Source organism: Lagopus muta, chromosome 4 (assembly GCF_023343835.1).
Source record: "Lagopus muta isolate bLagMut1 chromosome 4, bLagMut1 primary, whole genome shotgun sequence".
Classification (NCBI taxonomy): Eukaryota; Metazoa; Chordata; class Aves; order Galliformes; family Phasianidae; genus Lagopus; species Lagopus muta.
This window is the reverse complement of record NC_064436.1, coordinates 50,519,794-50,663,972: the sequence shown is the minus strand read 5'-3', so window position 1 is coordinate 50,663,972 and position 144,179 is coordinate 50,519,794. Positions and strand designations below refer to the sequence as shown.

Here is a 144,179-nt window from a genome sequence, read left to right as displayed (position 1 = left end):
TTTATAGATAAATGAACATGCTTTGCATGAAATCTGAATAGCAACTCGGAGAAAAGCTGCTTTTAAAGAGTCTGAAAATGATTTCACTGACAATGCAATGCAGCACACTCCAAATAATTTATTTAAATCTTTTATCGTACTTCACCTTCTTTTCTAATTATGAATTGGAAACGCTAATTTTGACTGAGTCCTGTGCTGAACCTGTAAGCTATTCAGTATAAAATATCATAAAACAATAGAATGCCAAGTATAGCCCTGGTCCAATGAGAACAGGATGACCTTAGGTTTTGCTAAAGGACATCTCAGCATTTCATTTCTCAAAAACCAGCTGAGACTCAGGCAGGCTGGTAGCAAGAATTTTTAGCATTCAGCTAAGTTCGATCAGGAAAAAAAATAAGTCTTCAAATAGAGAAGAAAACATTGGTGAGGAAGCACAGCAGTCCTGTCAGCTTCCTCTGAGATTCTATCCAACAAGTAAAGAAAAATAAAAAAGATGGGAAATAATAAAAACATTTCTAAATCAAGCCTTTAAGATACCCAATATAAAGATAACTTATGATTTTTCATTTCAGAACTTAGCATTAGTCAAAAATACACACAATCCATCCCAGAAAGGATATTCTCACCAGTGGTAGCAATTCAGTCTAAATTGGAGAAGTCAGCCTGCCAAAGGTCTTGAGTGTCAGTGCAAAGATGTTGGCAATGGGAGGGGAGCTGCAAGAGGCTGGGGCTGTCCAGTGCTGGACACAGCCAGCTCACAAGTGGGCTGGGTGAAGCCTTGGAGCCAAAATGGTGATGCCTTGGGCAAATGTATGAGGGATGCTCCAAAAGTAATGCTTCCTACTTTATTACTTTGGCCTACAAGGTCAGAGGTGGATATTGGTGTCATGACAGTAGTGATTGAGCCCTCCCACCAATATTCCAATAAATTTTATTGCCATGTGACAGCACATAGAAGAGGGGCACTCTGACAAAATGGCGTCTGATATGGAAACGTGTATGAGGCAAACATATGGAACTGGATTCCCTTATGAAGAAAAAATTGTACCCAGTGACATTCATGGTTGCTTGCTGAAGGTCTATGGAGACCAACCAGTGGATGTGAGCATACTGAGTAGTATGTTTCAGCAGTGGTAAGAGCAACAGTGGGTTACCTCCACAGGTGCCAATTTGTGTGAGTGTGGCATGCGAGTTCTTGTTCACTGCTGGCAAAAATAAATAGCTAATGGTAGTGAATCTGTTGAAAAAGTGTTTTGTAGCTGAGAATTTGAACTATCAAATAATGTTATGGTGTTTTTTGTACCTGTTGTAGTTTCAATGGAAATAGGAGGCATTGCTTTTGGAGCAAACTAGAAAGAGCAAAAAAGAAGCAAAGCATAAAGGTAGAGAATATGGACAATTGGAAAAAACCCTCTCTCTGTCTACAGCAAGGTCACTGCAGGAGGTGCTCCAGGTCCACAGAAAAAGATCTCTGCTGCCTAGGAAAGCCTCATGTTGGAGCAGACATAGAGATCCTCCTAGGAGCAGCCCAGGGCTGGATCTGTTCTCATTTCATACAATGCTACTTAAAATGTACGTGTCCTCTACTGAAAGTTGTTAGACTTTCTCATTATAAAGCTAAGCTTAGCTTGCCTTTTTCTCCTCTCTTTTTGTCATTTTTCTGGACAACATGACAAATGAAAATATCTCTTTCCTTGCATATTTTTCCTTCTAAAAATAGGTTACCACATTTTGAAATGCTGAATTAATCGCATTTAAATTCATTATAGTTTCTAGCAGTTTCGAAATAAAACATGAAAAAAATCATGGCAAAAATAATAATTTGCTCAAGAGGATCATCTGTGTAAATGAGCTAATGTTTTTGTGCCTCTGATGGGTGAAAAAGAAATAACTTATATTCTATTACTTCCTCTAACGTTATATGGTCCTTACTACCACCTTACCTTGCTACTGTTGTTTTTTCTTTTTGATTTAATCATTACTATCACTGAACTCACATTTATTGGCAGCATCTTAAGAAGCATCTCATTTATCATTTCTGATGTTTGGAGCTTGGCAGATATATTTACAATGCCCTCAGTGAAAAGGAAGATAAATCTGATACATAAATTTAGAAAAACAGACGTAAATATATCTCTGTTTAAATTATTGTATTTCATGGGAGTACTAATCCTTACAAATCATGCGGATGGTGTTTTTTGAAAGCTGTGCGCACTTTTTTTATTGTGCAACCCAAAAATCCAAATTAAAATAAGAACTATCTCAAAGAGATAAAGTTAGGTTCTGCTAGCTTAAAGCCAAGTTCATTCGTTTCTTGTACAGGAAAATTTAGCTCAGAATATTCAGATGGGCTTTGTTAAGCAACTAAAGAGAGTTTAGAAATTTAGAGTAAAGAAATTTTCCTAAGAATTTATACTGAAATAAATTGTCCTTTATTGGTAGACTTGTTCCATGGACTCACAGCAGGTAGATTTATGAAGGACATTTATTTATTATTAAGGACAGATAATTTTACACACACTAAAAAATCATTTTTAATGACAAATCTTGGCTTTGGCATAAGTATTATGCAGAAAATATGACTCTTAAGGTAAAGATCTCTAAATCAGAAGAAAATACATGACCTTTGTACCCCACCAAAGCAAGTCAGCAGCTCTGGAGTTTTAAATATTTTAAAATGCTCAAGAGAAATTGTACCTCATGAATTATTTGCAAAATTAATTCAAAGATATTTTTAAACATAAGAGAGAATTATATGCTAGTTATTCTCAAGTTACTAATATAATCAATATATTTTATTTTGTATTTATTTTTTTCTGGTACTCTTCACCTAAACAGATCTTTTTGTAATTCTCTTTTATTTTTCCTCATTCTTTCCAGTATTAAAAATAATATGGAAATGAGCACAAAGGACAAGTAAATAGGCATTTTTGCTTTTGCTGTGTGCTATAGGTATGCTTCCGTTTGGTTCTGAGTGCCTCTGATGCCATCTGTTCAGTTTTAAACCATAGCATATTATCCCAGCACCACGTTATTTACAGCAACATCACCAAATTAGACCTGGAAAGTTAGTGGAGCTCCTCTCCAAGGAAGGACACCCTCACCCTTATGACAGACCATGTTTTCACAGATCCCACAAATCCCTCAGCCAACATGTTGCAGTTTCTCATATATCTCAGTATTACATTTACTGACCTCTAACATGAAACACAGGTTCTTCAATTTAAGCCCAATTATTTTTGTTCCATCATAAACAGAATAGTATTTTTTTTTCCTTATTTACCATTTTGCAGTAGCTACTTTGGTATTTTGAGATAGTACCCCTCAGTCCTCTCTTAAAGCTAAGCAATACTTCTGTTTTTAAATCATTCACATTGAGATGGGGAGAGACAAGCTGAGGAAACATCCTATAGAAAATGATGGGGCACCAGATCATAGGCTCAATAAGAGCCAGTGCCACTGACAATGCAGTGGTCCATAAAAGGGGGAAACTGTGCTGAAATGTTTAGTCTCTATACTATCCACATCACTCATTGAATCATAGATTGGCTTGGAAAGGCCTCAAGGATCATCAAGCTCCAACAGTGAAGCATTCAGGGCCATCAACCTCCATATCTAGTACTAGATCAGGATGCCCAGGGTCCCATCCAACCTGGCCTTGAACACATTCAGGGATGGGGCATTTCTTTCCCTTAGCCTTCTTTGTTGACTAATCACCATACTCATCTGTTAAAGCTAGTACCTGTACTCCAAACAATTGTCCTGTTTTTCAAAAATCTGCTTTAATAAAAACAAAAATATTAATACATGGTCTTATTTGGTTCAGATTACCAACCTTCTTAAACAAACCTGATGTTATAAATGACCAAATAAACAATTTAACTTTCAGTTCTTTCATGAACGTTTTTATCATGCCAACAGAACTTTCAGCTTTGCTGGGCAGATACGGTTCTGACATCTTATTTTGGCACCAGTGTATTCTTTTTTTTTTTTTCTTTTTTGAAAAGTATATATATATATATGTATATATATATATATATATATGGATATGTACATGTATATGTAATACCTATATGAATTGTAGATGCACAATTCTCTTTAATGAACTTTGGCTCAAATTTCTAGTTATCACTATTCAGTAAAGCTGGGATACATTTTGCCATTCAGTTCATCTGGATACAAAAACACTTCCGCTGCTGGTTGCTGTCAGGTTATTCCCTGACACACATACATACAATATATATTCATAGCTGTGAAAGCACCTGAAAAACATCTGTCTTTGGGCTTTTTTCATGCCATACGTTGATGTAAATTATAGCATCCATATCATGATGCTACACATGCCATATTCATTAACTAATCCTGAAGATTAATCCCTTCACACACATTCTGTTTGCTGCTTATTCCAGCTGCAGAGAACACTATACACTCACTGATGGAATAGGTTAGACTGAGACTACCTTTTAACTCTTCACCTTATTCTTCTGAAAACACATAAGTACAAGTGTCCAGTTAGGTCAATGCACAAACTTCAACCAGCCTGGAGGGATCAAGGTTTCATCCCAGAGGACCACATTCAGACTTCAGTTGCCTTTCACCTCTGAAAATTGGCAGATTTGGTTACATGCACTAAACTGTAATTTATCTGTCTCTTTAGAAGAACCCAGACAACATCCACATTGGTTTTCTCAGGATGATGTTATGACTGTAGTTGCTGCAGTGCTAGTTATGCCATGCAAAGTGACACAGTGTTACACTCCACGGGAAAACAAACAAACAAACAAACAAATCAGCTGTTAACCTTACCTCCTTCCCACAAACAACAGAACAGGTACACAGGATAGGTATGAACTCTGCAAAGTTCAAACTTAAAGTACAGATTGCCACTACACACTGACATGAGGAGGACTCCATACTGGGAAAGAGCAAGGCAAGACAGGGAGCTCAAACGCTATGATTTTGGAAAGAAATCCAATGAGGTTTACATTTTAACTGTCTGTATATATAAGGAAACTAAAACAGCAAGCAACAAGGCATACATAACATTTCAAACATGCTCCCCTCATTTCTTGATGCTGATGACTTAGGGCTCTGAAAAGACCTTGAATGTCTTGACAGTCTGGAATTCTGTCCTGGATCAGCAGACCCCTAACAATCTTTGCACAGGAGCAAGCATATCTCAGGTTTTGCTTTTAGGACAATGACAGTAGACACTGAAGACTTTAGAGCCAGAAAGGGAGAGAACAAGGGAAGAGAGAAGGAGATTTTGATGAGAAGCATAAAAATATTTAATGATAAAAATGGGGCAGCCAAGAAAAAAAAGGAGAAAGAAGAACAAGCAACTCAGAAGAAAAAAGAATCTGTAAGAAAAAAAAAAAAAAACTTTCAGTGAAAAGTAATAGGGTTATGACTATTTAAATAAATTTTAACCGCCCTAGAGGTACTTACTACAATTCTGTGCTACTAAAGGTAAGCGTGCAAGCATGTCAGGGAAGTTGGAACAGGAATCAGTCATTTTTACGTAGGTTAACTGTGAAAGTAATGCCTCCTGTTTATTTCCCTGGGAACTAAAAAATGTACAAAGAACACAATAGCACTGTTTGATGGAGCAGTTTCTAAGCTACAATTTTTTTCAACAGATTCACAACCATTAGCTGTGCATTTTCACCAGCAATGAACAAGAGCCATACTTTTGTTTGTCATGCTCACACAAACCTGTACTAGTGGAGGTGAGCAACTGTCACTGTCACCACTGCTGAAAACATACCACCCACCACCTCATTGCACTCACGTTCATGGTTTAGTCTACATAAACGCTCAACAAGCATCCATGAACATCAACGGGTGCCATTTTCTCCACATGGAGGAACTCAGTAACCAACCTTTGCTCCATACGCACTTCCATCCTCACTTTGGGCACTGTTTTGTTGGACTGCCCCTCTGCTGCCATCTGATGCATGACAACAACTAATGTCATGGAATACTGGTGGAAAGGTTCAACCTCTACTGCAATACTACCACCATCCAAAACCGATGGGGTCAACATATAAATTAGAAGGCATTACGAAGCAGCCCTTATATGTTGACGATGCTAACTGGCCTTTTATAATAAGTAAATAAACACAAATAAAACAATATCTAATTCTTTTAGTTGTTACTACACCATGCTATTTTTAGACTTGCGTTCTTAAGGACTAATAAATATGTAGCTTTCTGCAGATCTAATTTAATCCAGAGAATAACGTTAACAGATGAAAATTTCTGCCATACTTAATTGCTCTGTCACATCCGACCAGGTTTGCAAAGCACAAGAGTATATTGTCAATTATCAAATGTATTAATAGCCATAAAATAATTTTGTTTTCAGAGGATTCTTTTGACATTTTCTTTCAGTGAAGATTTTGTTTCAGAAATCCTTGCTTTCTTCTTTCTGATCATATTCTGTATTCTATAATGCACTTTTTCACTGTTAAGATGATTTTCTAGTGTTACCTGAAATGACCCATCAGACACTCAGCCTACCACTAAATTGGAGAAGGAGTAAAGTAGGATGCTGTATAAAACCCAGACTTTAAACTGGTCAGTGCATATTACATAAATAGCAATAGTTAAGAAGTGTAGCACCTTGTATCTATTTTTGAGAAAAGCTCAAAAGCTCAAATTTCTTCTTTTATCATTACAAGCATGAAACCTTTAGGAATCTTACACTGATCACAACATCAACCTCTCTACAATTAAACGTGCCAAGACATAAGAAAGCATAAAATAAAAAAGGTGAATGTGTTGTATTTAACAGCATAGTAAGTATTCCTGCACTCCTGCAAAGTACTAATCCCCATATATTTTGCAAACTCCATTTCCTCCTGTGAGTTAAATTAATAACAGAAGAAACTTTCTTTGGGTTTACCTGTCAGACACTTGATACATATTTCAGTGAGTGGAATTTTTTAACCTCATTCCACAGCAGTGACTTCAGAACGCATTACTACTTCTAATTCATCAGCCTTGTGGAGACAAGGTAGAAGAAGTAAAATGTAAATCTCTTTATAACGAAATCAATCCGGTCCTTTTTCATTTGTCATCATACTGACAAAGCCCCATTGTCAGCTGAACAGATGTACTAAACGCTTGTCACTTGTGTGTTAAAAGAGCAACCACTAAAAAGAGATAATTTCTTCTGACTAATTCACATCAAAGCAGAAGAGTTGTTCTTCTCTTTAGTAATTTCCTTGGGTGTTTTGTTTGCTTTATACCAGATATGAACTTTTAGTACCTCTGATAGACGGAGGAAGAATTAGGAATGCATTACACCTTTTCAAATTCAACAAACCCATAGCTCCCTTTTATGCCCTCATTCTATCTTTATATCAAAATGCAATCAGTTTATGGTCTAATAATGGCAGAATACTTGCTAAAATATTCCCATTAAAATGCAAATGTTGACCTTCTGCTAAGTTTTAAGTTAGAAATTCTTACTTTTTTTTTTTTTTTAAATAGACATGCTTTGCAACATAAGAGTAATTTTCTTGGTAGACCGTGCTCCTTTTATTTTATTTTTCTAATGATTCTACATTCTTCAACAGCTTCTTTGTGCTATTGCTACTCCCAGTTTTTCTTTTTTGAAAAGTGAAACAAAATTTTCTTTGAAACGGAAAAGTATTACTTATTAGAAAATCAAAGATGAATTGACTGTGTAACAGTTATCACGAAAAAAAAAAAAAAAAAGCTTTTCTTCTGTGGAAAAGTAATTTGAATGACAAAAATAATGTGCCAGTATACTGATAGGAAAGATCATCAAAGACCATCCTATAGAGTTACTGACGTTTTCTACAAATTTTGCATTTACAGCTATAAATTAAGTTTTAATCCACTCCACTTTAATTCATTTACCATCAATTCTGGTTGCAGGCATGAGAAAGTACTATCTTAGCTTTGTTCCCATCTAAACACAGTAGGAACGATAATTACATCATGCAAAGAAAGATGCATAAAAATATCATAGTCCTGGAAATAATACTTGCACTTGAGCAAAGGAAGAATTTTGTACATTTTGCATTTCAGCCTCACCTGCCCAGTTGTTACATCTAAACTGCAGCAGAAGGGTTTATAAGAAGGCCTTTCCTAGTAAAGTGTTCATTCAGTCAAGAAACGAGTATAGTAGGAATAGATAACTGGTAGTTGCAAACATCCTCTCTGAGTGTCTAAAGCCAATCTCAGATTCTGTTCTATCCAAGAAAAAATTAAGCACTAATAACACATTTTCAGAGTCTTACACAGCTTGCCCTCCTTAGCTCTTGTATGCTAGCAATCCCTGTTCTCTTCCGGAACAACAAATAAAGGTACTTATGTATTCATCTGGATCTGTTTGCAACAGCAAAGCAAATACTAGTAATATTGAAAACAATTAATGCTTGAGGCTGGTAATGAAACCATAGCCTTTTCATTCCCAGCCTGTGCAACTAGGGCCCCTATGTGCTTGTAGCCAGAGGAAAATTAAATTAAATTTATGATGACAATCCTATTTGCTACCTACATAGATGAAAAAGATTTTGAGCAAGAAGTTAAAGCAAATCTCTTGATAAATATTGATTTGTTTTTTTAAATTTGTTTGTTATAGTACTCTAAAAACCTGGAGTACTGCATCCAGGGCTGCAGCCTCCAGGAGAAGACACGGAGTTGTTGGAGCTGGTCCAGAGGAGGGCCATGAAGATGATCAGAGGCCTGGTCCTGTAAAGAAAAGCTGAGGGAGATGAGCTTGTTCAGTTTGGAAATGAGAAAGGAGACCTCACTGCAGTCTTCCAGTACTTGAGAGAAGCTTATAAACAGGAAGGAGACCAACTTTTTAAATGGTGCGTTAATGATAGGACAAAGGTGAATGGCTTTAAACTAAAAGAGAGGAGATTTAGGTTACATGTTAAGGGAAATTATTTACTCAGAGAGTAGTGAGGCATTGGCACAGGCTACCCAGAGAAGCTGTGGGTGCCCTATCTCTGGGAACATCCAAGGCCAGGTTGAATGAGGCCCTGTACATCCATATATATTGGATGGCACCCTGCCCAGGGCTGGGGGATTGAAACTGGGTGGTCTATAAGATCACTTCTAACCTCAGCAATTCTATGATATGTAATACAGTTTCTATAATTTTCTATAAAGATTTTTATCAGGACCAGGAAAGCAAATCAGAAGCTATGAAAGCTGTACATGCAGTTTGGACACAAACTTGTTCCTCCACTAATCTGCACAAAGCAGTAAACTCCTGTACATGAGTATTTAAAAAGGTGGGGGAAGGCTGAAACCCACTTTGTGTTTGCAGCTTGAGGATGAACCTCATGCCAGAAGATAAAATCACAGACTCCAGGATTCCCCTCCTCTTGCTCTCCTGCAGCAGGAGGCGCTGGAGATTACCTACAACAGAAGTCACATCCACTGTGTTCCTGGTGGTTTTTAAGATCTTTAAGTCATTACTTATATTTCTTGCTCATTTAAAATTTGATTCTGGAAGAAGTTCTGTCTCAGAAAAAGGCAGAGAGGCTGGACTTGATAAAACAGGAAGCTCTTTTCAATTCTACAGTCTCATGTCAGACATACTTAAAAATTGATAGGAGTTAACCATCTCACTGCCAGTAAACTGACTGCATTTGACTCTACTAGAGAGCAACGTTAGCATCTCTATAACGCTGAATTCTACTGTCAATAAAGATTACGACTGATTTCCTCCCATTCTTCTGCTTATTTGCACATTTTAAACGTAATGCCGCAATATAAATGATAATAAAATTTCACTCCTAAATAGAAGGATTTCCCACAGATAAAATAAAAAACATTAAGAGCCAAACAAACGCATATTTTCAATCTTATGTGGTCACTTTACATAGAAAAAAAAAAAAAAAAAGATATCACATTTTTACTTTTAATCAGATAGCAAAACACTGAAATATTTAACGCTTCTATGTTCTTTTAAGTAGGTATTTATAGTGAAAGCACTGGACACAGTTTCAAACATTTTTATTGGGCTTAATTTACAGAAGAAAAAGAATCAAAACAATGTTGCTGGAAGTCCATCCATAAGGTATGCTAAGCTCATCAACTCTTTGAAAAAAGTATTGAGAAACGGCCAAGTTATTTAACTTCACAAAACAGCTGCTTAAATTCACAATACTCTGTACCACTAATGCTATGAATGTCTCACATAAGCTCAAAATACTTTCATTTGGGTTAAAACGATGTCATTCACAGAAACAGCTCTGAAAAGAATGCTGTCAAAAAGCTTTTGAGACGCCTCAAACTCAGCTCTGAAGAATACACCTTGATTTCAGTTTTAATCTAATCCAAACCACCAGAAATGTTTCATTAACTACCAATTCATTTTCAGTGTTGTTTCATGAATTCAGCATAATGCTTGTGGTATATTCTGTCGTTAATATCACTCTCTCTCTTCACTATCCCAGATTCATGGAAATAACTTAAAGGAAAAACTCTTTCCAATAACAGTTTTCTACACAGGTATTTCTTCAATACACTTTGTTTTTCTTTTCCTATGCTGTTATTATTGAACAAGGTTCCAAGAAAACTCAGCAAGACAGTAACAGCTAAGGCTTTTGGCAAAGAGGCTACAGCTACAGTACCTCCCTGCACAGGCAGTGCAAGGAACTGGGAGATCATTGTTGCAGGGTGTTGATAACCCGGGTACACAGCAGAATAGGCTGCTTGGTTCCAGGTGATTTCTGATAAACACAACTGGAGTTTGCTTGCAACGCTGTCGCTTTGATCAAGACTAGCAGAAGAGGAAAGCAAGGCAGGGTAACGCAAAATCAAATGTGCAGTAGCAAGCAAGGAGGTAAAATTACAGCAGATCTTGAATTTCCTTCAGCAATGAGATTCCTTAGGAGGAAGGAGTGAATGCAGGTAAGACAGGCTTTTAGCTGAAATTTGGAGTCTGGGAAACTTCCTAATCTTACACTTTTGGCCGTGATTTCCATCATTATTCCTTCTGACATCTCCTAATCCTACCGCTAAAATCTACAATTCCCTGTAAAAACACACAGAAGTACCTCCACCACTCTCCAAAGTAACTAAATACTCTCAATTTTGAAAACAAATCAAAGAATCATAGAATGGATATTTTCACAGTAGCATCTGATCCTCCTAAACTTTTAGACTGAGCTAATAATACTTTCGGCATAGAGCTCTCCTGTCATCAAGAACTAGATACAGATTTATTTTTTAAAATCACTTAAAAACTTCTTATGCATCTACACTGACAGAAATACTTTTCACCCACAGCACTGAAGTTTACCTTTCCTTCCCATATGCTGACAGAGTACAAAGCAAGAACAAAGGCAAAGAGCAAAGGCTGCCACAACAATCAGCTATCAATTCAGTAGGAAACCTTAACATCTGGAGCTGTCAGCCTGCTGTGAACACATGACTAATTTCTTATCACTAAAACTATGAAATATAAATCCTCATGTATCATGTCTATAGAAATTCTCATGTTGTTCCTTTACAAATGCCTTTCTTCCCCTCCTCCTTAACCAAGATATCCCACAGCTTCTGCTTCTTCCTTGTAAAATGTCTGTGCTCTTCCCTTAGATCTGCTAGCAGTGCTTTCTTTTATCAATATTAGTTAAGCAGGCATTTGGTCTGTGAAAAAGCTGTCAATTTCATTTTGTAGCTACACTTTTATTATTATTTTGATAGATACTAATATTTTCAGAATGGTTTACATTAAACGGAAGCTCATAATGCTTATTATGAGCATTACCTGTGTGGCCTAGAAGGGGACTTCATGGAACAGCAACCATTCAGACATTCAGCATGAATCACCTTGCATTTACCAAAACCTATGACTTGCACCTTAGCATTCACTAGTCAATTCTAATGGCTATCCTACCTGAAATCAGCACATTTCCTTCCCTCTCACCGTTTTCTGTCAGTAAATTCATAACTAAGCATAATTATTTTTGAGTAATCAGTGAACAAAAACATTAAGGACAAGTTACAGAGGTTTCTTTTTTCATAGCATTTGGTCCTAAAGAGTTCTGTAGCAATTACTTTTTATAAACAAAATCAAGATAATGCATACATGGATTATTTACTCACTCTGTGACCCCAGGCAGAATAAACACGCTCTGAATTTATATGGTCTGTACAGTTAAGATAGCATAGAAAAATGAGACTTCAATCTGAAATAATGATATTTAGAGAAGTGATGCTATTAAGAACATTAAGAAGTCATTGTAGGCAAACTGCTTTCTGCATTCTGGAAATACCTGTTTTACCATTTTTTCTGAAGAAGTTTATTTTAACTGTTATTAAACTAAAAAAAAAAAACAAAAAAAAAAGACACAAGTTATTGCAGACTGCTCCAAAAAAACTAAGAAGTGAACATGACATCAAGTTCTTGTGCTGGTCTCAAAGAACAACATTCAGCAGAGCTAGTCAACATGACTGAAACATGCATTTATAAAACAACTACAAAAAGACTTCCTGCCAGTGACAGGAGGTGATTCAACTAGCTGGCTGGCAGTAAAGGTTGTTTACCAGGTTCTGGATTCCTAATTGGATGCCTAGCTTGTTAAGTACCAGCTGGTCTTTAATTAGTTGAAAAATTATCATCACTAAAAGTTGCCATAAAAAGAAAGAGAACAATATAATTAAAGCATTAAAATCCATATGGTGGAATGCATACCTTCTCTTCTAATAGCTGTTTCTCCTCTCTTTCCTATACAGCATTAATAAGGCAATGCTTGTCCACTTGCCAAGAATACTCTCCTTTTTAAGTTCATATTGAAAGGAATAAAACGGAGGTGTGCTAGGAGAATGTATAGTGCAATGTTTCTCTTTGACTTTGAAATTATCCAGGATACTATTTGCTACAGGAATGAGTTGAGGATTGATGACTCACCCTTATCTGTACATCTAATCATAGTGGGACATCATTATCACACCTTCATTAAATACAAAGCAATTAAAGTAAATTTAAATGAAAAACTCCTCACATATGACTTAGTGAAATACAATTTTTTTTGCCTGTGATTTATTAAATATGAACACAGCCTGAATGCACATTCCAATACTTGTATAACTGGAAATCTGCAAGCAGTTGCTCTATAATTATCTGCCACAATATCTTCCTCCATTCCTGGAGGCTTACAGACTTCTTCTGCCCTAAGGAATATCTTCTAACATATGTGAAATGTTGAGACTACATGTGAAATAATTTGGCCTTAACGTGAAAAAATAAGTCTAAGCATATTTCTAAAAAGTTTTAAACACCTGTGCTATCAAATTTAATATTTTAGAGATTTTTTGTTTCTCTGTTTTTCACTTACACAGGTGGCTCCAAAAGTAATACCTCCTATTTCTATGGAATCTGTAATAGATAAAAAAGACCACAACAACACTGTTTGTTAGAGAAATTTCTCAGGTACAAAACACTGTTTTTCAACATAAGGAGTCGTTATACTGGCATTTCTGTACCTGAAGAGGTCTTATAGGAAAGCAGGGAAGGGACTTTTTATAGGGGCAAGTCGTGACAGGACAAGGGAAAATGGTTTTAAACTGGAAGAGTAGATTTAGAGTAGATCTCAGGAAGAAATTTTTTACTGGGAAGGTGATGAGACAGTGGAGCAGGTTGCCCAGAAAGGTTGTGAATGCCCCCTCCCTGAAAGTATTCAAAGCCATACTGGATGGGACTTTGAGCAACCCGGTCTAAAGGGAGGCGTCCCTCCCTCTAGAGGGAACATAGGGGTTGGAATTAGGAGATCTTAAAGGTCCCTTCCAACCATAACCATTCTATGATTCTATGAACGTAATAATCAGCATTACTATGCCTTTTCACCTGCAATCAACAAGAGCCTGCATGCTGCACTCATACATGTTTTCATGGCTGTCTGAAACATAGCTTGTCTTTCACACCACCACTGCCACTGCTGGAACACACCACCCCTTACCTCACTGTGATCTTATCCACTGGTTAGTCTCCATAAATGTTCAGTAAGCATTAGTGAATGTCAGTGGGTGCAATTTTTTCCTGCATGAAGAAATTCAATGACACATCTTTACTCCATATGCACTTCCATGTCAGATGCCATTTTGTCAGAGTGCCCCTCCACAGCTGTCTGTCACACAGCAACAAAATGTAATGGAATATTGGCAGGATGGTTCTACTTCAACTGGAACATCTATCTCTGATGTAGTGGGCCAACATAATACAAAAGGAGGTATTACTTTCAGAGCAGCTCCCATGGCTTATTAGTTCGATCAAGAGGAAAGGAAGAAGATATTAGCTGAATCCCCTGACAGAATTTCACATTCATTAACCCTTTGTATGGTCAAGAAACTCAGTAGATGGGAAATATATTTACTAATAACAGTGATGTATTATTAAGTAAAAGCTAAAAAAGAAAACATTAGTTCTGTCTAGCACCCAAATTAGCCATGGGAAATGGATAAAGTCTGCATTGTTTGTATTAGCAGTAAATGACCTTCTTTACTCTGCAGTTGCTTTTGTTTCTATACAGCAGATAAATTTTAGTAACAATTCTCTTCCACTCTACATGAGTTGGTTGCCTCTGTTGAGCTTAAAAAAATCTTTGTTAGAGTTAAAAGAAAAGGCAACGAGCTGTTTGAAAGACTGAATTTCCAAGTGTCTCAATTATCTTCAATTCTTCAGCATAAGGTTGAAAATATTAATTTTAAAATAACCCTTCAAAATAAAATCAATTGAATCTTGACAGCAACCATATTCAGAGGAAACAATCTTTCATAATTTTATACAGCTCTTCCTGTAAGGTTTGAAAGGTGCACACAAAGAAAGCACTCATCAGATAAGCAAAATACAGCAATATATATCAGCTTCAATTCTTCACTAAAATGCCTTCCAAAGGCTAAAGCATTATTTTTTCCCTGCTGAAGTGTCATTTCCTATCAAGACTGCTCCTTGTTCAGGTCTCATTCACATTAGACCAGCTATTTCAAGGCACCAGAAGAGAAAAATGTTCCCTAGTGCAACTACTATAGAGAATCAAACCAACACAACTAAATTATCAGTAGATCTTCAAGTTGTTAGGATGAATTTTATTAGGTTGAATTAATAGAATTCCTAGATAAGCCTATTTCATTTTTCTCTTGAACTAATTTTAATAGGATGCTAATGAAATTCTTTGTAGTTTACGGTGAATAGCAAGTTATTTAGCACTTCCATGTCAATAATGAAGATGATTTCATTTTGGTAAACAGGATCAATATTTGACTTAGATTCAGATTCAATGTCTGATTTGTATTGATTTGCCTGGTTAAAGAAAAGACCTTGGAAATCCTTTTTATTTATTTATTTTTTTCCAAATTAAGTACGTACTTAACTGAAGCTTAAATATGAAATTATAATTCAGAAAATGTTGAAATAGTTTTGTGTTCAACTACTGATTAATTAACTGTTCTTTTCTAAGGCTTCAGGACAATATAACATTTATATAGAGAATTGAAGCCAAATTTCCACAACAAAATTTCATTTCCACTGTTTCACAAACAGCTTCTGCTTTCAGAAGGCAGGGAAATTCAAGAGGAAGGGAGGGATTTAGTGTAGTGTATTTAACTCTTCTCCTTTGCTTAATAACAAAATAACCCACTAGTGATTGTTAACAACTTTTCTATCTTACAGACTCACATAGGTCAACAGAAAATTATGTTCTGACACTCTAAAAACAGGAGTTCACAGTATAAAAGAGATGACATGCTGAGAAGAGTCTAATGTAGGATAATTAAGGAACTGTAGCATCTGTTGGATGAGCATGGGCAGTTCAGCTTGAGAAAAGGAGGCTCAGACTGATCTTATCAGTGCAGATAAATACCTGAAAGGAGGATGAAAAGAACACAAGGTCATGCTATTTCCAGTGATGTCCAGTGCCAGGACCAGAGGCAATGGGCACAAGCCAGAACACAGAAGGTTCCCTCTGAACTTCAGGATGCACTTCTGTGTTGTACAGGTGATGAAGCACTGGCACTGGTTACACAGAGAAGCTGAGCAGTCTCCTCTTTGGAGAGAGGGAAACAAAGAACAGAAATGAAGACAGAAACACATTGATGGTACCCGTAATCCACCCCTGTACCTCTGTTTAAAGCAAATATATTTAAAAAATTTTTTTTACTAATGTTTGTCCCATCAGTGTTTTAGTAACTCTGTTCTGAGGCCCTTTCAAATAGAACAGACAGGTCCTAAGTATAGTACTCTGCCTAAAGAAATAATGAGTGGAGGAATCTCCACTTTCTGTACATCCTACAGCGTGTGGAGAGGTGGGAAGAAGTGGAACTAGTACTAGAGACCAGGCTGATATTCCTCAGGAACACCATCCATGTGGTTTAGACAGCAAACCTGTCATCACGCTAAACACAAGGTCACAACAGCAGTTTTGAAAACCATCAACAACAGCAGAAAAGGCACTGCACCTTGGAGGGGTACATGAAAGGCTGAGACATAAAATATAATTACTTAGTACTTCTATTAACAAATGTGCACATACAAGCACACAAAAGTCTGGTTGGCATCTCTTTTGCTCATTTTTTATATTACCTGTAACAGCAGACCATCATTTAACTTAGTTTTGTCATAGCCAGGACTCCCCAAGTTTTGCTAGAATTAATTTGAATCCATATTTACTTGACTTCTTCCTCTATTTTAGAAATCCTTTTTATTTGAATTGGTGCAGAAAAATGTATCAAAATAAGGCATCCTAGCTGCCAGATTGCTGCGTGAACCTAGATTCAACCTTTATGTAATTTCCCGTGGCAGGTGATAAATGAAGAGATTGAAAAAGCGAACTGCTACAGAATTCTGATGAGCAAGCTCTTTCTTGCTTCAGCAAGAAAAAAAGAAAGACTGTCACTGATTTCCATGAAACACACTGCAGCTGGAAACCAGCTTATTAAAAATGAACTGTTAAACAAAAGAAACTCTCACAGTACCTATTTTCTGAGAGTGAGGGCTGAGTCACCCTGACCTGCCTCACTGGAAGTCCTTTAAACACACTAAGGCTTACAAGGGGAGCAGAAATAAACACAAAGAAATAGCAACAGAATGAGGTAAGGAAATATTTTTCTTTAATCACAGTCCTCAGATATGACAGTTTTAAGCCAGCAACCTGCATGTCAGAGTAAAGATGGCTAGATGAAAAGAAGAAATGTTCTATTCACTAACACAAACAATATCTGGCTAGTGACCTGGTATTTCTTTTTTATTTTTTTTTTTTCCTGGGAGTTCTGCCCACATTTAAAGCCGAAAGGAGAGCTTGCTCTTTCAAGAGTTGCTCAGCAGAATTTCAACGAGATAGAAATTTTATCTTTAATCTTAAAATCTCTACTTTGTAACTTCACTAGACATGATAAGCATGGGCAAGTTCTGCCTTGGTAAGTAGCCATAAATGCAACCTGGAACACATTTGGATGTTAAAAATGTAAGTAGCATTGAAAGATATTTCTGTTTAGCAGCCAGATTTGGCAGTTGAAAATTCTGCAATTTCTTATTTACCAAACTGCTTTGATATGGGGAAATCAACCAAACAAAACCTGTAGTTCATCTTTTTGCCCTTCAGAATTTTCCCATTGTTTCTGGGTTACATGCCTCAAAGTGAGTTGGCCAGCACCTTTGTCACTCACATCTCCATTTTAGCACCATGTTCTGAGATCAGGAAACTACAAGGAGTAAACTTCAGCAACTATAATAGCTTGCCTGCATTATTCAGCATGTGGCATATAAGCACAAAATATTTACAAGGGTCATTTTACGTGCACATTAATTATGTAAAATTAGATACACCAAGAGAGAGCCATTAAGCATAGATTAGAAAATAAGACCAAGAATGCTAGCAGTGCTGATAATAAGAAACCCAGAGTTTACTTCCAAAGGGAAGATAGTTCATTAACATTTTAATTTGTTTCTCAACAGTTCAATTATAACACGTCTAATGTACCGGACATTAACCTTTGGGGGCCTGAACTAAACTGTAGATCAGAGTAAAATGACCCTGCTCTTTTCCATGCAGATGCAACTTTTCTGGGAACCTTTATTGCTGTCAAACCAGTTGCTCTTACCCTGAAAAGACTTTTAAGAGGCACACCTTTAAACATCTAGGGAAGTATCCAATAAATTAGAGAAGTTTCTCCTTTCCCCTGAAGCCTGGAGTACCACAACTGAAAATCAAGAGTATACAAGTGTCAAGGAACAAAAGAGGAAACATTTGGCATAAAAAAAAATAACATAAACAGATTTTTCCCTACAATGAAATATACCAAATGCTAATTGTGTTAGGTACATTACAGAGTAAAGCTTTATCACAGTTCATTCAGTTGTCAGTTATCTTGAATCAACTGATTGTAAAAGAAATTGAATTATAGATTAATTTTTATGAATAAAACTATATATCAGTTATTTCAAGAAACACATGGCAAAGTTCTGTTTCTGGAAAAGAGAACAGTTTCTGGTGTACACTTGTTATTAAATCAGAAAGGTACTTCAGCCTCCAAATAAAGCTAAAACTATTGTCTGAAAATTGAAGATATAAATATAAATGTTAATAAGATTTTTTCCCCCTCAGAGTAAAGCCTACATAATTTTGCTTGCAGTCAGAGCTTTTCCTCCCATTGGCATAGCAGACATTTTATCTTTATAGATTGAAAAAAAAAAAAAAAACAAACATTAGGAGGAATTGATTTCTGCAATCCAGGTGGCACGTAAACTGGTCCTTCAGTAAAGATCTAATCATAAACGCTGCTGCATAGGTTGTGTCTGTTTACTGAGCAATTTTTTTTCACAGTTCATTAATTGTGAAAAGATGACTCAAAAGAAAACAAAAAGGAATTTGCCATTTTATGATAGTGTCTTGCATGGCCACAAGGCTGGGATACACTTTTTAGTGTTCTCCTCACTAATGATACATTAGGAAATAGAAAGTTGGGCAGAAACATCCAAGAAGCTGACAAGATTTATAAGAATGGGCAACACAGTGTACTTCTGTAGGTGATAAGGTGTCTGCCTTGCATTTAATTTTTACTGTGCATTTTTCAGTTCTAAACAGTTGATAACAGGCAGAGCTAAAGAAGGTCCTCATCATTGGTGGTAAGAAAATGGGACCATGAGTGCAAGAGAACACAGTTTGACCAGAAACTTTATCTGATAAATAATTAAAAATATACCTTCAAAGGTAGTGAGGAAGCAAGCAATAGAAAGAGTCAATTAAGTTATCTACAGCAACATTTCATTTCTACTCATGGTTTTTACTTAAAGGGCAATCAGGAAAAGATTGAATGCTGCAGTTGTCTATTAAAATGTTTACTTAAAAAGAAAAAAAAAAAACAAAAAACAAACAAACAAAAAAAAACCACCAAAAATTTGAGAAGGAACACCAAATGAAATAATTACTTCATTTATTTGTAAAACATCTCAATTTATTTTCAGATGAAAACCAAAGTAACAAAGTGCATTAGCAATCAAGGTTAGTGATTGGTGACAAATACGGGATACTACAGACTACATACTTTATCTATTTCCTTTTTTTACTTGTTTTGTTTTGGTTACATACCATGCTAGATTCTAACACAGATCCAATATCTGGCTGCATGAATTTCAAGGTTTGAAAAGTCAAGAAAGCCAAACTACATGGAATCTCCAATCCACCTGAAGAGGAATATTCTGCTTAAAGTAAATATCCAAAAAAAGGCAATCACCCCAATACCCTCGTACAGTTGACTAGAGGTTGGCTATAAGTGCTTTCCATTTAAAGTGTCACTCCGAAAAGAAACAGGAAAGTGAGCTCCAACTCAGAGTTAGTTAACTTTAGTTAATTTAACTTTAGTTGCAAGACCTAAGTTTGGATAATAATGCCCAGTATGCATTAGGAAATTTAAACAACAACAATAATTATTTTTTGAACCGAAGGAGTTACGAGAAAGAGGAGATAGCCACAGAAGATTCAACAAGAGATAAACTGGCAGAGAATTGCAGTAATGTAAGATCCACTGTGATATCTTCTTCATTATTGGCCATAACAAATTAAGGTTTTGTTTTGCAAGTGAATGAGAGATTCATAGCTGTTGACTTTCAATAGAAATACATTGCTGAATTCTGCCAGGTTGTTTTGACAAATTCTGATAGCAAAAGGTGGTATCCTAAATACGTATTTTTAATGAATTCAGTCATATGTGGGAAATTTTTTTTTCCAATTGATATTTTAAAAATGCACAATCATCTTGCATTGAGAACTTAACACTGCAATGATGTACATAATTTGTAGGAAAGCAAGCCTTTAGCAAAAGGTCTTTAAAAATATGTCACAGTTTGTAACTTCTCTCCACTGAGATTTAAACTGTAGAACATAAACTTTCTAAATGAAACTCAGTTGCTAATATCTAAAATTCATAGAAAACTGAAGCTACTAAGATTTCTTTAAAAGCTCAGAGGAAAAAAAAACAATGAATTGGAATTCACTTCTATTTTGTTGTTAAGAGTTAAAAATGCTTTCAAAGAAAATGGTGCGTGTTTTTTTTTTATTATTTTACAGATTTCATTTTTCTGTACAGTAGTGTTAAAGATCTTAGAACAGAACTCATACCAGCACTTTCAAAAACGATTCACCCACACAAGCTGTTCTATATTGGATTAAAAAGTGACAAAAAAGGAACAAATCGTGAAGGCTGTTGACTGGATAAAGCATACTGTTGTTTCAATCAACAAGCTAGCCAAGACTGGTAGTCACCTACATGAGAGTTGTGTAATAACCCATGAAACCTGGCTTTGCCTGGAAGAAAATCCTGTGAGGAATCTCATCTGAAAGCATGTTTTACCTAGGAAGAACTTAGGTCTACTATATGCAATCTGTGGTATTTATCATCTAATGAGCTTGAACAGTTCCTGTGCAGCTGAACAAATAAACAGTTATCAAATAAATAAATGCACCCAAAAGCAAATTTAAGTGCAGGACACCAATCACAGATGTAAACAGCTAAGGCACAGTAAAGCTAAATGCTAATGGCTAATGCCTGTCTGAAGAAATTATATTTCAATCATGCTGTAATTTGAATAAACATATAAAACAAAACTAGTGAAATACAAACACATTAACTTTTAAATGGAACATATTGGAAATGTAGATAGCAGAGAAAATGACAAGTTATAAAACTCATACATACAGCAAACCTCAATTTATCCTGAGCTATTAGTTCTTAAATATTCTGCCGTACTGGACAAGCCAATGCTAATTAAGTTCTGAAAGAAAAAGCTTTCCTGTTTATGTAACCAAAGGTATAATTTGCAAGAAATTGCATTTTCTTATTACAAGGCACAATACATATTATAGAATCATTAAGTCACTGAAGTAAAATAACTTTAAAAGGCAAATATTAGTGCATTTACTTTAGATTGTTTTCTGATTTGCTGTGGACTATAAATGTAAATATGCAAAATTTCAGGGGCCTTCACAGAAATGGGTTACAGAACCATATGCCTATATGTAACACTTATACGTGCAAATTTAACCTGTTCCTTTCTTGCTCAGTTCAGTGAAATCCCTGTCTCCATAAGAAAAATCTGAGAAGATCTCTACCAGGACATACAACGAATGTTAAAACAAGCTTAATCAAGTGAGTTTGACTGTAACAGACATCTGCAAATCAAGTCAGAAACAACAGCCAAAGACACTACGAGATCTAAAAGAAAACATGGCTAAAGTTTGAGTTATAAATTAAAACAGCAAATCAAGAATACATCATGTAAAGAAGCAGAATGGGAGCCTATGCTGACGCCAACCTAAAGATCAGGATGCCTCATAGTCTACAATACAAAACAGGATCAAAAACATGAAGCACACAAAATCAGATGGGCTAAGCAAGTACTAAAGCTCCCTAAGACATCAGAACTCAAGTGAAATAAAATAAATGGACGTTTGCCTCCTAAAAATGACATGCATATCTGCAGTCTACATCCCTATTCCTCTTCAGTGTCAGAAATTGCAATGATTTTCTAGTATAAACAAGTAGCAAACTTAACATAAATGTTATCAAAGAAGTAATCATATATTTAACCGTATGTAATGATATAATGTGATGGAAAGTACAGCAATAATAGCAGGGTGGCGAAGTCTGTGGCTTCAGCAAATGAAGGCAAGCCCAAATACAGTAGCTGTAGATGCAAAAGCAAAGGTAGAAAATTCGCTTACCTTTGGAACGCTGCAGGTAGGCAGGGATTTCCATAGAGATACCCTAGTCTCCACTGTCAACCCTTAAATGAGGTCTGGGAAGGGGTGGCTCCTGGCTTCATTGTTAAAATGCTCCACAGGTGCATTGCATGCACCTGAGCTCCCTTGAGTTGGCCCTGCCTTCCCACCAGCTGATCAATCACTGCTTCAAGCCCATTTCTGCTACACCATGCAATTGTAAGGACTAAAATAGCAGGACTGTTTTTATTAAATAAGCTGTAGATTAAATCCATGTGCAGTGGAATTGCAAGGAAAGAAGGACATGCGAAAATCATGTGAACCATGAAGAAAACTTTGCAAAGCTTCCATTCTACACTCCCTCTACTCCCCTCCCTCCCCCCCCACCCCAGTTCAGTTCTCCCCATTCAGTTCTTAGAGAACAATCTAGATTCAAGAAACACTGAATATGGCAAAGATTTGGGGTTTTTTTTTTGACATACAAAAGTACAGAGAATATTTATTTCTAATGATTCAGAACAAGGAATACTGACCAAATCATATTTAAGCATTCTGATTCTCCTTATTTCATCTTTCTGCAGTAGACTTCATTTTATAAATAGGTATATATTTTTTTCTAAGCAATTCAACTTGGAATACATTTCATCCACCCCTCTACCAAAGTAATCTGCTTCTCCCTCAGATACACACACTGTTCAGGTTTTTCAATGCAATTTACTGAAATCACAGTTTTGCCATAATTTGCCTAAATTCAATGTAATTTTTAGAGCACGCTGTGATCACAGTCAGTACTTGAGTTTTTTTTTTAATTCAGTTTCCATTGGGACTCAAGCACAACCAATGTTCTTCTAATTCAGCTGTCAGCAACAGTTAAACTGATTCTTACACTAAAACAGCTTGCATAGGAAAACAGGATATAAAAATCAGAAAGGTGACATGATGTCTCGCTCCAATTTATAGGAGGGAGAGGAGGTTCTTTTATTATCTATATACCCGGCGTGAGATTAAGAAGCAACGGTTCAAATGTTGGTCCGACCAGTTTATTACAAATCTTAATCAGGGAAATGGGGAAGGGGAGGACGGACACTATTATGAATTAGGGTAATGGGGGAAGGGAAGGAGGGCGATAGAAAAGATAGGAAAGAAGAAGCAAGGAGTCTTTATAGGCAGCAAGAGGGACATAGTCACCACCATGGATCCAGCGAGGTTCGTAGTTCAGTCTTTGATCTTCAGTAGCGGTGGGTCGTCAGGCAGAGTTGTCCTGTTGCCAATGACGACGACGACCATGGTGATGATGGCCCTTTTTCAATGCTTCAAAGTGGTTGAGTCAGCTCTTTTTGGAGTGACAGCTCAAATCCAAAGTGGTTGAGTCAGCTTTCCTTTGAGTGGCAGCTTCTGGCTCTGGGATCTCAGCAGAAACTCCTTTGTTCCCATCTTCCGGGCCTTGCCAGCAGATAAGAGGGAGCAGGGGTACCCATCTGCATCCTGTTTCTCACAGGATACGATGGTATCGTTCCCCAATTTTCCCACACCTAGCTGGAGTTGTTTTGTAACAGGCTAGATCTTCTGCCAGTAAACACTCCTGAGCACTATCTTCCGAAGGCAAACAGTTCCAAAGATGTAAAATTGTCCACACAGCGATGTTGATTGCCACACAACATCCATCACTTGCCTCCTCAACAAAATACCTAAGGAAGCAAACTTTGAGCCAAAAAAAACAAAGAAGGATTCTCACACATGACAACGCAGGCTCACAAGGCAGCACCTCAGCCAGTGATGTACATAATCCTTACCTCCAGACTCCAGTTGACACCACCACCATCCACAACAGAACAGTGAAGTTTTTTTCCTCCCAATTCCTTAATCTGGAACTTGATATGTGGGACTGGTGGTAACTTGGCAGCACTGAGGAACATGAATTGTGCCAACCACTGTATCAGGGGAAAGAAGAGTGCCAGAAGTGAGGTAAAACACTGGCAACTTCTATTCTCTGAAGAACCTATATCTGTGGGGTAGCCAAAACAATACATGCACTAGTGGAAGAGATGCCAGGGGTGTTGTTGCATGGAAGACAGAAGTCAATGGAATCCCTGCAACACACTTCAGTCACAGCAGCCCAGAGCTCTTAATAAAGAAATAAAACGAAGACAAGAAACAAACAATATGGTCAAACCCTCCCTTTAACTAAAGAAGGGGGATGTACACAAATTTATGTTTAAGTTTCAGCTAGTCAATTTGACCCCACACTAAAGGGATCTCTGCTGATGAACAAAACTAACTAACTGAAAATTCTCTTTTGAACTGTAAACCCAAAATAATACCTGGAAAAACTTCTGTTTAAAAAAAAAAAAATAAAAAAATCCAAAATAGTGATTTTCAAACTAAATACACATCTTTCTTACCTATCAGCTTTTCACTTAAAATGCCAAAGTAATGATGAACCTGAGAGTTACTGAGACTTCAATTCTAGCCTTCCTACTGTCACAGAATGAACAATGTCAGTGCCTCATTTAACCTCATTTTGCAGATCAGACAATAAATACTCACTAGGCTATGCAGTGGGTACAGAAATTTTTTTTTTTTTTAAATAAATCCATCATTTATTTTAAAGAAACAGTATTTATTCAAATAATTAACATTTATTCCCTGAAAATTACACTATCATTCCACAAGTCAGAAGAACAATAAAGCATCAGTAGCTATCAAGGTATTGCAAGAAAACATTTATTCTTGCAGGTCTTAAAGCACTCTGAAACGCATAGTGCAAGAATTATATGTCAGGAAATTGGTGCAAAACTTTTTTTTGCATTTGAAATAACCCAACTGAAAATTTAATATCTACTTTCCCAAAAGAACTTTCCTCAGGTTAGCACTGTCAACATTCAGCATGCCTCTGCAGATATGCACCTAACTCTATGCAAAAATATACATATATAGTGAGAATGCATGTACATATACATATACAAAACAAAATATTTATAGTAGCTACTGAAACAACGTTTCCACTGAGGATTCAACAGCTTTAAAGATAGTATAGCTGTAACTGAAAAGTAAACACTTAAATATATTTTAGTAAACATATTTTCTTCTTGATTTTTAGGTCCCTTTAATAGTAGCCCTACAGATACTTTATTTGAGGTCTGCTTTTGAAGTAGAACAAATGTTTCTGTAGTCCTCAGATCCAATAAAAATAAACAAAACATTCTCTTCACAGACTTCTTCACTCCAGTGCACAAAATCCTTCTATTGCTCCATTTATTCCATTAGTGTAGGGCTTAAATGATGCATGAGGCTTTCAGCAGTGAGGTGAATGTCATTTTTAAGAACCCAGTAGAAAGATAAACAATACAGAAACCATAACTCAATACTGAAAAATATTTGCAAGTAAAAATACAACTGTAAACAGTACATTCAGGTCCAGCCTCAGACAGAAAGCAAAGTAACTCTCCCCCAACAGCAGCAGGCCCTGATTCAGTTTGGCATTTAGGAATGTGCTTATTAACATTAAGCACAGGCTTTAGTCAATACAATTTAAGTTCTGGCTTATATGTTTTCTTAAGCCAGAGCTTCAATGACTAGAAGAGGCTCAACTACGAATTAAAAGTAGCAAAACAGTCAATAGTGCACTGGGAAAATTAAAATGTACAATCTCGTTTCAGATTTAACAACTGGTTAAATGTGATAAGTGCAAAGTCTGAAAGACAAAACTTGCTTTCTCAGTGCTATGTGCCAGAAGAATAAATAAAAAAACACTATATAACATTTGATTTTAATCTCACTTCTGCTCTACTTACTAACAGATTTACCAGATACATTGAATAATTTGTCTAATTTCTTCAAACAAATTATTTTTTCAATTAAGTTCCTCAATGCAATCAAGAATAGAAGTAACTGATGTGAGAAATGTTATGGCACCTGTAATTACCAGAAAGAGGAGAGAGGATAAATTGATCCTATATGGGATGAAATGCAGTAACAACATAAGTAATTCTAAAAAATATCATAGTCAGATGTACACAATATAGACACAGTTTAGAGATGCAAATTCATTGAACTAACGCATTGCCTTATCTATTGTACACCTCTCCATTTTAATTCATTTCATGTTGCTCTGAGGACAAATTTATGGAATAAGACTCATGACATTCTTAAATAAAAAAAATTTATATGCAAAAAAAAAATCACACTTAAGCAGATGTTACTCATTTTTATAGTGTTAAATAAAATATTGTAGGTTAACAGCATGAATTTCAGTGTACATCTTGTCTTCATTCTAAAATCTCCCACCACTACTTACAGGATGGTACAGAATATAAACAGAGCAAGAGCTTTTGATAGTGCTTACAATTCTTCCATCTAACAAAATATGCAATAACAACAAAAAAAATGGCAGAGAAAACCCAGGTACCAATGTATCACACAGCAAAACAAATTTCAGAACTTTAGCAAAATCAGCTCAGTTCAATCTTAAATTGTACCATGGCTTACTCACAAAATCAACAGTAGTATATAAACAAGTTTTCTCTGCGCTGTACAAACTATACACGCTAAAAAAGCCACATAATTTTGTCCAGAAAATATATATTCTAAACTTCAGACTCAGGACATCAGCTGGATGTATCATCATGAAGTGTTCTGTTTTTCTGCAGCACTGTATTTAATTCCTGAATCACATTTGATGGCAGTTTGTTATCTAATTCCATTGTATTTTTGTTTGTTTTGTTCTTGTTTTTTTTTGGTGGTTTCTGCGATCTATGGCACAGGTCAGCCATTCCCACACCCATCTCCTCAGCAGAGATAAAACTCTGACGTGTTTTGGCATGATTTCGCACTCTCTCCTCCTTGCGTTCTAAACACTGTGCCACAATAGATGCTTTTTCTTTCAAGTTTTTTCTTTCTTCCACTGGGTCAATTTCATTATGTTCATCAAGTTTTGGTTTCCTCAGTTTCAACTGTATATCCTGAGTGAACAAATAAAGATAAATAAGATCATTACATTAACACTATAATCAATAATGTTTATATTACAATTTCTGCTCTGTGATTTCACATAACATTTTAAAGAAGAATCAATTTTACTAAAGAGCTGAGATAGCATACTTAATAATTCTAAATTTCCATAATTTCTGTTATCATTCATAAGCATTTTTTGGTGAGCATATTTCCTCAACTAGTGATACTTCTAAAAATTACATTAATCTTCCAGCAAAATGCCCATGACAATGAATTGAAGACATTCATTTTCATGTATTTTCATGTATTTACAATTCGATTTTACGCTCTACCACAGCAAATCAATTTTTTTCAGCAGATCCATATACTCTTAATTTCTCAGAACTCTTATTGAAAATGTTGCAATTTTAATAATGCCTACAGTAAGTGAATGCACAAAATATAGTTTTGCATAAACATTTACATTACATAAACATACAAATGCACAAACATTTTCAGTAACTGTTCAGTAGTACTTGGGAAATTACTAAGGCTGCTTTTTTTTATTTTTATTTTGACTAGCAATTTTAAGTAACATACTGGTAACTCAAACTGATGGCAATATGGCTGTTTTATACTGGTGGGTTGCATTCAGTTCTTAAGTTGCAAGAAATGAGAGGGAAATTACATGCCATGGCTAAATCTGCAAACATTGTGGGCATTTAGGAGCACATCTGTACAGTAAGAGAGCTCTGAACGTGATATCTACACTTCAAAGCTTCATATGAACTTCAGTTTTCTTGTTCTGTCAGAGGGTCAACTTTGTGCACTAAATATGCTCTTGCAGAATGCCTGCTCTAATTTTGCTTGAAAGCAGTCCAATTTCACAGGCTCCAGAATCACTCTACTATTCATTGAATTGTAGACTAACAGAATCATAGAATGGCTTGTGTTGTAAAGGACCTTAAAGATGACCCAGTTTCAACCCCCCACATGACTAGGGTTGCCACCCACTGTCAGGCTGCCAAAGCCCCATCTAATTTGGCCTTGAATGTCCCCAGGCATGGGGCATCCAAAACTTCTCTGGACAAACCATTGCAGCACCTCACTGCTCTCTGAGTGAGAATTTCTTCCTAACATCTAACCTACATTTATCCACTTTCAGTTTCATAATCAAAGACATGTTTGAAGCAACTCAAAGCAAAATACAGTAAATGGGAACAACAACACAGCAGGATTTGCTCCTAAAGTGCACTCCTGATCCTAACTCGGATACTCATGTAGATGTATCTAAACTATCTTCCTTCTAGAACTGAATATTTTTTTCATGGCTGCTTTAACAGATAAGGTACCAAGATTCCATAAGACAGTTTGCTTACGCACGAAATGTGAACAACTCCAAAAAGATCCAGCTATACAGAATGACTGCTATACAACAAATACAAAGAAAGTCCCTCTCAGCCTTGAGTGTCTTTTAGTAGTCAAAGATGTCATACATGAATGAAAATGAATTCCAAAACCTCATTTTCCTGTACAGCTGTAAGGCTTTTCCACAAATGGAACAATCTGCCTACAGTACATTCCTCTATCATTTACTTTTGTTTTAAAGTCATGTTTATTTCTTCCTGATAACAGAGTATGAGTCTTGATACAGAAAATTAGGAGAAGTGTAAGAAGGAAAATAATAAATATTAAATGCTTAGGTTATAGAGATGTAAGATATACAGTGAAGTCTACATCTGTGCGTCGGAACTAGCATCTATTCAGTAATAAATAAAACAAATACTTTGATGATATAAAACAGTTTCTAAAAAGCAGATAAAAATGTAGGTTGGTTTTTTTCACATCATTTTTACAGTTATGGAGGATAGTATTTTTTAATTGCATTCCCAAAGAATGAAAATTACCCACTAATAACAAGACATTGGTGACCTAGCCGTGCAAAAAATAAATATGCATATGTATCCCAGAACAATGATGCATGTGAGTTCACAGTGCTACAAGTTACCATAAGTGCATGCTATCAGGCACATCTTTAGTGACTGAAAATTTTAATAACATAAGTAACAACCTTTATCAATTACAGATCACCTGCTACCATCTAGGCCTGCAAGGAATAAGTTTAATATATTCATCAATTTTCAGTGAAAAAAATTCCAGGCACCTGAGAAACTATCCCAGTGACTCACATATGTAGGGAGTTCTGTCCTGGGAAATATCTGAAAAAGTTATAATTTTCTACTTAAAATATTTTTTTAAAGATTAAAATCAGTCAGTCATTCAATTTCAATTAATAAATCAATAACAGAATTAATATCTGATTGTATATATATTTGAAATGTAGAACATGTGAAATACCAGTTATGCACCACCTTTCAGAAAACAGTAACAAATCCAAGCCACCTATTGTTATTCAATAAACTAAGATATGAAGTATAAATCAGGATCAATAATCTTCTGCTTAAAGATTTTTTACGTCATATTATAATTTTGCTTCTTCTGAGAAGAATACTGACTATACTTCTGAAAGTATAACAAATTGCCACAGGTATAGCAGAAACTGCTCCCCTCCCGCCCCCCCCAATAAGAAAACAACACAAAAAATAAACAAACAAAATAAACTTGTTTACCAAAATAGCTTTGTATAATGTAATTATGAACAGATCAAATACAGCTCAAAAATAACAGATGCCTACTTTTCTGAAATAGTCATGTATGTTGGCAGGTTTTATTATTAATGCAGACTCGGTACTTGGCTCTTTTAAAGTACCATATATGCACTATATACAAGAACCTTAATTCCCAAATATTAGTGCTGTAGAATTATTAGTAGAATTTTTCTGATTCTAATTGTCCTTAGGAGAATTTTTAGCTATAAAAGTGTTTTCAGATGTTTTGAAATATATTTTTAGCAAACAGGAAAATTGTTGCTAGCAAACAGGAAAATTACTTTCAATAAATATCAATTTATTGATATTTGATAAATATATTTTAAAAAATACATTTATACAGCATTTTTAGCACCAGAATGTACATTTTAATCTTCTTGGTTTTGGATAATTCATTTTTTCTTCCCCATCCATTTTTAGAGTGCAAAATGATGACTCTTTTTTAACCATCTGGAGAACTTCCAGTCTCTTCTCCTGCCTATAAGACAAATTAGATCACATTTCTACTGTAAGTTTTCACACTGTTCTGTAAAGCACACCTCCATTTGTCATAAACCAGTGCCTTTCAGAAAATGCTTTATTCTGTCATAAGTCCCTAACATTTTAAAATAAGGCATTTTTGTTTATTGGAGAAGAACAACAAATCTGGGGGAATAATAAAGTTGTGGTCTACAAATAGATATGTATCAGCTCACAAACTACACTGCTGTGCTGTATTACCCTATAATCACTCATATGAAATACTCATTTTCTACCAGTCAGCCATATCATTTCATTCTGATTTTGACATTCATGTAAAAAAAAAAAAAAAAAAAAAAGTGTTATATTTTTATTTTCCATTGTCTAACTTGGTGTTACTCTTCTTCAAATATACAAATAATGCCTGTATAAAATGTATCAATATATAGTCATAGATAGAGACTGAGATCTTTACTTTCAAGATCAAACAGAAATGTTTTCTGAGTTGCAGTGTACAAAATATGGCAGTTCTTGTTAACAAAGCACACCAACAATCAAAAAAAAAGTCTTTCTGTTACTGTAAGATATTGAGGATTTAAAACATTGAAGCTCAAAATCCAAGAAAACTACAGATTCCAGCCTTCTAGGGTGGAAGTTGTCTCAAAGAACAGATCAAAAATCTGTAACATACATAGGTTGCTCTGAAAGTAATGCCTCCTGTTTATTTCTGTATAAACTATAACAGATATTAAGAGCACAATAATACTATTTGATAGATAAAATTCTCAGCTACAAAGTACCATTTTAACCTAGTAACCATCATTAGCTTTTTCACCAACAATGAACAAGAGCCTGCATGCTGCATTCCGACAAATCTGCACCAGTGGAGGTGACCCACTGTCACTATCTCCACTGCTGAAATGCACCACCCACCACCTCACAGCTTTCACGTCCTTTGTTCGCTTCCGTTTAGCAAGCATTGATGAATGTCAGTGGGTGCAATTTTTTTCCAACTCAATGACACACCTTTGCTTCATAAGCACTTCCATGTCAGACGTCATTCTGTCACACTGCCTCTCTGCCTCCATCTGTCCCATGGCAGCAAAATTTAACAGAATATTGGTGGGAAGGTTCAGTCTTTACTGTCATACCACAAACATCTGCTTCTGACATCGGGGGCCAACATAATAAATAGAAAGCATTACTTTTAGAGCAGCCATCATACATCCAGAATCAAAAATGCAAGAATTAAAAATATACCTAAGGGTTACAGAGCTTTCTGAATGACAAGACTTGTATTTTCCTTTCATTTACAAATTTTTAAAAATACTTAAAAATGCAAATATTAAAAGGAGTTTCAAAACGTATTTTCCTGAGAAAAGCTAAAATGAAAGAACTACTTAAGCAAGAGAGAAAAACAGTAACTGCATTCACACTGTATTATAATCCTTGTTAAGAAAGAACAGAAATGCATTTTAAAAATGTGTAACAAAAGGAGACAGAAAAAAAGAAAAAGAAGGTGCTTGTTAGTAAAGCACCACTTTTATCTTTTCTTTTGGTTTGTTATGGAACTGAGTCAACTCCAATGATTTCTGCCTGAAACGCTGTCTCTAAAGGACAATAACATATTCCATATTTTCTTCTTTCAAAATCTTAGACATGCAAGAAATTATACTGCATACAGTCTAAGGTCCAAACTGTTTTCCTGCATGTCTTCTCTTCAGCTTTCCGGTTATTTACCACTATTTTCCCCAAGCAAATCAGTGACTCCACAACCAGTGCATCTTTCCAGCCGAAAATAAGGCACAAAAGTATTCCCAGAAGCACCAGTATCTCTACGTGGATGCCAGAAATTCATCTTAAGCTTGTATGATAATGTTGAAACATACCATTAGTGCATATATTGTAGAGACACTGAAGTCAGTCTCCATAAACAGCTGTAATTAAACTCTGGCCCTGTTCTTTGAGACCAAAAATATTACAACTTAAAAAAGTCTTATAGTTAGTTCCAGTTGAGATTTCCCATTACATTCACTGAGCATATAACTAATCCCTAACAGATACTGTGGAGAGCAGAAAAAGTATGACAAAATACGTATGCTCAAAAGCTTTCAAGGACATCATTGAAATAAAACTGTAATGTACAGTAGTCCTGTTTATTTCCAGTGAGCAAACCTTGCCCAACAAATAAACAAATAAAATCCATTATTGATTTATTGAACAGCCAAATTGCTGACACAAGATTAGGTCAAAATAGGATGGTTTTGTTTTTACATTAAATTGTCTTAAGTAATCTTTTAATGGTTATACAATGAATGAAAAGGATTTTGACAGTAAGAGCACCTACATTTTGCATTTATTCAGTTCTAAAGAGGTCATTATTACTAGACTATTTAGATGTACAGCATTGTCATTAGAACTTCCACACCAAGATTAAACCCTACTTACTTCTGTACTCCCTCTGATTTTACAAGTGTTCTTCTCCTGTTGAATGGGAATTAGTTGTAAACCTCCAATCTTTGGACTTTTAGTTATAGACTGTTTTCTTGCTTTTCCAGCAGGCGGCCATATACTGGCATGCTGAAGAACAAAAAAAATTCCTTATTTTTGGAGTGCAATTTCATAAAGATACATCATTCTTTTGTATGTAAAATTGTCTTGGAAAAAGCTATCAACTATACGACACCACATTTTTTTCCCGGGAGAGGGGAAACGCAGTATGGTGCTTAAAATTACATTAATAGTTCATAAATGCTGCACAATACTGGGTGAACAGAATCAAAATGTCTCTATGCAATTTTCATGCATTTTGATCTTCTGTCCACACTGCATATCAATACAATTATCTACTAGTAATAGAAAACATCCTCATGCAAGACAAACCCATATATTTGCTCAAAAACTTTCAAACTCCACAAAAGCATGCTTTCAGAAGAGCTAATACAAGTTTCTGAAATAATACTATCCCAATTTGCAAACGTTTAAAAATTTATATTAATAGCTCAGGAGAAAAATATTGCTTGTTCTACAATAACGGCATGTGTTTATCCAGAAAGAAATGGTCTGACAGTCTGAATGTCCCAAAAAAACATAACCTACACTTAAATAAATTTGGCTTTTGGTCTTTTCTTGTTCTATTGAAATAGGTCAGTTCTGGGGAGAATCCCAAAGTATGCAAAGTATTCAGTGAAAAACATAACTGGGAAAAGAAAAAAAAAATAATTACCTGAATATTCCAAATTAAATTCAAAAAAAGACAAGCAATATAGCAGGCAACCCTAACCCACTGCCCACCTGTGGCCCAGCACAGCTTGCAATGCAACCCACCCATCATGGCAGCAGCTCTGCCCTGTCAAGCAAGCTGGCCAGGCTCAAGGTGTGCAACTGTCACTTAGAATGAAGCAAACTTCAGTGTACTATGAAACCTATCTGGGCTGAAAAAAAGACATGGGGCACAGAGCAATGTCAGCTGAAGTTATGGCAATTAAATGTATGTGTTTTGATTCACTGGCTAAACACTGTCCTGTGAGAAGTAAAAAAAATATGTAGCTATACTTTCTATTGTGATGAAGGAATTTGAGAACAAGTTTCAATATTGCCTAAAATATTGTCACTTTTTTTTTTGTATATTTGCAACTCTATTTTCAGTCAACACACATTACCTGCAAATTTTCAAATGGAATGTAGAGCTGCAATCAGACATTCAACTAAAAAAAAAAGTGATCACATCTCTTTATTGGTTTTTATAAGCCCAGTGATAGCAGAGAGGAATATCCCTTGCTTTACAATCACATCTTATTCATGTCATCCCTCTTTGGTATTACGTACATAACTGTTTTCAAGGATGAAGCACAGAAAAAATAAAATTTCAACAAAAATCTCCAACTATTACCTTAAGAACTCACTAAGAATTGAAACCACTGAAATCAAACCAGCCTGATGCATTAGTTTCACGAAAATAAGGTCAAATATCCCACTTTGTTGCTTTCCTTTTTTATGTTTTAATAAGAAATACTAAAAATTAAAATGTTTTGTTACTTCTATAAATTAGTTGTATTACATATTTCATAAGGGTAGCTCCAAAAGTAATGCCTCCCATTTTATTTGGCCACAGCAATGGTGGATGTTGGTGGTATGGCAGTAGAGGTTGAACCTTCACACCAGTATTCCACTACATTTTGTTGCCGTGCAACAGACAGCAATGGAGGGACAGTCTAACAGAATGATGTCTGACATAGAAGTGCTTATGAAGTAAAAGTGTGTAACTGAATTTTTCCATAAGGAAAACATTTCACTCATTGACTTTCATTGACCTTTGCTGAAACTTTATGGAGACCAAACAGTGGATGTGAGTACAGTGATGCGGGAGGTGGCGTGCTTTTAGAGCGACAACAGCAAGAGCGAGTTTCCTCCGCTGATGCAGATTTGTATGAGTGCAGCATGCAGGCTCCTGTCCATAGCAGACAAAAATGCATAGCTAACGGTGGTTAGCTAGCATCTTGTAACTGAGAGTTTCCTCTATCAAACAGTGCTATTGTACTATTGTTGTAGCTTCCACGGAAATAAATAGGAGGCATTACATTCAGAGCAATCTAACATATGCAACACAAAACCATTTATCTTCACTGCAGCCCAGGCAAGCCAAAAGGTTGGACACCCATGTGATACAGTAACCAGAACTCAATATAAAGAAATATTTGCATATTGGAGTGCAAGGGTACACATGGTATTGGCCTGGGTGATACAAAAGACTGTTCTGTTGTAAAAGCTCTCCCTTCTGAACACTAAGAACATTCATTTTTCTTCCAATAAAACAACAGTAATGTTTTATTTGAAAGAAAAGATCAAAAACAATTTATTGTAGACCATAATAAGGGTAGTGAAGCACTAAAACCAGTTGCCCAGAGAAGTGGTGGATGCCCCCATCTTTGGAGACAGTTGTGCTCAGGCTGGACAGGGCTCTGAGCAACCTGGTCTAGCTGCAGGTGTGCTTGTTCATTTCAGCGGAGTTGGAACATATTATTGTTAGAGGTCCCTTCCAACTTAAATGATTCTATATTTCTAAGACATAAAAAACAGAAGTGATTCCAAAAGTGGATAAGAGGCTTTAAGTGAGCATCTGAAGGAAACCACCTCCATTAATTTTCAGCTGAAGGAATGTAAGGCGTTAAGGATGTAGTTCCATTTTTTGTGCCTGTAACATTTCTTAAAGTAGAACTCTGGGAAAATGTAACAGAAATACTAGCAATGGATTATAATAAATAAATTTATTATATAGCCTAATTTCTACCTATCCTCCCAACTGTACATTACAGTAACACAGTATGCCACTCTCCAGTCAAACAGAAGCAACAGAATTGGAAGTAAACAATTGCATCAATTTTCATATAAATTAATTCTTTCCAATTGTCTCTTATATATGTTAGTAGCCTTGTACAAAACTACTGTAGAATTAAAGAATGAAGTTTTAGGCCATACTTTTCAGACTGACTTTGCATAGCACTGCAAGCAACAACTGATCTCCTCTAAACTCTTTCAGTATTTAACTATTTGAGTACAAATTGAATAAACTGTGGAATAAATTGACTTTCTGTAGTAAAAGTACTCTTGTACTTATAGTGGTATCTACAACTTCCTTATCTAAACAAAGGCAGTGAAGCAGGGGAAGGATATGGAACACAAGTCTCACGAGGAGTGGCTGAGGGAACTGGGATTGTTTAGTCTGGAGAAGAGGAGGCTTGTGGGAAGACCTTATTGCTCTCTACTATTACTTGAAAGGAGGTTGTGGTGAAGTGGAGGCCAGCTTCTTCTCCCAGGTAAGTGGTGATAGGATGAGAAGTAGTGGCTTTGAACTGAACAGTTCAGGCTGGATATTAGGAAGTACATCTCAGAACGAGTTCTAAGGCACTGGAACAGGCTGCCCAAGGAGGTAGTAGAGTCACTGTCCCCCTAGAGGTTTGCAGGAAAACAGTAGATGTGGCATTGAGGGACAAGGTTCAGTGGGCAAGGTGGTGATGTTTTGATCGTTGAAGTAGATGGTCTTAGTGTTCTTTTACAACCTTTATGATTTTATGATTCTAACTTTCCTGTTTAGACACTCTATACTGTTTATACTTCAGGAATTAAGAAATTTTATTTTTTTCTCTTCCTTTTCCTGATAGCAGTACAAAATTACCAACATGAAGTTTTGGTCTATTTAAGCACCTACGAGCACATTAGGGGATTTCTCTCCCTTCTAATTGCACCAGATCAGTTAATACAAATGTCTTAGAACTCCAAAATCTTCTTTACACTATTTCTCAAATTGTAAACTAAATTCGGCTACTCTACTGACATAAATGAAACATGCTGTCTGAAGTCTTTCTAATATAAAGTTTTCCAATTACTGTGATAATATAAGATAGAAGAATGTTATCTTCTCTAAAGATGGAATCCACTTGACAGTTTTAACCAGAAGTAACAACTCAGCTGCATTTAAAGTTTTCTTGTTTAGAAAGGGGACAACGTGAAAAAAATGATCTAATGCTTTGTGATAAAAAAAATAATTCTATGTAAATAGTACTTTAAGCAGTACATTCTAATAAAACAATACAGCTTCACTTTAATATTTCATATAATTTAAAGACTGTTAACTTTTATTTTTGTCCAGAACACTGGTTTTAAAAAAAATAAAAAAGAAAAAATCTCAAGGTATTGCATTAGTATCATCAATTTTTTGGCCTCAGGAGAATGAAGCATTCAAGATACAAGTATTATTAATAACAACAACAACATAAAACAGTATTAATTCATAATTTTTATAAAATGCATGTGAATTTGTTACGTTAGAAAGCATCTCTTAAACATTGATAAGCCTTTTGTTTTTTTATCTATATTGTCAGAGTAACATTCTGCATACCACACTACCTGATCAGAATCATAACTGATTGCCTTCCTTGTGATTTCATGTCAGAAGGGTTTCAACACTTACAAAGCTTGTGTGAGTTATTTCGAAATAGCCTATATCAATAACCTCTGAGCCTATTTGTTGTGACACTGCTCATGTTATGCCCATGAGATGTATGCCAGGGTTGGTGGCTGTTTCCATAGAAACTACAATAGCTACTTCAGTTAAGGGAGCTGGATAAGACCAAAATTTGTTTTACTTTAGAAGGCATACATTATATTTCTAGCTCTACTACCTATGAAGGTCAGAGATATAGATACTGTTTCAGAAAGCGTTTACAAAGTATGCATTGCAACAGCAGTTCCCAGCCCACTTAATGTAATATGTAAAGTTCATGGGTTATCATAAATCTATCATTGTTTATTCACTGTGATATCCCTCAAAGTTCCTTGAATATCATGGGTAAGACAAGAAAAAAAATCAGTCCCAAGTACCAAATCCCTTTAAGAACTTCAAATCTGTTCTAGTCTAATGTCAGATTGCATTCTTCCCATCTTCCCATCTCTCACTTCTCACCATTTAAATACTAAATTCCATTGGCAAAGGTGATTTACAAGGCACTCAAAATTACAACCTCCTTGCTCACAAGCTAGTAACAAGCAGATAACTTAATTTTAGACAACACAATTAAGTGCCAGTGTTAATTAAGCTAACTTGGAAACCAGGAAAAACACACCTGTGTTGGCACAGCTCTCCAACAAGACTAGTTTCCACCACTGTGTTTAAACAAGGTACTTTTTTTTCATGACTACTTAGCATCCAGCATCCACAGAAAGAGCACTCAGGCTCTGTGGGACAAGCATAACCTTTGTGTCATCAGCTAGAATTTCACACAAAAGAGGTTTGTTACTGCAAAGGAAATAACTTGTCTTTCTTTAAGCAGCTTCCCTAGTACACAGGAGGAAAATAAGATCTCAGAATATACTGATGTTCTTTCCCCTAAGCCTCAAAGCTCTCAGCTTTCATATGAAAATGCAATTGTAAACAGTAGTCTTCAAAGACTAAAACCATCTTTCTGTAGCACTAATGCACTGTATACTCCAGACATCTTAATGGTATTGCGGGTTTATCCATAGTGCATCTATAACTAATACATGTCATTTTAATGGGATTTTCATAACAGCAGTAAAATCGGCATTTCTTGCATTTGATCAGATTAGTACCTTTGCAGTAAAAATGCTGATCATCCAGTCTATCTGTGCTTCCTGTCCATCACAACATATATGCCTAGAACAAAGAGTTAACAAGGAAAAAAAAATAAAACATAATGCAACTACAGATATTAAAGACTAAATTTCTAGACAAGTTCAAATAGAATTTACATACATTTATGAATGTTGCAAATATTCATTTTTTTAAGACTCCCATAAAAAGACAATGAATTGTTATTATCTCAGATTATCACCTAACCCTATTTGAAGACATTCTATCTGCTTAATTTAAAGCATGTGTATAGACTTCATGAATTTTTAATCGAAAATTTTTAAATTGTTTGCTGATTTATGGCCATAGAGAAGAGACGGACAACTAACCTCCTTGAGATTACCAAAATATATCAACTGCAATTGTTTAGTTAATTAGGAAAAATGTAACAAGTTGTCAACATTTAAGCAAAATAATGTTTACTAGTTTTAAAACATAGTTATTTTGAAATGGAACATTTCAAGAAACATTAAACACTGAAGTTAAAACAATTATGTGTTTCATGTTTACATACCACTGGTGCTTTTCAGAAATCACTACAATTCCCCAGCTGAAAAAGAAAATATCAAAATTAGTTTCAGAAACTCAGGAGCATTTTCCTGAAGCTATAGGCAATGAATTATGTAGTATTTTTTATCTGTTTATTTGTTTTCAGTACGATTCAATGCATATTGCAAATCTATTGAGGGTTTGATATTTTATTTCACTCATTTTCCCACAACTGACTCACAGGTTATAAGCATTCTCTTCGGGACAAAGGTTTATAGCCAAGTCCTGGAGATCATGGCTAACTGCCTGCCTCATTTTGGCAGCTGTTCTTTCTGAAAACCGTTGGAAGCAAAACAACTACTAAGATAGTGTCCAATAAAGAAATCACAATGAAGTCTCTGATGTGGAAAAAAACACCCAGATGCTCTTAGGGCTCTAGAAGAGACTTTGTAAATTCTGAGTTTAAACAGTTAGACTGAAAATAAGCCTCAAAGAAATAACCTACCTGCAAAGACTCATTTACATAGCCTTTGCCTTTTTATTTTGGACTACTCAACTACTTATTCTGCATTAAACACAAAGAGATAAAAAAAAAAAAAAAAAAAAAAAAAAGGACACCCAAGAACACCCCCCCCATGCTGTCCTGTTGAAAAAAGGAAAACAACATTAAACATGAAAAGCCCCACAAAACTGAACCCCACCAACTTTTTCTTCAAGATAATTACAGTTTGAAATTTACAGACTTTTTTGGAGGGCATTTTGATATGCCAACAGTAAGGGAAAAGTTTAGACAAATCTCCTACAGGGTACAGTCTGCTTAGAATCCCCTTGGTATGAAATCTTATTGTCGCTGTGTCTCAAGGCTTTAAAGAAAGAAGTACTAGAAACATCTGAAAAAAAAACAGGTGTCATTTTTCACTCCACTTTTCCAGAGACATAGTCACTGATATTTGTAAAGGGCACAGTAGTATTCATCTAGAAGGAGAAATATCAAAAATAACGGGGGTCCTGAAAAATGAAATCTTCTGCTGAACAACGGGGATTGTCACTAAAGGCCACAACTAATTGCTTTTTTCTTCTTTTCCCTTTTTCTTGATGCAAAGAATGTGTGTCCACCAATGAAATGCAGGGCACATACTCCAAAATTAAGTGAGCTGGCAGCAAACATATCCACAAGAGATAATACATTTAAGATTAAGAAAAGCCAATCAATAAAGTAATTTCCTAGTACAGAAGAGTTAACATGGAACACAAGAACAGAGATAACATCGGAACAAATAATATTATGGAGGGTAATTTAATACAGCATACTTCAAATGGCTTCTCAACTTTCTCCAGTTCCACAATGTTTTACGCTCCATTTTCTCTAAGGCACTACAGTACCTTGTTACATGGTATTTAGCTTCTTTTCATTTTTATTCTTACTTTGTTGGTGGTTTCATTTTCTTTTTCACTCCAAGATAAAGCTTCAGTGAGTTGACAGGCAACACTTTTTCAGGTTTGCTAGCCTGCAAATAAATTAAGATTTCAATTATTGTATCAGGAACATACAAAAGAAGAAAATGCCATACAACTCTCATGGACTGAATCACTCTTCTCTAATAGATCATTATGCTTTTTTCCTCTTTTTCTTTCCCATTAAGAAAGGGTGCCAGTCACTACTACTAGCAAAAGATTAATTAGCAAGAACTTGAGCTCAACATGAAGTCGTAAAACTATAACAATTGAAATAATAGAGACGTGGTGGCAAGAGTCACAAGAATGGAGGGCTGCGCTGAATGGATGCAAACTCTTCAGGAGATACAGTCAGGGAAGATGAAAGGAGGGCTGCCTTCTGTAATAATTGAGCTCTTCCAAGGAATGTCAAGTATCATAGTATTTACTCCAGATCACATAATCAAGATGAGAAAAAAAAATAAAAAAATCAATCTTTAAACAACTGAAGAAAGTGACTGGACAATAGATTCCAACTTTTACAGTGTAAGGAAGAACAGGACTTTTCTCCCCCAAGTTGTCTGATAGAAGTGAAACACAGCAGGACACAAGCAGTTCAGCAGATTTCTAGAGGGTGTCAGGAATGTTTCTTGATACTGGTTTGAATGGGCCAACAATGGTTGATGCAAATCTGGATCTGCTAAATACAGATGGTAGTACTGATCACAACAACTGCAAAATACTGGTACTTAAGATTCCGAGAAGAATAACATTGAAAAGTTAGCAGAGAACAAACCAAGAAGAGCAAGTTTTGGCTTATTCAAGAAACTAAGAGTTCTGTCGATGGGAGGAGGCAGCTTCAAGGAGTAAAGAAACTCAGGAAATGTATTTAAGGACAGCATTAGCCAAAATCAACTATTCATCTCAATACTCAGGAAAACAACTGTCAGGTGAGTAGCCCAGTAGATAGGAGAAGAGATGGCTTCAAAAACCCACAAGTAGGTCTGGATAGGTTACACAGAGAAGGCTCTTTGCAGTGGCGTATGGTGGGAAAATGAAAGTAAATTTGAAACTAGACCAAATACGAAGAGAAACTTCTTTTGCATGAGAAGAGTCAGGTATAGGAACAGGCTGTCCAAAGAGATTGTGCTATCTCTGCACTTGGGAGATTTCAAGACTCAACTGGATTAGTCCTTGAGCAACTCGTTCTGACCTCATTTCTGGCCCTGACATGAAAATAGTAAGTCAAACCCTGGATCCCTTGAGGTTTCTTTGAAATCAAATTAACATAAGTATCATAGAAACTTTTTTGATAATTACTGAACAGAAGAAACACTTAACAGAATACATCTCTACCTGAATATATAATCTTAATTTGTTTTTAATGAGAATTCATAAATTATTTACTACACACAATCTTATTAAATACAATTTTTCCATCTGTAGTGTCATCTCTTTCTACTATTCATTTCTGACTACAACATAGAATTTAACCAAGACTACTAGTGGTGGATGAACATCTCTCTCAAAAAAAAGAAATATACTAAAATTATTTTTCCATGTAGTATCTCTTTTATTTTAAAATATAAAGCCATTTAAAAGCAACACCAGCAAAATTTCCACCTCAATTTAGGAATTTAATGCTTTATGAATTAGCATGGCTCTAAAAGGAGATCATAAAGTAGTACAATAACTGTACTGTACCATAAACTTTTTCCAAGTTATTAAGATTTGATGGGCTTATTGGTATACTCTCATATGTGTACCAATTTGAGTGTCAGCAATAAATTACAATATACTATTCCTGACATTCTGGGATCATTTTAACTAGAATAATATCCACAGTCTCAAGACTACACTCCCCCCTCCCTCCCCCCACTAGATTAACAATGAATGTCAAGCATACAAAAATACCTCTTATTATATTGTATAAAGGTGAGCAAGGCACATATGTTTGCTGGTTGGGCAAAAAATAGCAATAAAAAATAAATGCTCTTCAAACTTAAAATTTTAAATTTTTAAACCATGTGAAAACATAGTTCAAATTGTATGTTATTTAGTTCTATAGTTTAATAAATTTTCTGTAATCTTTAAAGAAAAATCCCTTTAAATACTTAAAACTGAACCCATTTTACTATCAAGCAAATAAGAAAGATTCTGTAAGTAAGATTCAGTCTTACTATCAAGACCAGTTTTTGCAGACCTGAGAACACATCAGTAGAAAAAGTTCATGCTTTTCAGTAACTAAGAGGAAAGTCAATGTTATCAGGAAGAAGGGGAAGCTTTTGTTGGCATAATGAATGATGTTACTTCCTATAATTTCTTCACTCGTAAGTTTCCTGTTGCTTCTGATCTCTAAAGATCTGTGAGATACTGGAAAAAAACAGCATGCAGTTCCAACTTCATATTACTTCTAACACCACTATCTACAGAGGTTTTCATTTTACTCACAGCACAAGGAAATGTAAGCATTCATAAACATTTTTACAGCTAGTAATATAGCATAATCAAAATAGCTAAATCAACAATTGCTGCTCTTCTTACTAAAGCCTCTGAAATAAGGACCTTAAATTCTTGTATATCACTAAAAGCTGCCATTTAGTATCAGGAACATTCATCTATTTGTCTGCCTTCTCATTTCTACATGAAAAAGAAAGTTCAAGGCAGCATTTATGATTAAACTAGTGAAGAATTAACTGTACCTTCATATCCTTGTAAAGAAGCAAATTTCCTTCCCGTAGTACAAAATAACGCTCTTGAAACTTGTTTCCAGACAGCAGTTTTGAAGGTTCTTCTTTGTACTTTAGATAGCCAGCTTTCACACTACCCTTCACATTTCTCTCTACCAAGAAAGTAAAAAGCTCTTTGTTAGAATCTGTTACAACATTGGAAATAACGACTTTATTTTTAAGTGCTCTCAGTATTAGTGTTTATCAAAAGACAAAAATTACACTTTGATTTTAGTAATAATGGCACTCAAATTTTAATAACATAATGATTTTAATTATTGGTAGGAAATGTATTTTAATGTTTACTCCTAAGATAACACAGAAAGAATTCACCAAATAAATTAAAAGGATCTTCTCAGAAAAGAACGTGCAGCTACGTATACAAAATACACAAAGAAACGTATTTAGTATATGTACATATTAAAATAAAGACGGTAGTCTGCTTCATAAATAAACTTTGTAAAAATAAAAAGCTTTTATTAAAGTAAGAACTACTGAAGCTCATTACTAATACATATAAATTACTCCAATACCACTTCAAGGTGCCTCTCTTTTTCCAGTTCTTTCCTATATGTATGTACACACTCATACTGGAAACATACTGTCAGCATGAAGAAAGAGCAGCCAGAAGGAGATAAAGTCTTCTCCTCCATTCTAGACAACATTTCATCTTTAAGAGGGAGCTATATACTAACACGGTAACAAATTACTTTCACTCAAAACATTACAATCTTACTACTTATTTTGGCCATCAATACTCATTTTATTTTTCTAGATGTACATAGTTCATTCATTTATTTTTGAATTATTGAATAAATTTTCTTAGAAATCTTATGATAGTAGCAGTTTTTTTTACAGCATACTCCTTTCAAGTTAGTAAACAAAACTGTGATGCAAAAAGAGTATGTAGTATATGGAGTACAGCATCCTAATTCAATTAGCTGGTTCCACTCAGGACTTGATAAACAGATACAAAAAATATCCATTATTGTGAAATAGTACACACTATAATCTCAAAAATAAGAATAAAATGTTTTAAATAAATCAACCATGTAAATAACAAAATGCATTTTCGTTTGATCAGTTAGAAGAATACAGAGATGACTTTTCTGTAGGTTAAACCTATTGCCACAGATATTTTTTCCAATGTGAAGAATAGTATTACACAGCAAACTACACAAATAACAATGCTTAAGAAGCCAGTCTGGCTGTAGTGTACAATTATCAGAAATTGCATGAAATATCACTAATGATCATAAAAAGTGAAGTCCAAGACAAATGCATCTCATACTGTTTTTAATTATTTATATTTAAATATTTATATTCTTTGTCCTCCCTTGGAAGAACATGTAGATAATTTTTCCACACAATTATTTAGGAAGGACCCCAACATTCAAATAGTGAGATACATACTAAATACAGTCTTATATGCACACGTGTATGCACAAAAAGTAAATAGGTAACATCCAGATTCAGACACCTGATTATTCTGATTAACTCTATTGACAAAAGACAATTAAAAACTGCGAATCTATTTCCCTCTTGTCTTATATCTTACCACAAACTGGAGTTTAGAAATACTTTAGAAAATATAGTAGAAATTGTAAAAGGTATTAAATTTCTTTGATTTTTATCAACTACATTCTAATCAGCATGTTTGCCTTTAAAAAGAAATCTTAACATAATATTTCCCACTATTTTCTTTAGCTTACGACAGAATCTAATGCAAAAAATCAAAAGTCTGATTTCCTCAGCTCTCTGCGCAAACATACAATAAAAAAAACACAAACATGAGCATATTTTCTCTCTGCCACTACGAGAATTTGTTTCGTATTCAGAGGTATTCAGAGTGGAAAATGAGTCCTTATCCACACCAATGCAGGGGTTTTTTTTGTTTTTTTTTTTGTTTTTTTTTTAAATATACCAAGTGAGAGAAGCAGAATGCTCTACCAGTTGGAATATTTTATATTTCTACACATAGCTCTCAAAATGATCAACAAGACTCCCACTTCCTAAACTTTTTAGCATTCCCACCTTAGCAAATCCAGGAACACTCAGCCTTGCAAAGATCTGTAAAAACCTGAAAGAGGAAAAAATATTCCTCTGATTTATGATTTTCTGTATTCCTCAGAAGTATTCCACACACAAATCTAAAATGATCAGTCCACGTCCTACCTATTTTTCAGATATAAATTTTGTAAAGAACATGAAGCTTTCCAGAATTTTGCAGCTACTAAGAACTGGAGGTACTTAATCCATTCAGGGTTGATTCACATTCAGTATTGAAGTGTTACAAAGAATCTCTCTGAATAATAGCCCCTGGTTCTCAGATATCAACACTTCCCACTCAAATTATACAACTCTTTACCAGGAAAAAAATCAAGTACTTTTATACACACTTTATAGTGAATCCATTCCCTCACATTTTTCTAACAAATACATCTTTAATAGGGGAAAAATTCAGGTAAGGAGAAGATAAAGGGTCTCGAAATAGAACTACACAGCACAGAGTATCTCTCATACCAAAATGCAATGCACACCCTGCCCTGCAGAACAGCACTTCAAAGACAGCGCTTCTGCAACAGGCATCAAAAGCTATAGAATAAATTGCCAGGAGAGAACTAAAGATTTGGAGGAAAGTATAAAATTCACAACAAATATTCTGAAACATATCAGTAAGAATAAACCATTTCTTTTCCATGAAAAGAAAAATTGATCTCTAAACAAGAAAAAATATAAATCTATACCTCACTACAACGTTTGGTATTGCAGAACATGAGAAATCAGTTTAAGATTGAGAAAAAAAGTGAAAGAGTTATGAGAAAGGACAAAGTATACTACATATAGGAAACATGGTAAAAGTTTCACTGACAGGAAAGGCCCTGATAAGTTGCCAGAATAAAATGAGGCTAAAAGAGTTGCTTCTATAGGCTCACTACTGAACTAACATTACTTCAAATATCATTAATGCCTCTAGAAGAGAAATGCTGATGATACAAAACTCTGAAATAATATTAACAGAAAAAAAAGGTCAGAAGTATCATAATTTATGAAGATTCTAATACAAATCACAGAAGAAAGTAAAATTCACCAAATTCAATTATAAACGTAAATGTGATCACAGTCCTATGAATTTTAATGAAGAGGAAGAAAACCATCAACTCAGTAGAGTCCATTTGTACGGGCTGAATTCACTACTAAAAACCACACTATGAATAACAGCAGTTGAACATCTGGACTCAGTCCAACTGCTCAGTTAGTGATGAGAAAATATCTACATAAAGAGGGTAAAAGACTGACAAGATCATCCTCCCTACTGGCCTGCAGATTTCTTGTGTACTTTGTGTAGGAGATCTTCAGCATAACCACGACTGCTGCCTCCCTCTGGAAACTGAAGTTGATTCCTCAGTGGCTTAACCCTGTTCTTTTATCATTTTAACAATGTCTAGTGATGGAAGTTCAGTGCTGATCTAAAGACATCTTTTTGCCTTGAAATAGATGCTTATATGTTTTCAGCATGTACAGGTACAAGACTAGAAACAGAAACAATAAACATTTAAATTTCTGCAACTACAAAATTATTGATTCGGATCTTCTAGGCAATTTTGCCTACACAATACATACATTGTCTTGCTGAAGCTAGTGAATTTGTGCATTAGCTGCTCATTGTTGTTAATATTTCAGAGCAAATTTAGGAACTAGTCTCAGAACCTCTACAAGATATAATGATTATAGAACTATTTGTATTTTAAACATTTTTATTTTCTCATAGCAAGAAGCATTTTAAGAAATTAAAGCTTTAGAAATTAAAATCTGTTCACCACATAAAAGCTCCCTAGAATAGTGATTCCATATTCAAGAAAACGTTTGTTGTACATGAGGTTACTCTGAGATCAATATTGGAAGTTTGCAATATGGCAGAAATTTAATAAATAAGGTTTTAATTATTTTAACACGAGAAAAAGGAACCAATAAACGTAAACACGCAGTCATCAAAAGCTGGTGTATCTGGACTAAGGTCAAACTGAAAAGAATTGCTTCAAACTCAATTACTGTGATGGACTGGAGGAACAAATGGGTATAGAAAGCAGGAGGAAAAGAAGGTGGGCAAATGTCAGCTCTCCCCTTTAGATAGTACTACATTTTGTAAATTGAACTTCAGACACTAGCCTCATACTTATGTGTTTCTCAGAACAGTAGTTCACACACATTCCTTACAACCCATTCCCTTTTACTGATTATTCCTCAACACATAGTGAGGTGATGGGAGTTCATATATCAAGCTTTTAATGAAGTAGGCTATTTCACTCTATTCACTATCAGCTGCAACACATTTAGAGATAGTGAAACTCCAATATAAAAGCCATGAATAACATACTTGTTAAGGTTTGTTCATATCTGTGGAAAAGAGAATGATGAGAGAAGGCTATTACTTTCAGAAGAATAAGCATAACAGCATAACTTTTACTTCTTGAAGACATAACAGACATACAGATGGAAAAATTAATATTTCTTTTTATGGTGAAACATCGCATGCTTTAGTGACAGCATACAGATTTCAACTGCTTGAAAACAGAAAAGTCATTTTTGTGCATGTTGAACTTCTGAACTGCTTCCCTCAAATTAAATGCTGAACGTTTTTAGGTGGGAGATCTAACTCCAGATAAAACACGAAAAAAAAAAAGAAAAGTATGACTGGGGTAGCTTATAAAGTAGAAAATTGGGATTTACATTTGAGCTGTGCTTCCTTTCAAGTGCCAGGTCTAGTTCTTCATCCTTTCAAACAGCCACATGCTGTACAAAAGTCATTTAGTTGCCTATGTTACTCAAATTAGTTTGGAGGCATCAGATCACATAATAGAAACAATTATGTTTAATATATAACACACACTACGTATACATGCATGTATCTAGTCCACACATAGAGAGAAAGTTCAGTATTTATGTGGAAGGACTGCGAACATGTTCACAAATTGTAAACAGAAATCATACATTCAGCTCACATGTATATTCACATGGCATGCATCATTTGCAGAAATTATGTATGGTTTTGGATCTCTGTTTTAAAAGGAAGTCAGTACAACTGTTAGTGAAGCACAAACTTTTATAAAATACTGGTGATTCAGATGCTCTGGGACATTTTGCTTCAATGAAACAATTGTGAAAGGATTTTCATTTCCTGTACAGACACAAGGATATTCAATAAAAAAAATACATACCATTGTAGAGTTTCATCATGTCTGCTGTTAAAAATCTCTTTATTATCAGATATGCAGTGCCGGGCTCTGGTAGTGAACTCCAGTGAAGAACCTGTTCTAGAACATTCTCTGTGTAATGCAGTGGACGTTCTGAAAAGTTTCCAGGAAAAAAAAAAAAAAAAAGTTTAAATAAAAAAACTATAGGCCCTTAGAATTTACAAATTCACAGTTTGCCTCATTCAGGTAATGAGAGAACAGCAGAAAATCTGCTTTTAAAATAAGACAATTAAGCACTTCATTGACTTTCTGGAGCAAGACCTTTGCAGGCAGGGTCTGCATAGGTAATGAACACTAAATTGAACAAGCAGAAGTCAGATGTTCAGCAATTCTTTTGTGTTTAGTTATTAGTCTTTCCTTCAGTAAAGGTGCGAAAATGCTGCTTTCAAACAAACGCAAAAGTTAGATATTATTACAGGGCATATATAAACAAACAGTAAGACAGTATCGAGAGCCATAATGGGCTATAATGGGCTTTGTTGGTCTGGGCTTTATACAGAAATGAATTGTCATAGTTCTCAATGTTCTGCAATTGAAAAAAAGCCAGAGTATTCAGAGCACAGCGGAAAAAATAAATTAAAATACCCGCCCACATAGACTACACTGTGTGTTAACAATCAAAGCAGATTGAGACAGACACTTGATTTTGCTACATTCCTTTAACTGGAGGGGAAGAACAAGAGATCTTACAGTGTTTTCTCCCTTTTTGAGACACTTGAATTGCGGAGACATACATTTTTTGTAAGATTCATCCAAAAAAAAGCAACTTTGAGACCCTTTCATAGAAACACCAGTGACACAAAAGCCCAACCAGTACTCTATACAAAACACTCGTTTATAAACCAAATGAATGTTGGAAACACTTCGCAAATAGCCCCTAACTTTGCATTACCAAATCAAGCAGAATTGTGAACATGACACACACGCTGCAGCCTCGTGTATCACATTACACACATTGATGCAGATCTAGGGAGGCTGCATGGCAGAACCTCCCTCTGTACAGTACCACTGTAACTGTTTCCATGCACACGACCAAGCTGGCATGCAGTAAGCACAGAATATAATCTATGGAAAGCACAAAGATTTGACAATGGCTTTGCAAGTCACAACTTAGAGGAGTGGATGCAAGAGTCCTTCTCTCCCCTAAGGCAGATTTTTCCTCAAGTTCTAAGCTCCCACCTTCTCACATCTAATGTGGGTCAAGCCCTGAGAAGACCTGAGTGCAACTCCTGGAAAAGCACACCTGTGTGACATTATTGTGTAGAGTCAAGCAGTCTAGCCCTGTATCTCCTGGTAGTCAACAGGAAAAGTATGGTGCCATAATCTCATCACTTCTGATAGGATGAATGCGATGAAATGTCACCAGCTGCTCTGGGACTGTCCAGCACCACATTCTAGCAAAACATTTACCCAAACACCAGAGCTCTAGAATGTATCAGCTACATACAAGGCAATTTTAAACAACTTAACTATATTTGTTATATCACTTATAGCCAGATTTTTTTATGCAGACTTGAAAACAAGACAGCCTAACAAAAATACTTTCTCAACAACCATTTTATAACTCCATTTCTTCTGGCCCTTTTGTTTTAAATGGTCCAACTTTTTAATTTCATTTCAACTTTTGGGAAACTGTTGTCTCTTTGATGTGCTGAAGTCAAAATAACTTGTCTTTGTACAATAGAGGAAAAATCTATTTTAAGGAGAGTAACTTTGCAAATCAAAGGCAGCAGGAAACACTGGCAATTCACCACAACTTCCTAGAACACCAGCATTCCCAGAGTAAACACCTACTGTTTTATTTATAGTTACATTTAAGACCATCTGTCATCATGGATTACACAGTACATAAATCATCATGCTGAAATGCATTAGCTACTTTACTGGCAAACCAGCTCATTTACAAGCTATCCATCAAGTACAAATTACTAAAAGAAATATACACCCTATTTTATAACAGCATATGGTATTAAACTTTGTGCATTAGGTTAGATAAAATTATCAATTATTTCACATTTTCTATATGCAAATAATTTAGTTGATTTTTAGTTGATTTTTAATACCGCAATTTCAGTATTTTGAACAGCAAGCAGCCAACACATGCATCCAATTAACCTTTTACTTAGGTCATCATAAGCTAGCAAATATCCCAAACAAGTCATTTTAGTCTTAAATTGCAACAAATATCAGGCGAAAATTACTTTTTAGAAAATACAAGAATCTAATTTCCTTGAATTCTCAGGGTTCATCTCCAGGGCAGTATATCTTAAAAGACATTTCAGGAAAACTAAAGTAAAGTAACTTTCAGAAAACTTTGGGATTAAGCAAAAGGAACCAAATATCACCCTGTACCAGACAGGTACCAGATTATGGCAGGAATTCTCACAGAAATTCATTTTATGCTTGTAAGACACTATGGTAACTGATGTACATTTGAGTAAAATAAGCAAATATTGTTTCTATCCTGTCATATCAAATATTCAAAATACTTGTAAACACATTTGATTATGTAACTCTCAATTAAATGACCAATGTCACAAGAGAAACTTGAAGTAGGAAAGATTTACTGTTTTAGTTGTTCAGTGCCACATTTGAATCAAAGATTGCAAGTAGCTATCTTTCTCTGTTAGCTCATTTCTTTTTCAGCCTTTTGAAAGTCTGGTACGTTCAGTCATAGAACCTTCATTTTTATTTATTCACTATTCATTTTATTTCACTTTGATTCTACCACAAAGGGATCCATGAGGAAAACATTTTATCTACAATCCACAAGAATCTAGACTGGTGGGAGATACTGAATTAGTGCTTTATTGAGTTTGCTGTATGTTTTGTTTGTTTCATTTTTGGTATTTAGTACTAGTCATTTTCTACTTTGCTTCATAAATCTCTTTTATTTCAGTGGGATACACTAACACACTACCAACACTGACAGTCCTATATACACATATATCCTACAGAGTCCCTCTGTAAGCCTAATTTTGCCAATCTTGAGAAGATATTAGCTTAGAATATCTTTTAAGGCTACATGAAAATACTGATTGCTACATGCAAATATCTCAAGAATCTACCAAAAGGTTTGTCTGTTGTACTTCTTAATAACTTCTCTTGACCATATCACCTTTAGTTTTCATTTGCTTATAAGTGTTATACAGCTAGTTTAAGAAAGTTGAACTCCCTTTTCAATTATTTTCCATTACTCAGTTAAAATAAATAACATTTTTAGGGGTCTCATAGGAATCATGAGGACACTTGCAAAGATAAGCATTCTTTGTCAGTTGACACCCACATATATAAACAATTTAATGAACTCTGTGTTACAAGTCTACACAGCACACCACAAGACTGTAACACGCAAGAGATGCCAGGATCATTTAGTTGAAAAAAAAAAAAAAAAGGAGAATACATTTTCATTCCCATTATTGATGCTGCCAAGGTCAAGACTGAGTGCATCGAGAATATTATAACCTCTTTAGATTTACTAGTAAGTATATACGAAGATAAAGAACAAAAATACTCAATCTATGTTATTTTTTTTTCTATTTTTTAATAGATTTTTCTGAACTTGAAAATAGCTACCTCCAGTGCAAAAATAGATTAGTCCACAGTCCACTTCTGGAGCATGGAAATAATACTAAAAGCAACTTAGTGTAAAGTGCTAACAGAAGTTGATTTTTGCTAAAAGCATATTTCTGTCCCTCGGGTACATATACATTTTTTAAATCAGATGACATTAGTGAGAATTCATTAGAATAAGATGCCTTAACAATAATAGAAAAATTGCTATCTTGCTATTTGAAGATTATCTCTAATAAAATAAATAATATCTATAATTATTAAAAAAAGTTAATAACTCTTTAACCTTTTGATTATGTTGAAAGATAATAATAATTTAATGAATATGCATCACTAACCTAGCTCTCCATTTTCAAGTACTTCAAAAGTGGCCCAGATATCATCTTTGTTGGGAGTAATGTTTTTTATTCCTAAAATATCATTAGTTAATTCTTCTGCTTCTGTCAAAGGCGATACCTATAACATAAATTCAGTCAATTTACAATGCATTAAAATTACAATTTTCTGAGTTTTCCCTTCAAATCTTCCACAAAATTTGCTGAAGAAAAAAACCAAAACAAATACACAGAGTTGGAAATTCATGCTAATTTCTGACTACAGAATGCCTTCTATATTCTGTACCATGCAACTGGTATCATTTTCATCACTTTAAACTCTTTTTTAAACACTTAAAAAAAACCCAGGGTATTTTTTTCTAAGTATGGAAAGAATGACAATAAAGGTTAGTTAAAAAAATTATTAAAATTCTGTTAGTAACAAAGTAATTAAAAAAAAAAAAAACAAAATCCACAAAAATGCAGTCTTTTGATGTATATGCATACATAAATGTTGCACATATTTATATCATGTAGTATATACATATACATTTGAGAATCATGTGCTGAACAAAATGGAAATAAAAAGTGAAAATCTAGCAGCAGTTCAAAGGGCAAGGAAAGATATTGCCCTACTTTCATTTAAACATATCTATCATTATCCAAACAATAGAGTACTACTAAATGGACACGAGTGTATTTAAAATATGTCTGTAAAACACCAGACTGGAAAATCTCAACTACATTAAGTAGCAAGTTTTGGTTTTTCAGCACACTAGCAAGGCAGATAGTCACCAGCAAAATGAAACAAAAAAAACAACCATACAAACAAAAATCCCATCAGGATGGTATTTTAAATGGTCTTTTAGTATTGAATAAAACCAGTATTCACTGTATACTTCTTAATTTCCTTCTCACAGCTCTAAGCCTGCAGCACAGAATTTATACCACTGTATACTCCAGTAAAACCCAAGGAGAGTATGTCTGTTCTAAAACTGTATTATAACATTTTCTTTAAAAATGCTTAATAGGTCTTAAGAAAATTTAGGCAACACATTAAATAAAAAAAGATTCTTAAAAAAACAGTGATAGATATAAATTCATACCCTTTTAATGCAACTATATACGCATGTATGAAAAATTATTTTGAAGGCAGTATGAGAAAGTGTTTGGTAAAAATCCCTTTTATGCACTCACCCTGATTATAATACTACAGTCTGGTTCCTTTCTTTCTACATAAACTTCAATCAGCAGGTCTCCAGCCTGGGAAACCTAAAATAATACATAGTGACAAAAAAAAAAAGAACAAAAATATTCAATATTCTTTTAATCTGGGAAAGTGCATTGATTACTTAGAAGATGTGCTAGCAGGTTTTGAATGTAACACCCCTTATCTACAAAAGACTCCCAAAGCTGAGTCTAGTGGAAAAATCTCTATGACATTCATTAGTGAAATGAAAAAAATCATATTTCTCAGATTCAAAGGAAAAATCTAAACCCCGACTAAACCCAGTATAATCATATTTAAAAGCAAATTTTAGCCAAGCTCACTTCATTACAAAAAAGGTAAACAGAACTTAAGACCATGGAAAAGGATGGGAAGCAGTCCCAAAATAAAATGAATCTGTTAAAAATGAGAAGAAAAATTACTAATACCAGAATATTCCATTCCTAAACCCATTTGCACAAATTCAGATAATCAGAACTCATTACTGTGAAGTCTACAGTTATTATTATTGATTACAATGAATACATGTCATTACGTACTTAAAAGGGGAATCAAAATACATGTTCTTGGTATCAATCTCCATTAAAGTTCTCTCTTTAAATTTGTTGGACCAAATATCCAAACTTCTATGTTAAGCAGTCAATATGCAGTAATTAGATGACAAAGCAAGTATACGACATAACATGCAATAGTTTAATATACTTAGTAGCAACAAATTCAAGGAAAGAATGTGTAATAACATGAATCTTACAAAGAAATAGAGATGTCAGAAAATTCAGCATTTAACAATTACGGAGAAAAAGCTGATTTATGAAAGAAATTCTGTATTTTCTTGTTACCAGGTTGCTCAACTACGGCAATAAGACTTGGATGAGAAATTAATTTTCTGTAATTAAAAATGTCTAGCTCTTTTCCTGCTCATGTTCCTTTGCAATATAATCATAAGCACCCCTTCAAAAGACTGTAATTCATCCCATTACTAAAAATACTTTCAAAAAAAAAAAAAAAGATGATGATCAGAGCAGGGAAGAAAAACTAAGGTAGCCTTTCAGCTACCTAATAGAGCCTTTCAGCAAGCATATCATTTTACTAATATTACCAATATAATGTTAATTTGATCATTAATTCTTTAAGAATACCGATTTGTGTCTATTCTGAGAAGAGTATTCATAGCAAAGTTGAAGGTAAAGCCTAAGAAAAACAAAATCTGCATCATATGCTGAATAAGTTATGGAGAAAATAAAAAACCAGGTAGGCTTCGGAATATATTTTGACTAATTTAGAGAAGATACATTTCCACAGAAAAATAAATGGCATCGCTCAATGAAGAACATTAACATTATGGAAAATAGTGACTTTAAAGTTAGTTTTGCCCCTGCAAATAGAAAAATAATGGAAACATTTGTGAAAAAAAACATTGAAAAGCTACTTTTAAGAAAGCTTTTTAATTATAGGGGCACAGACTCAAAAAAAAAGCTCATTTAGTTTTAAAATTTGCTTTTCAGATGGTATTACAGAAAAAAGGTTGAAAAATGAATGAAGTTGACATTTGACTGGGCTCATGTAAACAACTGTATGGAGAGAAAATGTACTGTAAATTACAGCTGCAAACAGAAACAGCTGGCCTAAAGATATGGTGGACAGAAAATGAAGAGAGCTAATGAAGTACCACCTGTAATGCAGTGACATTTCAGATGTAAGAACTTTAAGGCCTTCAGCAGAAATTTGGTTCAGTCATTCTCTGAACACTGTATCACCAGCCTGGAGATAATTCTATTGTAGAAACCAATATAATCAAATATTTTAAGTATTTGCATCACTGATTTTCCCTGCAAACGTAAATACATTCAGATATAATAATGCCAGACAACCAAATGTTAAATGAAAAGGATACTCACACTGAATTAAGTATAATTACGAGAAGTTTGAGTTGTCAACTACCCACACTGTTAAATTACTGTCTGCAACAAGACATCAGTTTTAACAGTAGCTGGAGGTCTATACTTAAAAGTTTACCAACAGGTAGCTTTACTGCATGAGCCTGAAATCCAGCCTCCACACTAATGACCTCCACATGCAAGCCCTGCAGAGCCTAGAGTACTGCTCACAGGTTATAAGATGACAGCTAATGACTAAGAGGAATAAAGCAGCTGAGAACAGTATGTTTCAGTATACTCCTTTCTTTCACTGAAATAATAAAAGATATCTGTAAGATCACTCCAACTAGCCACTCTATTCCAAAGATTTTTATCCTGTTTCTTATCTGCATGACAAGTACAGTTCATCACACAACCGGTTGGGTCTGGCTATTCTTCTTAAAGCGCTGATGAAGGTATTGGATACTAAGTACTCTTCTTTTAAACAGCAGAGGTTTAAAATATTGTATGGTCAAGCCTGGAAAAAAATCCAATGTAGGCATGCATATAATTTAGTCTTCCGAAATTATTACAATTATTACAGAAGTCATAAATGTAAAGTATAGCACAGAAGAAGGTCAAGCTTTTTGAGAAGCACTTAGCAGCAAGCTTGCTACTTAGGATTTCAGGAGAGCAGACTTTGAACTCTGTAGGTAGCTGCTTGGCAGGATGACATGGGAGAAAGCCCTTGAGGGAAGAAGGGTCCAAGAAAGCTGGTAGGTATTCAAGGACCATCTCCTCCAAGCCCAGAAACAATGTGTCCCGAGAAAAAAAAAGGCAGGCAAGAATACCAGGAGGCCTCCGTGGATCAACAAGGAGCTCCTGGTTCAAACTGGAATCAGCATCCACCAAGGAAAAACATGAATGCTGATGACTAGAGTCTATAGAATATGTGGGTCTGAAGCTGAATGGAGAAGGAGAACTCATGACATAACATGGAAGAGACCAGAGTACACAATAACTTATTTGCCTCTAACGTTCCAGCCTTCAGGATTCCCACACCCTTAAGTGCACAGGGAAAGTCTGGAGGAAGGAAGAGTTTATCCTAGTAAAGGAGGCCTGGGTTAAAAATGACAAATTGTGACTATATACAGTTCTAGGCAACTTGTGCTCAGTGACATTGATTGAGCAAGGGGGGTTAAACTAGATGATCTCAAGCATTTTCTTACAACCTAGATGATACTGTGATGAGGTAGAAGATTTTGTTTGAATAGGATTTGATTCGTTGAAGTGATACCATTATATTTTGATAAAGAGTTTAAAGCTTAACATAGTATTTATTACAGAATAAAGACTGAGGTTTTTTTGTTTTGTTTTGTTTTTAAACATAGGTCTAGCTACCAATTCAGAAAGCTGATTATTAATAGTAGAGACTTTCCTAGAGCAAAATAAGTACAGTTAAAATCCTGATTCTATCTTTCTGTAACTTTGCCTCTCATCAATTGAATATTTGCAGGAAACAAAACAGGCTCATTTATTCATTCATTCATTTCATTTATTCAGAAGGTTCTAATTTAATTCTACAGTTTAAAATTAAGACGATGCTTTCAGGTGCCTAATATTTATAATAAAAACTATACCAATTTTAGAAAGCCTAGACTTACATCTTAAACATAAAATAAAATAATAGAACAAAGCAAGCCTTTTTTTGCTTATCAGGCAGCCTTCGAAATGCAACACAGCTCCCTCATAAAAGTACAAAACAAAACCACTTAATATGGTTCTTCTCTATATTCCTCAGATTTGGACAAACCATCTAACTAGAAGTTGGTAAAAAATTGCTCATAACTTCAACCTCCCCTAAGTTTCTTTTATCTCCAAAACTAATTACCATGTTTTCATTGCCCTTCATGTACTCACAAAACTTCTCTCAGGTCTTCTTAATGTCTCCTAATTATAAACATTTTACCACTAAAGCTTCACAGAGCAGCTGAGAAAATGTAAATTGTGTAAAAAAAATCTGTAACAAGAATTTCTTGGTTCTAAAGGCCTAAAAAAGAATGCATTTAAAAGTCTGCAAATCTTTAGCTCCAAGATTTTATTCTCAAATCTCAGTAAGGTTCTTTTCATGGGACCCAGAATTAAGAAGTTTCATTAAAGATACTTCAACATCTACAGGATGTTCTTGTCATTACCAAGGTAGATGCTTTCATTCCCAGTGACTTAATCATTTGTCATCAGCCACCAAAGGGAGAAAGAAGACATTCTGCATTTTACACACACATTGTCAACAGGCCATTATCAGAATGCTTAATGGCACTCTGTCCCAGACAAGAAGGAAATAAGGTAAAAATAGACTCAAGGTAGCAAAGCATCAAACATGTTATTTCAGTGTGTTTTTGAAAGACCGTTTTTTTTTTTTTTTCCTCCAGTCAACTTTCCATTCATTTCTAAAGGCTGATAAGCTCCAACACTACTGAAAGATTCTCCTCCACTACTCTACATTTTAGAAAAAGCTTCTATGTGCCCTATGCTTGCTTCCATTGACATCTCTTGATTCATTTACCTTAGTCATGTTTATCTAACTTATCAGTTTTTGGTTTAATGAGGACTGCACACACAGACTACTCTGACTGCTAAATATACTATCACTGTTGCTTCTTATCAACACACAATTTATTCAAATCTAAATACAAGTACAACTGAAAATGAAGATAATAGTAAGATCTCCTGTTCTTATATCCCATTTCCCAAAGTTCAGTTTGACTAAGTAAACATGTTTGAATGTTGTTTCCCCAGCCATATTTGTACTCCGTATACAAGCTCCATGTATGGATGTAAAAAAGGATATGGCAAATGATTCAGGTACTCCAAGCTTACAGGGGTTGTTGCTCTCTAATGGAGAGAGACTATACGTACCAAAACGCCATGAAATAATAGAATTATTAACATGAAATTGAAAGTTTTTAATATGCATGTATAAAATTGGTCTCCGATTTCATACTTAGACATTTTGATCATTTCTATCTACTGTATGAAGCACTGAAAAGCATGTAAGAACCTTCAAGTTATGTTCTGGCCTGAACACTGGAATAATTGCAAAGTCTGCTTTACAAAAACCATTCTACTTTATCAGTTCATGCCTCATTTTTATTTCCCTCAGTTCTGCAGTTAACAACACTAGTCACTATACAAACTTAGAAATTTACATTACATAAATTGAAGAATAAAAACCTATAAACAACAAAACATTCTTTGTTAGAAGCATTTGCATTGCATTAAACTTTTGCCACTTACCTGAGTGTCTTTCCATCTGGTAATAAAACTGTTCTCTATATCCATTTGTTTGATCTGGTCTTCATTTACCTGTTTAAAATTGAACAGTTTTATTTAATTAATAATTACAAACTACCATAAAAATTATAACATTAACTAGAAAACACTACAATATAATAAACTGATAAATGCAAGTAGAATATAAAATTAGATATTTGTTACTTCTACTAATCATGTTCTTATGGAAGCACTATGTAAAATATTCTGTCCATCAGAAGGACTATTTCATTGATGTGATCATTACTATGAACTTTACCATTTTAAAAGAGAGAGGGCTCCATGAAAAAATTGCCAAGCAAAATGGTACAGTGACAGTCTAAGCCAAAGTGGCTGAGATTAATTGCTGCTGAAAATCCAGCTGGATTCAATGCACATTCAAGGCCTAAGGAACAAAAATTTAATTCCTCTAAAATTCTTACTGCAATCACAGCTCAAACACTAAAAACATAATTCTTCCATGCTTCAGGTCTGACTAATGTATAAAATCTGAATGAAAGTATTATTTTTAATAGTTATAATCTCAAAGTTCTCTTAAGATTGTTAGCAATCATCAGCAGCAAGAGTGTGTACCATCCTGGGAAAATGTAATGCTCACAGTAATTCTATAAATGTAGTCTTTCCTTCACAGGCTAAGACATTTGGGAAATAAAATTTAAAGCAAACAGTAAACTACATCCACTGAATTAGAGTTCAGTAACACTGCAAATCTTTAGACGGTGTAACCAACACCAGGATCATCTCTAACAATAAGGACATTTCTATATTTTAGCATGCCTAACAGCAGAGCAATTAAGACACTTTATATAAAGATACCCACATCAAAAAGTTGCACATAATTTTTAATTAGATCTTCAATTACATTCACTTCTTCACTAGTCTGGCCTTTAGTTTGGAATAAGCAAGAAGAAAACACCAGGGCTAGATTGTGAGGGTTCATATGATTGATTTCAGAGCATTTCTGCACCCTGTTGAAGGAGAAATAAATATATTTAGATGATCCCATTATTCCTTTAGCTGTTCAGTGCTCCTCTAGAGAATATGAAGAACATTTCAAAAAAAAAAAAAAGAAAAAAAAAAAAAAGGAATAAAAAACCTAGTGTAATCTATTACATTTTTTATTTACCTCTTTATATTCTTTATCTTGCAGCTCATTACGGAAAGAAAACATATGCTTTGTATCTGCACCTCGAGCAGTATCAAAATCATTTGTTACATTATTTATTTATGTATGTCCTATAAACCAATCACCTTAGAGCAACGAAAGCATGCAAATAAATTAGGAATTCTTTAGTTTCTGTACATGTAGTGAAGTTCTCAGATCTACGTCTTCATACTGTAGTTTACATAAGTTGTTCTCCTTTGTAAGCTAACAGAATTTTGCCTGTTTATAAAAATATATACAAACTGCTTTCAGAACATTTTAATCAGTATCTGAACTGAATAAGCTTAGAAAAATCATTAACTACAATACTTAGTGTAATCCTTATCCTAGTAAAAGTACCAGTCAATTTAGTAATTGTATAAATAGTTTTTAAATATCTACTATGTAATTGCTCTGAGTATAGAGAAAAAAAAAAAAAAAAAAAAAAGGCTTTCACATTTTCTACTCACAACACTTTACCAGGAATAATTTGAATATTCTCCATGATTATCACAGTTGCAATTGTGAAGTAAAATGATTAAATGTTTGACAGATAGCTAAATTTGAAAATTGTCATTTCCAGTATAGACTGGGGAGAAGTAGACTGGGGAGAAGGACATTTCACCCCAAAAAATCTTTTTATCTCAAGAAAAAATTGCAATACCTTCCTGGAAAACAAATAGACTAGGGTAAAAAAAAAAAAAAAAAAAAAAAAAAGTTCATCGAAAGAAGCTCTTGGACTCAAATACTGACAGCCCCCTATCACTATAAGACATTTCCATATTGTTGATATTTATAGTTACCTCTTACTAAAAATATAACCAAAGAGACATTATAAGTTAAAGGTAATTTAATATTATTAATGATTACAAGATAAGCTCTTGATGCTTACTAGCTGATGAAGTGATCCACATTTTATTCATGGTGGTATTCATTTTATTCATATTCAATTATGCATTCCAGGAATTTTTCTGCTACAGTGCATTATTTACATTTACCTGTAAAGATGTTCAATTAAAGCAGCCAAAGTTGCCTTATTGACTGGTGGGAGTGTACGAATAAAAGCTCCGTACTTCATCACGCGTTCCTTTTCATTTTGCATATCTAACAGAAAATAACAATTACTGAGCCTTAACAACGTGTACTAAAAATCATCAACAATTCTCATTAACTATGTCTGCATCATCTACTTATTTAGAATTGTAATTTACTCAATCCCTTTCTTTGTGAAGACAATACCAATAATTTATTATTGTATGTTAGTTCAAGGAAAAAACAAAATCAGCAATAAGAGACTGCATACTGGGCTCATGAAAATCTGCACCAACAGACCCACTGTCACCATCGCCACAGCTGAAATGCACCCCCCTCTGCCTAACAGCATTCAGATCCATTGTTTGGTCTCCACAAATGTTCAGTGAGTGTTGATAAGCATCAAAGGATGCAATTTTTTCTGCATCAATAAACTAAATGACACACCTTTGCTCCATACATACTTCCATGTCAGACACCATTTTGTCGGACTGCTCCTCTGCTGCTATCTGTCACATAGCAACAAAATGTAATGGAATAGTGGTGGGAAGGAACCTCTACTGCCATACCACCAACATCCACCGCTGGCATCATGGACCAAGACGATCAAGTAGGAGGCATTACATCAACCCTTGTAAAAATATATGCTTTCAAGAGTATCCAGAGCTGAGGAAAAAAATATCTTTTCATCTGTTTTGTTGTTGTTGTTGTTGTTGTTGTTATAAATTTGGAGAAATGTCTTCAGGTCCAAATCAGTTTAAAGTTTTAAAAATAAAAGACTAATAAGAGGAGAGGAAAGGAGAAGGGCAGAAAATAAGGTGTACAAAGCTGAACAATGGCAAACAAGAATTCCAGTACTGTATCCAGTATCTGAGACACAGTCATATCCCTTTGTGTCTGCCTCTCTGTGCTGAATATAGCACAGAGGCTATGGAGAATAATCCTGCTTGGGGCAATTGTTTAGTTAATGTAGTATGAGTATTTATTTATTTATTTATAACATTTTTTACTCTGCCATTGTTTTTCTCATGTTTCTGAAAAGAAAATCTGCAGAATTCCTCCAATCTCTTCCAGGTGATTGCTAATACTTTAAAGTAACTACTGAGCTAACCGTATTTACTGAGTAACATGGGAAAAAATACAAACAGTTTAAAGGTCATATACTCTATTTTCCTAGGGGTTTCAATCTTCCCACAAGTACTGTGCAGGACACTTTTGTAAAGAAGGACAGGATTCTCTTCTTTAAAAGATGGAGCAGAATTTTTAGCCCAATGCACAAATCTAGAAGCTAAATCAGTGTGACGCTGCTATGCACTTTCACAAAAGAGCTAACATCTAAACTGCTACAGATATGACTTTTTAACAGTATTATTGCCAGTAAATAAATTAGTATTTCTTCCATTAATTTGTTCAAATAAGGTGAAAGATCAATATTTGTAGCTGAATTTCCCAAACTTATACTAGCTTATACTGGAGAAACCTTCATATGCTTGAAATTAAGCTTGAAATTAATCATCCTTTTCAAAAATAAAGCTAGTCAAGCAATCAGTGGGCCTATACTATTTCAATGCTGTAATGCAGAAAGTAATGCTCCACCTTGTTTTTTCATATGCATCTCTAAGCATACGGTGCAAGTACTTAACAAAACTCTCATACTTGAGTACATGCAAACAACCTTTCTTGCATTGAGTGTTATTTAATATATTACCTAATGCAGAAATCCAGAATGGATAGAGTTCCTTAGTGAGAATTGCATCATCTATTTGAGAAAGAAAGCTTTTCAATACATCAGTCACATCTTCAAGTCGATGTTTTCCAGCTCTCAGTTTAACACTCCTTGCATCTTTTTTAAAACTTTCCAGCAGTTCAGCCACATTGGATGAATTGCCATTCTTGAGGTATATATGCTTGCTACCTAAACCTAGGCAATAGAAATGCAGAATAGAATATAGAAATTAATATCTGTAAAATTGCATGTTCTTTTAGAAATTCCAAACCTTCCTACATGAAAAGTGCATCTGGCTTGTCAAACAGATCACATTTCTACAGATCACTAGTGTCTTTTGGACTTTTTGCATACTTGGTTAGCGAAAACACTAACAAGTCTATATTTGTAAATATACATATCATAAAATTAATCAAGCCTTGGGCCACAACTTCAGGAGTGTTTTACATGCAGCTCAACTACCCAGATCTCTTCAGTACTTCCCAAATCTATGGTCTGAAAAGACAGTGCAGGAAAGAAGTTTCAACGGCTGATACTGATTCAGCACAGTTATTAGTTATATTATTCGTTATCAGTACTCACACTATTTTGTTCTCCTACTGATCTCAGTATCAGAAAGCTCAAGATTACTAGAAACAATTACTGTTTCTTCTGATTTTCCTCAAGTCAAGGAAGACACTATGCAGCAGCGACTAATAAATGGCTGAAAATATCAAGGCCAACTTAAAATATTAAATTAAAAAAATCGTAGTCTAAAACACAGCAGAGACTACCTTCAATTACGCGTATGAAAGTAGTCAAACTTTTTTTTTTTTAATACTTGTGGAAATTTTATGTGGATTCTGTTTCTCTATTTCTCTTTGTACAAGATTTTACTGTATTTCTCCACATTTCTTGAAAAAGAAAATCAGTATGTACGAAACATTGCCTTCCTTATGTAGTTGTCAAAAGAAGTATTCTGTCAAAACCTACGAATTTATGCCCTGCAATTCACTTTTCTTGCAATGCCCACAAGCACTACCATTAGATACTGTCTTTGTGCTGCTACTGTCAGGAACAACTGTTGGACCTGATAGTGTCTGTCATGAGTAGGACATAAACAAATTCATAGCCTTCATTACAACAAAAATAAACCATGTATGTCTACAAGTAACATATAACTCTTTCAACTTCCCAGTGAATAGTATAACATCCAGTAACTTTGATCCTGAAAAAAAACTATACATACATGAAAACTTAATTAAAAAAAAAAACAAGCATTAAGACATTGTATTTTAATTTAGAACATGTATTAGCAATATTTTCAAGTTGGGAATGCCTCTATCCTAGTTTAAACAACATTTCAGTGCATGAAACAATGTAGATTATACTTTGAAAATTTTATATCGCTAATGATGAATAATAATTTAGCAAAAACATTATTTCTTAGTTTAAGCCAACAACTGTAACCCATATACAACTATTTATGATAATGAAGTGTTGTTACACTTAAAATTTAGTCAGATTCCAATCAATGAAATATAAATTAGGCCTTCTCATACTGACAGAGGTTATAGACACATCTATCCTGAAGATAAATTTGTGCTAGGTTGATAGATATTTAGCATTTCACAAGAGAACTGATTAATTTGCAGCAGTGAAAAGGACACAGGCATAATCTTAATATCTAATGCCATAGAAAATTACACTGGCAACATTTACTCAAGCAAACAGCAAGTCATTATACCTCCCTAGGCTGCTATGAAAAATCAGCAGCCTTAAAACTGAATTTCGTTCCACAGTTAACATCAATTTCCTGGATTTGCTGATCACTTCAAGTCAGAGGTGTTCTTGCATCACACAGATTGTTCTCAGTGCTGCAGAGTTCTGAATTGAGGCATGGGAGATAAAGACTAATCTATATCAAGAAAATAAGTCAATTTTAAAAATACTGCAGTGGGCATGTAGGGGATTTCTGTAGTTGTACTTCCATGCACTTTTTTATTCTCAGTCACATGGCACTGTACTTTACCACCACACCAATGAGTGGTGGGGCTAACAAGAGGTACGATTTTACATTGAGTAATATATATAAACTCATTCAGTAATAAGTTCTTAAAGTGTAGTGATTTAACTATTATACAAACTATCTTAGGTTGAACAAAACATGCTGTACTTACCATACTGTGTAACAAATGCTATACAGCTGTTCACGATAATAGGAACATCATTTTTGCTGAGCTGCTGATCTTGCAATGCATTACCATCTGTACCCGCTGCTTTTTCAATTGCAGTATACCAGACTATGAAATCCAGTTTCGTATGGCCATGAATGTACAGTGTTCTGGAAAGTTTAAAAATATTTTGAATGCACAGAAGAAAGGAAAATACGGGGTTATTCTACTACAACAGCATAGAGTTGTCCAAAGAAATAGCTGGAATAAGACATTAAGGCTTCCTTCTACAACACAGGATTGTGGTGGTGGCCTGTTAACAGCACCTTTTCTTCCAAGCTCATTTGTGCTAGCAATGTCACAATAAATAAACAAGGATCCACAAACAGATCTGTCAGACCTTTGAAAGGACCTCACCAACATTATTATTCCTCCTCAGTCTTTCTCCCACACCCTACATTCATATGCCAAAGTCACAGCTAAGCAGGAAATAAAAGACTCACAGACTTTTCTACTTTCCACCCTGCTTCTCTACAGTGTAGAAGAGATATATTGAACTTCCTTCCTTCACCTGGATCAAAAGAATCATCCTTGGGAAATTATACGTTTAAGTAAGGAACATATATGAAGTAACTGAAAGTTAAAGTATAGTAATACAATTGTTTAATTGCTTGTTTATCTCAAAGCATGGTCCTGTTCTGATTTTCTTATTTAAACAATTTTACTTGGGTAAGATCGTTGGCTTTTTTGTTTCTTTTGTTTTTCCTTTGTTTGCTTTTTTAAAACCACTGTCAGAATAGCTTCTGGGGAAAGCTATAGAACTGAACAGTTTAAGAGTGTATGCTAACCTATATGCATGTACAGAAGAAACAATTGTTTTAAGTTAGCCTAGCAATCTTTTCTACAGACATACTCTTCATCTATCACTAAATCTACATTTTCTTTAAGATTAATATATTTTCTAATTAGGAAAATTTTAAATCTCCTTCTGAAATTCATTAATACTACTCAAAGTACGTAATTCATTAATACCTTCCTCAAAGTACAAACAAATACTACTTTTAATTACCTGGGAAAACACTTTTTCTTATATATTATAATAGTGAAAGATTCCTTTTTTTTTTTTTTTTTTTTTTTTGTCTGAATCTTTTTATTTTGCATATTCATTTTAGCTTTATTGTCTTGAGAGGAAGTTAGGATGCAGTCAAGTACAAACTCGGACCCAAGATCTGAAGAGTTCTCAGGATCCATCATAGCAATTTGACTATTTAGCAGCATAGGAAGATATATTGAAACATTTTGGCTTCCTGAAGACTCCTTTAAAAAAATCTCCACTTCTTGACAGTGAAAGTCATATTAACCACACATACCTGGATAGAAGAAACACTCAGACTCTTTTCCATTGGGAAAAATCAGTAATTTGCATAAAGCTCTCAAACTTTTACAGTAGAATGAGTGTGTCTGATTCAATACATTCAAACATTTCATGAAGATCTGACAGAATGGATATCCTACATAAGCAGTTCTCAGTTTGGAAACATCAGTTTCCAAAAAATCACATCACCCTGACATATTTTAGTATTGTTATTACCATACACAGAGGAAATCAAACATCTTAAGTAGAAACAGAGTCTGCCAATGAATTTTACAATATTTCTTCAGTACTATTATTCACAGATCAGTAGAGGTTAAGACGCTGAACAAGAGACATGTTGCTTCCCAACACAAGGCATGCATGTTTATTACTGTCTTTTTTCCCACCTCTGCAGAACAGGTGGATTCACATTACAGTAATATGCAAAAAGAAAAACTGAAGCCTCAAAAGAATACTTTCTGTAATGTAAGGAATTATGAAAAGGAAGTACTGAAAATAATATTTCTTTTCTAAAGAAAAAGTGGGCAGCTCAGCTGTATATCAATAAGTAGTATACAGAACTTTAATGCTAACCTAGGCATATCTATGTTTTCAAGCAGTGATATGAAATCTAAGTCACATGCCTGTCAATCCACCTTCATGATATATGAATTACCTAAACTACAAGAAAAAGAATATTCTGATTTCTATGGATCTTCCTATCTTCTACTCAATAAATCACAAAAGAAAACAAAATTATCAGAACTACCAAATGATTATGCTGTCATTGTTTTCTAAAATTTGAAAAGGTATTAACTTAAATAATGGACAAAGAGGTTTCTTAATAATTTTCAAAGAAAAGGCAATGTATTTTTAGGCAGCAATCCTATATTCATGAACTAGAGGTTCCTGGTAAAAAAATATATATATTTGGATGATACTGCTGGTACTGCAGAATTTAGGTACTGCAGAATTTAGGTTGTTCAAAGAAGGCAACATGTCAGAACAAAATCTAGAATACGGTTTGCCATTTCTAGGAAGAAATCAAGATCAGTTAATTACGAAAGCAGAGCACATGAGAAGGTGAATGACCATCTTATTGTGGCATCAGAAAACAGCATCATAAAAAGTCAAGATTTCCAGCTGAGCTGGAGGTAGTTCTAAAAGGCTTGAGAATATGCTCTAACAGCAGAGTGCAATAAAATTTCAGTGGATATCATAACAAGGATTGTGTTCCTGCTTTAATTAACTTTACTAAAGACATCAAAATGTAAACAAAATATCTTAGAGTTTTGAAACAATTCCAGAAGTCTATAAAAATCTAGGATTATTGGTAAAATTTAGGAAGCACACTACCTCAGATATCTTTAAAAAAATTTTTTAAATGCCAGTTTTTGTGTTTTGAAAGTGTACTAGCCTGATTTAGCCTTTCATGATATTACTTGGCAATGTACAATGGTACAGTATGATTACCCTCTCATTTTTAAATTAGTAGTCTTCAATCACTGAACATAACAAATATGATCTTGCCATTTATTTTCAAAGTAAAAATCAGAGGAGAAAAGGATCAATCAAAAGAAGGGAAAGCAATTGAATTCACACTTTAGAATTCGGAAAAATCTTGTATATTGTCTCATAGTATCATTTCTGAACTCTCGTATTTTACACAAGCTGCAAAGTATTATACACCTTCCTTGCCTTTTCAAATCAACTGTAAACTGCCTTTGACTACTTACAGATCAGATAAACATTTAGTTTATGTACCCCATGAATTTAACAGAAGCATAAATTTACTAAGTATTTATAAGTCCAGAATTAATTGGACCTATTACATTATAATTATTTCAGCAGTAGGAGCTGAAGTTTTTATAATTCTATAGCTGTTTATTTTTGTAAGCAATCACTCATTAATAAGAAGTCTGTTTAAAACAACTTAAATAATCCTTATACCCACAACAACCTAAAAGAAAATTATCTAAGAAAAAAGTGTATGGTACATCTAATGTACGATCTTCCCTGATTAATCAAATCCAATGACTGGGTTTGGTGTCCTGGGGAAGGGGAGGGTATGAGTATGTTTAATATAAGGGAAGTTAATCAGAGAAGTCAGTAACAAAACAACACAAGCATAGTATGAACTTCAGCAGGAAAATTCTCAAGGCATTTTCATAATTTCTTCTGATTAAATTTAGTAAGACATGGTAGGACATAGACAACATTTAATTCTATACACAAATAAAAAGATGCTGCAAGGTTTCCTGAGTGGTATTTTTTTTATTTTTGAACTTTCCTTAAATCTGGAATAAGTCTTATTCTTTTACTTCATATTCAGTCTTGGCATAATGATTTTTGAGATTATATCACTTATCCTAGATTTAAGTGACTAATAAATCAGCATGAAAGTTGCCAGTAGCACAGTACATAAATTCATCACTTGAAGAGACCCTACCTAATAAAAACAAATTAGACAAGTACTGATATAAAATAACAGACAAAAAAGGAAAACCTAGGAACTCTGATATATCATTTAGATGGCAGTGACTTCCCAAGATATTAATTTCCCATTTGAAGGGGAAAAAGGAGTGTTGCTGGTTTTGTTTCCATATACAAAAATTGAGTTTGAAGATAAAAGTGATTTTATATTTAGTCATTTCCCAGCAACATAAATTAATTTCTTATCGCTATAAGATGAACTATCATACTGCTGTGATAAACACTTGGATATTTTGGAATCACATCCTGACCAAGAATCATTGTCCCAAAGGTCATTCATCCATATGGCTTTTAATGCTTAAAATAATGCAGAAGTTATGTTTTGGGGTTTTTTTTGTTTTGTTTTGTTTTGTTTTTTTATGGCATTCTTCAGTGAAGAAGACTTCAGCGTATTTATGGTTACCATACTTCAGTTAGTACTCCTCTTAAAATTATTTTTAGATAGTTCATAATTTCTATTTAACTACTGAAGCAGTTCTGGGAAAACCTACTCCTATAAGCTATCACTTGTTAGTGAAAAGATTACAGTAAAAGAAATAATAAAACCTGACTTGGAGCTGGAAGTTTTGCACTGATATCTATGAAATCAGGGGCATCGCGTGTATACATCTGTTGGACTGTACCTTGGGCACTGGATATGCTTGTTCCCTACTTGGTTTGTGTAGCATACTTAATGCTGAATCTTTCAAAAAGCTTACTGGAGAGAAAAAACAACAACCAGGAAAAACAGGTTTTTATCTTTTATCTGTTTATGATCTACATCTACTGACTAAAATCTGGAATGTAAGTATTATCTTAGGAAGAGTTAAAATTTATTGAAATAAAACAAGATACAACATTCTCCAACAGTTTTCTGTCATTCAAAATAGATTTCAAAGTCATCTCCTGTTTATGTTTCCTCAACAGAGAGGCAAGATATCTTCCTTATTAACCTATTATCAGCTATTCAGAAGTCCATGTAAGAGCTGATGCAATGTTTACACAGATGTTTGCTCAATAGTCCATCACTGAAATTTAAATGAATCTATTAAAAAAAATTATTATTTTCAATAATTTTACTTTCATCTTTAAATCAGTATCTACATGAGTCAGAAAATTGGTATTTTACTTTAAGTTTCAACATCTTGTTTCGCTACATTTGATAACCATCTCAGCAAAACTCAAACACCAACATGGAAGCAGAGCGATCATGTTTACTTCTCAAGTATGCTTTTTTTTTTTTTTTTTAAGCTAACATGCACCTGAGATTAGGCATTACAATAAGGTTAATCAGGAGACACATGTATATCCTGCTGATCTTAATCTACACAGATTTTGATACAGAACTGTGGGACATAGGAGTGACAAAATGAGATGTGATGAATTGTCCAGAGTTACTCTCCACAAGTGTTCACACTTGTACACACTGAAAGAAGTTAGATCCTTTTGAAAAAAGTTATTGGCAGATTAATATGACTGGGAATCATTTTCTCAGTGGAAAAACTGCATTTAATAAGCTATCCACTTTTAGCTAAGACTAGATAGTTTTCAATTTATCACTAGTAATAACTGAAGCTCTTCTCTTAACTAGTCATAGCTAAATGCACACATAATTATCCTAAAGCTTCTATCTCTTGTAGGGCCTACTTTTCTCCTGGCATCAGAATATAATCAATCTTTATCAAATATCACTGCATACTGTGCAATTTGGAATAAACCACTCTTGCAAAACATGTTACCCACACAGATTAAACTATCACACAAATAAGATTCTTCTCAACTTTTAGGCAAAATACATCCCAACATGTCAGCTTAAAAAAATAACACACAAAAAAAGTTTATTTTCCAGATAATTGATATTATAATACTTTAGTTTCATGGTAAAACTACTGATGTTTTGTGCTCCCTGACATGAACATGAAATGTAGTTAATGCACAGTCTTTCTATCCTCTAAAAATCTTCAAATTCACTCATTCTAGCAACGACAAGTGAAGAAAGCTCCGTGACTGATTAACAAGAATTCTAAAATATTGATTAAAAAAAAAGTAGACCAAAGCTACTTTGGGGACCTTACCTTCCTTTTTCAACAAGCAGCAGGACATCTATTTTTTCTCCATTTTGCATCATGGTACTGATTGCTGAAAACCAATTACACATTCATATGATATACAAATAAAATATATAGACAACAACAGATGTGCTTTCAGAATTATCTTTGGTGACAAAAGGTGCATAAAATACTTAAATGCATCAAATATAAAATGCTACTTGATAACCAGAACAAAATTCCACAAAAAAACACAATGCAATAAAGTTTACAAAAAAAAGTATTATAGAGAGCAGTTAAAACAGGTTAAGATGGACTTTTTAAATGTGAAAACATCTATATTGAAATTAAATTTGTCAAGACAAATTTTATGGGATGTGACTCAAAAGAAAACTGGACTTTTAAACCCATTAATTTATATGAATCTTTGTAGATATTTATAATAAAATATCTTAGAGGAAATTCAAGTACACCATGAAAATCACTGTCACTCTTTTTTACATTGTTTTCACAGAATCACAGAATTGTAGGGGTTGGAAGGGACCTCCAGAGATCATCGAGTCATTGAGTTTTATGCTATTTCTGTTTAAAAACAAACAAACAAAAACAACTACATCCAAACATTGTAAAAAGATCTTCATTATCCATAATAGAAATAACATCTGGGTAGTTTTCAATAACAGAGCTTGTAAAGCTGTACCATGCACTATGCTATAGTGCACTATACTGCCTAAACTTTTAATTCCAAATCAAGATAAAAATATTCACAAATTTTAAAAGATAGATAGAGTCACAAGAGTATTACTGATTAAAAACCACTTTTGTGGCTTTATTAACTGTAAACATAAGGTGGCAGTAAATCAACAATAGAAAACCCAAAGACATTTAGGAAATTTCTGGTAAAAACAGTCCATAGTCTCACAGCATTCGCAAAGAGCACCATCAGTAAAAAGTTAAATTACCTCCCTTGTCTATGTTACTTCATCATAAAATCTCAGTTTATTTTTAGTTTCCTTTATAACATAGCAAGGAGCACTACCTTGCTCAATATAAAAACAAGTAGGGCAGATATGCTTAAACAAGATTCAAAACATTACAGATACTGATAGAAAAAGACCATTTGCGTAAGTAGTCTTATCTATTCCACATCATGATATGAAGAAAGGAATATTTTTAGTATCAGAAAAAAATCTATTAGTCTGTGAAACATTTCTCCTAGAGAATTATAATTTTTTCCAGTACATTTGAGTATTTTAAACTAAGCTTGTCAATCATCTCAAGAACATGTTCTGCAGTTAGCATTTCTGCAGTGCCAAAAATATGAGACAATAATCCCAAAAGGTCATATATTATTATTCAATCCTGTACCATTATAAGAAAGAAAATGCTGGAACTAAGTTGCAATGCTGCAACTACACGAAATAGGGGAAAACATAACCAAGACAGAGCATGATTTACACCATGTTTAGATAGGAGTTCAGAGAGCATCTAGCTCATGCAAAGGGATCGTCAGTGAGATCAGCAGTGTTTGTGATTTTAAAATGTAATGGCTATGTCCTTAACAGTAGAGTATTTCCTGCATTCTAGATGATAACCAAAATTCTTACTTAGTTCTTGTAGCCTCCTTAGATATATGGAATCTTCTTGAGCACTCTCCATTTCAAGACAAAAATGAAGGCTTGACTTTTCTATAGCAAACCAGCCTTTTCTCCACTGATCCAGGTTATGGCAATCTTTGTAGTACAGCTGGCCAATCAGGTCACAGTCCCTCTCTAATAAGCATTCAGCTACAGGGGGAACAAAATGCTAGCAAACAAGACAGGGTGAGTTAGATTTAGAAAAACAACCAACCTCTTCCCCTAAAAAAAAAAAACAAAACCCAGACATTGCAAACCTGTAAGGTTAAAAGACAAAAGCTGCAAAAAAATAAAACTTATCAGATTTATCACTCAAATCTTTATATATGTTAAATTTAAGTTTTAATATTAAGTATAGCAGATTTTTCTCCATCCACACTACACAATTCAAATATTTTTTGTTTTCAAACTATAACTGTTTTAACAGGTAATATGACTGTTACCATTTGGTGCTATATCACATACAGTGTTGCTTTGTGAGTTGTGTTTCAGAAAACAAAAGAACAGAATTGCTATGAACTACGAATAACTTAAATAATTTCATATAGCATCTGTCATAATAGAAAACTATTAACATATTTTTAAGGTCAACATTAAAATGCTGTTTCAATTCTTGTTTTCATTTTATTGTACTATCTTGTTTCAAATGTTAAATCACAGAAGTATTCTTTCCTGTTTCATAGGAAACTGTTGCACATGAGATAAAGCAGTATTACACAGAATTGCAGAGATTGGAAGGGACCTCAAATGATCATCAAGGTCAAAACCTGTACTAAAGCAGGTACCTTAAATAGGTTGCACAGATAGTTTCCAGATGGGTCTTGAATATCTCCTTGGAAGGAGATTCCATAACCTCTCTGGGCAACCTGTTCCAGAGCTCCGTCACCTTTGCTGTAATGAAGGTCTTCCACATATTAATATGGAACTTTCTATGCTCAAGTTTTAGGCCATTACTCCTTGCCCTATCTCTACCCACCATTGAGAAGATCCTGACCTCATCCATTTTGTCTCTCATTTCCCTTCAGATATTTATTAACATTTCTCAGATCCCATCTCAGCCTTCTATTCCCCAGGCTGAACAGACACAGGTTAATCAGCTTTTCGTCAGACAGGAGGATGCTCCAGGCCTTTTATAATCTCCATGGCCCCCTGCTGGACTCTTTCTGGGAGATTCTTGTCTTTTGTGAAATGGGGAGTCCAGAAGTGGGTACAATATTCTAGAGGTGATCTCATAAAGACAGCTTAGAGGCAGAGGATCACATCCCTCAATCTGCTGGCCACTCTCTTTTTAAAGTACCCAAGGATACCATTGGCCATCTTGGTCACAAGGGCACACTGCTGGCTCACAGTCAGCCTGTTATCCACCAGCACCCCTTGTATTCACCAAGAATGGCTTCTCAGAGGATTTTAAGCTATCAAAGCCATTTTAGTAGTCGTGCAAAGGCTCTGGACCTAACTGGAAAAGATGATTATCAGTATTACCTTAGCTATTGCCCAAGTCCATTTTCTTTGTGAATACGCAGTTTCAGCTCCAAACAGAAAAACACGTTCTGACATTAAATAGATTTCAAAGGTAAAGATGTCCCTAAAGCAAGTAGGGGAAAAAAGTAACAGTATTTAGTCTTCATAACTGTAGACATATGCAAACTCAATTTCTCTACTGTTCCATTGTTACATAGCTATGGAATGGAATAATTTCTCCTCCAATCTTACAAATACAACCAAGATAATTAACAGATTATTTGTTTAAAGGCTACTCCATAACATTTTTTTTCTGCAATTCTGAAATTGATAAAAATGTATAAATACAGACATTAAAATTCAGGGGCAATACTTCATTTTTTAAATTGCACACAATCTCAGCAAGTATGCCGTTGTAATGGTTTCAGAACATCCAAGTTTAAGCAGACCAAGGCACTGAATAGGAAGTTTTAAACAACTTGTCACAGAATCAGAAATGTTGGTTTGCACGTTCTTCTAGATATCATTTGTTCTAGTCTCCTGATCTAAGTGGAACTACCACTAATTATAAACCAAGCTTTGTCTAGCCAAGCACTGAAAACCTTCAAGAACGGAGACTCTCTTCGTTTGGCAACCTGTTTCTCTTTGCCACCAACCTCCTCATGAAGAGGCTTTTCCTATCATTCACCAAAAGTTCCAGAGATGACATGCACAGCAACTGACAGCCCTTGTACCACCTGCTTCCACCAACACCAGAACCGGTTTGGTTCTGTCATGTTTGTGACTAGTCCTTGGAGGTACTGTAGCTCTTAAAAAAATTTAAAACTATTTAAGCGGATTGACCCTGCTTTTTCAATTTCAACTGTCAAATATTTAACTTTTTTAAAAAGCAGTCCATTTGAAATCAGGCAAAATTTGAAAAGCAACGTTTTGTAGATCTTTATTTATGTTGAAGACTGACCCTAAGGTTTGCCATTTTAGTGTGATTTTCTGTATGACCATGCCCTAGAACCCAAAAAGATTAAGCATGCTATCTCCTTTCAATGGAGACTGAGGATTGTCTAAATCTGGAAAACAGAACATGGATCAGTTATTTCATCCTCAATGAGTACTTCAGAAATTATAAGTAAGGACTCGTTGTGACAAGTAGAATAGCCATTTTAAGGACAGAATATTTCACTACACAAAAATATCAAACTTAGGGAAGCTTCTCCTAAAATGCTACTCAATCTCAGATAAAGCACATAAGGAGATTAGTCATTCCCTTGAAGTATTCTACCAATAAGTTTTTAATTTATGTAATATTCTGAAGCAGAACCATTTGCAGATGTTGCAAGAAATACATTACATTCCATTACAGAAAAAAAAAAAAAAGTTTTTTTTCATTTTTTTTTCCAGATGCCATAAGGCTAATAGATTAGTGAATACTATTTCCATTATATTTCGTTATTTCATTGTATTTTGAGGCATCGTCATTTTTCACTCTTTCCTTTCTGGACTCACTTTGTAGTGGGTAAGGCTCTTTCTTTCCTTTATACTTTCTAGAAACTTAATGAACAGACTTTTTTTCTTTTTTTTTTTTCCCCAGACATTTCTGCTCTGTAGCTACAAATACCACAGTATTACACTATACAAAGATGTTATTTTTCAACAATACACACAGAGACAGAAATTTCAAAAGAAGTGTTATGGATTTTTTTAGACAGATCCAAAGTACAGACTGAAGTGTTTGTTTCAACAAACACGTTATCTAAAAGAAATCAACAATCACCAAGATGCAACTCACACTTAGATGAAACTCTATGTGAGGTTTTAATATACCAAGTGGAGGTGTAAGAATATAAGAGAAAAGTGAGACAATGAAAAGATATCTTCAAACTAACTCAGCGTTCAACAGCTACACTGTTGTCCTCAACTACAGAACAAGGAACAGGATTCGAAGGTTGACAGATCAAAACTAAAAAGATTATGGAGAACTCTAATCAAATGTGTTATTATCAGAAGCAAGCAAAGCAAAAGTTTTCACTTGAGGTCAGTCCTAGAAATAGAAATGAGTGTTAATTTTTCAGTTTATCATGCCATTTTATAAGTGCTAAGAACATGCATTTCAGTTTCAGTAAGAAATAGACATATCTGACTTATGATGCCTTTTTAAGACTACCCTAGTATTTTCATTATATCACCTTAAAAAAAAAATCAATCAATCAAACAAACAAACAAAAAAAACACCAACAGCAAACACCAAACACAAATATAACTTATCACTTACTTCTTGAAGGCAATATAAAATAATTCAGCTTTTTTTTTTCAAAATTGCATGTTCAAAATTCAGGAACAAAATGATAGGCACTGACACCTATAATAGAATTTTGGAAATTTTTATTTGCTGAATTATTAACTTTGGAACATACCCTCTGTTTAAAAAGTAATCCGAATTGTGCACTACAAGACAGATAACTTCGCTGATGTCAAGCATACCATTAGGAGTGGTAGCTTTATCATTTTCATAGTAGCTGAGAAAGCCACTTTCCAAAGTGCACCATCTTTTGTTGCAATCTGTGGTTAAAGAAATAATAGATAAGTCAGTTGGTTTAATAAGAAACAAATTACCTCCTTCTGCAGAAGTTGCCTTACAGGACACATGGCTCTGTTGTAACATTAAGACATTTATGTTGAAATTTCAGTTTCATTGATTTCAGTGAGCAAGGAATTCAAGGTTTGAGTCAACTGATACTATTTAACATAGAGAAAATCTAGCATATGGTAGTTTAAGAAAGTATTTTTAAATATTATACTACAGAACTTAAAAAGTGTCATACATGATAGAAATTACATCCATCGTACACTATGAGAAAAACAAAGACACTATGTTATTCAACATTGTCAAAAATATTTTTAAACATATGCAACCAAAATAGAGTAAGATGTCAAACTGAAGAAGAAACAAACTAATTGAACAACCTTTTCAAGATACATCTGCAGCTGAACTCAATTCTCCTCTATTACAGGCTCAAGTGTCAAATAATAATGAAATTGTACAGAATTTATGCCTAAATACTGGGGTAGATAAATGGAAATATCATAGACAAGTGGTAGTTATAGCTGTTTCAGGATGGCATGTTCATATTAGAATGTGTTGAAGATTTCTGTTGTTGTTATTCTTACATGTACATGGCAAGGTTAAATGCATTTAAACAACACTGTAGTTAACAGAATGCTAATTACTCAGTGCTTTCAACATGTGATAATACACAGATGCTGAGCAAGTCTGGTATTTCACCCAATTCATTTTTTATGTTATTTTCTGTGAGTCATGCATATTTTTAGAAGTATCTGAATATTGTTTTCTTATCTTTTACTGGATATCATTCTAGTTTCTATCTAGTTCCATCCGTATTCTATCTAAATAGACATCCAAATACAAAAGAACAAGGTATTTGAAGACATATAGGTTCACAGGAGCTGAGCATAATACTTGAAGAGTTTGATTATTTTCCTCCATTTCCTACCCCAAAGTGTGCCCATTCTACAAAATGGCTCACTGCTTCAACATGGACTAAACTATTACAACCTTCAAGAATAACTTTAGAATACTATAGCTTTTAACAGAATTCCATTAAAACTTTTTCATGAAAAACAGAAGCAGAAAAATTAAACTCAGATCAAACACCATCTTTTTTTTTATGATATATTGCATTAGAATAGCAGCAATGAGCTTTCTTCCTGCTGATCATTAACAGGTGTTAACTATCAATAACTTTCTCCCCCCAAATATACTGTGTTTCCAGGGGACTGGAGCACCTCCCCAATGAAGACAAGCTGAGGGAACTGGGCTTGGAGAAAAGAAGGCTGCAATGTGACCTAATTACAGCCTTTCAGTACCTAAAGGGAGCCTACAAACAGGAGGGGATCAACCCTTTGAAAGGGTAGATAACTGCAGGACAAGGGGAAATGGTTTGAAGTGGAGGGAGGGAAGATTTAGGTTGGATGTCGGGGGGAAATTCTTTACAGAGAGAGTGGTGAGGTGCTGGAACAGGCTGCCCAGAGAGGTTGTGGTTGCCCTGTCCCTGGAGGTGTTCAAGGCCAGATTAGATGGGCCCCTGGGCAGCCTGGTCTAGTATTAAATGGGGAGGTTGGTAGCCCTGCATGTGGGGTTGGACATTCATGATCCTTGAGGTTCCTTCCAAGCCTGGCCATTCTGCAATGCTGTGATTCAGATGCTGTACCTAACTTTTATAGAAACTGGGTTCAATTCACAGCACTGAATGAGTTCTTGAGTTTCTTTCTGCAGTTAAGGCTCAGCACACAAGAGGATACCGCAAGTTGCCTGTGTTGGCAAACAAAGCACTTAAATGTTCAGCCCTTGTCACCAAGGGCAAGGCTGCCTTGACTCAGAAGGAAATTTTGAACTTAAAGCACTAATTTAATATTTAGAGAGTTCAAATTGATTCTGGCTGAGAGCCCTTTCAACAAATGACAATTAAAAGTCTACTCTTTTGTAGGGCCCCAAAATTAGACAAGTAATCTAATCCCCAGTTAAGAGCAAGTGATCCAATGATCTCTCTCTGGCCCAGTTAGAGTTCAGTTAGCAACAAATCACAGCTGCTTCAGCTGATGGGTTCCTTTCTATAACACTGACCAGATGGAACTTTTTTTTTGGGGGGGGGGGGGGGAAGGGGAGATAATTTCTCATTTGAATATCTATTGGCCAAAGAGAGAACTCGAACTTTATCTCTTACACATTTTTTATGATAACCATCAAATTATTTCCTGAAGATAGTAAGTAATAAAATTTCAAGTAGTAGTATGTAGTACTATGTAGTACTATATGTACTAAATATGTAGTTTAAGTTTGTATACAAAATGTATACAAAGGTATATATATAAGCACACATATCTACTCCCAGTAACTTGGGATATGCACATTATAGATTATTTCATGTTAATCAGATTCTATAAAGGTAGAACACAGCCCTTGAATGAAATAAAATCAGGTCAATGGGAAAAAAAATTGTAAGTTTTATGTTGTAAATTGTTCTTAAAAAGTCATAATACTTCTTACGCATGGCTGAAGAATATTAGAGTCCTCAGAGAAGAGCAGTTTCTAATTCAAAACTGTAATTTTCTTAGTTGTTGTTGTTAGCCTTATTAAAGTGCTAAGTGAACTGGTAAGTAATAGACTACATGGTCTGAAATCAATCTCATTTCTGAAGACTGACAAAATTCCATTGTTTCTTAAATTTTATGTTACCCTGCTAGTGAAGCTGACTTCTGCACTCCTACAACATCTCCCCAACAAGCACAATGTAAGACATTCTGTGAGTATTTATACATACTCTTAAATCTGTCTGCTTACAAACTTAAGCTGCACTTCTAATATTCTACTGTGTTTGAAGAGACACCAGTAGCATTACCTTGTACCTATTCTTCGCTCTTCCCAGTACTGTTTTTCCCAGTTTGCTTGTTTTTAAATGACAAAAGCATACGTATAACCATGCCTGCTCAAAAAGTAATGCTTCCTATCCTACTATGTTGGCCCATGATATCAGAGGCAGATGTTCGTGATATGGCAGTAGAGCTTGAACCTTCCCACCTATATAACAATCCATTAAATTTTGTTGCCATTTGACAGATGGCAATCTGGGGAACAATCTGACAAATTGGTGTCTGACACGGAAGTGCATATGAAGCAAATATATGGCACTTCTGAATTCTTCCATGCTAATAAAATGGCATCCACTGACATGATGAAAGATGAACTGCAGGGGCAACATTTTCCTAGCAACAATGTTTTGTAATTGAGGGTTGGCTCCATCAAAAAGTGTTATTGTGCTCTTTGTATCTGTTGTGGTTTCCACAGAAATAAATAGAAGGCATTACTTTCAGAGCCCACCTATATATATATATACATATGTATTTATGTATAATACAAAAGCTGCAGTGAATAAAAGAGGTTGGTGGTTAATTCCTTTCTTCCCTGGATAAACTCAGACCAGTTTCAGAGCAATCCACAAGAAAGTCCTTTCCAGCAGCAGCCCAGGGCTCTTGTCTGATGTCTTTACCAATAACTGTTTGAATGCCTTGGCTGAGAATTAGTTCTGATGACCAGCCAATACTTTTGACTATTAGGACCAACATTAACAGGTAGATATTTCAAAAGTGTATTTAAGTGGGAGTTGTGTGTGTGCCTAATCTCCACTAAGGATCATAGAAACATAAAACCATCAGAATATGGATATTGGCATACAGAAATATTTAATCAAGATTTTCTCAGGAATAAGTTTAAATCAGGAACTAGCTCATATTTTAAAAACAGACAACTTGTTTATTGGGATGGAAAAAAAATACAGAAATTTAAAAAGGGGAAAAATTACCTGTCACTCTGTCTCTCTCAATAATAGTCCTATAAGAATATGATTGTTGATGATATGTACTATGCTAAAGCACAAATTTCCAAACCACAAAGCTTAATCTGTTATAATTTATTTTATTTTATTTTTTTAAGATTTGCTCATTTCCACTTGGGATCCTTTTTGAAATTTGTAAGCTTGAGCTATATCTTAGTTATTCAATTGTACTTACTGAAAATATAAGAATGCTTTTGAGATTATTTCAGGAATATTATAATTTCAAATGGAAAATACTTTGTCAGCTAGCAGCATCCTCCTAGGTGTAATTCAAGTGAGAAGTATTTGTAAATATTTTTATTTATCAATAATTGTTAACTGAATAATTATTCACTAGTTTAATTTCCTCTGTCAAACACTGAACAAAGACATGAAGACTATCAGGATTTTCTTTATCTGACAAAAGTCCATGAAATCAAAAGAGGATATAGGAAGTCAAAGACATTTTATCTTTTTTAAAGTAATGCAAGATGTTGAAAAGTACCAAATTAATCTATATTGTGCATATTCATGTATTATTCAAATGCATAAAGTACAAGTGAAATACCTTCTTTTAATTTCTTCTCTGTAAGAAGCTTGGTTGAATTAGAAGAAACTTTGTATAGAAATTCACATAGAAAAGTGGAATGTGAAGAATCTTCAGAGAAGCCGCTTTCAAAACTGGTATCAAAGTTTGGGAGATCTATTAAAAGACAAAAGAGTAAACAAAATACAGAACTTCCTCTACTATCAGTTATGACTGCTTCTCCACGTACCTGCATAACTACAGATACACATTTGCTCCATAAGTTCCTTGCTTCAGAACAGATGTATATTTTTATGTAATTTTTCTATTTTTATAATTAAAGGAAAATTCTTACGTATTCATCAAAAATAGTTTACTTCAGTTACCACATTACCATTGTCTACCACTGCTTGTCAACATAACCAAAATATGGTTTTCTAGCTTACCATGCTAGATTTCACATCTTACTGTAACATACTTGAACAGAAGGGAACTGTTTCTCTTGAGGGCTTGTCTAGAAGTTCACCACAAACAGATGATGATTCAGAGAATCACTGGGATTCTGTCATGACATCCTTTCTTTGAAGAGAAGGAACAAACACCAGATCCACCACACAGCAATACTGACTTGGCTAAAAGATTGCAAGTAGAAAACACAAAGCCAAAAGAAGCAAACTTCTTTCTATAGCCTTAGGGCAATTGTACAGCTTAACTAGGGAAAAAAAGAAAAACAACCACACATACAGAAAAAAAAACAACACCACCACTCCAAAACCCACCGTATCTGTATGTTTGTGTGGTGAACAGTGATTGAGCTCAATGACCTAGGAAAAAAATGCCTGGCATTTCTGACAAAATTCAGGTTCAAGGCACCTAATTTGCTCTGGAAAGCTCCAAGTTCTTCCAGCATTTCATGCTGTGAAAGTATGCTCCTTCTTACCCTCAACTTTCTCCTCTAGTATGGCTTTTATGCCTAAGGTCTTATTCAGATCTGATAACACTGTTCTGCATAATACTATTAATAACTATCAGTCAATCATCTTAACCCATAAACAGTGAGCTGCCTGAGAGCCCCTAATAACAAGGCTGCATGTGACCTCCCTGGTTTCTGCTAAATATTGTGATTTTTAAGTGACAAAATTCTCAGGGTGGAATTGTAGTTAACTGAATGGGCTGGGGCAGTCGCCAGGGTCGACAGGGGCCCCTTGACCCCTGGGAAACCATGGCAACAAATGTCTTGAAGATAAGGGAGAAGAACAGGTTAGACCAAATAAGGAGGAAACAAGATATGCCACATGTCCATTGGTCAGAGATAATGGTAGTAGCCCTAAGGCATGGGGAAAGTTTTAAGAAGGGTGTGCTCCTTGCAATTAACGCCATTTTGCCGCTCACCATATTGGTGTCATGAGAAGTGTGCGAAACTGACCGGGGCTGTCGGAACACTTTCACAAGGAGACTTTAGTCAGGGTCGCCGAAACTAAGGCGACATGGAATAGGTATTTACTTTACTAGAGATAACTTACTGAAAGGTTCTCCTCTCGAGAGGAGGTAAGCCGCCAGATGTGGTAGATAATTCATTCTATGATAGTTCCCTAAGTAATATAAGATCCAAAAACCCAATTATTAGCAAACAAGAAATCCTGATATCGTAAGAAAGAAACAACACAGAGTGTGGAGTGGTGTGGAGGTACCGTGGCCAACCCCTGCGATCATCCTGCAGGAATGGGGATACTATTCAAACTGATTAATTATCTTCACATCTGTGAAGGTAGTCACAGTGGTGACGCACTGAAACAGGTTGCCCAAGGAGGTTGTGGATGCCCCATCCCTGGAAGCATTCAAGGCCAGCCTGGTCTGGTGGTTGGAGACCCTGCATATAGCAGGGGGGTTGAAACTAGATGATCATTGTGGTCCTTTTCAACCCATTCCATGATTCTATGATCTTGTTTTCCCGAGCTAGCCCTGAGCTATCAGTTTTCCACTTTTCCATCAAAAAAATGTCATGCAGTATAAAAATGGTTTAAGAGAGGAGGAATTTAGGGGAAAATATCATCACAGGTCAGGAGGACACTGCTGGATTCTAGGTTTCTCACTCAACAGACTGAGCCTCTCTTCCTATTTCCTTGTAGGGATGCCTACTGGGTAAGATTCTCACACTCTGTTATCCCAAGATTTTCCCTCAGGAAACTTAGAAATCCTTATAGAGCTTTTCCATGATTTAATGCATTTGTGGCTGGCTGCATTATTTCTATTCTTGTGGTTAATCTCACATACTTTGCACACAAGTAATCTCATCTCTGGCAATCCAAAAGAATCTGTTGTTTTAATGAACTGCACTATTCAATAACCTAGGCATAGGAGTTCTCACTGGGCATGGTCAAACTCCTCAAGACTGATTGTGAGAACCTGTTTAAAAGTGACAAGGCCAATTGGGCAGTGAGCTGCTTGTGAATACGTAATTGTGAAAGTTCATACGTTGAATGCAACCAGACACACAGCACCAAATTGAGCATAGCTCAGAATCTAAGTTCAGCTTTCCCAAGACCTTTGATATCTGAGGAGAAGCTGGAACACAACACAGTCTATTTTCTGCTAAACTTCTCTGCCTTTTTCATTCACTAAAAAAGAATTTGAGTTCAGCCTATCAAGTGCTACTTTGCAGAGTTTCATGAGACAATGGAGAGTATGTCTGAAGTTCCTACTGGATTAGCATAGCTAACTTTTTTTGGTACAAATCTGTGTGTGAACATTCATTCCCAGACTGCTACAGGTACTGGAAAATCTTTCAAAAAGGGAAGGCCAGGCACATCCATACAAAAAATTGATTTTATGGGTACCAAAAACTGATTCACTGGAACTATATTTTAAGAATATTTCAAGTGCCTGGAAAAAGTCACGGAGATCAGACCTGCTGACATCCAAGGCCAATGTTTACTGTGTTCTACATGCTATAATTGCAGTTATAACCTGAAAAAGGGTAGTTTTCTAGGATAGATTCTATGACAAGCTAAAGAGGAGAGTTGTAGGACTGTGCACAGTAAAGGCAGACATCAACAGAAATAACTTGTAAGAAAAAAAAAGCCTGATAAATACTTCTAATTCTTTTTTTAAAATTTATTCTATGTACCCATTCTTCTTGTTAAAGCTTAATAATACAAAGCAGATGATGTTTTTCTGCTGTATTATAAATAAGCGTAAGTGGTATGAACCACTGTAGACTAATATCTTTTTAATAACTAAAGTTGATGTCCAAGTAAAATGAAAGTAACATACACAATTTACATACGCAGTCTGCTAAAATACAATTAATGTCATGTTGCTTCCTCCCCTATACCATTATTGCTCAACTCAACACCATTCTTTTTCTAATTTTTTCCCTTCCTGTTTGCTCAGAGAGAAAATATCTTACCTGAGAACTTATTATGGTAGAGGAATTCCATTTGCAGTCTTTGTCCAGCTTTCTTAGCTAATAAGTATGGAGTACTGTAAACAGGATCACCAGTAGCACACATTACATCAGCCCCACTGAACAGCAGCATCAGAGTTTCTAGCACATCTTGCTTAACTACAGCAGCACACAGAGCCTTATCATATAGAAGGAAAATAAGTAGTATGTTTAAAAGTAGAAAGTTATAGGCAACAAATACTTATTATTTAGGTAAAAATTCTTTCACATTCAATATAGATCATCCTCATTTTCCAGTTTCATAAACATTGGGAATCAGCAGAAATCATGAATTATGGTCTACAAAGCAACAAAGAAGAAAAATATCACCCCAAGTCTTGCAAGCTTTTGCTGCCACTTGTTTTCCTAGGGCATGGTAACATGAATTAATACAACTGTGGGGACAATTCATTATTTGTTTATATGAAAAATCCTTTCTCTCTCCTCATTTTTCTTCATGTACTAAACTACTAAGGAAAACTACTTATTCCAGACCTCAAAAGTTCAACCAAAGAAACTAGATTTAATTCTTGTACGCTATTAGAAGGAAGCAGGCTGAAATCATGGGTAGTTTTTCTAAGTCAAAGTCACAGTCAGTAAATCTATCATTACTAAAGGTATCTTTAGACTTGATGATCTTCTAGATTTAAAGATTTAATCACATCCTACAACATAAAGTTCTTTTTCCTATGCATGAAGACAGAAAAACTTAGAGAAATCTTTTTTTTTTTTTTCCTTCTGAGATGTCCCAAAACCTTAAATCCAGCAGTACTTTTGCAATTACAGCAATCTACTCTATAAAAATTTCTACAATTTAAAATTTATTTAAACTACTTTGCTAATGGATGAACTTTCCTGAAATGATTAAGAAAGAAGTCGCTCAAAATACAAATGTCCTAAAATTCAGCTACTCTAATAAACACATAGCATTTAGTAGGCAAAAGATAATATGGCAGATAGTTCAGTAGAAGTTCCATAATTACTTATGGTGACTACTTATTACATGGTAATTTCATGTCTCTATAGAGTTCCATCATTACATTTCCCAGTAGTTAAATGGTGAAATAGACACTTCTACACCAAAAAAGACTTAAGAAAAAAAAAAATCAAGCTTGTAAACCACAAAGAGCTATTTCTACTTCCTGTAGCCAGCAGTTACAATACAAAAGTCTTGTATAAAGGCTATAAGTTAATAGTAATAATCAATCCAAATGTTTTATTTTTTGAAGACAAATAGTTCCCCATAAAGGCTAAAAATATTTCCTGATTCCCATGAAATGCAGAAAACCTGAATTCAAAATACACAGTGAGATGATTATATATTTTGACTAGATGCTTTTCAGAGGTGGCAGTATTTCAAATACCTTTGCTTTGACTTCTTATATATAATAACTCCACTAACATGTTTTTGCCGCAATATTTTATTTTTTTTTTAATGTGAGACACTTCTATTTCGTGGTATGATAGAATCCTTTGAGTTGAAAGGGACCTCTGAAGGCCATCTAGTCCAACTCCCCCGCAATGAACAGGAATACACAGCTAAAAATCAGCTTGCCCGAGGCCTGATCCAGCCTTGCCTTGAAAGTCTCCATGGACAGGGTATCAGCCACTACACTAGATAACCTGTTCCAGTGCCTCACCACTCTTACTAGCTCAAAGAACAATAGTCTTCAAATGATATCGGCTCCCCACAGTCTCTGTATATTCTAAGACAATTTCGCTAATACATAATTGTATGAATTAGCTCTGTAAAATACATGCATTTTTAACTCCCTCATATTCAAAAACCTTAAGCAGTCATGATTGAGATCAGTAGACAATACAAGTCAGCCAAATGGACAAAAAGCTGTGTACAAGTGATAATTAGCATTTTCCACTTAAGGCAATTTACTTGTGTTATTTGTGCAAAAAGAAACATCAGAACTCACATTTTTCATCATTTCATTAATTTTAGCTTATTTCACTTCAAATTAACTACAAGCCAATATGAAAGCATGCATGAGCTACTGCTGATAACACCGAGCCATCTAACATATTGGTATGATAGATGTCAGACATAATACATTAAAAAACATTAAGAAGGAATCTAAAGAACTGTAGTGGGAATTTTCATCATTGAAGTGCACATTTGGAAAAGAAATAGAGATGTGTATTTATTGATCACTCTGGAGGACTTATTACAGGTACAACGTAAGTACCATAATCTTCAACAAACAAACTGGAAAAGTTATAAGTGACAGAATGACTCTTGCAAAGGCTTCCCTAGTAGGAGTTATTCAGCTCTGCGAAGCTTGTCCCTCAGGATTTTGAATTTGTTTCCTCAGCAGTTTAACAGGATGACTAAAACACACACAAATACAATTCACTACAAAAGTTACGGTAAGAGCTTATTCATTCTGATGTTACCTTATTCAATTGTTCTTTGGTTTTATAGGGAAAGGGTGTTTTCCTGAATTTTCCCTCTTTGTATTTTTGTGTAATGAATGCAATCCTTTTTTCTGCAGGGGCATCCATGTGCAGCTCTTCATCCGGAGGAAGATTTCCTGCCCAAAAAGTGTTTGCTCTCTTATTCCCAATGATGATAAAGAGCTGAAGTTAAAGAGAAAACAAATATCATTAATGATTCTAAATAGTTTTCAGCTGCTATAAATTAAGGAAAAAAATTGAACAAGAGCAAATTGCCTGCATAAGATTAAATGGAATCCTTTCCCAGTTACTGTGTTAATCTATAAATTAGTAATAAAGCCCATGTCATAATTTTCCAGCAATAGGTACCACAATTAACAAAGCTAACTAGTTACAGTGCTTCAATAAATATTAGAAAATGCCAGTAGAAGGTTAGAGAAGACTAGCACTTTTTTTTAAAGAAAATAGCAATAACTCAACTCACTTTAGAAGCATCACTTCTAAACAGTCCAAACAACCTGGTAGTGAGTTTCCCTTCTTCCCTAAACCAATATTGCGCATCATGACAACTCTCCTGAAGTATTCCTGTTACTTTTCCTCATCCCTAAACCTAGGTGCTTGATACAGACAGTCCTTAAAATATTTCAAATAACACAAGAGGTACAGTACTCACAGAAATATTTGATTTACAGAGGCATATTTTAGCAAGTACGCTTTAAAACTTCTTGTAAGTAAAGTGAAAAACTCTTATTCACATGGTCCCTCTCAAAACTTAAGAAAGAGTTGGAATAAGTCAACATACCTCAATTAGTTCATTGCTCCAAATGCTGGCATCCATTTTTAAACTCCTGACCTTTGAATCTCTTGGTCCTAAAGATCGGTGCTGTCCTAGAAATCCAACAGCATTTTTACTTAACTAAAGCACTTAAACTGAGTTAACTCTTCTTCTGAGCTAAAAAAAATTATATATTTAATGAAAGCAGATCTACTTATCATTTTTTAACAATATATATTTTTAGATAGAAAAGCACAAAAGCACACAGAAAAAGGAAAAGAAGGGGGTGAGAGGGAAAAAGAGAGAAGGATATGGATTGCACGTGGCACAGAAATAGTCCTCTTCAGGTTATAATTTTGAAATACAAATTTTGTATATTTGATAATAACTAATAAACAAATGCTCTTCCACATAGAATATTTTGGAAAAGTTTGTTTTGGAGTTATAAAGCACTTCACTGCCTCTAAAGCTTACGCAGATACTTAAATTTAAAACATGACAGAAAAAGATTTTACGTAGTATCTGAAAATGCTATCTCTATTGGCAGTGAAAATATGACCTGATGTAATAAATACTCCAAATTTATACACTGCAAATTGTTATCTTTTGGAATGCATCAATGCTAAAACAAATAATTTCCCAAGAAGTGCTAGTGTGTCTTGATTTCCATTAATTGTGGAAGATTATTCATCTGTGGGAAACCAATCATCATCCAGACTGTCATTTACACGTGAAAGTGTTTTAGAATAAGGATATACTTGGTATTAAAACTTCCAAAGGAATGCCACTTCAAAAATAAAAAAGCCAATTCAAGGACATAAACAGATATGCAAATATGACATTTTGTAAAACCCACACAGCCTCTCATTAATTACTCTACCTGCACACTTCTTACAAATGACAACACAGAGATTGATGGATGCCCAATCAGGATTGGGAGCTTTACAGTCAGCACAGCTCCTGTTGGATTCATTGAACCAAATCTTCTCAGCTACTTCATAATCAGACAGAGTTTCTGCTATTGATTCCTGCAGTGCTTCAATCCAGTCTTGTTTCTCTTTTTCCGATTCTGCTGTAAAGCTGAAACAATTGACTTTTCTGCATTATTGATCTTTATTTTAAAGCCCAATTAAACAGAATCTGTAGTTTCTTATTTATTACATTTATATCTGAAATCTCTGTCAAAAAATAGACCACTACACACATAAATAAAAATTATTTTTCATTTTCAACAGTGAAAATTCCCTCAGTCTTTGTTTTGTTATCAATAAAAGCACTGCTAGCATGAGCTACACAGCTTTTATAACACTTGTTATGCTCCTGAGTTACTTTCAATGTCGTTTTTTTTTTTTTAAAAAACTCCAACACATACCAAACAGTCTGATTTTTTCAAAAAAGCTTAGAAACACCTCAATAAACTTTACTAACAAAAGTTACTAAAGAGTAAAAGCAGACGTTACCTAACAGACAAAAATTACCTTCCTTTTAAACTGATCCTTTTGTAAAACAGAAATAATAGTAGATATGGTGATGGATTAGAGAAAATCAAAGATCTACTTATCTACCAACTAGCCACAGACTCAAATCATTGATCAAGACTAATTTACTTGTTCTCTAGGCCACTGAGAATCAAATAACATTGCTTGCATTTCAGCGACCTTTCTCAAGATTAACACTAGAGAACATACACACAGAGAATAAAGCAATTTCTTCTTCTTCTGCATTACTAAAGAAAAACCACACATTTAAGAAAAAAAGTTTTGCTAGCATACACATTTATTTTCTTAAAAAAATTCATTACAAGTCACAGCATCAGCAAAAGGAAAGTTTTGTACTGATTTCAATTGAGGATTTTTACAAGGGGTAGAACATACTTAATTCTTTCCATTAAAAATAAAATCCCTAATATTAAATGAATGCAGGAGGATTTCACTACTGTAGTTTATCATAAAGATGAAGGAAAGTTTTCAAAGTGAGTTTTTATTTTCTTCTGCTTTTGCATAAAATGAAGAAGATGGTGACAAAAACATGCATTTGTGGACACTGGATGTGTAGTTAGGGAGATAACAGATGAAGAACAAAGTTAAATAGTGGAAAGAAAATTCTTCCATTATTTGGTGGAAAGAAAAAAGTGAGCATTCTTAAAAAAATGTTATCTTTTCACTAAACTGGGTTATGTTAGTACCATATGAAGCAATATTTTTCAGCATATTACTTATTTGTATATTTTGTACTTTAACAATATTAATAACATTAGTTACATAACTTAATATTAAAATATTACTATTATCAATATTGAAGATCTTACCTGAAGCTTTTGTAAGGAGTAATTATTTCAAAAGTTTGTTTTGCAGCCCGATCCACTTGTTTTACATTTGCCACATTCATAGGGATTAAGGTGATACCAAATCCTGTCTTAAAGTCCTACGGAAAAGGTAATAAAAGTTTGATTGGTTATTATCCAATAACAAACATGTACAGAACAATTAAATCAGCATGGTCCAAACATCAAAGAAGAGTCATACAAATTTTGGCCACAACATGCAGGCGTCCTCCTAATTCATTAAATAAATCTATATAAAATTATGTTCAAACATTATCCTTGTAGTTGCCAAAATGATATTGTTTGATTGATAGAAACGCACTGTAACTATTAATAAAGAAAAAATGTTAAATGACTACATGAAATTGCTGATGGAAATGGAAGAATCTACCTTATATCATACTTTAGTGGTGAGATAATTTTTATAAAACTGTTTCCTTTTCACTAACAGCAGTTTTGACTACTTTTAAATAGACTGATTTTAAGAAAAACAATGACAACTTTCTCTTAAATCTTCATTGCTCATGCTTCTGATTTATTATATGAACTAAGCATCTCAAGCATGTCTTTGAAAAAAGTTCTATACAACCACTCAAATGGACTAGGATTTACTAGTGGTCTAATTCTTAGAAATACTAAGCATCTTTAGCTTAAACCAATTACTTTTTCCACTGTGAATCAACATCCTTAAAAATCAATCTTGAATAAACAGTCAGGAAATCACAGCCTCTTTTAAATGGACATATTTTTGAACTATATTTACATATTTCTGATCTACTTTGGAAATCACTGGTATTTCCTTCTGAAACTAATTTACATGGTCATCCAGTGGCAGTCATCTAACATATAATTCACAAGAGGCAATGGATACACACAGGAGTTTCCTTCTGACCATCAGTAGCACTTCTGTACTGCGTCAGTGGCTAAGCACTGGCATGGGCTGCCAGAGACATTGAGAGGTCCCCATTTGGAGATCTTGAGGAGGAACCAGGACTTGGATTCTGGTCAGCCTCAAAGGACTGAAGTGGACCTGTTCAGGGAACAGGGTGGGAATGGACTTCCAGAATTCCCCCTCCAACCTCAACAATTCTGTGGTTTCTAGGAATATTAGCGTAATTCTTGGATACATTAACTGCATCAGAAACAAAACCAGAAACTATCTCACTCAACCCCTTACCATCTGCAACACGCTCACCTTGTTACTTCTCACATAACATGTAGCTGACAGTGATCTGAAAAAAAAATGCCAAAGTACTGGAGGGGAATAGCTTCAGCAGAGATATCTGCTTTTGAAGAAGCTGTTTTTCTAGTAAAAATTTACCCAAGCTGGCATCACCAGCAATTTTCTTTTCATGAGATTTTCAAATTTTATAACAGTACTAAAGCTCACATAGAGAGGACACTTCAAAAAACTCTTTTCACTTCATCAACTATTCCAAGGATGAGCAAATAAAAAATATCATTTTTAGCTATGACTGGTAAGACTAAATCTAACAGAAGACACAAATAAGAGTTCATGCATTTTAGTGTAAAAAATTATAAAAAGGAATAACGTTTCAATAAGTACTCAAGATTAGCCACTCTTCACATAATCATTTCTTAGATATTTCTGCTTTTCCTTTACTCTCATATCCTGCAACATTTTTTATTCTTCTCCCTAATCTTCCATCCCTCTCTCATGCAGTTTTTCTTTAAAACAATGGTTTTGATGCTGACATATCTGCTTTAGAAGAGAACAAGAGACCAGAGAGCTTTGTGAAGCCTACAGAGTCTCTAATTCATCCTCAAAGACTGGTTCTATGGGAAAGGGCTGGGCATTTAGAGCATGAATTCAATAGCGGACAAGACCAGCAAGAAAAACAAAAACATAAAATAAGGTTAAGAAAAAAAAAAAAAGGGATGGAGAATAGAAAAGTATAGTAGCGTCTTTAATCAACCAAACAACACAGAATGAATAAAAAAACAACCCTTCAGCTTCCTAGAATTAAGTGGTTTGTGCTTCTGAGATGTAAACTGGATGCAGGTTTCAATTACGTCTATAATTGGCCTTAAAAAGTCCAGGTAATGAGACTACACTTGTACATTAATAACATCACAACACATTCTTTATTTAATAAGTGCTGAATGACTGCCAGGAAACATAATTTATAGTAGCTTAATATACTCTTATGTCCAGACTAGTTCACTGAGGACAGAAAAGAATAACAAAGAAACGATGACTAAAATAGGATCAAAACATTTAGCCAGATCAAAAGTTCACCTAGAACAGAGCATCCCTTTAAGCATTTGCTGCTGGCAATGGTCATAAAAAAAATGTAAATAAGAGAAGGTACACTCACATCTTCCCAAATAAGATTCCAGCAATCTAGGGAATTCCAGCTCAGAAAGTCCATGAAAAATTAGCTACAGTCAAGCAATCACACTTAATAGCCATTGACAGCCACATCCTCAAAGAATTTAAACAAATACATGCTTTAAGGCCTCCATAGCATACTTCATAAATTTCTTAACTGTTAATCATGCAAAAAGTATTTCCTTTCGAGGAAATGAATTTTGCCATTGCAGAAAGTAAGTAACTTTACTTATCTACCTACTCCTTACTATTCCATCTTGCAAATCTCTATCTTGTGTTTCCTTCAGTCCATTCTATTTCAAGCTCTTTTCAATATCCTATGCAAAGCTGCAATTGTGGGGATGTCAAAGGAGCAGGAGCAACACATTCTGCTCAATACCCCAGCTGCCAGCGCCATCCTAGTCCTTCTGGCAGTTGGGCAGCCCACTTGTTGCCTTCACTCAGCCAGCTGCACCCAGCAGCACCCTTTGAGCAAAGAGGAAGCACTCCGCAGACATCAGAACTCACACACACATTCACTGTAATTACTGCCACTACTGAGACAGCAAAGTCTGTTGTACTGGAACCCAAGTACGCAAAACATAGCAAGCACATAAATTAAATGCACTGAGTCCAAAATCTCTAAGGAGGCACAAAAACCCCTCAAAAACCCTCCCAAGTAAGTCAACAATCCAATTGAAAATAACTATTCCCACGTTTTAAATTCAGCAACTGTGTAAGAACTGAATTGCAGCATGAGGAAGTGGGAAAGGTTAAGAAATTAGAAGTGAGGAATTTGATTTTCAGCACTGAAGGAGGTGGAAAATTAACCAATTTCATCTGTACGTTAAAGTGAAGTGATTTCTGCAATGGTCCAAACAAACTTTTTTGGTAACTGTCCACTTGGCTTAAACCAGGCTTGGTGAGTGACAGGTACACTGGAATCTAATTTTCACAGTTCAGAATTATGTGCTTTCAAGAGCGCAGTCTTGTTCTCTCCTTCAGACACAGAAGTGGGAATTGGTATAGGGAAGAAAGAACTGCTCCACTTCGAAAGATAAATTCATTCATTTTGAGTGCACAGGAGGACAATAGGGCCATTCAAGCACTATACAAAATGTACTGGCAGCAAGACCAAGATGCATCTTTTTGGAATACGAATTGTTTCACTCCTACACACTGAAAGCTCATTGTTCCAGAAAGATTCAACTGTGTAAGACTTTCTGACAAACAAAGAAAAGTTTATGATTCAAAAAACACAAAGAAAACTTTTCTTTTTAAAATATACATAGAATAGATACAGACATTTAAGATACATCTCAATACATTTGAGCAGAGATTGAAAAAACTACAAGAGTTTCTATAAAAATTTATTTTTAGAAATAGTCATACATCAAATGTATCCACTAAACAGCACAATAAACTGCAGACTGAAAATATTAACAGGGAATGTAGCCAAGTATGTGGAAAGTACTGGCTTTCTGATAACCTGTTGTTCCTTTCTGAAGGAGGAATGATTATAACATGTCATTATCATCCTTGTCTGAAATACACAAAATCTATAAAAACCTAACTGTACCTAAACTACAAAAATATATAACCCAATTTTTTAGGATACATTTAAAGTGCATATATAAACTGCATGGCAGTGAGCTAAACAGCTTTCTGTTATCTATGATCTTTTCATAGGCAAAATCTACACTTTTCATGGAAAATTTTATTGGGAGACTTTGTTAACATTTCTTTGATTCCATTCTGTATGAGATTCAAGAAGTTCTAAAATTAATCTATTTTTCTACTATATTACCAGTTCCATTTTATAGACACAAATATACATGAAAGGATCATGAAAGCTTAACCACATTTATGAATAAAATTAGACAACTACATCTAAAGTATAGTTAATTTTCAGAGTTGCTGAACACTTACAACTTCTGGTATGTTGCCTTAAAAAGACAGGCCTAGGCATCTTATGAAATTCTTATAGAAAAGTGAGGTCAGGGTGTTACTCTTCTGGCCCTCAAAGAGCAGGCCTTTTCTACAGAATCACTACTCTTCCCAGAAAGTATAAAATGTGATCCTTTGTGTTCCCTTACAGTCACTTTTGCAGAAGTAAAACTTGGTCTGGCATGCTTGTTATCTAAAATGATCAAATTTAAATTTATCCAAACATAGAAGATCTAGAGCTGCTGGTGTTCCTTGCCTTTTACTTTTCAGCAATTATATTCTTATCTTTGAGTGCTCTGACTTATACGAATCTAACTTTTCCACAGTGCATGTAGTTGAATAAAATAAACACTTTCTATGGTAAAAGATCATCAAACAAGTAAATAACAGAAAACTACAAATAAAGAATCAGCACAATTACAAGTTTACCCTTTCTTGTCACATAAAAGTTCTTAGAAATAACTCCAAGTTGTACTTTAAAGGTTAACTATATTATTTTTACGTCAGAAATATCAGAATATATTTTCATCTCAGGTTTTTGCTAGAGGATTAAAAGGATAGCAGCAACAACACACAAGGAAAATTGTTGCCATGATTTAATGACCATGTGTATATATGTGTGTGCGTATGTAATACATTCTGAAATACAGAACTCTTTAGTACAGAAATAGTACTGGTGTATGCTGAGAATACCCCACTTCTGGAAACTGCTGCATCAGCTGAGTGTCCCCAGTATACAGCAATTTTCTTTCAGTGAGATCAAAGTCCCTGGTTTGTTTTGTTGTTGTCTTTGGCTGTTAGAGTTTGGGATTGTACATAACCCTGCACAAGAAGATGAGGTATGCATACATATGTCTATGACACAAACAATATGAATGGAAACAATAGGAATGCAATATAATGCTACAAGAAAAATAAACTTCATGTTTACATGTATATGTGTTTATTTAGGCACACTTTTCTTAAACAATATTTTCTACCATCCTACTACCCATTTTATAAAGGCTCACCCATATCTGCAACCCCACCCTTATTCTACTCTTCATACACAGATTTTGACATTTAATCACTGTGACTTTGATAGGAGTTTCAAAACATGACCCTGCATGTTTCCTTGAACCTATTCTTGGCATTTGCAAGAGGTCTTCAGGCTTGCTTTGAGGAAGCTACCAGAAAGTTTATGACAATTAAACTAAGATTTACTTCTAAAAGACCTGAGAAGTCCTCTAATAATTTAACATGATTTAGACTTATACTTCATTTTAGACCCATGGCACTTGATTCCCTTCAGTCAAATTACTCCACAGAGATTAAAAGCCAGTAACTAGAATTCTTCAGATAAAGCAATCAGCTTTCTTCCCTCTCTCCCTTACTTGGAGGTACAGAGTTCAGCTTTTCTAGCTTATAAGGAAAGGCTAATTTCTCCACCAGGTGAGGAAAAAAAAAGTTTCCATTTTAATAAGAAAATTAAGATATAAATAATTATCAGAACCTGAGAATCAGTGACTAGTACAGCAGAAATTGCTTTGATATTAATGCTTCTCTCCATGGGTTTATATTGATCTCCTCTACTTTTAAACCACACTTAGCCACCCCATTTACCTGTCATCTGGCTTTTCAAATCTTTAGAAACTTATGTCCTTTGAGACAGGAAAAAGTCTTTAGGCATAAATTTTAGATGATATTTAAACATCATGGGCTGGAATAAAAACTGCCATGAGTAAATACAGATGTACTCTTATGGTCTTCTTAATGAGGTCTGAAATTAGAACCTCAACAAAGCATACAGTATATAATTACACAAATAAGAAAATGTTAAAAGAACTTGAAGTTTGCCAACTCGGGTCCTGATGAGCAAGATGATGTTAAAATTCAAGCTGTCTATGCATGTTAATTTTGTACATTTGTGCTCATCTATTATGATATCAATTTCATGTTAACATAAAAATTCCTGTCCCATAATAGAACAATTTGAAAACATTTTTGCAATCAGAGCCTGAATCATTTTCTATTAATGACCTGACATCAGTGATTTGAGAGGGTAAAAAACAAGAAGAAAGCAAACAGCAAGATTGAGAAAGGACGCATCAGGATAGCTCTAGTCAGTGCCACGCACTGTAGGTTTATTTGCAGTGAAGTATGCTGGATATGCTACTGGAGTACAGTCCACATTTTATTTACATTATAAAGAAATATAGTATATCTATTTTTAGATGGCTCTATGACTTAATCCAATACATAAGTAGAAACAATTGAGAGATTACTTTCAAAAACTTCTTCCTGAATAACATGTTGAGGTAGCTCTACTCCTAGATGTAATTTTTCATTCAACTTACACATGCATATCCACTTATTACAAAAATTATTCAGAATTCTCACTTTGGCAGCTAAATAACTGTGTTTTACAGTATCAATGCAATATTAAATCACTTGATTATGCATTATCAGCCTGTGCCTACGCATTATCAGCCTGTGCCTTGATTGCTGTATGGGATGGATCTAGGACATGTGAAGATGGAAGCCCACTTCCCATGCGGACTACAAAAATAAAAAATAAAAATAGGACAGTCACATAATTAATGCAACTGTATACTATCCTGGAGAGTTAGCTCTTACCTTTGCCTATTTCTACTCACTGTAAATCAAAAGTCTTAGCATTCAGTCATTTCACTGTACATTTTTCATTTCTTACTACCTGATTTTATGCTCTAGGGCTTGATTTGCAGAACTGCCAAGCAACTGGAGCTTCAGCTGAGACCTATGAATACAATACATAAAACTATTCTGTTTCATGAGAGAAAAAAAAAAAAAAAAGAATGAAAAATATATGGGCGCTTGAATCATTCACTTTGTTTCTCAGAACTGTGTTCATACGGAAGACAATCATGTTCCATTACCTACAAGGAACTGATGAAAAATAAATTATCATTGTTCTTCAAATAGCCAAGAAAAATAATTACTAATCACATCACCATTTCTGATGAAAGATTCCTTAAGACACTTTTCAACAGCATGCAATAAAATAGCAGAGTTACTTCACAAAATGAAATTACAATGATCAAATGGTTAAGTAAACAATCTACAACTGAGGTGGTAATCTCATGTAAGAAAACAGTGTGTTATGGTATCCATTGCACAATAATTATATAGATGTAACTGGATGAAGTAAGGCTTTAGAAACAAACTCAGTTTTCTCACTTTTAGAGTGGGTGCACAAATCTGTAATCATGGTAATGTTACTACACACAGACTGTGTCAGAATTTTCACAGGTTTTTTAGCTCAGAAATCCCCAGTGACATTTATATAATCACGGAAGCACATCTCCTTATCTAACCCTGAATAACTTTTTCCTCTAGATACATGCTTCACTTCAATCAAATTCAACATAATAGCAGTTACCAAAAACCTCAAATCTTTACAAAATTTAAAGAATGCAAGCCAGACCAGTGGATGCAGACTAAATTTCTCCTCACCTTTCCTCTCTGCTTCCATAAGGAAAGGCTTTAATGTGAGCTCACAGTGAAATAATATGATACAACCAACAAAGAGATGTTCAAATTCAACAGCTACAAATAAAAAAAAGTATACATAAATCAAAAGCTCCAAAATCTTAGTCCTCGAAAATGAGACAAGATGATGAAAATGAAGAGGAAAGCAAAAACTGTAATTCCAAACACTCACAAGTTTCTCACCAGTGCTGAAACATACTGAAGGAGAAATATGAAAAAAAAAATATCCATCCTGCATCCATGCCTTGCCACTACAAATAATCTGTATGTATGCAATTTAGTGACAGACCAATAACCTTTTTGTCACTTCTGAAACCATTTCTGTGAGCTGTTGCATCAACGTATGCAATTGAATTTTAAGTAAAGTGTATATTTTGACACAAAGCAATTGAAAGTTATTACTGGAAGGCAGAGTTTGTGACTTAAAGGTACCACAGTCACTTGCATTACTTCTTAGGAAAAATACAGAAAGGACCAAATGCAACTATTCTACAGTTCAGAGTTGAGCTGAGATGTAGAAAGTGCGACTGTATTTACATGCTTGCTTTGGCTTGCCATTCAGTGTACTAGGAAAGGGACAGAGCCTCACATCTGAGGCACACAGGACAGAAACCAAGCATCAAAATCAAGCTGATTAGCATTGCGCACAAAGAACTGTCTTGCTATCTTCCCAGATACATTGACAGACAGCAGCTCTCTTTGCTGTTAGCCCTGTTCTCCACATAAAAGCTGACAAAACCTCAATTTGACCAATTACACCAAGTCCCTTCCAGCAGAGCTCCTCCTCAGTGTAAAGTTTGATGAAGAATCAGCATCTCATTAGCTGAGAAGTGGTCTCAGCTTTTCTTCCGCTGCTTCTAGAAATTTCACAAGCTGACAAAGATACTGAAGCTAAACAAGCACATAAATAAAATTAAAAGCCTGCAAGAGCTTCCTCTCTTCAAGGCTTTCACTTCCAGTCTTATTCCAGTGGCCACTTATTACACAATCTCCTTGTTTCCTTTAGCAGAGACAACTATGTTCCTTATGATACACAATTCCTAACACAGGAAAACCCATCCCATTTCAAACTTCATTTCTTGCCACTTGCTTCACACATTTTTCACCCCACAGGGATGCCAGTTTAACATAAGCAAAGCCTATTATTACTTGGAAAAGGCTCAATTTTCTTCACTTTTATAGCTTTACCACCTGTCTCTGATAGTTTTTGTTTCTTTAGCTGAAACAGGTATCCCTGTAACCACCATCTCAAAAATCTCACACAGTTTTAAACATTTCCCCAGAGCACTGCCTATTGACACAAGGACATTTTTAAACATCTTTATTACTAATAAAATTTTAAGTAGCCATCTGGACTCTTCTTTTAAAGTGATTCACAATAGAAAACCTTCTTGGAAGATTTATCAGGACTGTTCTCTGGAGACCACAAAGGTCTGTATGTTTTAGAAGAATCATGTACAGTTATGGTTTTCTGAATTCACATCTTTATAATTCTATTGTGAAGCTTTATATATCCACCAAAGCTCTTGTTATGCATTCATAGTCCAGACAACTGCTAACAAAGTGTTTGAGCTTCTAAAGAAAGGATAGACTGTGAACATTTCTGTGATGTTTTAAAAGTTGGAACAGTGAAAAATTGATTACTTTCTTTATAGTCTTCTGTACAGTTGCCATTGGATAATAGAGAAAACTGGTATTAAACTCCTTCCAGCAAAAATCTCCCCAGTGAACCAAGAAAAAACCCTGAACAATGGGGTTCCTGTTTTCCTCTAAATTTACCTGTGGTGATAAACTTCTATGATATTGAATAGTAAAAAGTAGCACCAATCAATCGTAAGTTTTTTATTGACTAAGAGCAAATAGAAAGGTGTTAAGTCATCCCTGTACAAATAAAACCATTTACTTTTTAAATAAATAAAGTGAACTCCTCTTTTTTTAAAATAAAAGGTAACTCTGACATCACAGACCATGAGTAAAAATAATGCATAATTTCTGCTTTAATAAATATTAGCAGAAGTAGTAACATTTCCTGACTGAACTGTGATTTTCCTAACAGACCTGAAGTTTTCCACAGCCTTTCTAATTTTCTTTCATGAAGTTTATCTGCAGGTTATGGAATTCAAAAATATTTATGGACAATTATAAAGAAAGTTTCAAAACTTTTTAAAGCACCGTCTAAATAGGATCAACTGTGAAGGGCATTTTCATATTGTAAAGGAAAAAACTTTGTAGCTATATCCCTGTGAATCCCCATGAATTCCAAATATACCTCATTTTATCATAGCTGGATCACTGCTGGATTTCCCTGCTAATGTTAATAAAACTGCCAGCTCAGATTTCTGATCCTACCAAACTGAATGGACCTGTGAACTGATGCAAATTGCAAGAAAACACACGAAGAAAAAGCCTTATTTAGAAGCATTTCAATAAAATATGGAGAGCTCCGGATTGAGCTAACAGGACTCTTTCTTGCTAGGGAGATTTTAAGCACCTGCTGCTCACACAGCCATGAAGTGAAAAGTTGCCCTTAACAAGCAACATTATGATCTTTGGCTTAAGACAAAAAAAATAAACTAAGCAAAGCATAGGTCCACACAAAAACTTTTGTCCAGATAGTAGCAATTCTCACCTGTTTAAAAAACATTCATCCCGGAGGAATGGAAATATTAAAACCCATTCAAGTTTAGATTTAGTTTAAATTTGAAGTTCAGATACTTTTGATATCTCTGAGAAAAAAAGAAAGGCAATTTTTCTACTTACAAAAAAATGTAAGTAAGCATTTATTAGCAGAACAACAGTATTTTGAGAGCCCACATATACATTTGACTTTGAAGAACATACTTGTGGAGGTACAGACATTTTTCAGAGAACAGTTTAAAGCAGAAGCTTCCCACTGCTGCCAATCAGAAACCTGAGGGGACCAGATTAGGACTTGAGAATTCTTTCCACTTCTGTGATTTACTCTAAAACAGTGAAGGGACAAAAGCACCATCAATTTCACCATACATTCTGCCATGCCCAGACCAAAAGAAGGCTGATGCTGTTACAGCAGCAGTGCTGCATGGTAATTTTCGATATCCAAGAATCTTTCCTAACTGTCAGTCATTTCAGCATTTTCTCTCTCAGCAAGACATTTTTCTTACATTTAATTCAACAAAAGAAATACATAAATATGTTCATATTTATATCTACAACTGCTTAAGAAGCATTTGATTTTTTGTGAAGAAAAGGATGAATGGAGATAGACATAGCTACTGTTTAGCAGACAGTCATTCCTATATTTGCCTAGGCATTTTGGAATCATTGCAATCATGACAAGTGAAAAATAACAACACACTGTTAGTATGAAAGTTATGTGTGAAAATAAGAAGTTTCACAAATCAACACAGTTTGCAAATAAGCGATATCCTTTTCATTACTTATATACTGAAATAGCCATAGGATAAAGCATTTAGAGTTTACTGAACTCTTAGTAAATCCATCCTAAACAATGAATTTCATTATGAGGACAAAGAACACAAAGGTCCAACACTAAAACATCTGTATTGTACTCATATTTCAGGACTAAGTCTGGTATTCATAGTCTTTCTGAATCAAACCTAAAAGACTAAAGCTTTAGGACATAATTCAAAAATTATGAGCTGGAATGGTATATAAAAAAATCAAGTATAATTAAGATGGTAATGAAATTATTTTCTGTTAATGAGAGGTATAGGCTAATATCCAACTGAAGAATGCAACTGGTACAGATAAACACTGAACAACCCCATAATAGCAAACTAAATTTAGAACAAAAAAAAAAAAAAAAAACAGCAACACATTCCTTTCCAGAAACACACACATTCTGTACTACAGACAACTAACTGGTAGAAAAAAAATCATATACCTTCTAGGGTTAACAAACTGTTTCCATTTACCGCTTCTACATTTATCTGTTTTTTGTGTGTCACTGAGCTTCCCCTTGACACAATGAACCACACAGGAATGTCTTGCAAGATTCAGAATAAGCTACGGCCATGTGGCTCCCTTGTAGCGTAATGATTCCACCTGTCTCCTACACTCCTTTCACTTCTCAGGTCTCCCGTTCCCATCCATTTTCTTATACAAGGAATAGATAAATCTTGCTCATCTGAATTTTAAAATAGACTGAAAAAGCAAAACTTGCCAAGAGCAATATTAACTCTGTTTCAGTGCACATTCTCAGAGTGATAACATGGGGGGGTTAATCAGTGCTTAAACAGTTAGTCTGAAACCATTAGTATACTCTGAGTAATATAGAAAATACAAGCTTCACTTTCATATTCTATAAGTTTACCAAGTTCACTTTATCAGTGTTCTATTTAAATAGCCTTCAAAATAATGCTGTAATTAGAAAATACACATATATTGAGATATACATATATTACTACATTCTGATAACTAAAGATTACTTATAAATTAGACACTAATAAAGAGCAGCAGCTACAGTGGAAATTTGTTCATGGTAACAGACCAAGAACTGAAATTGTCAGCACTGATTCACAGGCTGATCTAACAGCAGCACCCTGACCTAGACACCAGTAAACTGAACCACTTTGTATGCAGGGAAGCACAGCTCAGAAAAAAGCTGTGCCTCATAACTGAAGAGACAGAGGTGTGTCTTGTCGTACAAAAACTGCATCAAAATTGCAAAGGCCTGATCAAGAACATATAAAAGAACATAAGTGCTGAAAGAAAAATCTAGAATTGGAAAGATAAAATTGCTCTATTTCACAATATTCGGAGACCCAGTGGCAGAATTTTGCATCAGTTGTGTATAGTGGTGGGGAGGCTTGTCATGCAAGAATGAATTTTGAGAACAAAGTTTAAAAAAAAATATAAAACTCAGTCTGTGCTAGGAAGATCGGGCAGCTGCAATCTGCAAACAAACTAAAGCCAGGAGGAGGTATATTTTCCCAGCAGGACCATACCAATTTAAGAAACTAGGACAAATTCAGGAATGAAACAGAATACTGGACTGAAAAGAAACTCTGTCAAGACCGACATTAATGGCAAAGTTTCAAATGACATTCACAAAGCTGGAGATTCACTCCAGGTATCTGTGTTGAGATCCTACAGGCAACAGCTTTCCTTAAACTACCCTGCAAATACTGAAAACGGATCTTTGTCCTTCTAAGTAAATGGAAAAGTTTATCAGCTTGATCAAAATCTGTACCAACCTCTTCAGATTTATATCAAAACACATCTTCATGCAGTGTAGGAGAATGAAATTTGGGTCTGCAGGTGAAAGAAGTGTGGAATTAAAAGATCTGAACTTCCAGCACCACAGAATCATGTAAAACAGCAATGAGACATCTTCTGCTTTTGTACCTACAGCGTATTCTACTAACCTGCATTTGTACTTCTCCCTGTAAAATACCTGCTTATGTCAAGAAATATATACTTGATATTCCATACTTCATCAGTGACAGACGGCTGAAGAAATAAAGCCTCTGAAATACAGCTTTGTGTAGATGTAACTCTTCTACTCCCATACTACCATCTCTTATTGAGAACAACATCAAAGTTTCACATTTAAAATACTAATTGTACGCATTGATGATATGCAAGTGCAAAGACCTAAGATCATCCTCAAACCAGACTTCCAAATTTTACATACTGCATACTGTCACTGAATAACAAGAAAAGACTAAGCAAGTCATGTATCACATGTTTTCAGCTGTAAAAGGAAAATGAGAAATCTGTAAAATCCTAATACACATGTTTACAGAGCACAGAGAAAACACTCAGAGAAATAGCTGATGTGTCTATTTAGTGTGACATAAGCCATTTCTAGATAAGTCACAAAAATGTCAGGTATTTGCTCTCTGTGGTTTGTTCATTTTAAGCAAGATAAGATACTAGAAATTCCCTTGCTTCTCCTTGTTAAGAAAAGAAGTGCAAGCTGAAACAAACCAACCTGGAAGTCAGAATCCAGCTCCCACTTGGGCACCACTGATGACCAGTCAGCACTGTCTCCTTTGCTTCTTTTATGGCTACTCAGAGGTCTAATGAATTTTGCCTTGATCAGTTTCTCAACTTTTGTTATGACCCCTATCTCCTGGCTCATCAGTTTTCTTGCAGCCCAGTAAATTGGCAGCTGCTCAGTTCCTTCAGGGGAGAGAAGTGAGAGTCAATTGTAATAATGGGCTGCAATTACTCCTGTGTTGTAGGAACTGAGCTGCTGTTGCTGACTGCTGTCATTTTGTATGCCTTTGAACTTCTTTATGACCCTGTGGCAAGGAATTACAGCCCTTGGCTGAAAAAAACATCACACCTCTCATCATCACACAGCAACCCACAGAGCCTCTGGACCAAGTGCCAGTCCAACTGATTGGGGAATAGGAAGCAGAACACAAAGACACATTAATTACACCAACGCAGCCTGCTGCTTCGAGACCTCTCTCAAACATTGCTCAGGTATCTTTAATACAATGCTGCATACAGCAGTCTACTGACTGTAGGCATGCATAAATGTGGATTAGTGCAGTATGCTGAATACAGATTCCTCTCTGTCTAGAAAGAGTATGGAAAGTAGTACAGTTTTAAAACACTTATCAGTACAAGAGACAAACAGACAACAGTTTTGCCACAATGAAAATGGAGTCTCAGCAATGAAATAGCAATAAAAATATATCTAAAAAAGTGTATCTTGGCTGAAACAGAAAGAAATGACTGTGAATTGTAATACTATTAAATACAAGATAATAATATAACCCCAAGAGGACTGGAAAAGTCAATTGCATATCTTCAGTTCAAGTGTACAAAGGTACAAAACAAAGATAGCTCTATTGTTCCTCAAAGACAAAATAATAGAAATAACTGAATTGTGAAATTGTCAAATTGTGAATGTCATTAGTTATTGTATATATATAGTATATATATAAATATAGTTATTACTTAAAAAACAAACCAGACTCTTCTACTTCACATTTCCTGGATCACAGCTATCCATCTTGTATGTTATTAAACTCAGTATATGCCTCCTTAGTCACTGCCCAGTTCCATTCTCATTGCCCTCCAGCTGTCTCACTGCCAACTGCTGGTAATCTTTGACCTTAAGTGAAGATAACAAAGGTCTAAATTCAGTGCACAAAATCTTTTTCAGTAATGTCTTCAAAAACACTAGGTTCCAATCAATAACTTTGCTGAGTCTCTTGGGGAGTCTGACCCACAAGCTGAGAAAGAAAAAACTTTTGACTGAAGTTTTATAGAAATACCTTTAAGATATCAACTCTAATGATTGAGTTAAAATGTGCCTTCTCTAATAAGACATTATTTTGCATGAAAAATATTTGTGAGGGAGAATTTAATAACAATGGCATTGAACTGTTTCATGAGGTAATAATTGAGTGTGAGTTGATTAAGTTCAAATTTGTTGGCCTAGCAATTTATGAAGCAGAGATAGAAATTATTGCTGAAAAAGCACACAGGGGTATTCCCCATATTTTTACTGTGCTGTAAACCATAAGCCTTTTTCCTCTTGCTTTAAGGAGGTTGCATTTATTAAGAATAAAAAGTTTGTAGATATTTTCTTTACTTTGTTATCATATAACTTTGTTACTATCTGAAACAATGTCACTCTGCTCCAAATAGCACAAAGAAACTGCAACTAACAAGCAAAAATATATTTCCTTCAGAAGATGGAAAAGTCACTTCAGCTACAAAAGAGATGAAATTTCTCAGTATTTTAAGGATCATCTTTCTAACATTCATTTTAAACCATCCACTATTCACAGTTTATGAAAACTTAAATGGCTGATCTATACAGATAACTGAACAATAGTGTAATCTGTTCTCATTCCATCATTTTAGCAGACCATTGGCAATTTCAGCCTGTTCTTTCTCCATCACCAGGGGAGTTACTTTTCCCTTTTTCAGCACACACTGTGTGTAACACGATTCAGGAGCAACTGTCCGCACCAAAAATGTGGGGAGTGAAAGTGCAGAAAAAGGGAAAGAAAAAAAAAAAAGAATAAAGAGGGAGGAGCTAAAATTTCTGGGGATCTGAAACAAACTGCAGTGATTCTTACTCTGAAGAATTTCAACAGAGTTTAGAATAGGACAGTCCAATCTTAAAAAGTCACCTCGAAGCAACAGAAATCCATGAATGCCAAAACAGTTCTCTCAGAGAATACTGAGTTTTGCCTGATACCACAAACTATGTTATGATCAACCATCTGCTTTTAAGTGTTCAGGGTTCTAGACATTACAGTGTTGGTAATTACAGCCACGCTCTTTGGCCTCTTGCTGGTAGGTGCTAATACATTTTATTTAGTATAGCTACCAAGGATAAAAATTTGATCAGCATGATGTGACTGCCAGCATTCATCTGATCATACTCATCAGATTAGGCAAATCTTTAAAAATCCTGCTCCTCACTGGGGAAATGAATAGTCTCATCTCTCTGAAACATTAAAGTTTAGCACTCCTAAGGGGATATATATACAAAAAATAATCCTTTAATAATCCTCAGAAGACACTACTCTTCTGAGTTCTGCCACACCAAATAACTTAAGAGTAGAGATTTGTAAACTGCATCTAGTTAATTGTGTTGTAACAGACTTCAAAAATAGCAAGTCCATAACAAATGTCTTACATAAAGTTGCAATAGCAGTAATGGCATTTTAACTAGTTTAGAAAATGACTCATATACATTACATAACGCATATTTGTGCCTATATTTAAGGTTGTTGAATGAATGTTTCAGTGAGGATATGTTTTCTACACAGTCTCAGAAATACTTTGCTCTTCACTTTTATGACAGTTTTGCAGCTTTACAAAAACACTAACATTTCAGCTATATTAGTTTTACATCTGAAATGAAGGATGAAGCATGTCTGCCATGAAAACTGACTGGTATGATTACAATTAAATAGGAATTTCCCCCAGAATGCATTAATAGTAACCTTACGATGAGTAAATCTAAAACCTTCTTCAGCTATTCACACATATGCTGTGCCATACAGCGAAATCCTTTTTCTTCACAGTATTCAAACAAATCTTAATTTTCTTCACTACTAACTTTTACACAATCAAGGTAGCTGGTTGTATACGTATTTGCTATTCCAGAAAGCTCAACTGAGCATAATTGTAAAGCTGATAACTTTGTCTTTTCCCTTTCTCCATCCCTACCCTCCACCCCAAATCAAATTGATCATGAAACTTTTGATCACTATGGAAGCGTTAGGCTTCCTATCGCACTTCATGATACCTTTAGGTGTATTTACAGCTTAGTAAGATCTTAACAGCATAAAAACAAACAAGGAAGAAAAACTTATGTAGGCAAGGTTTAATTTAACTACACTGAGAAAAAGAGAAGTACTTAGCATTAACTTATTTTGTATTTGATATAATTCTGCCTTCTCTTTAATTTTATCTTTAACAACCTAGAGCAATATCCCATAAAAATATTTTTGAATGTTAAATGCAGATCTTGCTTGTACAGATGAGTCACTGTCACGTTACTCTTGTCTGATTCAATCATGTTATTAGTGTATTATTTAAAATGCTTTGCTGTTTGTTTGTTTGTTTTTTTGAGTAAGGCTACAATTAGTTGAAATCTGAAGAAGTTAAGCTCAGAAACCCTCCCCCATATCAACAGAACTCCCTGTTAAAATTCATTTCATATTGCACACAAGCCAAAAACAGAAACTTTTAAGCTTTCTTACAGAATACAAGTTATTTTGCACTTAGTTGTTCCTGATGTCATGCACAGCAATTGATCTTTGCCATGGTTTTGAGTGTGGAAGACTAGAGTGAACTGCATGCCAAGAAACTGCTGTAAAATTAGAAACACAACCTTAATTCATCATCCCTGCTACAGCTTGATGCAAACAACTGTATTTAAAAGAGGCTAGATAATTTGCTTCCTCTTCAAGTTGCCAGTATATATTTGATATCAAAACATGTTTTCACCTTAATCTTCTCTCCCCCAACATATTTCCTTAGATTCTTACTATGTATTTTTACATCTTGCTACAGATCATTTTGAAGAGTGAAGCCTGAAGAACTTCTACAAGGACAAACGAGGGCAAAGGTTCATTAGCTCTTCTGTTACCTCCACATATTTAAGACATTCTTGACAAGATCATATAATTAAAGCACATTTGAACATAGTCTACACCAGCAATCAAGCAGGCAATTTCACAGAACTTACCAGTACTTGTTACAAACAATAGCTTATTACCAAACATCTCCAAAACTACGTGTGCTCTCCACATGGAGAGGGATGGATTCTTTCTTGTGGTTTTTCAATCACAGTAATTCAATATTTCATTCACTGCCCCACTCCAGTGGGCATCCAGCACTTCATTCTCATTTCATTTACCATCCATCAACTCTTCTGACTGCCCCTCTCACTTTCTTTTGTTCTCTTTAATTCCTCACTCTTTTCCCCAGCTTCCTTTCCAAAATGATCAGCGGCTTTTGCAACACAGTAACACCACAACACCTCAGCTTTAAGTAGCAACCACTGAACTGGCACTCAAGTTACTGCTCAGGACTCCTCATTAGTTCTCAGAATCTTTAGGCAATTACTTTCAAATTCTCTCATTTCATACTGCTGTTGACATCACCCTCAACTCATTTGATATTCACAATATTATCACAGTGATACAGTGAAGAATCTCACACAATGAATACTTGCACACATCCCCTCCAGTGATTTTAACCTAACCTCCTCTCCTTCAGATTACAAACACTGAGCTGCTGATTTATCCTTCCACCTGTGCCCCCCTTTATCAGCTCTCTACATTACAGAATGTGTTTAATTGATCATCTCCTGTAATACATTGCTTGATGTTGCCCAGGTTTGCTTTAAATGCACTACTAACATTAGAGAGGAAATGGAAATTAGGTACTATCTTACTGGTTCATTCAACATGCATAAACATTCCCATCTGCCACTGAGCAAATCATTTCAATCTTTGACAAAACAAAAGCCCTCTGAAATCAATAAGATTTCCAGCCAAAATGAAATAAGAGTTTTGTGGGGGGTTTTGGGTTTTATTTATTTATTTATTTTTTAATATGAAACGGGTACTACTTCTCATACACAGCAGAACACTCATCATTATTCAAGCTTTAACTTGGAGTCATGCATGGAGAGAAAAAGTTGTAAATAATCATGGCATGCAGCCATACATACTATTTCCCAGTCTTTCTATTTTGCTGTTTTCTCTAATACCCCATGTAAATGCATCTATTTTGAAATTACCCAAGGCAGAATCAAAAAAAAATCTCTAGTTATCTTTATCAAAGCCAAACTCCAGTGCAAATACTGTGACATATAGGCCCTCCCTGGCTTCAGCTCTATCAGAGAAGCTTGTATACACCCCAATGAAGTGGCTAGTTTCTGGCAGACCAGGAAAGCATCTGTCACAGCCCTTCTGATGGTCACAGAGGGGAGGTTATCACTGGCACCATCGCAGTAGCCTGACATTTCAAGCCAATGTTTGAGCTGTCATGAAGGATCAGATGACATGTTTTTATTTAAGCACGAATGATTTTGAAATAGAAATGGGAATTTCAGCAAGTTGCAGGTTGAACAAATTGATTCTGTACGATCTATTTTTCACACCTGCTCCAGAGAGGAAGTTTAAGAAATTCACACTACATAGAGAGTCAAAGAAATTGATGGTTTCTTACTAGCACTATATCACTGCCAGAAGCTCAGGCTAACCCATCACTTTTTAACTAGAAATGGGCCTGAGACATGATGTTCTGATCTCAGTCTGAACTTCACAAAGTTCATGTTGGTTATGTTAGTATTAGGCATTTGGCTTAGGATCTTCTCCACTTTTAACAATGAAGAAAAATCTTTTAAAGCACCAGTGGACTCTCCTCTATCAAGTTTAATAGAAATCAATAAATCAGCTTGATCCGATCTCATTTCAACATTGTAAGAAGTGTAAATAGGTGTCTTTTAGCACTGCAGTTATAATAAACCCTTCTAAGTCTCTCTGGGAGTAGTTCTCTAGTAAGAATGTGAATTCCAATATGAGCAGAATTAAAGGACATCCCTGGATGTATTTGCTTGGTAATTAATGGCTGAAGAACAAGCTTGAGACTGGCAAAGATTTGTAAAACATCAGAGCCCTCTACTGGATTAGAACTACATTGCTGAGCATTTCTTTAATGCAGCAGTGAAAACAATACGTTTTATCTAAAAGTTGAAAAACACAAGAGGTACCAGGAGAACTAGATTGCATGAAAGCTTGAAGACAGAAGCTATTTTTTCTGATTTCCAAAAAGGCAGAAGTCATTTAGAGAAACAGACATTTGTTCAAATGGAGGATCTAACAAGAAACCTCTTAGGATCATTTGACATGTTTGGTTTTAAATAAACAGGCTTAGGAGAGGTGCTAGTTTTGCACCATTGTTCATAAATTTCATTCAAGGAGAAGGAAATGACAAGCTGACAGCATGTATAAACTTCATGCTGTTCCAGGTCTTCGTTTTGGTTTGCCATCTGCTTCACTGCATTTCCTGACCTGTGCAGAGCATCCATGTAGTAGAAGGGAATAAACATCTAGTCAAAAGGCTGTTTAAAGGTGTGCTTTCATGATTAGCTAAAACAAATGTGAAGTCGGAGATACTTAAAGGGCACAGCTGATACAGTTTACCAAACAGCCCCCTCAAGCAATAGATTCAACATACACACGCAAACACACAAAATAATAATTGAAAACACATGTGTAAGAGAAAATTTTTAGCAGAGGGGATACAAAATACAGTGTTAAATTATCCTAGATTAATCATAATTTTCAACTTGAAAGTGAATGGCTCTGGAACACTTCCTCCATATAGAAGAGGACACAGTAGGTGAGGAAGTGAACAACAAAAGGACTAGTTACCATGAGAGCAATCATATTTTAAATAAGAATTTGCAAGTACACAAATCTGAAAGAGCAAGGCATAGCAATAGCATTTTCCCCAAATCCTCACCCTGGCTCTCATGGGTTGCCAATTTCCTTACACAGAAATAGTACCTTTCATTTACTGTCCTGTAATAAATATTCTTCCAACAGCTTTTGCACAGCCATCCATTGAGCTCCCATTTATACCCTTTATCTACAGCATCCTAGGGAATTCCACAGTTAACTACATTACATCATAATATACTCACAACTAAACCAAATAAAAAAGAAAACAAAGAAATACCCCAGCCAAACAACAACAAAAATACACAACCCTGGATTTGGGAACTGGAGTGCAAGCTACTTTGTGTTTTTTTTTTTTAATTCTGGATTTGTTTAATATATTACAGTGCACAACAAGTCAATTCATGTTCTTAAAAACACAAGGAACATTAACGTCAAACATTTAGATGAAGTGTCACTTCAAATATGTTATGTATATAAGTACATTGTGGTATTTTCTAGAGCACTGTACTACAGGAGGACAGGGAAAGCAGTGCACAAAATAAGCTGATTTAGTAGTACTTATGATACACACTTTTAAGAGTGAATTAATCCTACCCCCGCCACTAACCTGTTGTGACACTCAAGGCTTTTCATTTCACCTCAGTACATATTTGTTTTTTTTTCATTGTACAACAGGTATAATGATACATCTCTTGCTTTTTGAAGTCTTTTCAGAATTGCAGCAATGAAGTGCTACATAAAAAAGGATATGCATCTATATTCACAAAGAACCATCATTTTCTAACACCATCTTTTCAAGCATTCATTCACAAAATTCACATGAAAAATTTACCTGCTCATTTTTGCAGATCCACACAGTATTCCCTTGAAGAAGAATAAAGATTTTGGCTTTGTATCCTTTCAGTTCAAGATATCCACTTTTCTCAGGAGCAACAGAAATTCGAGACTGAGGGTTATTATCAGATTGAGATTTCACGGCATTGAGTATTTTATCAACCCAGTCATTCCTTTCTTCTAAACAAGGAAGAAAATTAGATAGAGGTTATATGTTAAGCAGCAGCTCCACTTTCTACCATATTTCTTTTCTTGTTCTTCCTACTATGCCTTGCTGGTTGATGGTATAACTACAGCATAAGAGATAACATCTACCTTGAAAAAGAGGTAGAAATGAAAAACAAAAAAAAACCAACAAAACAACAAAAAACAAACATAAAAGATGATAGGCTAGCAAGGATATCCATTCAGGTACCTTCCATAAAATAAATAAATAAATAATTGAAAGTTATGAAAATATTACAGTTTTCAAAAATCACGACTACTAGTTCTAAAATGCTTAATTTCAGAGAGCTTAACAACTGAGGTGGCGTACAGGTGACATGTTCTTCATTTATTATTCATCGGGCAACAAGAAAAGGACTATGGGAAGTAATGCAAGCAAATAGTATGGAGCCTAAATATCATCCATCACTGAAGAGAGAAGCCATGTTGGACCATGCTTTTATGCAACATTTGGCAATTCACAGACTATTCCATTAAGGCGTAGTGGTGAAGCTCGATATTGTCAGGGGCACTGAGTAATCAAGAAAATGTATGTTTGAATATGTTTTGCATGCAGTATTAGTTTAGCTTCACATTTGTAAGATCACAAGTAGGTGAAGTAATGAAGTTCCACTCAGCCTCACACACTGTTCAGACATTTCCCCAGTCTAAGATCAATATACATTAAAACTGAATATATTGAATCAATTAGACGTGCCCTACATGATGGAAACATCATGAATACTTCAGTTCTTTGCTCTAAGAGATTCAAGTCATAAAACATACAGGATGTAATATATATCTGTACATGTAATTCATGGCACATCACATTGACATGATCAGTGCCCAGCATTGTAGAGAGGACCATCAAAACAACAATGTGCTCACCTCATAAATGTAATGTGAGCAACAAGAAGCAACAAATGAATTTAAGCATCAGAAGAGTTTGAAGAAGAAAAAGACAGCACCTGACAGACTAGCACAGAGAAGGCAATTCTAGAGCTCCTCTTGGCAAGTACAGGTTTTGTTTTAAAATAACTGTTCTAATTCTAAAGTCTCTGAAAGTAATTTTAAAAGGTCATTGGATTATTTTGGTATAGATGTTTACAAAATTAATTTGAAAGGTTTGTTTTGTTTTTCTTTTTAAATAATGTCTCATCCGAATTAAAATCTCACAGAATTTGAGCAGATATGTTCTAATTTAGCACTACCACCTATTTCATTTTTTCCCCCCAAATGCCCTAAACTATCCAAAATGTTACACAATTTCCCCCTTGCTACTCCAAAAATATTGTATTTCCAGTTTGCAAAACAAATAATCAGAGAACCAAAAGACAAGAAAGCAAATGCAACATTCTACAGATTATGGACTGACTTTTGTATCAAGGTACACAAGTCAACAAAGGCAATGGCAATATTCTGTATTTTGATACTTCAGCAGAAATTAAAGAAAGTTGATACAGGAGGTCCACAGGATGAAATATGTATAGAGTCCCCATTTCAAAATCTTTTTAAAAAGTGTTCTTGGAATAGTCCCAGGACAATTTCCAATCACAAATTCACAGAATCGCATAAAGTGACAGTTTGTGCGCATACCAGTAAGCAAGCAAGGTTATTTACATAATTTACTATGAGTGCATCACCCACCACTGGATACAGTAAGGATCAAATTACTTGTACAATATCAACTTATATCCTTAATGTGACAGTAACAGCTTTATGAACACATCACCAGGTCCAAAGAGAGTTGCATACTAAATGAAAATACAATTTAATGAATAAAAAGTGGCTGCTCTAAATTTACTTTTTGAGTCAATATAAGTTGTTAATTTTTTACGGTATTTAAAGATAACAAATCATAAAGCAAATTATGGCCCTACAAAAAAAAAATGTGCTAAGACTGTTATGTTCTAATTTATAAAAATGACCAAATTTGTTTTGGAAGAGAAAGGCAAAAGTAATAAAAATAGACCTACTTCTTAGCTAAGAGCATAAAAATGTCTGAACTGATTTGAGACAGACCTGATAAGGATTTGTTCACCAATGCTGCACTCCTGTTGCAGCCTGCAGCAAATATATACAACCAAGCTGTAACCCACAAAAACGAGATTTGATAAAGGAAATGCTGAGAGACCCCTAGCTCTAATGGGTCTGGCACACAGTGCTGTAAATACATACTGCATGTCTTGTTTCCTAGGTATTCCAGTTTCTTTGACTGTGTCCATAAATAAGTCATACATGCACTGACATTAATTTTATATATTACAGCATTAGGCTAATAAAGCATTAGACTAGAAGGTGCACTAACTTCCTCTTTTTGTTTGTATTCTCTACCAACGATGAAATGGATGAAAATACTGTATAAGGCAGTAAATAAAAACAAATAAAAAATAATCACATTGTCTCTTATCACATCATCACATCCAAGCCATCAACTTCATTGCTGCTCTTCATCAATTTTATATCAAGTAGTGACTGAGAGCAGATGGCTGATAGTGCACAGACTGTAAAAGCTACTAGTGATATCTAATGAATGTCCAGAAAAATTCATCTTCGGAAATAATGGGAGAGGAAGCAGAAGAGCTGGAAAAGTGTTATTATTTTTGATGCTTTACAAAGTATTTTATTTCTTACTACAAAGGTTATAGTTATCAATTTTCTTCTTCATGAATCCAAATAGATGGAATGAGAAATACCTTTTGCAATACAAATTATACTTCATAATTTTATTATGATTTAATTATGATTTAATTTATCAGCAATGACTACATGGCTTTCAAAAAATCATTAGAATTACATACATGTATTGTACATACCTTCTTTATCCACTCGGAAGACAAAAGTCCTATGGGATGTAACAACTTCAAATTTATTCTCTCCATGAACTCTAACTGTTGCTATAGCAGAAAGTAGTATTATTCCCTTTGAGAACACTTCCTATAATAAAAACACAAAAGAAGCAGTTAATAGTTGTTAATAAATGTCTCCCAGGTAGTATTATGCACAGTGATGTTCAGGATGCTCACATTCTAAACTGTGCTGTGCTCCTACAAGTTCAGCATTTATTATTAATAAAACTGCATCAATTAAGTAAACCATTTCACTATCGTCACACAGCCCACTTCGTTACATGTCCATGCTCATATTCTGTCTTGTAAAATAGAAGAAAATCCCATAATGAGGTATAATGCATATATGAAACATCACTACAGAAGACATCTCATGACACTGCTATGACAAAATGTCTTAGTCTTAAATTCACAATTTTATTCCAAATAATTGAGTATATCATCCATACACACACAATTATAGAATAGAATCAAGCAAGAAAAAAAAACTAATGCCTTCTCTAGGTAGAGTATTCCAGAGAATTTCTGAATTTCCTTCTCCCCTTCATTGTTAGCCAGCTAAAAAGAAAAAAAAAAAAAAAAAAAAAAAGACCACCATGGATTGTATCCATTAGCATTCAATATTCAGTTGAAGGGGGGAGGAAGGAGGGGAGAGAAGAGTGATGGCACTTCTGCAAAAATCCATTGTCTTGTCATTAGTAATGATAACCTTGTAGCAGGTATGTGCTATTCTCTCAGATCAGATGAAAGTGGAATGGTCCCTCAAAAATATCATTTGACATCACAGTGAGTTTTCCCAGAACTTCCTAATTTCCAGCTAGGAAGCAGGACAACAGAATTTAAGCAACAATAAGACAGGAAAAAAATGAAATACTACTACTTTCTCCGAGTAGATCACCTAATAAGCTGAAGCAGACACACAACACTTCACAAGTACATCTGAACAATTCCAGGATTACAGAGTTAACGCTGCTTCTCCTGTCACCAACATGCTTTGATCAATTGGTTTTCTTTCTAAGATAATTCAGATACACTGCTAAGATTTATGATTCAGATGCAGTAATATTCCAAGAGGTAGCTTCCCCGTAAAGAATTCGTACTGCAATAAATTTCCTCCTGAAGTATAAATTATTATAACAGACTTTATACAAGGACTTAAGGAATCAGTGTGAATGTTAAGCATGGAGGATGCTTTTTTTGTTTACTGAGTTAAATATACCACCACTTCTCACCAAATTCATAGTCTTGTGTTGTTTCACTTCTGAACACTAATATATTTCAATGAATGCTGTTTCAAAAACTGTGATTTATTAAGAGATATCGAGACAGAGGAGATGTCACTTTAGTTACACCCAAGAACTACTCTGTAATTCAGAATCTACTCAGTACTGCACATGCATTTTTATCATGACTATATTTATTTGAAGGCAGACTTAAACACAGCAATTTCATATCTGTTAAAAAAGATGCAGGTACTGTGTCAACTACTGATCCTTCACAATGAAAAAGCAACCTTACTATATGGTATTTCTAAAACTGTTCAGATACAATTATATTACGGAGTTTGCAGGCATCTACTGGTTGTATTTGGTACTGTAAGAAAATAATTAAGACAACTTTAAGTTACAGCTGCTTTATTCTACTTCATTCTGTCTCTTTTTAAGCTTAATATAGTTTGGGTTTTGTTATTTAAACATCCTTCAGGCATATATATTTTGAAATACAGTTTAAACCATGAGAATTTCTCAGTTTTATTTCTACACCAGGTTTGCTTTCGCATGCAAGAACCAACACCTAATGCCAAAAGCTCCAACAGATAAAGACAATACTCCAGACAAGAAACTAGGTGATTTAAGGAAACAGAAAAAAACAAAACAACAACAAGAAAAAAACCACCCACATCCTTCCACAACAGAAAAAACATGACCTATTCCAAGAACAAAAGTGACTGCCCTACTTTGCAGTGAATTCTTCATTACATTCACATGAACCATAACCTAGCAAAACTAAGTTGTTCATATAAAAAGTAAAGACTTTTTCCTAAGTCACTACTATATTTGCAAGAAATCCCAAAAAGTTTTTACGTTAAAATTTTCAATACAGCCAGCAGTTTTGCCTTATCAAATACATTAGAGCAGCAAACTTCTCCTGCCAAAAGGAGGAAGAAATGTGAAAGAAATGCTATGCAAATTGAGTAACTAAAAAGAATTCTGAAGTGATGTCTTTTTTTCTTCAGTTTGCTCTCACTTTAATTAACCACATTCTGTTATGACAGAAACCACAGCAGATATTGCTCCCACCACATCAACTTGCTTAGGACAATGAAAATAGAAGAAATGAGCACCACCACCAATTCAAACCAAAACAGGTCAGGACAGATGCCCTTTCAAAAAAAAAAAAAGGAAGAGACCTATACTGATCTAAGTTGACATGCAACTAAAACAAGTTTAGATAAAAGTTAGAAAATTCAAATTATTCAGAGAAGAATTTATGCGAGCTAAGGACACATTTTCAGGAATATGGCCTTCTTTGCCTCTTTTCCCCATCATCCACTCATTTCACCATTGATTAGCCACACAGCACATTGCTTACCCAATGCAATCCCACAATGCACACAGGACTATGGGCAAACAGTTGTCTTTTCCTCCAATCCATAAACACCTCCAAATGTTTTATGAGATCCTCAGCTCCCAGAATTTACATCCAGACTCACAGTTCTCAGATAATAGGTTTTAGTATATGACTCATCAAGTTAATAAGTGAGACGTACAAATTTGTACAAGTTGAACGCACACACACCAAGCAGTGACACTTTCAATCACAAGAGTGCAGTTTTTCACTCATGAAAAAAGAAAAAATGTATACAAGTCTGTAAATCAAGCCCCCTCAGTCCAAACTATCACAAATATCTTCAAATAGAGGATGGAGTGTTGGAACTTTCCATGCAGCCCATGCTATGTTGGATATTCCTCTCAGCAGAAGGGATGATTTCCGTAATCTCTTGCAACAAACAAGCATATAACAAGTCCTGGTCTAGTGACCTCCATATAACTAGTAGTGACCCTCCAATTTAAATAAATCTCAACTTTAGATACAAGACTGAAAATTCTTTAAAATTAACATTTCTTTCCCTAATTATGTGATAGAAGATATTAAGCAAATTCAATGCTATTTAAGCCATTCTTAATCACTAACCTTGCTTTTCTGCGCCTTTAAAGCTCTGGCATGAATACCACAGAGAGGATAACATATTTTGTCCCTCCAATCAAAATATTCTCTTCATCTACATAATCATGTCTACTAAGTGAAGACAAATAAGCAAGCAAAAACAGGCTGTCTCATGTTCCTCATCAGCAGGCATAATGAAGCATAATGTAAATACTTCTTGCTCTTGTTCTCTGGCCCCTCAGGATATACTCAACCTTTCTCTACTTCAGTTCTCCCTCTTCATAATCTGCTGAAACAGTTCAACGTGTGCACATTATAAAAAAATGTGGAATTCTTATTATCAACACCTATCATAACAAAACCCAAATTACAACACAAAGCTGAATTTTCTTCCTAATTTAATATGCATCTTCAACAGGAAAAGCTACCCAGTGTTTTAAACAGTGCATGTGCATACAGCCTCATTTCCCACAAAAAATTTCTATATTATGCAATCATCTAACATTTTTGAGCTTAACAAGATCTGCATATCTTCCAAAAGAAATTAATTAATTACAGAACAACAGAAAAATAATTTTAAAGTCAGCTTATTTATATTAAATAGATAAGAAAAAAAGATAAAAGGAAAGCAAGGTTTAAAAGCAGGTCTAAAAAAATAACTTTTTTTTTTTTTTTTTTGAAAATGATGACTTACAAATTTATTTTTATGTCACCGTAGCAATTGGACAGATCAATACAATGGGAAAGGCATTACAACAAGGTGTGATGACAGAAGGACTTGCAAAATAGAAAGGTGCTATAAAGGAAGGGAAGAAGATTGCTCACCCATATCAGAAGAGTTTAGGTTCAGAGAGGAAAGCTCCACCAAGGAGGGATCTCCAGAAAGTGATCCTTCCCCAGTGGCAGTGAGCCCTTAAATGAGGTCTAAGAAAGGTGCAGTCAGGCTCCACACCTTCCAGTCACTCAGGTGAATTGCCTTCACCTATGTTCCCAAGACTGACCAGGTCCTTTCTCCAGTCAGTGCTCAATCAGTGGTTCAGGCCATGACTCAAAACTTCTATACAGTCATCCGTCAAAAGTGAACCACTTGAATCAAAGCAATGCATGAGCCTGCAAATGTTTCAGGACAATTCAATCCTTAGGTGCAGAAAAACTAAAACATCCACTGGAATCACAGTATTATGCTCATTTTGAAGAGACCCATTCTAATGGGAACTAGTCCTGCTGTTTGTGATTATTCCTAAAAGTCACACAGGAGAGACATTTGTAATAAGAAAATAGATAGGAATCATGGGGGTTTTTTTTTGTTTTTACAAGGCTTCTATTCCAAATTTTCTCTCTCTCTCTCTCTCTCTCTATATATACATATATATATTTCTTTATACATACATATATATATATATATATATGTCTCATGCTGGGTTTCTGTGACAAGACAGTTTGTAGCCATCACCAAAGCAACATTTGATCTCTTAAATGAGTTTTTCATTATTCTGTTGTTCTGTAATAATGCTTTGTTCTAATATTCTGCAATTAATAATACATTTAACATAAATGTTCATTTGGAGTTATTTCTAAATGTTGTCTATTATACACATGCATTCTGATCCAAACATGCCACTTACCTTTTCATTATTGTAATAAGAAATGCTGTCTCCATCAAATTTAACCCAGCGCTTCTGAAACATACGTTTGCTGTGAATCAAAAATGAATACAATTAAAATGACATGTTATATTGGCTTTTAAGAATGTCTCAAAAGGTCAAATCAGATTTTGCTTCCTGTGTTTGGGCCTGAACTTTCTGGAAATTAAAATTAGCCCCTTTGAAGATTAGAACATTGATTTAAAATATAATAAAAATATCTGGAGATAAGAAGTACAGAATTAATGGAGTTCAGTTATAAATCAGTGCCTTCATGTTTTTATCAATCAAGTTTCCCCTCTCTTTCTTTTCTGCATTCTCATGTTCCTTCACCATATTTGAAGTGACAAAGGAAAAAAGAGCTTTCAATAATGTAATTTTGCTTTGACCTAACAGGTAAAGGATGAGAACAGGCTATTTTTATTGGAGACAAAGGAATATTCTTTATATAGAGCATACCTTAAAATGTTACAAGATATGTAACATCATTTCCAAAAAAGGAAAGGTGAGAATCTAAAATGACCATCTCATTTACAGGTTCATAAGACAGACATCTCTGTTTACACCCTATGATACCTTCATTCATTAACCTTTCCCCAACACTCTCTTCCCTGACCAATGAATAAATAACAGTCACACCAAATCATTCAACAAGTACAACAGAGAAATTTCTTTTCAATTTCTGTTATCAACTAGAGATAACTGACAAGAAGCTCATTGGATTATGTCAGCTTCCTGTTAATTCATGCTGTATGAGAACCTCCTTTGAAAGTTGTGTAACATAAACCTGAAGCAGTCCAGTATGTTCTTTAAAAATGTTGACTATAGCTTATCATCGATGAAAGTTTCAATTCTAAAATCCAATAAGCAATTTATTAAGAAGGAACAAGAGCCCACTCTTTTCCCAGTATTATTTCTTCTCCTATTAAAGGATGTGATTAGAAGACTACGGTAGCTTACCAAAACTTTCATCATATACCAGCTCTGGCTTCATTAATTTACATAATGTAAGTACAATAAATCATTTTTCATAACCTGGAAAGGCCAACAGAAAACCTCTTCTCTACTGAAATGTCAGTAAACTTTGTGTTGATACAGGTTGATACAGAGAAGGATATGCAAACCTAAGTGCCCAATATCATGTAAATGAACTGAATGGCTTTACAATTATAGTGACTTCATGAAAACTAGAAGCTGTACTTTAAACACTCAATTTGCAATAATTTGAGAAAATTGCACATCTTCATTTTCATGAGGGGACAAAATGCCAGGTGTAAATAGAAGCCTTATAAAAAGTAAGAAGGGAGCAGGTGGGGGAGGAGAAATAAAGCAAAGAAACATTGTTGGTAGGGACTGGAATAAAATATGGCAAGGCTTAAAGGGAAGAAGAAATGACTGCTAGTTCCCCCTCCCTTTGGTTGCTTTCTTCAGGTATTTGAGAAATGGTGCTGCATGAAATTTAAGAAAAAGAGCAAAAAAAAAAAATAAAAATCTGCATTCATTAAATGATATCTGAGAACAAGTCCTTGAAATTTATCCAAAAAGCATCGCTAGCTTGAAGCTAATGACCCTGAAACTGTACTACACAATGCTACCTAGTATTAATTTTGTGGTTAACTCAATATCTTTTTCAAAATAATGTAGCCTCACACAGTACTTTGGCTAAAGCTTTCATATTCTGTTCCAAACCCTATTCCTTCAAATTGCACCAGCAACTGGAGTCCATAACTGTATTTATATCCCTCTAATAACTATTGCCAAAATTGAGGTGTGGAAAAGCATGTCAAATTAAACAAAAATTAGAGCTAACTGCAAATCTTCTGAGAATATATTATCAAATCTGAAAAAAAAAAAAAAAAAAGATAATTGTCTTGTAATGGGGAAAAGTCTTTTGAATCTATGTGCAATTATTCTTTGATTCTTTATTAAAATACTTAAACACAATCCTTAAAAGTTAATGAAACTTCCAAAATTTTATAGAAAAAAACACAATAACAAAACAGCAACAAACAAAGAAAAACAACAAGGTCTGAGCAGGCTGGAATTCCAGTATGGCAAAATAGGTTTATCAAGCCATATGCATTCCTTTTTGTCATTAAGATTCAACAATATATCGCAAACAGACAATAAATAAATAAATAAATAAATAAATAAATAAATGATCAACCAGAAATTCCTTTGATAGAACTTCCTTCAGTTGACACAAACCAAAATGTATTCTCAAGCAATATAATTCAATACCTTTTGTCAATAAACAGGAAAAAAAAAAAATTATAATTGCTGTAACAGCTTACAGTTATTGTCACCAAAAATAATGAAAGAAAAGCCCAAAATGAAATCACCTCTCCCATGCAGCTAAACCTTTAGTCTTAAGAAGAAAGAAAGTAGAACTGGTAAGGTTTGAGGACGAGTACAGATAAAAGAAATGCATCATAGCACTAAAGGACAACAAACTAGATTTCTAGCTGCTAGTGAAAATCAGAAGCAGAAATAAAATTATGCCAATCTTAAAAATGCAAAGAGGAGACAGAAAATCATTAGAATAATTACAGAAGCAGAAACTACTGAAGATTCTTTGGTCTATTCAATTAAGCACGAGGTTAAAAGAATGTCATCAGCGTTTATAAGTATTTATGAAAGGAATATAACAGAGGGCTCTTCAGCGTAAAAGAATCAAAGACTGGAATTTAAAGGTTAAATTAAATTTTGAACAATAAGAGCAATTAAATATGAGATTACATTAGCCTATTATATTCTATTCTATATCCATCACTACTTAAAATTTCAGAGGAATGCTTGCATTCATATTCCTCCTACCAAAATTTAGGCACATCAGTAAACTAAATTAGTCTGCATGCATCACTGTAGATTTCTAACCTCAAATATCAACTTCTCTTCCTATGAGAATACATAACTCTAAAATCAATAAGATCTCCAGTCAACAAAATAATGCATAAATTGGTAAAAGAGTATTTCAGAATCAGAATTTGTTTTCACTTACTTTGTGGTCAACAGAGAATTATCAAAAATTTGTAGATTGAAAATATTACCACAAATTCTGTATTTTCATGAGTAGACATCAAAATTTTTAATATTTACTTCCTGAACATACTTCCAAAATAAATTTTAGAAGTAATACATCATTAAAAATTGAGAATTAAAAAGTAAATACCTATGATCTTGCAATAAAAGTAGTTCCCTTCTTCTTTCCACAACAAATAATAGGCAGTAACTTAAAGAGTCTCATGGAAACCCCTTTGCAATTATACAGTAATCATTGCAAATATCATACCCTTGAGGAGATAATTTGTCCAGCCATCCTGCTTTAACCTTCTTTACTGATGATCCATAAAAGCAAGCATATGGTGCTATTGATTCATTTGCAATTGAAGTTTGAGCTCCATCAAATTGTTGAGAATCCATTTGTTCACTGACCAGACAATATGATTCTCCACATTGGTTCTTACAGGATGATGAGTGGGTATTGGTTTTATTTTTATTTTTCTTGGAAGAAAAAGAACATTGATCCACAATAGAATATACAGGTTCGCTTTCCAAGTCTTCTGGAGGTAATGATTTGTCTTCCTGAGACAAAGATTCATTTTTCACACATTCCTTTGTCTTCTCATCTTGATTATTAAGGGAACTGCAAAGTAAAAATAACTTTATTCTTCATTTATTTCTACAATAAACAATAAAGCGTTACATAGAACAAATGTTAAGACATACTGTAAATAAAATTTCACCTTTGTGATAACCACAGATTGATGTTAAATGTAATATATATCCTTTAACTACAACCATAACAGAATACTTCTTTGTCAACAGGTTCCTTTGGAAGGTAGAATTCTACAGAATTTTAAAATGAATTCTCCTTCCTCAGAAGACTAGCTTTATTCATTCTGAAATTTTGGAGGACTTGCAATATCACCTCTTTCTTCTGTCTCTCTCACCTTGATAGAAGTCAATTGCAGACAGTCTGAAAGGACATGTGAGCTCCCATTTAGTAAAAACCATCAGCCCTAGCCTTATGAGAGTACTCAAGAATGTTTTGGGAATTTTTTAAATAGGCAGAGCATGAAAATACTCAGACATTGTTATCTAGAAGACAAGGAAGCCAAATTTTATATTCCAGATGTTCTGACTGAGGGATAAGTAACAAGACATCTCCCAAATTCACAAAAGATTCTGAAGCTTAGATTAGACAGTCTTAGGATAGTCACCTATGGCATGAGGTGAAAGCTAAAATGGCAGAAAAGTTAAGTAAATAGATAACAAGATACATACAGTCTCTTGGTTTGTCAGAGTTAGAGCTCTACTTATTACATCAGTAAATAACTCCAAATTTAAAACTCTTTAATTTTTTTGATAACTCCTATTTAATACCATATATTCCTGTTAGAAGAATATTCTTCAGACATTTCCAAATCTGATTTATTTTCACAAGCCAGGAATTCATTCCTATGATGTTCCTAGAAAAGAAATAAGCCATAACAAACGTGTGTAGTGAAACAGTAAATAATGTTTAAATTATTCTAGACATAAATCACACCAGCAGACTAAGTGGCAAAGTTATCCTTTTCCAAATTTTCATGTAACACAGATCTGAAAAAACACATTCCAAAAGTATTTTCAATATCTCCATTTTAATTCAGATAAATATATTTGAGCATAGTCCAAAATACTAAAAAAACAAAAAAGTTAAAGAACCTCAGTGCATAGAAATATTTGTACCTTAGTTGTTCCTGAATAACAGCTGAGTATTTTCTAAGCTCAAGAGCCACATGTCGAGTGCACGATAAGTATACCATTTATGATTTGCTACTCATAGTCTATCTTTCATGTTAATACTTCTCTAAATTGAATATACAGTGTTTACAGTAGATCAAAGACAAAATACAGGCAAATTTAAATTCCTACGTTAAAGCTGAACTCAGTCATATTGAACATATCTAGCATCTTCTTGCCATCCTTCTTTCTAAAAGATATGTTTATTCATGTTTGTTTAGAAATCTTTATGACACATTATTTGTACTGTACAAAATATCAAGGTTAACATTGCTTAAGAACATTACACATCACACTTCCTACTTCACACTTCCTAAACTTGATCTGACAATCATACTGTATTACTAATCTTCTCAACATCTTTCTTCCTTTAAAAAGAAAAAAAAAGAAAAAAAAAAAAAAAAGAAAACTTAAAATGAATTGCTTTGTGCTTCATGATAGAAACGTTTTAATTTACTCATTTAAGCTTTGAAGTGTGTGTCATAAAGCTGAAGAGCACAGAAAAAAATTGGGTAAGCTTTCACAACTGTTGCTGTTTGTTTTCGGAGAAACAGCATCTCATCCTATGTTTGATGATTTCACCTATGCAATATGAAATGATAAGATTATAAAAACTGAGTATGTGTATGTACACTACAGCAAAAACTGAGGCAATCACTGGCTGCTGATAGGACAACCTTTGGTGAACACTTTGCCTTTCTCTGCCAGTCATATACATTATGAACAAGAAACCCCACCACCACATAGCCCACACTGTTAACTGCATTGTAGCACCACAGATTAGACAATAAATAAATAAATAAATAACCCCCCACATTCCTACATCATGTTAACAACTGAAACAGAAAACTCAAAAGCATGTTATGTACTGCCCATGAAGTGCTTAAAATTTGTCTCATAAAACAAGGGGAAGTGGCAGCATCCCACTTTTACAAATAACCAAGAGACAAGTACTTCAGTACTTGGCCAAGTGAACTGAGGGGGGCCTGAGAATTTACGAGAGATATCAACAAATACATTTATATTTCTAGAAGAGTTTAAAATATGGAAATCCAGAAATGAAGAAAGGTTGGGGGGACAGACAGTACTGTTCACTCACAAAAAACACAGACTCCACACAAATTAAAGAAGAAAACCCATGTGTTGGTTACAGGATTATTCTGCAAGATGCTCAAACTCAAAATGAGACAGAACTGTTATCTCCCACCTCCTATAACTCCAAGGTATTACGAAAAGGTAGGTAGTCTTTTCTCCTGCAGTTGCCCCTGTAGAAACAAGTATTTCTTAAAAGATTGCATAGGAAGCACCCACGCTTAAGGAAGATACCAGGCTTCTAGGTGGCAGGCAGATGGAACTGCCTGCTGGCAGCTCTGTATAAACCTTTTTTGATCAGGAAGTAATTCAGATGCATTATTGTTTAAAAGGTTTTTCTGTCAGGCAATTTTGCTAGTCAAAATGGAAAGTGAGGAAACCTGAATACTAAGATGAGTATTGGGACTACTGTCACATTATATGCTACATGTCACTCATGATTTACTTGAGTGGTTTATTCTCAATTTTTACTTGAGACCTGCTCCTTAGTCTTCGACTGAAAGCAATACAGTTTTATAACAGAGCCTTAATGATAAGAATTCCTCCTTTTCAAATATGAAGTCTTCCTTGTTTTAAAGTTCTAAGACTTGTAATCTAGCCAGCATTCCACAGTATCACAATGCTTAAGAGCTCACATGGATTATTTATCTCAATATGCGTGCTTAACCTAGTCTAAGAATTTACAGCAGGAAATGAAGCCAAACTTAAGAACTTAGAATTCCTTCACTGAAAAAGTGATTTCTGATATACTTCACTCTTTACTTGAACAGAATAGTATGTCAGCTGTAAAGTGTTAGGATTTTTGTGCTTTTCTTTAATTAATATTAAAGAAAAATGTTCCTTCTCCAGATTGCCCTTTAGGGGCTTCTGCTTCTAGCTGCCTTTCTTCCTCACTTAAGTCTAACTGAACTTTCTTTCTGTCCTTAATTCACTGTTCTCTCATGCTCACTTATCTCTAGTCTGCTGTGACTCACTGCTTGTTTCTACAGACACTCCCCTTATAAAGTCTATAGAAGCCTTTCTTTAGTTACACCAATAAAAGGAGAAGAAAGTTAATGGTCAACTTCTAACCACTTAGAACAGGCTTCCTTTGGTCATTATAACAATTTGCTGTCTTCTTAAATACAGATGAACTATATTCTCATGCAGAGTTGTTTTTTTTTAAAATGAAGCAACAATTACTAAAATCTCAGATACTTTGCAGGGTTGGCTAAACTTTGTTCCTAGGATATGTGATACTTACTAGAAAAATAGCTGCAAATTAAACATATCTTTGGACTTTTGCTTAACAACTTTGCTGTATGACCTTAGTCTGCAATTATGTTCTAATGGAAGCAAAATCAACTAGGAAGTTTCCAACTAGCATGTGATAAGTGTAACTCAAAAAAACCTGTTCACTTATGTGAAAATGATAATTAAAATCCAAATCTTCAGATCAGAGAAAGTACATTGTAATACACTGCATTAATTGAGATTCTACAACCAGCAGAAATAGCAATTGTATTTTGAGCTGTTAATCTAGATAAACAGCACAGGTTTTTTTTTTTTTTTTTTTGTCTTTTTTTGTTGTTGATTCCTTTTAATATTTGCTGCCTTTGGAAGAAAAATTGCAGACAATCTTCCCAGATATGCTTTATTATAACCAACTATTTCAAGAAAAAAAAAAAAAAAAAAAAAAAAAAAAAGCTAAGAAATAACAAGGCTAGAAAACTTTTCTAGAAAAACTGCTCATGCAATTAAATTAATTACAAAGAAGTTTAAATTTGAATTTGTAAAAGACATTTTAATAACTGGCATAGACAAGGCTATGCAATAGAAAACAAAAGCTTAGAAGTAACTTTTATGCACATAACAAGAATTAGAAGGAAAAGCCATGAATTTATGCCCACCTCCTTAAAAAGTGAACAATGAAAAACTAAAAACTCACACAACACAATTCCAAAGAAAAGAAAGTACACATCAAAACTAAAGATCATTTTTATGCTTTTAAAAAGCCTCTCATTACATGATGCAATTTGAACAGTTTAATTTCAATGCTCAATTTAGTCAATAGTTTACAACAGTTGAAAAAGAGAAACATTAGCATGAAGACCAAGACAGAAAATAATTATCTAGTGTTTTCCTCAAGTCAGTGGCTTGAGATCAGCTGAAACGGATAAGTAAAAAAAGAAGCAACAATTTCTGAGTCAGAAGCATTAGTAGGGAGAGATTCACAGCATCTGTTGGATGCCTTACTAAGCTAGTTAACCTCCCAGAACACCATGTGACTCAGACGTCTGTGCACATTCCATATATAGCACCAACTGTTCAATTACTGACCTCAACAAAAATGTTTACTTCAGAGAATCTTGCCACAAAAGTGATGTACAGCAAGTTTGTGGTTGTGTAAAAAAAATAATAGAAGTCCTCAGAACGTTCATATATAGGAACTAATAAAAAGCATATGGCCACAAGTGACTATTATATCACCTCAGTTAGCATATAAGCTGCTTTCATACACTTTCTGTGAGTCTGTGCAGAGATGCTCAGTCTTGATACGGCATTATCAGAAAAGAGAAAAGCCACTTCTACCGTTACTAGTCAGCTCCAATGGTTATCCTTTACTTAACCTCACTTAGGCACAAAGTACTATGATACTGTAGTTAAGAAGGTACAAGAAAGCTGTTAAGGTAGCCTGCAGCTATCTGTAACTGACTGTTTTTCATTCAATATGATAGCATCTAGCTCTGAGCAGAAAAGAGATACTCACCTGTTTTCAAGAGAAACAAAAATAAACAAAAAATAACACAACAAAGAATGGCCACAAGTTTGTATTACTATTGAACACTACAAAGTGTATTTCAAGATAAAGTCATTAGTCCATACATATGTATACTGTTGTGATGGTTTTTACTGGGATAGAGTTAATTTTCTTCATACTGACTCATATCATGCTGTTTTAGATTTTTTAATGAAAATAGTGGTGGAAACATTGATGCTTTAAGTTGTTGCAGAACAGTGCAAAATTAAGACAAGGAATGTTCCATTCTAGTAGTTTTCGGTTGAGCAAGAAGCTGGGAGGGGACAAAATACCCAATCCAAGATGTCCAAAGGCATATCCCATCCGAGATATACAATAGATTGTCATGCTGAATAATAACACTGAGGGTAAGTGGAAAGAAAGAGGGAGAAGTTCAGAGTAGTGGTATGTGCCTTCCCAAAAGAAAACATTACATGAGACTTGCTTTCCTGAAAGTGGCTGAACATCTGCCTGTGAATGGAAATTATTCAATGAATTCCTTTGTTTTGCTTTTCTCACACACATCTTTTGCTTTACCTAATAAATTGTCCATCAGTTCTTTCACTTTTACCTTTCCATTTCTTATCTCCATCCCATCAAGGGAAAGAGAATGAGCAGCTGTGTGGTGCTGAGTTGCCTGCTCACAAATATAAAGCTTCTGCATGCACTAAAGAAGATGTAAAAGGTACTGAGAAATGAAACAGGAGAGCAAAAAAAGAATTAAGGGCAGTATTCAGTACATAGCATGAAATTAAAGATAAGATGAACCATTTGTATACAGACTTATCAACTTACTTTAGCATCTTTAAGGTTGTCCCAAAAAAAGGTTTCTCCATAAGGTGATATGACAGGTGGCTTTTCTTCCGAGAAAGTTTCTTAAAGCAAAAAAATATAGCATCATACACTGCCATGTTCAAGAAGATACTGATTAAAAAGTCACAAAAGATACAGGTTTTTCTACTTCTGATTTTTCTTTTCTCCTCAGGAAAAAAAGAAAAATCAAAGTAAAAATTGAAAAACAAGAATTTCCTCATTTCAAACAGAACTCTAGTTAATTTTTTTCAGATAATACCCTTTATTACTTTCTCTCAATTTACTGCATCTTCTACCTAGCATATAATTTAGATACAGCTTGCATACAGGCTATCAAATTAAAAAAAAAACAAACTTTCGTTGTACTCTCTCAGGAGCAGTAATTGCAAACTTGATTCCAACTTTAAAAAACAAAATGCATAAAACTAAACAAATAAAACCATTTCATTTTTACTCAATTTTCATTCCATCACCAACCATCTGCTTGAAACTGATACGCATAATTTCAAACAAGACATACTTCAGGAGTCTAAAAACTGGTTTTTTTGTTTTGGTTTGGTTTGGGTTTTTCTTACGTGCAACTCACACTGTTAACTTCTTCCAGTAAACTATTTAACACAATTAATTTCCTGTTATTTCCGGGAGTACCATTCTCACTAACATTAGTCAGAAGTACCCTGCTTAAAGCCTTCGAGAAAAAGCAGATTCTGCTTTTAACAATCTGCATCCAATCTTAGAAACTCAATGTATCATAATCAAAAACAGTCATGTTAAAATAACTAAAGTTCAAAATCTGGATTTTCAAATTTTTATTTTTTTAATTAATTATTTAAAAAAATTATTTATTTTTTCACAAATAAAAGCTAAGTGAAAAAAGAGAAGTGGTTACATGCTCTGCTATTTTATGCATCACTTTTTTTAGGCGTTCCAGAAGCCTGGTATTTCTTTAAATGAGCAAGTCAATTTTAGATTTCAGCTTCTGATTTAAGGTTTCCTTTCTCTGAAGATTCAAGATAGAAGTACCAGCATGCTTGACTCACTTTTTTGTGAAACTTGCCTCCCAGCACAAGATATGTCTGTAACATCCACGTTTCTTCTTTTCTGAAGGGAACTTGAACAAAATATAGTACAAAATGAAAACATTAAGTAAAATATCCCAGAAATTGAACAAAAGCATATTATGCGATTAAACAAGTCATTAAGAATACATACAAACATAAAAATAGCCAATTCTAAGTTTCGGGAAAGTCTCATGACTGAATTTAAATATTACCCAATCACTTGCTTTCCTCCATTTATGACACAATACTTCACTGATCCGAGTAGGTATCTCCAGAATATTTTTATTTTTTAATTGGTCTTAATATTCATTTAGACTTTAGGGAAGTGTGAGAAACTACTTTCTCCTTCTACTTCATATGTAGTGAATGCATTCAAAACTACACTTCCAAAGACAGTCTTCAAATGTGAAGCATATGGTGAGTCTAGGTATGAAAATCCAGATCCAATGGAAAGAAATAATGCTGAAAATGTTTAATTCCCAGTGAGGATTTTTTCCCAGTAAATTTTCAATCTGTAACATAACTGAAATTGCTTTGCACGTGCATGCAACTGCCATGATGCATTTTATAGATAGACAAGGACATGTATATACATACACACACGAAAAAATCATTTTATTATTGGTGTTGTGCTGGTCCCTATGCATTTCAGAAACTTCTTGTACAGTGGCATATGCCAGTTAAGATCACATTTTTGTCTTTATTACTGATATTTCAGGCAACTTTGGAATAACTGAACAGTAAAAAACATGCCTGAAGTAATACTTTTCTGACCTATCTTCAGTGCTGCAGCAGCAGCCCGCTCTGATATCACCCTTGTTAACATGAATAACTAGCAATCTCTCTATTTTATTTTCTCTGCTTGAAGTAACAGTGATATTGACCCTTGTGCATCCTTACAGAATACCCACTGATTGATAAATGATACATAAGATTGTATGTAAGATTGCTGCAGTTTCTATTAAGAGTTTGGGGGTCTTCTGCCCTTTAAATACAAAGATAAGTATGTTTTAATAAAAATATCAATATATCTGATTTTCATTTCCCCACTAGACATATTGAGAAATGTTCTTTTATGACTAGCTATACTTCAGATTTTAGAAATACTGACTCATAAAGTCCACGTTAAATTGTTTCATAATACAGGCTGGCGTTTCTCTATGACAGAAGGCATACATTCACGTATTTCCATACTGCATTCTTTCCAATCCGTGCCTAAATCTGCCCTCATAAAACAGATAGTGGATTAAATTCAACATAGAAGCAGTACTTTATAAAGTTATTTGCTATTTCATGTTATCCTTGTTATACCAGTTATGCTTCCAGATGATGTTGCGTAAAATTCTTGTTTTAGAAAACATAGAATGGGTTTGGCCCAGTTAAAGTAGATTACAACCTAATTCCATGCTAAATAACTACTTATTCTATAAATTATAATTAGGAAGATAGAAAAAAAAAGAAAAATACACAATACCTCGCATCTATTCAAGTAGTTCACTAAATCTGATGCAGCTACATCTTTTTGAAATTACACAGCAATCATGTATTTGATGCATCTGAACTTACCTGGTATGTTTACAAGAGAGCCAAAACTAATATTTTTCAACATAAACAGCATTTGTTTGTTGTCAAGTTTTTTGTTTTTTTAACGTTTTTAATAGTATTAACTAGCATTAACATGAATTCAAGAGAAACAGTAAACAGGTTTGACTTGAAGAGCTTTTAGAATGATCAGTTTCTTCTTTATGTAAAGCAGTCAAGTCAATGGCTAAGTTTCAGAGTGAAAGGATTTAGAAGTAGGTAATTGTAATAGTAATGAGTAAAAAGTAATACAGATAAACTCACCAGAAAATAAGAAATAAATCAACTTATAAAGACCTGCATTTTTTTTTTAATTTCTATATAATTTCATGTATGTAATCCATGCATGGCAAGAAAATCTGCTAGAAAGCAAATTGTAGAATTTTTACACACAATGTAAAGTAAATTTGGGGGGAATTTTTGGAAAATGATGTTCTACCTTATGTCAAATAAAAACCATCTCCAGAAATAAATGAAACAGCTTAGTTTGACTATTTGAGGGATTACATTAAAAAAAAAAAAAAAACACCATACAGTGCAGGATATAAAATTAGAATTTATCAGTGCTCAGTTACTGTACAAAATTAACTCCTGAACTGAATAACAAAAAAATATAAAAGACTTACTGGGGGCAAATAAGATGCTCCTCTTTCCCCTCACCCCTAAACAATTCATCCACATCAAAATCACTGGTGTCTATCTAAATATGTCTCTCTTCTTAACCATTTCCAAAATTGCAAATGGTCTAATGCTTTTCAAATAAAAAAGTTCCAGTTATACAAAGATAAAATAACAATTTCCATCACATTTCCTTTTTTTTTTTTTTTTTTTTTTTTGGTAACTTTAAAAATTAAGGCCCATTATTTTCAAGAGACACAGGATGTGGCTCAAGCTGCATACTCCTCCCCGCCTCTCTTTCCTTGTGCACAAACAGGATGAAATGGCGTGATGAGGCAGCAATTTGATAAACAATGAGAGAGACTGGAAAAGTGAGAGCTTAGTGCTGGGCAGAGCAGAGCTGTTCTATTCTCTCTCCACCTGCCATCTCACCAGTGATGCAAGGGAGAGAGCTCGTTGCAAGCAGCAAGTACTTCAGAGCCCTTACTGGCATGAATCTGTTGTGTTTTAAGTGAATGAAACTTTTGTTTTCTGACTCATTCAAAACAGGTTTGCTAGTCAGCTCCAATTCTAATCCTCCCATAAAACAAACATGTCCAAAGCACTCCAGAGCTCTGGGATTCATAGGCTGCTTGTATAAGTAAATTAATGGAGGTGCTTGGCTGTAGGAAGAGCGAGATCCATTTCTACTACCTAAAAACTGTCCTGTGTGGAAGAATATGGAGCAGAAAAAGAGAGAACCAGGCTGGGAACTTCATTAGCAATTCTAATTCCTTTAATGTTAGAAATAGTTTGTAGAATGCCAGCCCTGCTATGTGTCCACCATGGAAGTGGCAAGTTGCTGTCAATGGACAGTTTGGTTTAAGGCCAAGCACCTTTGTTCACTGCCAGTGCAGCAGCTTTTCTGTAGTTACTTTTGGTTTATTTCTTCTTTCTTTTAATGAGGAATCTACACAGTTCCATCACTGAGCTATACAAGTTACTAAGTTGGAGGATGTCTAGAAATCCACACATAGATAGAGTATGTCGGTCTCCAACATAACCTGTGTGGCACTCACTCGGTGTCACAACCAGTTCTACCATGTTATAAATCTGCTTCAGGTCTTCCATTAACAGCACTGCAGCTCCAACGAACGCAACTGCAGCTATCTCACTCATCAGTGCCTGCTAAAGGACGCTGTCCTCGGCATGCAGAACCTTCAAATCTATCTCTGTACGTACTATCTTTAATCATGGCTGCAGGCACGTATGTGGTTAGCTCCATCCATTGCACTACTTTCACTATGTCTTACAGACACCAGATTTTAACTCGCATGGAAGAAATTGCCAAAGGAATCAAGAGACCCAGAACTTTCATCCCACTCTGTCCAATCCCATAACATTAGTGGGAACGCACGTTAACAAATTCAAACTAGTGACTTAAATACAAAATGCAGAGGCTCAGAGTTTTATTGCACATTTGTAACTATCTTGAGTTCCACTTCGAAAATGTCATGGTGACTTACCAGTTGACAACATGTTTTGTTACAGGCAAGAGCCCGAAGCAAAAGCATAGCACAGGAGAGCAGCTAAGATTGCAGGAGAGGCAGGTACGTTATTACTAATAAAAAGTTATACAGTCACAGCACTACTAAGTGCTGCAAGGAGACCTACTGTACCAACTTGGTGTGCCAGAAGGCACACAAGAGATCATGAGAAAAGCATTTCCTTGCATAAAAATTTAATGACTAATATCCATGCATGACCAGAAGACGATGCTAGGTTTCCCAGTAGATTTCAGCTGGAATTCTCTGCCTGTATGGGAAAAGCCTTCACACAATGTAATTATAAGAAAACCAGCATCCATCAACAGAAGTCAGTTGAGAATACTTCTTTATGCAATCCTATACGACAGATATGATCTTTCCTGAGGTTAAAGATGCTGCAAGCTACTACTTGAAAGTTCTTTACTAATTTCTTGCCTCTAAAAAAACAAAAAAGAAAAAAAAAAAAAAAGGAAAAAGTACCCAACAGAGTTAATCAAGAATGTTTTTTAAGTTCTGTTTTGAAATTCTGGTTTACCCTTGATCTTCCTCAGACAGACTTGCTAATTGTCCTTCAGCATTTTTACACTGTTATAAATGAGCATAAAGACAAAGAACATAAACTCAAGTTCACAAATCAGGATGGTGGGTAATGAAGTTGGTGACCCATCCAAACATCAGTCACTAAGAGATCAGAATTTGGAGGATTTACTTTGATGGCAGGAATACTATAAACACAGCATATTCTTTCTACTGGCTGATTCTTTCTCAGAAGACGTAAGAATATTCTTTCAAAAGCTACTTATTATTGTCTTTTTCTGCACTCGGTTCCCATTTCAGCTCAGCCAGAATAGCTTTGCTCCATAAAAGTTAACATTAAGGCACTCCCCATTGAAAAATGTTTATACTTCCATTTCAGTAAACACAACTTGATGTTTCAGAAGGCAGAGATAAAAAAAAAAAATATTGAGGAACACAAAGATCTCTTACTTGTTGCAAAAAATCTTTGCCTCCCCACCTGTTCAAACAATTGTACTCCACTATTTAGCATTAACATCTTTCAACAATCTGAAAGAAACTTATAAATGCTTGGGAAAACTCTGCACTTAAGGCATGTGTAAACTTGCTAATGATGTTTCTAACTGCTAAGATATGCTGATGAAAAAGACAAGATAAATACAAAACATTCTCAGACATGTCCCTTCCAGGCATAGTTAGTGGCTTGGGAAAAAAAAAAAAAGTGGCTAAAAAAGTGCAACCTCATGATTTGGATATGTCTACAGTAACAAAATTTTGCATATGTTTTTGCATGAATTTTTCTTCTCTCTAAGATGCTGTGGGAAGGTACTCTGTGAATACAGCTCATAATATCATGGTCAACTGCTCATTCATTGTCTCCTATTTTTAATATTCATAGTTATTATGAGAGACTTATTAACAGAGTTAACTTCTAATATCAGATCTTTACTTTTACATTTCACCACCTCTTTGCAAAAGAAGCAACAAAAGTTTATTCAAGACAGTAAATGCCACTGAGTAGCATTCCAAAGGAATAAAAATGTACACACACATCACAGGAATATTTTGAAACCAGAAAGTGGAATGTTTTCCTTTCCCCACCCCCCCTACTTCTTCCTACTGGAATTCCTGAAATAAATAAATAAAAATCATACTGCAAGCATCATTAAAAGCCAAGCTTTGTTGGTATGCAAATACCAGCAGAAGCCAACAACTAACATCACAAACCTGTTGTATTCATACTCTGAATTAACAGTTAAATGATGAGGAGTTTAGAAATCAGTCTAAGAGACATTATGAAGGGTTTGCTTTAGATACACAGTATAAAACAATTTATTCCACTGTTAAGTATTTTATTCTATTTTAGAACAACGTAAAATCTAGTGCAGTTTTGTGCTTTAAGGCTAAGATTTAAAATCATCTTCCCGTGTTCACATGTGCAATCCACCAAATAACTACTGCTTCACACAGATACATTCTTTCCGGGTGGCTACACCATACAATGCATGAAATAGACAAGGTGGCTCTCCTAAATTTTGCCTCATTTTTCAGATAGAAGCACATTAATACATGTAGTTGTGTAAAAATTCCTATATATTTTTAAATAACGTAACTCATTTTCTTATAAGCTTTTATTTTCAAAGGACAATGTTTTCCTGAAGATGTACTTTTAATAGGTTCTAAAAAGTATCAAGATTATCTGTGTTTCACAATTTTAACTGCTGTTTCCTAATAGAAACAGATCTTTCTAGGATGATTGATTGTCTTCATGAATTTACTATCTTGTGACCATTTTCTCCGCTACAAATCAGGATTTCATTTGATATTGGGCCTAGTGTCTAATTAATTGTAACATTTTGGTTCAGAATACATTCAACATCTTTCATTTTTTTCAGTATAATTTTTGTAACATTTGCATATTTTCATTCTTTCTCATCTATATCTTGGATATAGAAATGCTATATTTATATAGCAGGCCGTATTTATCTAAGAGAATATAGATGGTTAAGAGCATATAGGTTTAGTCTACCAAATGCCTGATATAGTTGTTCTTAACCTGGATTATTTCTAAAGCAATAGGATTCATTTCTTTGGAAATAAGTAGAGGCGCAGATGATCACAGAGATTATAATGCGCATAATTCTAAAGTTTCCCATATATTCCCTTCCGCACTTTTAACTTGCATTGAAGCTTAATCCTTCTTTGGATAATATGGCATTATTCATTCCAGACCCACTATATTTACAGCACACACACACACACAAAAAAATCCACAAAAAGGCACCTCACGCCTACTCTTCCTCTCAAAACCATCCCATAAGTTCTCTGAGGATAACAATTCATCATTAAAAAGAAACAGCAGTTACCTCAATGAAGTTTCAACTTTGCTTGATTCAGGGATTTCTGGTACTGGTCGATGCCTTAATATAAAAGATCGGCTTGTTCTTGGAAATACTTTCACACTGTTCTGCGTACAAGAATCATATAAGTCATTGTCTATCATTTCTCCTTTAAACTTCACAAACGGTGAATGTGTCTCACTATCAGATAGATCCTCCTCAACTGCAAACATCTGATGTTTGTTTTCCTTGTATTTTGTTTCATACGAATGAGTGAGTGAAAGAGGATCACAAAATGCTACACAGTCAGCCAAGTGCTCATCAGTCTGGTATGCAGCAGCTTTTTCCAGCAATGTATTTGACTCGGTATTCATCTTCATACTTCCACTTGCAGCTTTTAGTACACTGTCTGAATTCTGGTATAAACTATAAAAATCTGAGTTTGGAAAGTTTTCATCATTCACTTCCAATAGGTTTTGCTCTCCAGCTCTGAATCTTTCTTTACCAGTGTAAGCTTTGTTAGGAAGTCGTACCAATGATATTGCAGGTATCAAGCCAGATTCATTTACTTCTAAATGGCTTATTGGGGAATCCTTGTCTGAAAATAAATATTGTTTCCTTTCTAAACCTTTCAACTCTTTGCGTTTTAAACTGTCACGGGAAAGAGAATTTCCTTGCATTTTTGAAAGAGCGGTGTCTAACTGCTTAAGTATCCTTCTGCGATGGCCTGTAGGCAATACTCCCATTTGCTGAAGTGCACTGTTATTTATTCCCATACAGTCTGTCACAATGTTATAGCCATGTTCTTTAAAGTTAGGAAGATATTGTCCCAAGTTAATGTTGACCAAAAATTCTTCAATATCAGTGCCACTGCTTGTGGATGACATGATGGCAGCTTCATTCCGAATATTGCCCCTCACGGTCATGTAGAAAAAGTCAGGATAAATGCATAATTAATAGCAACAGAGCTCTCTTAAATTTGTCATCAGTCAGCCAACAGAAAACACCAGTTTCTCTGAGACACTTCTTCAAAGCACTTCAGTTTTTTTTAAAGACTGCAAACCTACACAAAAGAAAAACAAAATTAGAAGCAAACAAAAGAGACATATCACTGTATTAAAAGGCTTGAATTCACATTAATCTTGGATAAAATTCTGAAAGGCTCTTTGTCACTGGTACAGTAATTTTTTAAAGTTTCTTATCTATGCAAATTTCAAGCAGGTTAAATAACATAACCTCTCCATCCTTTTACAATTGACTGTATAAAGAAACCAGCAAAATCAAAGTCTTAACACAAGTAATAATTTTAAAACATAATCCTAGTGGTTTCAAGATATGAACAACTTATCTTCAGACACACACTTCTACAGAACTTGGATATAAAGGGTAGAAAATGTGGACTAAGAACAGAGCTGGAACCCAGAGCTTTCTCACTGCCCCATTAGCACCAACTAACAACAGAGGGACTGCCACTACTTTATCTTCTGAGCCTCATATACTCCTTAATGTAGAAATACATTTTCAACAGGAAAAGGGAAAAATCACTGACTACTGCATTTTTAGTGAACTGTGGGTTCAAGCTGTTTTCAAATGAGAATCCCACTGGAAAAGTATCGACCAATACAGGAGTTTGCAGAGAGAGAGTCACTTCTGAGAATTTATGAGGGAAAAAATTTGCTTAAATTATTTAAAGAACCATAGCCAGAAAACTGTGGAGGCAATCAAAATACACCTCGTGGATCAGGCTCTTCAGAAAACTGCCATGAGGGAGGACAAGAACCAGGTAACTACTAGCTGTTCAGCTTTGGTAAGGAAGCAAATTGCTCAGTCACAAACTGGCAGACACACAGCCAGAGGCAAGTTCTGGCCTTCGTGCAAGGGACCTTCAGTACCTCAAGTGTCCATGACAGTGTCCTCATTATTTTCCAACTCAGTTTTCGCACTCCCCAGAGTTCACTCACACCAGCTCTCCATCCTTTCATGGCCATTTCCAAATTCATGATTTACACAACTCAAAGCAGACAGAGAAGCTACCACTCTGAAGGTGTCTGAAACACCCTGAAATCATATGTTCAAGGGCCAGTTTAAGGGCAACAGCAGTCAACACGGTTGTTTTTTTTCTCCTGTCTTTTCCTGTATACAAAGTAACTTGGCCTTGGGGAAAGCTGCTTACAGTAGCAACTATTCTGGCACACGGGTACTAGCCTTAAGCAATCCAGAGGAGAAAAAGCAGCTTCAGTAGCGTAGCTTAAGACTTAAACAGCAAGCTGAAAGAGAAGATATTACGTATATATTTCTCTAATGCCTTTTGAATAATTAAATCATTATTCAGACTTTCAAAAAAGACATAAAAAACAGGGAAAAACAATCTTCACACTTATACCATGTATGTATGCATGTGTGGCACAATAAGAGAAAAAAGAGAAGTTGAACAAACCCACATTTTTTCTGAAATATATATATATAAATGTGGATTACAAATATTTATATATATACACAGACACACATACATACATATATAGATAGATAGATAGATATAGATATCTCAACACAGCACTATTTTTACATAAATTTCATTATTTATAACAACTCTACATTCTTGCCAATATATTCAGCTTCAGTTCTTGGGCTATATCTTTATCAGCTTTGATCTCTGTTGACAAAAGTTCCAAACAGTGATATACTATCTTCAATAAGAAAGGCACACAACTAAAACTTCTTTGGAGAGCGAACTCTACAGGCCAGTCCAATATCAACCTCTCATAAGACAAGAAGTTTTTTAGGGAGAAAGCTCTCACTGTGTGATTCCTAAGTAAACTCAATTCAATCAGGCTTGGATTGAGCTAAACAGAGCACATATCTCAATCTTCATCCTTCCTTTAAAGACTTCAGGCATCAGTATTTCCTCAAGCTTTTCATATAAGTCCCTTCATAAAACATAAAATTCAACACTACTGCCCGTAACCCCTCTAAACCCCTGAAAAAATACATATATAAAGACATATTATTTACATTCTGTCAAGAAGTTGAATCTATATTCTTAGCATGGAGTAACTACTACAGAAATGACTAATGCAAGCAAAAAAGTCAGGCAGGAACTGTTTGTGTCTCAGTGCTTCATGTACTCATTAAGAAAAAAAAAAAAATACATGTACTCAAGTATACATATTAAAAAAAAAACCACTCCAGTGTTAGCATTTCAATCTAAGTATTTCAAAATTGATGTTGAAATTGGTTATCTCAGCAGTTTCCATCTTCCTTGGTTTTGTGATGTGTTTAGGGTCTTTATCCCTGAGGTGTTAGCATTGATTTTCCCTCAGTATCATTCTTTCAATCTTTCCACCTTCAGCAATGACAAAAAGTCACTTAGGTAAGCAGCTTTTATTTACTTACACCTTTCTGTATCTAAGTACTTTGTTTTCTACATGCAGTAGCTCTGCCCATACCTTATGCTGGAACACCTCCAGTTCTGTTACTTCAGGAACTCAAACAACTTCATATTATCAGTTACTTGGATCCATCTCTCTACAAACCACAACACAATGGATTATCTACTGTAGAACAAACTCTGCTTCCAAATTTGCAGAACATCATTTCTTTTTGCTGCACATTTTGCAACATAGTGCACAGCAGACTGAGAAAGGAAGAACTTGCTTGCTGCAGAGATATTCTTGACCACAAAATGCCAACAATGCTAGGAGCCGAAGCCAAGGCCATTCTTTGTTTCAGCAGTCATCTCCAGCTGAAGGCCTTTTAAAGAAATTGTACAAATCTGGCCTACCTATACAGCTCATTAGGTAGCAAGTTCACTGCCATGTGTTAGTGCACCGGGGGGAGGGTTATGTTTATTTTGGTATAACTGCTCTCAGATGATGCTTTAAGTAACTAACAAATCTACAAACAGGTGAGTGTTTATATCACAGGCCAGAGGATAAATGGTAAAATCATTTGTCACGTTGCAAAGTTTTAGCCTCAAAAAGCACACAAAAAAATGGAACTCAAGGAACACCTCATCCAAAATACTACACTGTTTCCAAGTAATGACTGTCAGTGAAAAAGAATGCATTCTCCTCCATAACTTGAACTGCAGAATAAGGCATAACAAACTTTAAAAAAGGTTGCACAACATTGTATATGAAGATGTAGCAATATATACACATTTATATACTTACTTTCACATCAGTATCTGTATCATGAGGGAAATTTAAGTAAACAGTAGTATCTAAGTTTAGTTTATAGGCTGCATCCATACTTTCACTCTCAGAAGCAGTGTAGAATAGATTGTCCCACTGTCTTTGGCAGAAACAAGTATCAAAAACAAACAAAAAAACAACAGGGAAGATGGAGAGGAGGATTTGGTCTTGCCTAAATAAAATTGGTTCATAATACACTCTCATATCCTCCAGTGTAGAGTAACCTAGATAAAAACCATTTGATGAATTTATACAAACGGGGAGACTGCTAGAGTGGGAATACAAAATAAAGCTGCTTGGAAGACACTCAACTAATCAGTTTTACAAAAATAAGTAAACAGTGTGCAGATAGCTATGGAGAAAAAAAAAAAAAAAAAAAGAAAGTGATACAAGGAGATCCATCTGGTCTTCTCTTCCAAGCAAATTTACTCTTGGCACGTGACTAATTGCAATTTGTTCTGTACATCCTAAGTCTTAGAGGGTATTATTCAACTTTATTGCAGAGATGATGTTTCTCACACCCTCTTCAAAATGATTTTAAGATCCTTCTTCTCTCACTCTTTTGGAAGGAGCTGCAACAATGAGGCAGAAGAACTCAGAGTGGCAGAGCAGCTATTTTTTTCAAAAGAAATCAATAACTACATTGCCCCAAAGAATACAGGACAATACTGGCACAGAAAAGCAATGCATCACTTTCAGGACTCTTCCTCACATGGAGGATATGTTCCTGCGTCTAATAGTCTCAAAACCTGTACCAACTGATACAGCCATCACTCCATGAATTTTGAATTGGAAAAACTTTCAGTATGACACTGACTGGAAAATGTGCCATGACAAATGAATCTAAGCTGAAGCAAGCAAGCAAACCAGCTTTTAATTAAACGTGTGAACAAAAAGAAATAGCTGAATATAGAAAAATTCTTTCTCATTAATCCATACTCAAAAGAGACTTGCTTTTCTTTTAAGAATAGTACTGATATTAGCCTTAAGAAATTTTCAGAAGCACATGGCAAGCCAACCTCACTTTCAGTGATAAGTTCAACAAACGCAAGCAAGTTCAGGCTTGCTCCTAACTTCTGCTCAGCCACATACTAGATAAGTTCCAAATGAAGAGGGGGAAAGAATTAAACAACTACCCTAGGACTTACCAAGGACAGACAAATCTGCCAGCGAATTTCATCTTCCCATTGTACATAACTATATAGAAGCGGATAAGATTAGCGGGCTTCGAAGGTCGTAGATCATTACAGATCTTTCCAAAAACCAACACAATGCAATCAGCATGTTGTCTGAATGCTCAGAAAAATTCTCGTGAGTGACCATTCTAAAGGCATTAGACCTTTGGATCAATACATACCAATAAAACCCATGGCAGTCATGCAACTAGAAGTGATTTTTTCCCAAAAGCAATGAAGATATCAAGTGCAACTCAACACAGTGCTTGATTAGGAAATATTTTAAGTATATCCTCTGTCAATATGCTTCCTTCTTGTTGTTTTTCATTGTTGTTTATTCTTTTTTTAATTGCAGAATAACTCTCTTTCAGAGGAAAGTTCAGCAATTTTGCTAGTTCGGAGTCAAACCTTGCTCTGCAAGAAATTCCAGTGGGACAGCTTGCAGACAGCGTGAAGAAGCGTCTCCGGAGCGAGGAAGTGAATAAGCAGCTGAAGGTGGAACCGGCCGGGAGCACTGGGGCGAGTTGCTGCGGCAACACCCGGCGCTGTTTTTCACTCCGTGCTTTCCCTATAACAGGGAGGGCATCCGAGCGCCCCTCCGGCTTTCTGCAAAGTGAGTTTCATTCACTTTTCGGGAGAATTCCCAGGAATACGTGGGCAGCTACCGAGAAGTTCGCGTCTAACTTCCCGAAAACTACTCGCAGAGTAAATAAAGCACAGTTCCTCGGTATGCCATTTACAGACCGTTAACATAACCAAGCTGAAAAGCAAAAAGGAAGCAAAGTGCTTCCTAGCTGCCTCCCAATTCTCTCCTGCCAAAGCCCGACTTTCCGAGCGGTTCCCCGTCCTGCAGCACGGCGCTTCGCCCCAAGCTGCCCGCTTACACGCAGCGGTGCGGAGGGGGCGCCGAGGCCAGGACACCGGCAGCCGCACAGCGCCCGGCCCAGGAGCTCCGCGCTCGCAGCGCCCAGCCCGGCCCGGAGCCGCCCGCACAGCGAGCAGGCCACCCTAGCACCGGGTACCGCGCAGCCCTGGTCCCGAGAGTTCCGCGCCCGCGGAGACCGGTTTACCTCAGTGGCCAAGAACACAAGGGGAAAAAAGAGCTGCGTTTCAGGCCGCTTCACCTTTCTTTTCTCTCTCTGCTCGCTCCTTCCTTCCAACTGCCTCCACACCGCACCGCACCGCACCCCACCCCCGCGCTGCTCCCGGGCAAGCCGCGCCCGCGGCGCGGAGCTCGCCGCCGCCCGCCCTGCCCTCCCTCCGGAGGCGGCCGCACCTGGGCGCGGGTGGGGAGCGCCCCTCCGCGCGTGGGCCGTGGGGTGGGCCGCCCGTTTCTAAGGCCCAGCCAGCAGACACGGGGCTCCGGGCTGGCCCCAAGAGCGATGCAGCCTCGTTGCCTTAGCGCTGGTGGCATTGCCGGTGAGTGATAGCTTGATTAAAAACTAAAATAAAATTGTTAAGTTTTAACTACCACGTCTAATCCCCCCACTTGTAGCAACTCGCCCACATCTGCGAATTACTGCCGCGCTGTTGAAGCCAGCCTTATTACAAGTGAGACGGGGAAGTGCTTTCATGCTCTCAGTGGGCACAGTATCTTCCTCCTCATGTATCACCTCTGAGTGTTTGTAACCAAACCCCGGGGCGCACTGCCGGGCTCCCAGCAGCTGAGATCCGACGCCTGCATTCTACTAAGGCAGAAAGGGAGGGAGGAGCTGCTGGGAAAAGACCGGTAATTAAAGCCGTCATTCAGGAGCAAGCAAACCTGGGTTCTTTTGGCTTCTTCAAAGACTGCTCACTGCATGCTAAACACAGCCCTAGCAAACCGCCTTACTTATAGCAAGGCTTAAGAAGTGTTGGTGCCTGCGGAGCACCAAGCTGTAAAATGAGTTCTGGGGATCACACATTGAATGTAAACAACTTCTTCACTCTGTGACACAATTAGAAGTTTTGAAGGTTGGCATTACAGAACCAATTCCATCAGTGCTCAGACACTTCTGAGATGCTGCTGCACCTCCTAGTTTTCAAATGCCTCAAAACCAAAGAATATACTCAGTTTTACCTCCTAAGCTTGCATTGTGCAAGCAATTTTTATGGCAAGTCCAACTTTGGTGTAAACTTTTCATTTTGGGTCTATTTATTTATTTATTTATTTATTCTGAAGAAGTTTATCATTTTCTTGACTCAGTTTTCACTAATGTTTTGGCCAAGTCTGGCACAATGTCACTCCCAATTGTTTGCACATGATCCCCAATGTTTTCGAACGTTACCTCACAGACGTGATTCAGGTAAGTAGACTAAAGCTCTTTTTGGACACGGCCTTTCTGGATTGTAATCTAATTACTCACAGATTCATCCAAACACAGATTTACGTAAGATTTCCAGCTAAGCCTATTCAGAACAGTAAGAATGTGAATTAATGCCAACTTAGAAAAGGGAATCTAACCACAGAAACACAGATTGGTGTTTAAAAAAGCTGTCAGAGACTCACATGGAATCCACATAGAAGAGACCATATTCAGCATATTAATATTTGTTCTTTGGTAGCACCTTCCCTCAGAGCATTACATGGTGCTACCCTGACACACTGTATCTTGCCAGAGCTAGTTAATTTTCTAGACCATAGTATAAAACAACGAAATACAGGATTTTGTGAGGGTTTAAATACCAGACCTTCTCAGATGTGTTTACACAGAATTGTAGAATCATAGAATCACAAGGTTGGAAACGACCTACAAGATCATCTAGCCCAACTGTCTACCCACTACCACTGCTACCACAAGCAACTAAACCATA

At 35.0% G+C, this 144,179-nt stretch overlaps 1 protein-coding gene and 1 long non-coding RNA gene across 8 annotated transcripts; both read right to left on the bottom strand.

Moving 5' to 3' along the window:
- Positions 1 to 13,018: 13,018 nt before the first annotated feature.
- LOC125691748 (uncharacterized) lies at positions 13,019 to 18,672 on the bottom strand. Its single transcript, XR_007376232.1, has 4 exons — positions 18,091 to 18,672; positions 15,855 to 16,037; positions 13,956 to 14,035; positions 13,019 to 13,375 (listed from the first exon to the last, which is right to left on the bottom strand). It is a non-coding gene; the product is annotated as an uncharacterized LOC125691748 (long non-coding RNA).
- A 3,919-nt stretch (positions 18,673 to 22,591) lies between these two features.
- On the bottom strand, positions 22,592 to 142,955 carry ARAP2 (ArfGAP with RhoGAP domain, ankyrin repeat and PH domain 2). 7 transcript variants are annotated; one of them, XM_048941481.1, is made up of 33 exons: positions 142,663 to 142,955; positions 136,046 to 137,081; positions 129,418 to 129,488; positions 128,360 to 128,439; positions 123,292 to 123,377; positions 122,198 to 122,551; positions 118,888 to 118,957; positions 114,062 to 114,182; positions 111,040 to 111,221; positions 89,499 to 89,614; positions 88,071 to 88,270; positions 87,218 to 87,303; positions 86,416 to 86,598; positions 83,974 to 84,148; positions 80,607 to 80,741; positions 76,064 to 76,208; positions 73,674 to 73,776; positions 72,162 to 72,360; positions 70,582 to 70,645; positions 64,687 to 64,850; positions 62,510 to 62,722; positions 60,768 to 60,873; positions 59,446 to 59,593; positions 58,590 to 58,658; positions 53,406 to 53,480; positions 52,233 to 52,350; positions 48,286 to 48,414; positions 43,040 to 43,179; positions 40,329 to 40,411; positions 38,929 to 38,964; positions 38,375 to 38,438; positions 32,714 to 32,845; positions 22,592 to 27,166 (listed from the first exon to the last, which is right to left on the bottom strand). In XM_048941481.1, the coding sequence occupies exons 2-33, from the start codon at positions 136,942 to 136,944 to the stop codon at positions 26,813 to 26,815; spliced, it is 5,100 nt and encodes a 1,699-aa protein (XP_048797438.1). In that variant the 5' UTR covers positions 136,945 to 137,081; positions 142,663 to 142,955; the 3' UTR covers positions 22,592 to 26,812. The 7 variants fall into 7 exon arrangements, with proteins under 7 accessions (XP_048797438.1, XP_048797437.1, XP_048797439.1 ...); XM_048941480.1 differs by lacking the exon at positions 142,663 to 142,955 and adding an exon at positions 142,457 to 142,608; XM_048941482.1 differs by lacking the exon at positions 142,663 to 142,955 and adding an exon at positions 142,511 to 142,600.
- Between the last annotated feature and the right edge of the window lie 1,224 nt (positions 142,956 to 144,179).

Bases quoted from the DNA above. Each gene is read 5' to 3' on its own strand.
- ARAP2 (XM_048941481.1), bottom strand. From the start codon at position 136,944: ATGACCGTGAGGGGCAATATTCGGAATGAAGCTGCCATCATGTCATCC. The intron at 76,209-80,606 runs GTATTTCACTTG...CTTTAACCACAG, and splicing joins AGAGAAGAAATTAAAAGAAG to ATTGCAACAAAAGATGGTGC. The intron at 48,415-52,232 runs GTTAGTGATGCA...GAAACTTTTCAG, and splicing joins ACTTGAAAATGGAGAGCTAG to AACGTCCACTGCATTACACA.